This window comes from Pogona vitticeps, chromosome 2, assembly GCF_051106095.1.
Source record: "Pogona vitticeps strain Pit_001003342236 chromosome 2, PviZW2.1, whole genome shotgun sequence".
NCBI classification, from domain to species: domain Eukaryota; kingdom Metazoa; phylum Chordata; class Lepidosauria; order Squamata; family Agamidae; genus Pogona; species Pogona vitticeps.
Genome location: NC_135784.1, coordinates 139,437,528 through 139,557,168, shown reverse-complemented (window position 1 = coordinate 139,557,168; position 119,641 = coordinate 139,437,528). Strand labels below are relative to the sequence as shown.

At 43.4% G+C, this 119,641-nt stretch overlaps 4 protein-coding genes and 3 long non-coding RNA genes across 13 annotated transcripts; 2 read left to right on the top strand and 5 right to left on the bottom strand.

The window, feature by feature from the left end:
* Positions 1–18,264: 18,264 nt before the first annotated feature.
* LOC144586289 (uncharacterized) lies at positions 18,265–19,418 on the bottom strand. Its single transcript, XR_013541028.1, has 2 exons — positions 18,836–19,418; positions 18,265–18,480 (listed from the first exon to the last, which is right to left on the bottom strand). It is a non-coding gene; the product is annotated as an uncharacterized LOC144586289 (long non-coding RNA).
* A 4,983-nt stretch (positions 19,419–24,401) lies between these two features.
* On the bottom strand, positions 24,402–57,378 carry PCYT2 (phosphate cytidylyltransferase 2, ethanolamine). Of its 3 annotated transcripts, none has more exons than XM_072990659.2 (13): positions 57,214–57,378; positions 43,892–43,980; positions 41,326–41,487; positions 40,511–40,577; positions 40,037–40,121; positions 39,215–39,259; positions 34,168–34,306; positions 32,645–32,727; positions 32,455–32,532; positions 29,183–29,248; positions 27,892–27,957; positions 27,136–27,224; positions 24,402–25,629 (listed from the first exon to the last, which is right to left on the bottom strand). In XM_072990659.2, the coding sequence occupies exons 1-13, from the start codon at positions 57,300–57,302 to the stop codon at positions 25,497–25,499; spliced, it is 1,191 nt and encodes a 396-aa protein (XP_072846760.1). In that variant the 5' UTR covers positions 57,303–57,378; the 3' UTR covers positions 24,402–25,496. The 3 variants fall into 3 exon arrangements, with proteins under 3 accessions (XP_072846760.1, XP_020669975.1, XP_078240379.1); XM_020814316.3 differs by lacking the exon at positions 57,214–57,378 and adding an exon at positions 56,802–56,924; XM_078384253.1 differs by lacking the exon at positions 57,214–57,378 and adding an exon at positions 56,494–56,619.
* Positions 57,379–60,066: 2,688 nt separating this feature from the next.
* SIRT7 (sirtuin 7) lies at positions 60,067–71,405 on the bottom strand. 2 transcript variants are annotated; one of them, XM_020814339.3, is made up of 10 exons: positions 71,203–71,405; positions 70,940–71,077; positions 69,910–70,014; positions 68,422–68,492; positions 68,224–68,296; positions 66,907–67,005; positions 65,979–66,215; positions 62,182–62,262; positions 60,892–61,066; positions 60,067–60,537 (listed from the first exon to the last, which is right to left on the bottom strand). In XM_020814339.3, exons 1-9 carry the CDS (start codon positions 71,296–71,298, stop codon positions 60,893–60,895), a joined length of 1,074 nt encoding a protein of 357 aa, XP_020669998.2. In that variant the 5' UTR covers positions 71,299–71,405; the 3' UTR covers positions 60,067–60,537; position 60,892. The 2 variants fall into 2 exon arrangements, with proteins under 2 accessions (XP_020669998.2, XP_020669987.2); XM_020814328.3 differs by having other exon boundaries at positions 60,960–61,066; positions 71,203–71,398.
* Positions 71,406–71,754: 349 nt separating this feature from the next.
* Positions 71,755–72,920, top strand: LOC144586290 (uncharacterized). Its single transcript, XR_013541029.1, has 2 exons — positions 71,755–71,842; positions 72,737–72,920. It is a non-coding gene; the product is annotated as an uncharacterized LOC144586290 (long non-coding RNA).
* Positions 72,921–80,422: 7,502 nt separating this feature from the next.
* Positions 80,423–89,424, bottom strand: MAFG (MAF bZIP transcription factor G). Of its 3 annotated transcripts, none has more exons than XM_072990660.2 (3): positions 89,290–89,424; positions 81,877–81,938; positions 80,423–81,793 (listed from the first exon to the last, which is right to left on the bottom strand). In XM_072990660.2, exons 2-3 carry the CDS (start codon positions 81,910–81,912, stop codon positions 81,341–81,343), a joined length of 489 nt encoding a protein of 162 aa, XP_072846761.1. In that variant the 5' UTR covers positions 81,913–81,938; positions 89,290–89,424; the 3' UTR covers positions 80,423–81,340. The 3 variants fall into 3 exon arrangements, with proteins under 3 accessions (XP_072846761.1, XP_072846762.1, XP_020670025.1); XM_072990661.2 differs by lacking the exon at positions 89,290–89,424 and adding an exon at positions 88,712–88,825; XM_020814366.3 differs by lacking the exon at positions 89,290–89,424 and adding an exon at positions 82,111–82,167.
* Positions 89,425–95,284: 5,860 nt separating this feature from the next.
* Positions 95,285–96,288, top strand: LOC140704574 (uncharacterized). Its single transcript, XR_012083836.2, has 2 exons — positions 95,285–95,404; positions 96,094–96,288. It is a non-coding gene; the product is annotated as an uncharacterized LOC140704574 (long non-coding RNA).
* A 3,146-nt stretch (positions 96,289–99,434) lies between these two features.
* Positions 99,435–111,678, bottom strand: PYCR1 (pyrroline-5-carboxylate reductase 1). Of its 2 annotated transcripts, none has more exons than XM_020814381.3 (8): positions 111,571–111,678; positions 111,089–111,193; positions 108,044–108,114; positions 105,225–105,404; positions 102,580–102,801; positions 101,918–102,010; positions 100,787–100,950; positions 99,435–100,693 (listed from the first exon to the last, which is right to left on the bottom strand). In XM_020814381.3, exons 2-8 carry the CDS (start codon positions 111,153–111,155, stop codon positions 100,549–100,551), a joined length of 942 nt encoding a protein of 313 aa, XP_020670040.1. In that variant the 5' UTR covers positions 111,156–111,193; positions 111,571–111,678; the 3' UTR covers positions 99,435–100,548. The 2 variants fall into 2 exon arrangements, with proteins under 2 accessions (XP_020670040.1, XP_078240380.1); XM_078384254.1 differs by lacking the exon at positions 111,571–111,678 and adding an exon at positions 111,522–111,550.
* Positions 111,679–119,641: the final 7,963 nt, after the last annotated feature.

The following is a 119,641-nucleotide window of genomic DNA, read 5'->3' as shown; positions in this document are numbered from 1 at the left end:
GTGATATCAGCAAATTGAACATTTCCCCTGCTCTGTGGAGGGGCAGGGGAAGTAATTATTATTTTTTACTTTGCTAGACCATCACTGATGTGCTGAATTAAGTGCTGATTGAAACCACAGCTGCAGGCAGGTTCATGACTGGTGTTACACACAAGCTAAAGCATTTTTAAAAATATGTAAACTAAGTCAGGGGTCCCAACCCCTGGACCGTGGACCCTCTGGCCTCAAGGAACCCTATTCACACCACACCAGCCTGCAACAAAAGGGCCAGTGCAGTTACACCCTACAGTGCGTGCAGTTTTTCAAATGTGTAGGTAACCCAATAATTTGCATCCTTCTTCTGCTAGATCCCACTGGAAGTGATATCTGCAAAACTGAGTAGATTTTCAAAGAAAAAGACCCCTTTTCACATGTTGAAAGACTTTTTTAAAAAATTAAAATACATTTATGGAGTATTATTCATTGTTATCAAGTACATAATAAATTTCTTAATTCTGGAAATAAATTATGTATTTGCACCTCTGGGGTACATGATTCAGGTGAGACTCACCCAAACTGGTGGGTCCTGATCCAACAGTGGAAAACTAATGAACTCAATTTTGTACTAGTTGCTAAGGGCAAACAGCAGAGCCTCAAAGGTTTCTTTTTCAGTCATTCCACTTTATACTCAGTTAGTAATTACTGTTGCTACTGCCACCACCGCCACTGGGAATTTACAGTTTTTACTGCCGCATCCTTGCTGCTTGTGGAAGAGTACAAGCATGCACCATGGCTGTGCCTCCAGCCTTCTCTTGCCAGTGGCTCCTTGTACTGTGACGGCTGCTTTTGCTGCTTGCTGGTACTGAAGTAAAGAGCAGGAAGCAGTCGACACAGAAGGGGTTTCACCACTACTCCATATTTCTGTCCATTTTTTAAAAAAAGGCAAGCTCTGGACTAGGAAGGGAAGTGCCATGGTGCTAAATTACACCCACCCCCAGTACAAAGCAGGCAAAATAAACTAAGAGGTTGGGAAGGAACAAAAAGGTGCAGAAACTCACATTGAGGGGAAATGTGAGTACATGTCTCTACATAGCAAGATAAGAAGAATGCCACCTGGATGTCACAGACATTTCTGGTTTAATGGTGGAACCTAAAGGGGACAATGTTTCCATTTTTTTGGTTCCATTTTTGAGCCATTTTTGTTCCATTTTTGAGCCATTTTTAAAACAGACAAGATGGTTTTGTCTGTTTCTTATTTTTTCCAGAACCATACATATGTGGATTCAGGAACCAGCACTGGCTCATGGGAAGTGTCTCCAATGCACTAAGGGCCAATCTAATACACCAATTTGCTTTCAATCATTTTATTAAGAATCTCTCTTTCTTAATTATCTTTGCCACTGTTCCTCAACTCTTAACATGGATGAAAACAACATTCCTTATATACATTAAAATTCCACCAATTTCCCACCATGTCTGTAACTTGCAACATGAGCATGAAATAAATGGAACTGTAACCTCCGGGCCAAGATTGCTCATGTTGTTTTAACAACATACCTCAAGCAAAGGGAAAGCATTTCTGCAGAGGTCCGAGGCCACACATGCTTGCCAAAGGAGCTTGGAGGGCTGCACCAATTCTATGACATCCATCCCTCCCTCCCTCCCTCCCTCCCTCCCTTCCTTGTTTCTCTCTCTCTCCCCCCACTTTTAAAAAAGCCTCCTTGCACCCTCTAGTGGCCAAAAACATTTTGTAAAAATGTATACCGTACATTTTGGGTGGGGAGGCAAACATGCTGGAGGCCCCTCAAAACATGAGAAAATGGGGGGATTCCCACAGAGAGGTCTTCAGGAAATTTTTCAGCTTTTTTTCTTTTAAAATGGTAATAATGGTGGAGGGAGGTTTGCAAGTATACTGGAGGTCAGAGTTTGACTTCTGGGAACTCCCTTTCCCACCCCCCTCACATTAGAAATTATAATATGCAACAAACACACATTTGCCTTTGTTAATGGAAAAAATATGTGTGACTAAATGAGATATTAAAGTTCATACAAAAGGACAATGTGCAAAATGCTCAGTCCTAAAAAAACAAATAATTTGTAATTGCTTTATATTGGCAGTTTTTCACATTTTGGCTACATTTAGAAATCCCTGACTGAACGACTTTTTGGCGTGGAAACAGACAGGATCAGAGAGCAGAAACAAAATAGGATGCGGGACATTTGGGAGAGAGTTACCTAGTCCTATAAATTAATCCAGGATTGTTTCCAAAACAACCAAATTTGTTGTTGTTTCCAGGACCGTACTATAGGGAACATCCCCTCATTTATCCAGCAGAACTGTTCCTTCTGTCCTCATTGACAAAGAAATGGAAAGAAACGGCTGCATGGCCCTCCTGAGCCCCATCAGTCCTGTGACAGGAATGAGTTTATACGCTCCTGCCAAGTGCCCTTGCTGCTCAGTCTGCGGAAAATCACTGGCTGGAAGCAACGGACAAATTTGTGCTCATAAATTGTGCAGTTTTTCTGTCTCAGCAATGTACCCACAACGAAGAAAGCATGGACTGAAAACAAAGAGCATAAGAATACACGAGTGACAGTTTTACTTGTATTTGTCTTTGTTTGTAGCCAAAAGGGGCAATGCTGTCATTTTGCATATACTGTACTTTAACATCTTGTCTGGTCACAGAGCTTTTTCTGGATTGTGTGCACCAAATTCTGTGCCAAGGAGAACACACCCAGGTGTTTGTTGTATGTTACTCCTTCTGCCAAACAGCAACCGCTGGTAGCACTTCATGCACGAGGCAGCATCTCTGCTGTCCTGTTTGTCAAGGCTGAGAGCCATTGGTCAGATTTGCCCACATCCCTAGGACTGTAATCTAATGGGGCGGTGCTGAAGAAGAAGGAGCAACACCAAATTGGCATATTAAATGTGTTATTATTTCATTTAATTTTTTTAAAAAAATCTGTTGTTACTTACTGTAGAAGTTGTAACTGAGTAAATCTTTGATAGCTGAAAACACTTGCACCCTTTACTGAAGTATTTCCAAATCTTTTTTGAATCACGACTAGAGACGGGCATGAGACATCAGCTCAATGGTTTGTGCCAGTTCATCCTTCGGCCAAACAGATGTTTGGTGCTTCCCTGCCCCGCCTCCTCTGGGAGCTGCCTCTGAGTGGGCGCCTGCCAGAGGAGGCGGGGCTGGGAAGCACCAAACACCTTTTCAGCTGAAGGACAAACCGCCACAAACTGCCATTTTGGCAGTTCATGCCCATCTCTAGTCCCAATCCCCTTTTATAACAGCCAAGTAACCTGCAATCCCCTGACACATTTCTGAGGGGAAAAAACCTGCCACAGTCTTCTCATGGGTTAAGTTTCATTGAATTCCATAGGACTGAGTTCTGAGTAAACCTGCACAAGATCAGGGAACTAATTGGCAAGGCTATGAGGCCACACTTAGTTGGATTCAGGATTCATAATTTTCCTTCCTCCTTCGCTAACAAAGAGTGAGAAAGAAAGACACACATGTATCCACACAAGCAAGTTACTACTTTCTGCCCTCCAAATTTTAAGCTGGGCTGAGGTGTTACAAAACAAGAAGCAAGCTGGATCAAGGGTTGTGGGGATGGGTGGGGGAGCAGCTTGCTTCAAAGGCAGTACCAAGATGGAATTGGGGCACAATGGCCTAGCAGATACTGGCTGGCACTGCAGCACTCCCTTCACCAACAATAGTGCTGGCCAGTGAACCAGGAAGTGTAGTGAACATTTCCACATGCTATGAAAAGAAAAAACAGGAGAGGAAAATTTTATGGTGGGGGTTCACATGCTGATGCCTTCATCTCTTGGCTGGGAATAAGTGGCATTGAATTCAATGGGCCATCATTCTAAACAGACATGTACGGAATAATTGCAAAGTTTAAAATAATTAGTTTAAATAATTGCAACTAAAAAAAGAACCATGGTGACCCCCCAGAAAAACTTTGGAATCCCTTTGGAGTCCTGACCCCCAGGTTGGGAACCAGTGCTTTAGTAGTTAACGTTTTTCAAATAGTTAAACATGAGTGGATAGGGTGCTGGAGGCCTTTCAGAAAACATGGCAAAATTGCCCTTCCACCCCCCTGTGCAGTCAACAAATGTGCAGTTCCGGATACCTTGCAGTTGTGGTCAGGTATATATTGGAACCACAAAAAGCAGCATCCACACCAGAATCACAGAACATGAGAGACACTGTAGACTAAAAAAACTGGAAAAATCGGCAATAGCTGAACATGCCCTGAAACAAGGTAAAGGTAAAGGTTCCCCTTGACAATTTTTGTCCAGTCGTGTTCGACTCTAGGAGGCGGTGCTCATCCCCGTTTCCAAGCCATAGAGCCAGTGTTTGTCCGAAGACAATGTTCTGTGGTCACATGGCCAGTGCGACTTAGACACGGAACGCTGTTACCTTCCCACCGAAGTGGTCTCTATTTATCTACTTGCATTTACATGCTTTCGAACCGCTAGGTTGGCGGGAGCTGGGACAAGCGACGGGAGCTCACTCCGTCGTGTGGATTCGATCTTACGACTGCTTGGTCTTCTGACCCTGCAGCACAGGCTTCTGCGGTTTAGCCCACAGCGCCCCACGCCCTGAAACAAGTTGGACATGAAATTCTATTTCAAAACACAGAAGTACTGGACAACACCAGCAATCATTATGTTAGACTACACAGCGAAGCCATTGAAATCCACGAACACCAGCAGAGCTTCAACAAAAAAGATGAAAGTCTAAAACTCAACAAAGCCTGGCTCCCAGCACTGAAAAATATAGCCTGCAAAAGGTCAACGAACTCTACCCAGCCACAATGACCAGTGATCACTGCACACAAAAGACCAGATAACAACACCAATCAATCACAGTGGCAGATCATTCCCCCCCTTATCACAACAGTACACCCATAATAAAAAATACCCTGATCACCATAATCACCCAATCTCCTGAAAAGGACAAAAAACTGATCCCACAGCTATAAATACTCAACTATCCCACAAACTGCACCAGAACACAGAGTTCTAATTTCTGTCCTCTGAAGATGCTGGCCACAGAGACTGTTGAAACAGTAGGAAGAAAAACCTTCAGAACATGGCCAAACAGCCCGAAAAACCTACAACAACCATTGGATCCCAGTTGTGAAAGCCTTCGAGAATACAATGTGATCTATCTTAGAAATTCAGTCATGACTGAGTCATGTGACTTCCCAGATGTTTCCTGGCTTTGCAACAAATATTAAATGCCAATTTCAACTTATTTATTGAGTAAATATTGTTTAACACTTTTTGTTTCGAATTGCTGTTCTGTGCCTTAACCAATACACCTGGATTGGTACATCCTTAAACAGCAACAGTCCAGACTTCTCTCTGACTGCTTTCATAAATATGTCTTTCTTACAGAAGGTTGCAAAATGAACTACAATGTGGTTCATTGGATGAGGAAGTTTTCAATCAGTATATGTGCTTCCTGGTTTCCTTTGCTGTTAAATGAAGATTCTATTATTTCCTATTATATATCTGAATTGTTATGGACTGGTTAGGCATCTGATAATTGCAGCTCTGTGGTTCTCTGATTGTAAGGGGTTCAAGCTTGGGCTCTTTCCATCCTTCCTTTCCTTCCCCAAAAAGTGGTGATGACTCTTCAAGATGCATAAACCTTTTAATTGACAGCGGAGAATGATGAACAACACATCTGCAGGTCGAACAGGTTTGCCCAACATGTCCTTTTTATGCCAACCATCCTTAAACTTTGGCGTAAAGATAGACTTAACTAACAGGGGTTCACTTCAAAGCACTCACCATCTGCCAATTTCTGGGTTGGGTTCCTCAGGCTGGGGCAGATGGTCCTACAACAAGGGTGTCAAGCTCACTCCCCTTCTGTAAGCATTGTTGGTCAATTGCTTGCCTCCCTTCTTCCAAAGATCCTCTCTTTTTAGGGACACATAAAGGGTCCATTCTACAGGTTCTATTCCTCCTAATTGCACGGCTATCCCTTGTTTCACTTTCTTCTGTGTATCTCCCTCTCTCTTTCTTAACCTCAGCTGGAGCAGCAATATAGCACTGCTGTCTCCTCAATATTTATTTCTTCAAGAGGTAATTTCATCCAGACTCTCTCTCTGACATCCATGGATCCTCCATTTCCAGCCATCCCCATCCTAAGGGTATATCTTCCTCCTTTTCCCCACTCTTCTTTCTCCTTTCCTCCTCCTGTTCTACCTCTGCCTCCCAGTCTACTTCCCCTTTTATCTCTCCTTCCACCTCCATCACCAGATATCTTTCCTCTATTGGTGTCTCCTTTATTGTTTTTCTCCCTCCTCTTTCCTGCTCTTTGTCTCCTGCATTCCCAACTGAGTCATTGCTGGTAACATAGTATAGACAGTCTCATAACCCTCCATGGTAGGTGTTTGAGGGGATGGCTCACCCTTCTTCTTTCTGGTGAAGGCTTGCTCCTTCTCACTCTGATATGTCAATGATCCCTTATCAGGGTCAGCAAAGAACAGAAGGGACCCTCTCACCACTGCAGGAGTATACCGGATACCTTGCTGTTCTGGCCAGGTATATACTGGAACCACAAAATGAAGCATCCACACCAGAATCAAAGAACATGAGAGACACTGCAGACTAAAACAACCAGAAAAATCTGCTGTAGCTGAACATGCCCTAAAACAAACTGGACATGAAATTCTATTTCAAAATACTGAAATACTGGACAACACCAGCAATCATTATGTCAGATTGTACAGGGAAGCCATTGAAATTCACAAGCACCACAAGCACCACAAGCACCAGCAGAACTTCAACAAAAAAGAAGAAAGTTTGAAACTCAACAAAACTTGGCTCCCAGCTCTGAAAAATACAGTGTGCAAAAGATCAACAAACTCTACCCAGCCACAAGAACCGGGGATCCCTACACACAAAAGACCAGCTAATGGCACCCATCAATCAAAGTGACAGATAACCTCTCCTCCTTACCACAACAATACACCCACAACAAGACACACTAATCACCCATCTCCTGAAAAGGACAAAACCCTATCTCACAGCCATAAATACTCCACTCCCAAGCAAACTACACCAGAATACAGAATGCTGTCCTCTAAAGATGCCGGCCACAGAGACTGGCAAAATGTTGGGAAGAACTACCTTCAGAACACGGCCAAAGAGCCAGAAAAACCACAACAATCAATCCCTTATCACTGAAAAGAAATATAGTACTGTAATAATAATCCTGTGCCATCAAGTCAATTCTGACTTATGGTGACCCTTTTTCAGGGTTTTCCAGGTAGTGAATATAACAGTCTCCAACAAACATGGAAGGAAATTGCTTTAACATCAATTTTAATGCCATCTTTACCTGAAGAAGAGCTGAAGACAACCCAGAACTTCTATCCAAAATTTTTGTAATTTTTCAGTGACTGACTAAGGATACTTCCCAGCCTGAAATTTGTTTCTGTGAACAAATCACACAGTGACTTTTTCTACATCTGTGAAACACATCTATCAAAAAATAAACAAACAATGTGACTAATAAACGTTCATAATTAAGTTTACAGGGATTGTTAGTCACCTGTGAGTATGCTTCATTGAATTCAATAGTTTTTAAGGCTGACTGCTTAAAACAATTTGTAAAATGCACACTGAGACTTCAGGCAGCTGAAAATCAACCTTGAGGCTTTTAATTAGAACAGGAAACTGTTCCTGCAAAAACACGAGACTGTTCACATTACTACCATGGAGTGGAAGCCACACCAAAGCCATTGAAAGAACTGTTCAGCCACTGCTGGTTCCTTTCATTCTCCTTGTTCTTCTTTTATAAAGGACAGAGAAATGTGAAAGCCTCGGTATCATCACATGAGTTTGTCAGAGCAAGAGAAGTATCTCAGCTCCCCAATTGCGCCAGCAAATGCTTTTGCCCTTGGAATCAGCAACCACCGCCTGTGACAACTCGCTTCATTCTGCCTGCACTGGCCAACCTGCTTGTACTGGCACAACATCCCTGCAGAGGCTTATGTTTGAAAGGACTAGGTGGGAAGGGCCAGTTAAAATGGTATCTCTGTGGGAAGAGGGGGCATCTCTCAGCCGAGGAATCATCATTATGTTTAAAGCCTCCATTTGCACCATTGGAAAGGAGTAAGGATGATGACTTCATTAACTACCCAATCCTGGGGGTTGGGACCCCCAAGGGGGTTGTAAAGTGTTTTTTTTGGGGGGGGAGGTCACCATGGTTATTTTTAGTTGCAATTATTTTTATATGTATTATATTAAATATGGTATACACAATGCTGCTTTATATTAATTCTCCTGGACCACATATAAATGAATTTAATCTGAACAGGAACTGCAGGCAACCTAGTGTTCTTCGTTATTTCTGTACTCCTCTGCGTGGATTTTCCTTTTGTGCATGTGCATCACTTCCACCCCCTCCAAGAGAGCCACTCTTGCTCATTTGGAGGACTGATGTCAGTTCTTTGGATCGGAGTGTCAGCCCAGCTCCAAGAGGCCTGAAGGCAGTGAGTGCAAGGTGTACACTGGGAATGCTGGTGCCCAAGATGGCGGCAGGATGGAAAAGTTGTTGTTGCCGTTGTGGCAGCTGTGCCTTTTGATCCACCTGAGTCTCTCTCGCTCTTCCAGGTGGAGCGATATCAATGCAGTGAAGGGAGCTCAAAGTGTATTGACATTTTTTTTTCCTTCTCAAATTTTATCTGGTAGAGACAGATTTGCTGGCCTGCCATAATTATATGTTATTATATTAATATTAATATATTAGTTAGAATTATATTTTAAAAAAATCTACCCCATTAAAAACACCTTTAAATACAAATATGGAAATATGGTGAGGGTTGTCACAGATTACTTGGCTATTATAAAAGGTGGTTGTGACTCAAAAAAGGTTGAGGAACACGGGATTAGATTATTGGATGTGAGTTAAGACTCCTTGGCAGAGGGCTAAAATGTGTCCCTCAGTGAGCCCCTTCTTGGCTGCATACCTTAACATTGTCAAGGGGGTTTGAGTGTGTCAGTGAATTCCATCAGGACGCCGGACTTCATTACACAGCAGGGTCACTCCAGGAAGAATGGTCACAGCTGAGGCACCGGACTAAGATGCATCCACCCTCTTAAAGAGTAACCACCGCATCAGCAGAAGAGAACCAATAGTTCCAGTGGTGATGGAGCAGCAGGTACTGGGCAGCAGCCGCAGCTGAAGGTGACACGGTTGGAGGAGGCAATGGCAGTGATCCTCAAGCTAACTATTGTTAGTCTCATGCAGAAGATGACAATGGCAGGCCACTGTGACGTCCACCCTGTGCCCTGTTTGTTTCCCACTAACCGCAGGTCCACGGTGGTAATGTTCTTTCGCTGCCACCAGTGGATTTCTTTTATCCACAATGAAAATTATTTTACTCAAACACTGGCTGCCAACAATTAAAAGTTTTTATTAAAGTTACAGATGTTCTTTATTTATTTACTCAGAATCACAATCATTGAAATGTCCTCTTTTGTTTACTTATTTGCAGTTTAACCAGCTTATGTATTTACGTGTTACAACTCTCACTTCTAACTTTGACTAGCTGTTTCTGCAGATCTCTCTGTCTCATTTCTCTCCCTCTCTCTAACTGATTCTCCCTAACTAACTGACACCTCTGACTAACTCTCAAGACTCTGCCTCCGCCCTTCCTGTCCTTCCATTGGCTCAATGCAAATGAGATTCCAATGCAATTGACAGGAGTGAAGTGGGCATCCGCCACAACCACTAGTGAACTTCCCTTACTATGAAAACTCTATGATGAGACATTCCAAAATGAAACATGAGATAGTGCTGGAAGATGAGACTCCCGAGGTCAGAAAGTAGTTAGCTACTGAGGGAGAGCATACAACAAGTATGAATAGTTCTGTCACTAATGGTGCAACTAGATTAAAGACAAAAGGACACCAGGTGGCTGTTTTGCACAAAAGTGAAAGGAAAGTTCAGTGCTGTACAACACAAATAAGCCTAGTGAAGAAATGACATCCTTACAACTTATTAATAACCAACAATATAGAGAACCATTGGAAGGAGAAAGTGTTGGCTTGGAGTATAGAGACAAAAAAAGAGGTGACTCAGGGGGAAAGAAGCAAAATAGAAAAAGATGCTGAAATGTTAATGGAAATTAAGAAAATAATGGAGAAGAATGCATTGAAACAAAATAGATCTTTAGAAAAAGTTTAAAAGAGAAATAGAAATGGAGACCACAGTTAAAACAGAAATGGAGAAAACTATGTTGAAGTTTGTGACAGAAATTAAGATAGAGATTCATAAAGCAATATCAGAAGTTAAAGATGAAATGAAAATACTGGGCACAAAAGTTAAAGAGACTGACAGAATGTCCAAGGCTAAGGCCAAAAAACTATATTGGCACAAAGATAAGCTCATGGAAAATGGGGGGGGGGAGAGAGGATTTGGATAATAGAGGGTGGGGGATGTGAAATTACATGAATTTTGAGAAACCGGAGCTGAAGATAGAGTGAATCTTAGAGATACAATATTATAATGAATTAATACAGTGGCAGCAAGACTGTATTGCATAGAAGACCTGCAGAGAGGGCATAGAGTGGGATTGAAGTGGGGGTGGGGGGGGTGAGGAATGGCCCCTAGAGACATTGTGGTTCGTTTTGCAAATTTCTGTGAGAAAGACATATTTATGGAAGCAGTCAGGGAGAAGTCTGGACTGTTGCTGTTTAAGAGTATGTTGGTTATCACACTTCTTGTGAAGAATAATATAAAATATAATTGGAGGTTCCTAATATATTTGAGAGTTTTATATGCTGGAGAATATTTCAAGATAGCATCACTGGATCAAAGTCTTAATCTTCCTAATGTGCGGGGTCTGCTGGATGAGCAACAACGTGAACAAGGAAGAGCCAAACTGGATGAGCAGCCACCAGAGTGGTCGACCACCTCAGAGGGAGGAGAGTCTGAGAGGAACAAGAGGGAACAGAGCTGAAAGCTTCTGGTTAGTCTAACTCACTGGTTCTTAACCTTGGGTTACTCAGGAGTTTTGGACTGCAACTCCCAGAAGCCTTCATCGCCAACTGTGCTGGCTGGGGTTTCTGGGAGTTGCAGTTCAAAAACATCCGAGTAACCCAAGGTTAAGAACCACTGGTCTAACTCTCTAACACCTTAGAGGGAGAAATAACTGAGCTTTCAACATGCCTTTGGAAGCCAGGAGGAAAATAAAAAGATTTTTTTGACAACTAACTAAAGTTGCTTTTTCCTTTCTTTCCAACCCTCCCCTTTTTTTCCTTAAATCTATTTGTTTAAAATATCATACATTACTGTCAAAGAAAGGGGAAGGAGGGGGAGGGGAAAATGAGGGGATTAATGGTTTTGGGAGGGAGAGTCAATGTGGATATGGGGAGGATAAGATTCCAACAAGATGACAGTATTATTGAGATTGGTTTTATATCTTATACTAGATAATCAATAAGTACTTTAGTGGGAAATTATGTAGAACTGTTTAGCAATATTTCATTACCCATATTAATTCCAGGGGAGAGGTGATATTAAACCCCGGGTGCTCTTGGACTGCAGTTCCCAGAAGCCTTCAGCATGAGATGTGCTGGCCAGGCTTTCTGGGAGTCGCGGTCTGAGAAAACTTGGAGGTGCCCAAGATTTGGGGCCACTGTGATATAGGGATGATATAAATTTGATCAATTTGTAGATTTGGTTTGGAAGAATTGTTGTGTGTAAAATGAAGATTTTACCTATGATAAATGGAATGCCAGACTAGATTCAGATAAAGGAGGAGTGAACATGGGTGAAATAAATATAAATAATTTAAGCTACGGAGATGACACCACTTTTACTGGGAGAAAGCAGCAATGACTTGAAGCAACGTCTGATGAAAGTGAAAGAAGTGCCAAAGCAGGTCTGCTGCTGAACATTAAGACAAAAATCATGATTACAGAAGAACTGGAATGTTAACAGTGAAGAAACTGAAATTGTTAAAGACTTTGTATACCTTGGTTAAGTCATCAGTCCAAATGGAGGTTGCCAAGAAATTGGAAGAAGACTGATACTTCGAAGGGCACCAGTGAAGGAATTAGAAAAGATTGTCAAGTGTAAGGATGTGACACTGGAGACCAAGACCATGATCATCCATACTATTGTATTACTGATCGTGATGCACACGTGTGAAAGCTAAACAATAAAGAAAGCTGACAGAGAAAAATTGATTTGTTTTAAATACAGTGTTGGAGGATTGCTTTGCAGATACCCTGGACTGCCAAAAGACAAACAAGTGGGTCCAAGATCAAATCAAGCCTGAATTATCTTGGGAGGCAAAAAATATGAAAGTGAGGCTGTCCTACTTGGGCCCATCATGAGAAAGCGTGATTTGCTGGGGGGAAAAACTATGCTGGGCATGATTGAAGGCAGCAGAAAAAGAGGAAAAACCAGACATGACTCCAAAGGATGCCATAGGCTTTTGTTTAAAAGAGCTGAGCAGGGCTGTTGAAGACAGGACATTTTGGAGATCATTCATTCATAGGGTTGCCATAATTTGGAGGCCATGAGTCAGGTGACTTGATATCATGTAACAATAACGATGAGCCATCCTATACCTGGTGAACAAGGCTCTATTGATGGAGGTGCACTCTTGACCAGAACTCTCAGCAACAGCCTCCTTTTGTTATTATTATGTTTGACCAAATTGTCTCCCAGCTCAGGTGGGTGGGTCTTTGTTATTTCTTCATTCTGATGTGCTTGTTCAACCCTTGGCAAAAATACAACCATCCAGTGAAGAACAGTCTTAGAACTCTTGTACTGTATATACTGTAAGAATGACAAGGGGTGGGTGGGTAAAACTTGAATTTTCCTACCCAAATTCTATAGAATCCATATGAAGAACCAGGAATTTCAAAGCTGATTGTGCTGCTTGCTGGTCTGAAGACTAAAGTACTCCACCCTTGGTATTAGCTGTAAAAGACTCCAGGTTAACTGGAAGCCAAAACTGGTTGAAAATTTAGTCTGTTCGATCCTGCTTGGTGGGATCGCAAATGGCAGATCTGGTTAGTGGATCTCAGGCTAGCAAATGTTCTACTAAGGCTGTGGTCCCCAACCTTGGGCCTCCAGATGTTCTTGGACTACAACTCCCAGAAGCCTTCATCACCACCTCTGCTGGCCAGGATTTCTGGGAGTTGAAGTCCAAGAACATCTGGATGCCCAAGGTTGGGGATCACTGTACTAAGGGATGGCTAGATAGCTCTTCTCACACCTTCTCCTGTAAGGATGGTGCTGAATATTTAAAAACAAAATAAAAACCCATAAGCAGAACTAATTTTGGGGAAGGACTCTGAAATGGGAAATTACATACAAACTAGGAGACTTAGAAACTGTCTTTCATCATCGTCGTTGTTGTTTAGTCGTTTAGTCGTGTCCGACTCTTCGTGACCCCATGCACCAGAGCACGCCAGGCCCTCCTATCTTCCACTGCCTCCCGGAGTTGGGTCAAATTCACATTGATTGCTTCGCAGACACTGTCCAGCCATCTCATCCTCGGTCGTCCCCTTCTCCTCTTGCCGTCACACTTCCCCAACATCAAGGTTTTTTCCAAGGAGTCTTCTCTTCTCATGAGTTGGCCAAAGTACTGGAGCCTCAGCTTCAGGATCTGTCCTTCCAGTGAGCACTCAGGGTTGATTTCCTTTAGAATTTATAGGTTTGTGCTCCTTGCAGTCCAGGGGATTCTCGAGAGTCTCCTCCAGCACCACAATTCAAAGGCATCAATTCTTCGGCGGTCTGCTTTCTTTATGGTCCAGCTCTCACTTCCATACATCACGACAGGAAAAACCATAGCTTTGACTATTCGGACTTCTGTTGGCAAGGTGATGTCTCTGCTTTTTAAGATGCTGTCAAGATTTGTCATCGCTTTCCTCCCAAGAAGCAGGCATCTTTTAATTTCATGGTTGCTGTCTCCATCTGCAGTGATCATGGATCCCAGGGAAATAAAATCTGACACTGCCTTCATATCTTCCCCTTCTATTTGCCAGGAGGTGATGGGATCAGTGGCCAGGATCTTAGTTTTTTTGATGTTGAGTTTCAGACCGTTTTTTGCACTCTCCTCTTTCACCCTCATTAAGAGGTTCTTTAATTCCTCCTCACTTTCTGCCATCAGAGTGGTATCATCTGCATATCGGAGGTTGTTGATATTTCTTCCAGCAATCTTAATTCTGGCTTGGGATTCCTCCAGTCCAGCCTTCCGCATGATGTATTCTGCATATAAGTTAAATAAGCTGGGGGACAATATACAGCCTTGTCGTACTCCTTTCCCAATTTTGAACCAATCAGTTGTTCCATATCCAGTTCTAACTGTTGCTTCCTGTCCCACATATAGGTTTCTCAGGAGATAGACAAGGTGGTGAGGCACTCCCATTTCTTTAAGAACTTGCCATAGTTTGCCGTGGTCGACACAGTCAAAGGCTTTTGCATAGTCAATGAAGCAGAAGTAGATATTTTTCTGGAACTCTCTGGCTTTCTCCATAATCCAGCGCAAGTTAGCAATTTGGTCTCTAGTTCCTCTGCCCCTTTGGAATCCAGCTTGTACTTCTGGGAGTTCTTGGTCCACATACTGCTGAAGCCTACCTTGTAGGATTTTGAGCATAACCTTGCTAGCGTGTGAAATGAGTGCAATTGTACAGTAGTTGGAGCATTCTTTGGCACTGCCTTTCTTTGGGATTGGGATGTAGACTGATCTTTTCCAATCCTCTGGCCACTGTTGGGTTTTCCAAACTTGCTGGCATATTGAATGTAGCACCTTAACAGCATCATCTTTCAAGATTTTAAATAGTTCAACTGGAATGCCATCACCTCCACTGGCCTTGTTGTTAGCCAGGCTTTCTAAGGCCCACTTGACTTCACTCTCCAGGATGTCTGGCTCAAGGTCAGCAACTACATTGTCTGGGTTGTCCGGGATATCCAAATCTTTCTGATATAATTCCTCTGTGTATTCTTGCCACCTCTTTTTGATGTCTTCTGCTTCTGTTAGGTCCCTCCCATTTTTGTCCTTTATCATGTCCATCTTTGCGCAAAATGTTCCTCTACTATCTCCAATTTTCCTGAACAGATCTCTGTTTTTTCCTTTTCTGTTATTTTCCTCTGTTTCTTTGCATTGTTCATTTAAGAAGGCCCTCTTGTCTCTTCCTCAGTAGCATGTTGGACGCCTTCCGACCTGAGGGGCCCATCTTTCAGCGTCATATCTTTTAGCCTTTTGTTTCTGATCATGGAGCATTCTTGGCAAAGATACTGGAGTGGCATTGCCATTTCCTACTCCAGGTGGATTGCCTTTAGTCGGAACTCTCCACTATGTCCTGTCCATCTTGGGTGTCCCTGCACGGCACAGCCCATAGCTTCTCTGAGTTACTCAAGCCCCTTCGCCACAACAAGGCAGCAATCCATGAAGGGGGTCTTTCATCATAGGAATTAAGATATCGAGTGATAAAAATAATATAATAAAAAGGATTGTTAAATAAAATTAAAACAATAGTTGTTTCACAATTAATATAACGTAATAAATACAAAAACTTAACCATCTTTAGTGCAATTAATAAGCTTCTAATACATCAGAACAGGGATAAACAGTAAAATCCATTCAGAAAGAGACTAATCACCTTCAAATACCCAAGCAGAACATTTTTGACTTGGCCATGAAATGATTTGTCAGGTCCGCCTCTGTATCCTTTAGCAATACCCTCACCCTAACGGCTCCCACTGACATTTATTGACATTTGGATCCATCTGCTCCATGGAGGCTGTGAGATAGAGCATATGCCCTGCAGCAGCAATAACACACCGGCTTCCCTCATACTCCCATTTCCATACTAATCACCTCCCCAGCCCCAAACCACCTGCACACGCAGTTATCAGCCCCAGGCCCTAGACAATGACAGTGGCAAGGAGCAGACTTTTCCACCAATATAATACGGAGCACAACAAGAAAGGGAAGAGGTGATCTGAGAGTTCCAGCCACACTCTGCGATGCGAGCGCAGCCGCTGTCCATGGCTTGTGACTGGGCCAGGAGGTGTTCCCCCCCCAGCTGTGGCTCACTGACAGAGTACATGCACCACAGAAAAGTGGCCAGCATCGGTCACCAGCTTTACTATGGCCACCGCCTGCCAGAGTTTGTTCGTTTCAATATGTTTGCCCTGTCTTTCTTAAAACAGACCCAAAGTGTCTTATATGATTAAAAGACAATATTTAAAGCCAAAACAGTAAGCAAGTATACAAATACTAAAAAGGATCAAGTAAACACCACACTAAAAAACAGTAAAAGAAAGCGACACTAAAACCACATTCAAAGCATTAAGGCACAACCATCCATTTAAAAACCTCATTCAGCCAGCCAGCCATGGAAAGGAAAGCCTGCCTGAAGAGAAAGGTCTTTGCCTGCTTGCAGAAGATCAGCAAAGATGGAACCAGCCCAGCTTCCAGTGGGAGGGAGTTCCAGAGTGTAAGAGCAGTGACAGAGAAGGCCCCTTTCCCTATCCACCACCAAATACACCTGTGTAGGTGCTGGGATTGAGAGAGAGGTCACTCCTGATGATCTTAACACCTGAGAAGGCTCATAATGGGAGGCAAAATCCTTGAGATATCTTGGGCTCAAACTGTTTAGGGCTTTATAGGTTAGAACCAGCACTTTGAATTGTGCCCGGAAATGGATTGGCAGCCAGTGGAGCTACTGTAATTTTTTGGGGGGTGTTGGTGGTGTTACGTGATCCCTGTGACCAGCCCCAGTCAGCAGTCTAGTTGTTGTGTTTTGGACCCACTGAAGTTTCTGGACGTGTTCCGGGGGGGGGGAACCCTCCCCATAGAGATCATTACAGTAACCTAGTGAGGATGTAGCTAAGACATGCCTTACTGTGGCCTGATCAGACCTCTCCAGGAATGAGCACAGCCGGTGCATTAGTTTAAATTGTGCAAATGCACTCTCGGCTACCACGTGGGCTAGAAGATGGATCCCAGTACTGTAGACTGAGTTGCTGGAAAGCAGTCTCCTCAGAGTGATTCCAAGCCCACCTTATGGAGTCAGGCAAAAAAAGAGAAGAAAATGGGGATGCAAAAGCAAAGGTTGAAAATCTTACTTTTTTAGACTACAGCTCCCTATGAGGGTTCGTCTTTAAATTCTATCTTTTCTTCAATAAAATCAGGAGCCCTTTTTAAACTCTGAAACAGGGAAAAGGTTTATTGGAGTATTTAACAAAAATCCTGTGTCTACGAAATTGTCCCATAAGACTAAGCAGAAGGCATCAGAGAAATCCTGAAAGTTACCCCCCCCCCCCGTGGTCTTCTCTCCAAAGAGCTCCTTGTTGTCATCACCACCACCCCAAGGCCCCATCCCATTTTATCTGTATCTGACATAAAACCTTCCTTTGAATTATACCTACATCTGCACAAAAGGAGAGAAAGAGGGAATTGGAGGTGGGGAGAAGTAAAGGAAAAAGTCCGCACAAATCAGCTACTGTACCACCACTCAAGGAGATGTGATCATATGTCATCATTTGAGTCCAGCTTGATCCTTTTGTGGAAGAGCACTTGTTCTATCATTATGTGTACTCATGTGTGAGACAGAGGGTGAGAGGGATACCCCACTCGCTGGAGAGCCGTCCCTCTTCAACAGCAAAGCTAAGGAAGTGGACCCCAAACCCGCACCAGAGCCTACAGTGAAACCTCAGTAAGAGACAGAGATAGAGGAATTGGCAGAAGACATGCAGAAAGTGACGATGGGGGAGGTTCAGGGAGAAAAGGTGGGAAGAGAGAGGAAAAAGAGGGTGGAGTTTGAAGCAGCAAGGGGGGGGGGAGGTAGAGAAAAAAGAGGATCAGTTACTGCCCGTTTGGGAATGGGTGTAGATGCAGGATCCCTGGACTGGATTATGAGAAAGATTAAGAGTGCCCAAAGAGGAGGCAGATTATAGAAGGAGAGCGGAGATTCCATCTAGACCCTCTTATTGGGGAGAAGCCAAGGCAAGAGAGTAGAGGAGGAGGTTGAGAGAGGAGAAAGAAGGAGTTGCAGGGAGGATCCTGGAAGAGCCAAGACCCTGATGGACGGATCCTGTAGGATGACGACCTGGACAACGAGACCATGCCCCTGATGGAAGGCCTGACGGGGCAGACCATAAGAGACTGGGTTCTCACTGATCTACCGGGAACATAGAACAATAGTTAAGGAAACCCGTTCCTGTTTGAAGAATGGAAACCCCTTCCAGACCCATTGGCAGGAGAAAAGACTCATAATCATGTTCCAGACACTTGTTTATTGTTAAATGCACCAATTTTTCACCTGCTTTGAAGCAACAAAAATCTACTGATTTCTTTGAGCCAAAAGTTGAACCCTCACATCATGTCTTCCTCCAGCTGCCTCCAATTCCCTCTCTCCAGCTACCATTATATCATTGGGGAATCTCTAGATTTTCTGCAACAGCAGCATTCTCCAAGTCCAAGTTGTGCTGTCTTTTGAGAGAGAACAAACCATTAATAAAACCCAAAACATGAAAACTCACATTGACTTTTAGTGACTAGCCTAATGTATGGAAAAATATCTTCTAACAAAGAAATAATTTACCAGTGCCTTTGCATGTGATGATAAAGCCACAGTTTATGGCTGGTATCTCGAACATTCATTGATGTTTGCCCCATTTATCTAACCAGGATAGTTATAATTATAATTATTTGACTATCATATAGTTAGCTAATCTTTCAATTCCATCACACACAATGATCAAGGAACAGAAGCCAGACTGTGATTTGTAGGAAAGGACAGGTTTTGTTTCTCAGTAGATAGAAGCAGAGCATATCTAGCACTTACCTTCACAGTGATCCCAAATCATCTTTTTACTTTTTCCCAAGGGGATTCTATTACATAAAAACCATGGATATCCATCAGGATTTGTGCTTTGGATCAGTATTTTTGCAACACTGCAAAGCCATGCACCAAAGCACCCATGATTTCCATGGTGCAGTCTTATGATTGGACTGTTGTTTGGGGCAGATCAAGTGTCGCGAGGTCCCCTTCTTGTCTTTTTCCAAACTTCTTGAAGACAAGAACAGCGGCAGTTGGAATGTTTAAGGTAAAAGGAGGAGTCAATCTGTGCGTTGTCCATGGTCCATCCTTGGTCAGTGTTCTGTGGAGCCAAAACGGGCCAGAGTATTTTCAGGAGCCATGCACTGTTTTTTTCTCCCCTCCTTCCAGTCTCTAGACACTGTCTCTTTTGTTCTCTCTGTACCTCTTTTCCTAAATGCTGCTTCTCCCTGCCTCCCAGGGAACAGCTGGAGCATTCTTGAAGGGACAGTGTGGCAGGATAAAGGCACAGTTGAAAGGATTTTTAAACCCTATGTAACCCTTCAACTGATATACAACTCAGCTTAGAAACACATTAAACATTTCTCCAAGAGGATACACACACCTTCCCAAATACCCTGTGACTACTACGTGACTTTAATTGGGTTTGAGAAAGCCCAATTCAACTACTGACTTTTTTCATTGTATCGTCGTCATTGTTTAGTTGTTTAGTCGTGTCCGACTCTTCGTGACCCCATGGACCAGAGCACGCCAGGCCCTCCTGTCCTCCACTGCCTCCCAAAGTTGGGTCAAATTCACATTGATTGCTTCGATGACACTGTCCAGCCATCTCATCCTCGGTCGTCCCCTTCTCCTCTTGCCGTCACACTTTCCTTACATCAAGGTCTTTTCCAAGGAGTGTTCTTTTCTCATGAGATGTGTAACCACAATTTAAGCCGGACTGTGTCAGGCTCTACAAACTAATAATCCAAGCATTGAAACTGGAACAGCAGAAGGTAAGACTAAGCACAGGGACAGGCAACTTTGGTAGAACTGGAGGCCATTTTTCAGCCCCCTGGGTTCTATGGATTGCCAAATGCAGCTGCCCCCAAAATAAGAAAATAAAGAAGGGATGAAACTGCAAGGGGTCAGAAGTCCACATTCCGCTTTGGTAAATGAGTGGGTTTTTTTGGTTTACAATATTGTGGGTGGGTTTTTTTTGTTTGTTTTTGTTTGTTTGTTTTTTGCAATCTATGTTCCTGGGGACTTCTAGGGTGGGGGTTATTCACCTTCCTTTGTTGGGAGAAATTATGGGGGGGGGAAGCAAGAAAGTCTAATGAGGCTGGAGAGCTGCAAAAACATGTGGCCCCCAGGACTGCTTTTAGCTGGAAATAAAGTTGCTTTTAAAAGCTTTGATTGAGAGCGGCAACAGTAAACAGCTGCCATTTGAAATTCATGAACCTTTGGTATATAATTCATTCATCCCCTTTCTCATTCCCTATGGGGGGAAACAAACTGTCAGCAAACAGAAGCACAAAAAAGAAGGGACCCGCAGGCACTTGAACAGAAGAAAAATGCAAAATGCAAAAGGATTTGTGATCAGAAAGAGCAATAAAGTGTTGTAATTCCAGCTCTGCCAGGCACTGCTCATTGCATCCAACTGAGTGGAGCTGAAATTCCAGTCCTGGGCTGTGTTGTGGCAGAGATGGTAGAAATTAAATAAGTCTGACATTTTTAATAACAATTTTGAATAGCTGGAAGCCAGCAGCGGCCTCTTCCTATGGAAATGTACAGCCTACAGTTGATTTTCCACTTTGGGCTGAGCTGTTCGCGTTTAATGACAAATTCATTCCAAATCTCTCACTTTGCAGAAACAGCAGGGCCTGGAGGAGTCTTGGCTCTCAGGGAAATTAATTCAAAAATTGTAACGAGCCAAAGATTAAAAACAAACATTAAATGCTTGGGAGGGCTGAAGTTTCAGGACATAAGTACTGGTTTGATAGGTTAGAAGTGAGAACTCAGAAATAACAGCCAACATGCAGACTGCACTGGCCCACGAAAGGAGAAAAGTGGGCACCTGGGCCCTGCCACCTCTGTGTATGGTACAGGTGTAGTGGTGGTGGAGGTTTCAAATTACATACCACCCATAGTGCTTGGAGGACTCTTTGGGCAGTTTATAATAATGACACTTTGTCTGCCAGAACCTGGGTACTGTACTCATTTTACTGACCTTGGGATAATGGAAGGCTGAGTCAACCTTGAGCTGTCTATCTGAGCCCATCAGGATTGAACTCAGGTAATGAGCAGAGGCTTGACTACAGGACTGCAGTTTGTCTACTGAGCCACGGGGTTCAGTTCAGACATTCGGAGCCTGAGAGGCTCAACAACAAAACTGCAGGGAAAACTAAATAGGTTGTATGAATACTGCTTAACAGGCATCACTCCTCTATTTGAAAGTATCCCGTGTAAAGACTAGCTTTCCAAGTGGCTGCTCTACAAAAATCCAGAAGATTTTTGGACTTGAATGCTGCTGAAGGTTGTGAGCCATGATACCACAGGGAATTACTTTGCTTGAAGTGGAATAGCAGGCATCTATTCAGGCCTTGATCCATCTGACCAAAGTTCCATGGGTAACGTCCTTACCTATGTTTCTTGAGTAAAAAGAAACAAACAGAAAATAAGAAAATCTAAAGTGTCTCATTTTATCGAAGTAATTTTTAATTGTCCTTCAAACATCCAAGGAGTTCTACTCTGTTTCCAAAGTAGTGCAAAGTTTCAGACAGAAAGCAAGCAAGATGACCTGAGCCCTAGGAAAAACTGAACTTATTCAGGAACAAATAACAGATCCAAGCAAAGGACTATCAACTCTACACAGTTCTGATCTGGAGGTGAGTGTGCCTAGCTTGGAAACAATCCTAGCTGATATAACTGCTGTCAGAAAATACACCTTCCACAAAATATACTTAAAGGAAACCTTTTTGAGACGTTCAAAGAGAATCCTGGTAAACACTTTGGGGACTATATGAAGATTACAGGAGGAGAATCTATGAACTGCCAGTGGGGCCCTTAATGGCATACCTTGAAGGAACCTTTTAGTGTCCTACTGTGTGTATGATGAATTGCCTTTCCTAGAGGGTAGAATTTACACTGGGGCTGCTACCTGTCTCTTTAAGGTATTAACTGTTAGGCTCCTAGCTGTGTCCCCTTGCAAGAAATCCAGACTATCAGGTATTATGACTTTGCTAACCTGCATGTTCTTTCTTTTATACCAGCACCTGAAACCCCTCCAAATAATTTTGTAAGGTTTACTGGTGGAGTCCCATTAGGATGTTAACATTGTGTGGACCACCTCCTCTGAATAGCCTTTATTTTGGAGGGATTCCCTTTCAGTCTGAGTCTGAATGGAAGATTGTTCCCTGACTGAACAGATATTTAGTGACTGGTAATTTTAATTTGCTGAAACTTAGTTCCCAGAGAATGGAAAACCACACCTTTAATGGCTAGAAGTGACCTATTAGAATGACCTCCTGTAACTCTGTTCTTATTCTGTTGAGGGCTTTCCCTAGCAGGGCTATAGAGAATGCACAAAGCAGACCTGGGGGCCACTGGACTGTGAGAGCATCCACACTGGCTGCTCCTGCTGTCCAGTACCAGGAAAATATCTTCCCATATTGTAGTTTCCCAAGAATGCAAATAGATCTATTACTGGCTTGTCTAGATTCCCAGTAGATCAACTGAACACCAAGGTGACGAGACTCCATTCTGTTTGATCTATGTTTTCAGCTCAGTCAATCCACACAAGTGTTCACAGTCCCTTTGATGTGTTTTGCCTCTAGAGAGATTGGACTCTGCCCATTTCAGGAGAGATGACACTTCCATCATCAGATAGAAAGAGTAGATTTTCCTTGAGGATTCACAAAGGCTTTTATGTGTCATTTGTTTGGATTAGAACTGCCTAGTCCTGGACTAGGCAAGAGAAGCCGATGAGAGCTAATCGGATTGCTGTTAACTTCAGCTAGTTTATGCTATAGCTCCTTTCCTTCCTCAACCATTTCCCCTGTGCCATGATGGTTCCAAGATGAGTCCCTCCCCAAGCCTGAAGGCTACCATAGGTTGCAATTTATATTTTCTGTGGTTGAAGGAAGAACTTGCTCTTGAGGAGAACAGGGGATGTCCTCCACTCAAGAGAGAGTGCAGTAACTGGGATGGCACCACTATCCTCTTTGGAGAAGAATCTCCCTCTGAAAAGGACACAGAAGCCCTCATAACTGGCATGCGTGAAAACATGCCCAGGGTGTGCAGTCCATGATTGATCAACAGATCCTTTAGCCAGTTGCATTACCAGTATATGCAGATGCTCAGTCACCAGGTACACATGCTGAACTATTTTTCCCTTCTGCCTGTAGGAGGAAATACCCTGCCTAGGTGAGTGCCAATTATCATTCCCAGATGTTGAACAGATTGAAAGGAATACCATATTTTTCCATGTACAAGACTATACTTTTGTCTAAAATCTTTAGACTTAAAAATTGAGGGTCATCTTATACATGGAAGTAAGCTGCTTTCCTCTCCACTTGCAAAGCCGTAGTAAAAGGAAAGCAGAGATCAAAGCACTGCAGGATGGCTTTGATCCTTGCTTTCACCTCTGCTTACTAATTCCCATGGGGCTTAGCAAGTGTAGGGGGAAAGGATCAAAGCAACCCCATGGCTGTATAAGGGGGAAAGGGATCAAAACAATCATACAGTCACAGGATTGCTTTGATCCCTTTCCCCCTCCTTTTGCTGAGCCCCATGGGGCTTAGCATGAAGGGAGAAAGCAGGGATCAAAGTGATCCTGCACTGCTTTGATCCCTTTCCCCCTACACTTGCTAAGCGCCACTTAGATTTCTTAATTTTAGGTTAGATAAGTGGAGTTGTCTTATATATGGGGGTGTCTTATACACAGAAAAATACAGTAAATAGACTGAGGTTGCCCAGGTTAGACTGGTTCTAGAGAGCCTCGATGTTCAATTTAACATCTGATTCCTTGCTCCAGAAGAAGCCATTCTAATCAGAAGCTTGTTGAGATACAGAATGTTGTTTCCTGAGGTACTGGTGCTACCATCAATTTGGTGAACGCCCTGGGTGATGGGAGACACCACTGCGACACAGCTGCTCTTTATGCCCTGGACTTTGTCTTTCACGTACAGTGGAACAACAGTGAACCCAACAGTATTGGAGATGAGGATAGCAGCAGCTGGTGGTGCCAGGCCACAAATGAAAATAAGGCTTCTAACAGCTATGGTAGCTTTAATATGTTTGCATGCACTGTGGGCCTCACCCTCTCAACAAAAGAAATTCCAGCTACTTTTCTTGGATTACCAAAGGGTAACAGTTGGCAAAACTAACAATGAGTCTTGTGGCACTTTAACAAACAACATGTTCCATGTGCCTGCAATGGTTACAATGTGTTTTACCTCCATCACCATATAGGATGATCTACCACTCCCATTCTTGCTTACAAAGGAAACTGCATCTTCTTTGCTTCATCAGACAAAAAGCCTTAACCACCTCTTTTCAGTTCTAAGTTTAACCGCAGTCACTGACACAAACAGAGGTCATCAACATTTTATTAATGTCCACTGCTGAAAATGTACAAGGAAGATAGAAAAAGGTTCACCAGGGCAGAAAAGAACCTGTTCTCATGTATAGTCCTGTGGTGTTCTGCATCATGCATGAGAAAGAAGCCTCAGACAAGTGATCTGTGCCTGATCCTCACCACAAAGCATCCAACGTAAACTATAAAAATAGTCAGAATGCTCAGCTCAGGGCACAGATGTCTCAGTCCCCCCATGAAGAACCACAGGGCCAGTGTGGAGGTGGATGAAACCCTGTTGTGAAGCAATGTACTGGGACTTTAGGAAATAATTCCAGCCCATGATGAGATTTCAAAAGATTTACAATATATTGGGGACATTAAACATTGTAGCCCCACCAATCTCTTGCGTAGCCATGGGGCCGAAAAGAACAGGTTTGAGCAGTAAGGAGGGTAAACAACGCCACTGGGTGAAGGCTGGGACTCACTAAGCTCTATCTAATGTTACAGCTTCTAAAGATTTGAACGTATCATATTCAGCATAAGGCAGTGTAAGTAGTTATGGACTGTTTCTTCACACACACACACACACCCTTTGTTTCCAGATAGGCGATGTGTGGCTAGACTGGCTGCAGCGTTTCTCAGGAGAAAAGGGAAAGCCTCACGGACATCTGACCCAACATCAGCAGCTACTGTAAGAACTGAGTGCCTTCGGATCCTAACAGTGCTCCGTGGACTATCTGCCAGACCAGAAAGGACGGCATTAAATATAAGAACATTGGCAGGCAGAAATCAGAGGCATATTCCAAAATTTATAGATTTCAGAAGTAGTCGAGCAGAGATTACCCTTAATCCCTAGTTCCAATAGGCCAAAAATTGCCTGAAAGTAAAATCACACAGAATTGCAGACATTCATTGGAATTAAAACCTGTTATTGGGAGGGTAATGTTAAAAAGTGGGCCTGTATCAGCTCAATAGCAGCATCCTGGCTCTTCCCCACGCATAGCTGGTGCAACTGAAGCCAGGAAAAATTAGGACCACAGGCCTTGGTGAGGTTGGCAGCGGTATCCTTCTCCTCTAGGAGGAGAGGATTGTGCTGCACTCTTCTCCTTGCTAACTCTTAGGGTCTTCCTGGCCACTCTGGCCTGCCTTCCACTGGGCAGCTTCTTCCTCTTTTTTCTTCATGGCCTCCAGCACAGCCAATTCCTTGGCTTCTTTCTTTTGGTTTCGAGCTTCAAATTCCAATCTGCAATGGGCAAAAGACCAATGAACAGCATGGAATCTTATCCCAATGTGTCCTTTCAAATAACTAGGACAAGGTGCAGGGGGTGAGAAAACCATAAAGGGAATATACTTAAATATTATCAGGATAGCGTGGAGGAAGCTCTAGGTCAACAGCCCAAGCACTAGATTTATTTATGTATCCTCAAATGGCCCAGGTAAGAGGAAGCAGCACCAGAAAGAATCTAGTGTCACAATGTACTGCTTGATGCAGAGGCACATTCCTAAACATCATCTTCTAGCAAAAAAAATCAGGCATACATTTCTTCTGTATCCTTACTGGTAGCCAGATGCATCCTACCAATGTTAACAAAAATCCTACGCAGTTCTTAAGGAGGCATGTGGGCCTAAGTATAAAAGGAAGCACACTCCTGCCATTATCACACGGAAGCTGGAAACATGGCAGTCTGACAAAGGGGAAGCTGCTCCACTCAGGTAGCCCTTCTATGTGAGACATGGAATGACTGGGGGGGGGATGTGGCTCACATGGAAAAGTCATCCAGCTGCAGCAGCCTTCTCACTGGAGGGGCGGGAGCAGCACTCTGGCTTCTATGCACTTACTATGCACAACTGAATAAGGCCAAAGAGAAAGTAAGGACTATAGACAGCATTGTGTGTGTGTTGTTTGCCATCAGGTGCAAACTGACTAACTAACAAACTTAATGGGGCTTTCGAGGTCAGTGAGCTATTTAAGGAAAGTTTTACCAGTACCACCCCACTCCAGTAGCTTCCGTAGCTGAGCAGGGATTTGAACCCAGATCTCCTGAGTCCTACTCCATCACTATATGCATTACATTACACTGGGTGTAGACAGCAGTACATCTCTCCAACTTCTGCACTGAATGCAATGCTCCAAGAGAATTAACTATACAAACGTCTGTGGTTTGTTCATATGTATATAGTTTATTCTGGTTGCAGTATTGTTTCCAAAGAATGCAACCAATTCTGGGACCATCAGAACCAACAGCTGGAATACTGTAGACAGAAGATTAACATAGACATGACATTACAGGAGGCAAGAACTCCAGAGCTCCTGCTCCGAGGCCCCCTTTTGTTTTTGAACATTTAAATGGCTCTATTGTTGACATGTTCCTGTCTAGAGCCTTCTGTTTCCTTCTTATTGTTTTTTGGTTGCTGAGCTGATAAGAGTTCAGTGGGTAGCAGGGGCAGGCAATAAAATCCCCTCTGTGCTTCCTGGGAGAAAAGCCAACTGAAATCTCCCAGAGCAGTGTGACAGATGAAACAATGTGCCCTGTCACCTGTGCAGCCCTGGGCAAGCTGCACAGTCCCGCAACACAACAAGAAGGAGGGCCTGGTAAACTACTTCAAAGAACCTTATACCTATTAAAACCTTAGGAAGTCACCACTGGAAGCCAATAATTGTTGATTATTTTTCAGGGGTTTTTGACATAGTACAGTGTAGGTCTTGTTCTATCAAACACAATATGAATCAAAATTAAGACCAACCAACCTGTTCTTGATTATTCTCTTCACGATCAGATCTGTGGTGAGGATGTTGCCACTGTCCACTGGGTGGAAGATGCCACGCCTCTTGGGTTCCTAAGGACATGGAGAAGATAAGCTTGATGAGGAATGGAAGAAAATGGAGGAAAAAAGTCTCTGTATAATAAATAATAATCTCTGTAATAATCTTTATAATAAATAATAATAATCATGTACTGTCAAGTCAATTCTGACTTATGGAGACCCTTTTCAGGGCTTTCTAGGTAGGAAGTACTAAGAAGTAGTTTATTTTTCCCTACTTATTGGGAAATCCTGGAACTGTGCAGCTTGTCTAAGGCCACGCACGCTGACTCTTCTAGGAGTTATGCTGGGGAACTGAACTCCCAAATTCTGGCTCTGCAGCCAGGCATTCTCAAAGAAATTAGCATTAAGCATATGCCAAAGGATACCCAAAACTCCATGGCTTTGTGTCCTAAAGCACGTAAACAGTGTGTAAGGCAGCTGCGCTTATGGAAGGCAACAAACTGCCCCTTCCCCTGCCATAACGATGAAAAGCTTTGCACTTGGTTAAATAGATGGCAACCAAGTCTCACAAATAATTAAATCAAGCTGTGTACTATTACTGTATGACCGGTTACACAGTTGTTAAAAGGAAAAGGAAAACCCACACATCACAGAAGGAAATCTGCCTGTCATGTGCTTTGATCTGAGCTATAAACAATATCAAAACTAATGCAGAAACAAAGAAGGATATTCTTCTTACTTCATATGGGTCCGACCCATCCTTATCTGGTACCACCTCAGTCATCCCATGGCACACAAGGTCCACCTGTAGAAAAATAGCAATATTCACAATCTCCCTCACTATCATCCTCCCCAAGATCAGCAACAGGCAAAAGGAGGATCTGAATCTATTGGTATATTTGGAATGATTGTAATAGTAGCACATCCATGATAACTGCTGACAATTAGCAGGAACAAAATTACTCTCCTACCCCCATTATTTTCCTGAAATTAGGAAAGTCAGGGTCACAATGAGTAGATGTGTAGGTAGAAGGGCTGTGAACACCATTCAGTTCTGGTATGCAAAACAAATTCCTAGGCTTAGAATTTAGTCATTCTAAATACATGTGTTCTTTGTCCTAGATGTCAGCTGATGGGTCTTGAGGCCCTTTTACAAAAAGAGCAAATCTTGCAAAGCTGAAATTTACCTTCTCTGTTTAACAATTAAGAATTGAGATGCTGCCAATCCATTACCGCATGGATGGGAAACTTCCAGATGGGAAACTTCCATGCTCAACTCTGGACCCTCAAAAAGTCACACTTTCTCCAAAGACACCCCCACCTCCCTCAGAATCATTACAAAATGGTGTGGGGTGATTTTCCTGGAAAAGGCCCCTTGTGCCATCTGACAAAAACAGTATTTTTAAAAAATAAATTAAAAGCTGTTATGTGTAAAGAGTCCTAAGGCAGTTCCTGAAAACGCCTCTGCAAAGGCACACGGTGCAATTTATTCAATTAATTTTAAATATCTTTTTCTTTCTTTCTTGGGTTTTTTTAAAGTATGGGTTGTGTTGGAAGGGCTACATTTGGGTCTTTGGGTGGCACATATTGCCCACCGTTGTATTACACGTACAATGTGAATAAGCACGAAATACAGACAAGACAATCATGGTGGAAACAGCAGAGATACTGGCCAAGACTTTTGAGCATGCCCCCTTTCTCAAAAACTTTCTGATACAACAACCCCAACCCCTTATCAGGCAGGGATGTGTGGACAGTCTGCACACAGTGGACATGGATCCTTTAGAAAAACTTCCTCAGGAGAGATAATGACTGACCAGATAATTCTGCATAGTTATAAAGATGCAGATGATGTTTAATGCCTGAAATAAAGGTGAGGCAAAATGACCTCAGTTGCTCCATTGAAATAACTGCATGCATTGCTTTAGGTCCGCTGAGGTGCAACTTGCATTGTGTGCATACTGAAACCTTCTATTTTCATGTGGAAGCATGCAACTAAGCAGCAATCACCAACAATGCCATACACTCACCTTAAAGTGATCCAAAAGGTCTGCAGAAACTGCATAGGGAGCTCCGATCACCACTTCAGACACATACTAAAGGGATTGAGGGGAAGGGAGAGAGAAACGCCAGTCAGGATTCTGGATTCTTACACTTGCCCACGCCCAATCTAGTTACTGAATTCTGAATGTAAATGGCCAGGAAAAAAAACATGGTTGTACTGCCAGATTCCTTGGTTGACAGAAACCACAGAACAGAATTTTTTTAAAAAAAAACTGCCATTCCAAAAGGCAGAAATGGAACACTGAACGATCATTATCAGAAGAAACAAAAAGGGTCTAAGGAAAAGGGGAAAAAGTCCAAAAAGAAATAAATATTAATATTGAAAAGATTATTAAATATTTAAGTATAAATAGTCCTAGTTATCTGGCAAGTTTGAAAGAAAATGATTTTAATTTATTAAAGCAGGTAATTATGAAAAAGCCGGCTGGACAACTCAGTGGTTTCGGTATCTGACTGTCGAGCCAGAGGTTTGGAGTTTGATTCCCAACTGTGCCCTCTGGGAGTAAAGCCAGCTGGCGTGGCTGTGGGCAAGCAGCAGAGTTTCAGGGTGCCCCCCAAAGAAGGGAATGGTAAGCCACTTCAGTGTATTCTCCACCTGGAAAACCTTGCAAAGAGTCACCATAAGTCAGAATTGGTTATTATTAGCTAATTTAAGGGAAATTAGATTGTCAGTGTTTGGCAGAATTGCAATATGTAAAATGAAGATATTACCTAAAATCAATTTTCTATTTATGATGTTACCAATAAAGATTAGAAAGAGTTAACGGATTAGCAAAATATGATAAAAATTATTTAACTCTTAATCTTGCTTAATCTTTATTGGTAACATCATAAATAGAAAATTTATCTTAGGTAATACCTTAATAAGAAGAGATAGTAGAGATCTCAAAAAATGGAGGTTTATGACTGCCTGATTTAAGGTTATATTATACTGTCAATTCAATAAAGTATATATCTGCTGTTATATCTCAGCCTAATAAATTAATCTGGTTGAATATGGAAAGGCAAGAACTATATTTGAACTTGGCAAATATCGTCTTCTTACAAGTTAATAAAAATATAGTTTAAAAATTGAAAATCCTTTTAATAATATATTAAGAGAAAGTTATTCAAAAAGATGATAATTGTTCTAAGATGTGCTGGAGAGGGTGTCAAAAAAGAGACACTTATTTTCATATGTGGTGGGAATGTGAGTATATGTAAATTTTGGCAACTGGTTCTAAAAGAAATTAATAAAATACACAATTTAAACTTAGCTGGTTGTCCTAAGATAGTGCTTTTATCAATATTCGAAAAGGAGGTAGAGAAGTGAACAATGAGAGAACCAGTTTCTAATCTGGGGAGAATTTATTGATTTTGTAATGATAAAAGGAAAGGGACAAAGTTTAACACATGTGTCTATGCAATTTTGGAAGGGAAAGGGCCCCTAAAAGGGTAAATGGTTTAAGCAGTTACTCAATGGTTCTGGTGGTGGGGTGCATTGTGTATGTAGGTTTTTTTTATTTTATCTTTGTTTACTAGATGTTTTAACGTTTATTAGCTGTTGTAATTGTGTAAAAAATTTAAAAAACTAAGGCTCTAAGGAAAAATTTGGTAACTTTTTACAGAAAACTGAGGATTTCTAAATTGGTAAAAAGTTCCTATGTCTCATAAGACATCTGGAAACAGTTGAGCAACTTCTGCTAAGGAGTCAAAATCTGTTGTAGATGTGAGTAATAGCACCGAGTGGGATGCAGGGCTAGCTGCATTTGTTGCAGCTAACTTTGCAAGCCATGTCTATCAGAATTATTTTGCAATTCTATCTGCAGAGTGCAGTGCCTAGTGCTGACCTTATGATGGTTAATAAAGAGCAATAATCGTTCTGGAGTCTTACAGGGAGAGGAAAAATAAAGCCTTGCTGTTTATTGACTCAGGAAATCTAAGATAAATGTATGAGGAAACAGTAAATAAAAACTTAATACAGAAGACATTAGGCTTAGCTTCAACATTTGCAGAACTGTCCTCTGACTAGAATGGAGCAAGAAGAAGCAGGAAATAGCCTCAGAAAAATAATAAAAAGGAAGCCGAAGAGTATCTATCTACATGTAGTTCTAATACACATAAAATAGTAAGACACCCGGGCTGGCTATCTGTCAGAGAGATCAGCTGCTACAGCATTGGTGCTCTATTCTTATAGTGTACCTTCAACCGACTTATTATCTACCCAGATTTCATAAAAACCACCCATGCTTTTGTTTCATGATCTTGTTTTAAAGTAGCAGCATAAGGGGAAAAGGAATTTATATGTTTAGTTCATGCTTTTTTGTAACATTTATTCTGATACCACATTACAGAATATGGGTTCTAATTAGTATAATATTCTCTAAACTGATGGGCATGCTTTATTCAGCACTGCAAACATGACACAAGAAGCTGCCTTATAAGTCACCTTATCTCTATATCCAGTCCAGCACTACCTATTCTGACAGGTAAGAGATCTGTGGTATTTTAAACAATGATATAGTCTATTATTGATACTTGATCATTTTAACCTGTAATGTTCTGAATTCAAAGCACTGTGGCTTTATCACTGAGCAATGGCACCTTTCCTAATCAACAAACGGTTCTAGATGTTATTTCATGAACATTAGGAGTCAGCCACCTACAAATAGCATAATTTTAAACATGCAAACAATCCTGAAGTTGGCCTTTCCTTCACTTCAGATTCAGAAGTACCAGACAGGTTTGCAAAATATTACTTTATTGTATTCTCAAAGGCTTTCACGGCCAGGATCTGATGGTTGTTGTGGGTTTTTCAGGCTCTTTGGCTGTGTTCTGAAGGTTGTTCTTCCTGATGTTTCGCCAGTCTCTGTGGCCGACATCTTCAGAGGACTGGAGTAGGAACTCTGTCCATGCTCCAAAAGCATGCTCCAAGAGCATGGACAGAGTTCCTAGTCCAGTCCTCTGAAGATGCCGGGCACAGAGACTGGTGAAACGTCGGGAAGAACAACCTTCAGAACATGGCCAAAGAGCCCGAAAAACCCACAACAACCATTACTTTATTGCTTTGTGGAATGTGCACAGAATTATCTGTGAGACTTTCATGGCACCTGTCTTCCACAAAATTTAAGGTAGTATTCTTAGGGTTACAAAATGGTCAACCAGACTCACACTTCCTTTGCTTCAACAGGATTTCCTTTATCTGACGCCTTCAGGCTATGCTTCAGTTATAACAGGAACAATCTAGCCAAACACTTACCCTGCAGGCCAGAACGCTGAGAGTTCGTTCATGCACATTCATTATGGGATAGTTTTTACCTTTGTACAGATTGACCTCCTGAAATTTAATCACAGCAATCAAAACCAGCACAAAAATACACTGTATTCCCAACCTTCCCAATGGAGATGAGTTGAACTCCCTGCCCAAATCCTATAACACTGATACCCACCTGGTCAAAGTGCAGCCCGACAATGATATAAGGTTGTTTTGCCATCTGGTGCACTTTATCCAGGAAATCCACATGACCAACATCTGCAGGATATATGTTTTAAGGAAGACCATGTATGGTGTAAGGGGAGGATAAAAATATTTTAAAGATTTAGAGATACTTTTACTTCCCACATAATGTGATCATTTATCTTCTTTCTGTGGGTCTGCACATAGACATTCACTGCAGGAGCAGCTAAACTGCTATGGAAGTGCAATAATTGCATTGTGTGCTGTGTTGTTTTCCCCCATCCCCACAGGCAAAAAGAAACTTTAGGTTTCAAGCAGGCAGAGAGAGAGAGAGAGAGAGAGAGAGAGAGAGAGAGAGGAGTGCAATCACAAGGTAACTGGCAGCCTTAAGAATGAGGTCTTAAGAATGAGGCATAAACACTCCAGACAATGCTGCAAGGACCCTTGAGACAGCCGCCTCAAGAGGACTGACAACTCCTCCCATCAATTTCTGGACTCTTGTCTACAATCTTTCTGCATTATTCATGAAGGAGTTCTGCTAAACCTGACGAAGTGAATTTTTCTCCATGAAAGCTTGCAATTTGTTTGATTTTTTAGTGGTCTAATAAAAGGCATTATCCACCCTTACTCTTGTGCATTGTTTACAGTCACCCATTCAGGACCAGACTCAAACACAGGGAAACCAATTCTGCAATTTATAACAGAAACCTTGGCACAGTGCTTTTGCCACCAGCACCCTAAGAATAGTACTCCTACACTTTTAAAACTAGCTTTCATTTTAAAAAGGAGCTAGTGTGAAACGTATAAGCATTCATGCAGCATTCCCTCAAGAACAAGAGCAAAGTAAGATAAGGATGCTAGTTGATGCACTATGAAATGGGGAAGAGTGTCAAACTTTAGGACTGGAGAGAAAGATGTAGCCTATCCTGTTTAAAACATGTTTTACACACTCTCTATTGGCCTCATCCCTCTTTCAGTAGTTCTGGTAGCATACTGGGATGCTATGAGAAGGAATCTTCCTATTGAGGGACGTAATACAGGCTGACTAGGGTAGAATTAACTTCTAGAAATAACTACAAAGGTTATTAGAATCTATAGCTCCTGTGAGAGCCATTCTAGGCCACATCTTGACTCCCTTGGGCCACACTAGCAATCCCAGTTACAATCTCTTCTAAGACATGTACTATACTAGCTGTGCTGTGACATGACAGTCCCTACACATTTCTAACAATTCAGTATTAACCCGGGCTCAGGGTTCACAGTCTACCACTAGATAAACTGAAGCAGAGCAGGGATGGAGCCAACCATCTAAAGAATTGTTTGGGAACTGAGGGGTCAGCATTTCTAACAGAACTACTGAAGTTCATTTGTGCTGTTTTTTTGTGAATAAAAGAACCTCTTGAGATCTGAGATTCAGACAATACCAACATGGGGTGTCAGAATGCCTCATTTATCTTGTAAGCAACCCACTCATTCCATCCAACCCCCCCCCCCTCCAAACAGACGAAAGGATACGAAAGAGGTCAAATGCACCAGCCACGTAGATTATGGTATCTCCTGGTTGTGGCTCCTTGCCAGATGCAAACTGGATTATCTTCTGGGATGTCTGCAGGAACTGGGAAACTCCAGTCCAAGGGCTATGACCTCTAGGGCACTACAGAAAAGAGTACATTTTCAATAATTTGGCAGGATTTACAGCACTGCAAAACAAGTAGTTTATGAAAAAATTAGGTAAGACTATGAAGGAATGATTCATTTTAAGAACACTCTGATAATATCACAGATAAAGAATGGTTTCCAGCTGCTTCCTTCTCCCCCCCCCCCTTATAAACTATATAAATCTGCACAAACAGATATATGAAAAATAATTATAGAATGATTTTAGGAGGATTATAGTAAAGAACTTCAGAAACTGAAAGACTACCCTGTTTCCATGAAAATTAGACCTAACCTAGTATGATTTTTCAGGATGCTCGCAATATAAGCCCTACTCCAAAAATAAGCCCCAGTTAAGTGGAAGCCCACCCTCAACCAGAAGAAGATGACATGGCTGTATTTGAATAAATGTCGATTGTTCAACATTAAAAAAATAAACCATACCCTGCATTTAAGCCCAAATGTGTTTTTGGGATCAAAAATTAATTTAAGACCCTGTCTTATTTTTGGGGAAACATGGTAGCTAATCTCAAACTTCTACAAACTGTAGAAGTACTGAACACATTTTTTTTCTTTGTTGTCCTGAAATTACATGAATTAAGCTTGTAAATTATTGGCTCAAATACAGTAGAAAATCATAACAAAAAATAGGCCTATTGAATCAGCTGGGATTTGGTGAGTCAACTCCTCTGTAAGTTCCATTGATTCAAGTTGTGACATACTACTGGATTTTAACCATGTGGTAAGAAACTGATCTTGTTTTGAACTAGAAAAACAATAAATATTGTGGTTCTTCTCCACAGTCCCATGTATAATATGAATGTAACTACCATCTTGTTTGTTAAATCTTGTCAATAGATTTAATTCTTGATGAGACACAATTCTGACAAATGTTATTAAAAGAAAATTGATTCCAGGTGCTCTTAACCAGGTTCATTCTCCAGTTTTATATCATCAAATTCTGTATATTAGTTTGCTATTCTATTTTTATTAACACCTTGTTGTTTAATTTCCCCATTTTCTACAGGAGAATCTAGAGACTCAACCGTTTCTGAAATACGGTAACTAACGATCAAGATAAACTGTTCCTCCTACGCTGATACACAGACATCCCCAGCAATATCCTGAAAAATTCTGAATCCACACATAGCCACATAAGTGCCAAAAATATTCTGAGCAGAATGGAATGCTAGCTCCACCATCTGACAGGATTGGGTACCAAACAGAAAGAAACTTCCTGGAGATTAGAGGCAAGCCATGCAAAGCCATACATTTTTCAAAGGTGGATTCATTTCCTATATGACTCTTCTGTACAACCAAAGAAGAAGTCAGATATTAAAGATATTCCAAGTACAACCTAAGAACCTAAAAAGATATTCCATCCAACACTGACAGGATTAAAAATGAGCCATAATAACTCCCAAAGAACTCTGAATACTGAATTATTCTCATGTCCACAGCTACACCTTCAGAAGTATTTCTAAACCTGAAAGTGACATGAACATTTTCTCTTTTTGAGCTTGTTAATTCCAGATAAACCTGCCTGTCCACTAAGTTTGCCAGGATGCAACCTTGAGATTCTTTCTCCAACTTATTATCTGTTGCTTCATTGGACAATATGGCCGCCGCCGCCCCACTCCCTCCCTTCCTGATTCTTTCATATTCATTTTCTCATGACATGGTTGCAATATAGGAGAGATGAAAAAATGGGACCTGGGAAAGACCAGAGGAATGCTTATTGACTCATTAATTTTCTCAGTGTAATGGAGGAGGTTAAGCATTTTTTCTTTCTGGCAACCTTTTAGCTTTTGCTGTTGTTCAATGATGCTGCTGTTCTACTCTGCATTTCTACCAACGTCTGAAAGCATGAATTCTGTTTATGCCTTTTACCCAAATGGATAATAAATGATGGATGGATGGATGGATGGATGGATGGATGGATGGATGGATGGATGGATGGATGGATGGATGGATGGATGGATGGATGGATGGATGGATGGATGGATAAAATGAGGTGATAATTATATTGTTGTTGTTTCTTAAAAAAAACTCACCCCCTTAAATACAAATAGTTCTTTGGTGGAACATATCTGATTTTCAAATGTGTTTCCCAGGAAAAAACTTTCACAGTTTTTCACAACAACTGTGAAAAAAACTTTGCAACTGTGGCTGCCGTAGAGATCCAACAATCCAAGAAAAATCAATGAATGTAAGATATTTGGGTTTTACCCCTTAAATTGATCCATAAAATCAGACTTTTTTGGTAATATTGATGTTACTACATTTAACAATTCAGGGAAATTAATGAAAATTTAAAAAATTATTTTAAAACAAAAGTTATGATTGAAGCTTCGTTCGTTTAGTCGTTTAGTCGTGTCCGACTCTTCGTGACCCCATGGACCAGAGCACGCCAGGCCCTCCTATCATCTACTGCCTCCCGGAGTTGTGTCAAATTCATGTTGGTTGCTTCGCACACACTGTCCAGCCATCTCATCCTCGGTCGTCCCCTTCTCCTCTTGCCATCACACTTTCCCAACATCAGGGTCTTTTCCAGGGAGTCTTTTCTTCTCATTAGATGGCCAAAGTACTGGAGCCTCAGCTTCAGGATCTGTCCTTCCAGTGAGCACTCAGGGTTGATTTCCTTTAGAATTGATAGGTTTGTTCTCCTTGCAGTCCAGGGGATTCTCAAGAGTCTCCTCCAGCACCACAATTCAAAGGCATCAATTCTTCGGCGGTCTGCTTTCTTTATGGTCCAGCTCTCACCTCCATACATCACGACAGGAAAAACCATAGCTTTGACTATTCAGACTTTTGTTGGCAAGGTGATGTCTCTGCTTTTTAAGATGCTGTCAAGATTTGTCATCGCTTTCCTCCCAAGAAGCAGGCGTCTTTTAATTTCGTGGCTGCTGTCTCCATCTGCAGTGATCATGGAGCTAGGGAAAATAAAATCTGTCACTGCCTCCATATCTTCCCCTTCTATTTGCCAGGATGTGATGGGGCCAGTGGCCATGATCTTAGTTTTTTTGATGTTGAGTTTCAGACCGTTTTTTGCACTCTCCTCTTTCACCCTCATTACAAGGTTCTTTAATTCCTCCTCACTTTCTGCCATCAGAGTGGTGTCATCTGCATATCGGAGGTTGTTGATATTTCTTCCGGAAATCTTAATTCCGGCTTGGGATTCCTCCAGTCCAGCCTTCCGCATGATGTATTCTGCATATAAGTTGAATAAGCAGGGGGACAATATACAGCCTTGTCGTACTCCTTTCCCAATTTTGAACCAATCAGTTGTTCCATATCCAGTTCTAACTGTTGCTTCCTGTCGCACATATAGGTTTCTCAGTAGATAGATAAGGTGGTCAGGCACTCCCATTTCTTTAAGAACTTGCCATAGTTTGTTGTGGTCCACACAGTCAAAGGCTTTTGCATAGTCAATGAAGCAGAAGTAGATATTTTTCTGGAACTCTCTGGCTTTCTCCATAATCCAGCGCAAGTTAGCAATTTGGTCTCGAGTGCCTCTGCCTCTTCGGAATCCAGCTTGTACTTCTGGGAGTTCTCGGTCAACATACTGCTGAAGCCTACCTTGGAGGATTTTGAGCATAACCTTGCTAGCGTGTGAAATGAGTGCAATTGTGCGGTAGTTGGAGCATTCTTTGGCACTGCCTTTCTTTGGGATTGGGATATAGACTGATCTTTTCCAATCCTCTGGCCACTGTTGGGTTTTCCAAACTTGCTGGCATACTGAATGTAGCGCCTTAACAGCATCATCTTTCAAGATTTTAAATAGTTCAACTGGAATGCCATCACCTCCACTGGCCTTGTTGTTAGCCAGGCTTTCTAAGGCCCACTTGACTTCACTCTCCAGGATGTCTGGCTCAAGGTCAGCAACTACATTGTCTGGGTTGTCCGGGATATCCACATCTTTCTGATATAATTCCTCTGTGTATTCTTGCCACCTCTTTTTGATGTCTTCTGCTTCTGTTAGGTCCCTCCCATTTTTTATCCTTTATCATGTCCATCTTTGCACAAAATGTTCCTCTAATATCTCCAATTTTCCTGAACAGATCTCTGGTTTTTCCTTTTCTGTTATTTTCCTCTATTTCTTTGCATTGTTCATTTAAGAAGGCCCTCTTGTCTCTCCTTGCTATTCTTTGGAAGTCTGCATTCAACTTTCTGTAACTTTCCCTATCTCCCTTGCATTTTGCTTCCCTTCTCCTCTCTGCTATTTCTAAGGCCTCGTTGGACAGCCATTTTGCTTTTTTGCATTTCCTTTTCTTTGGGATGGTTTGGGGGTATAGCTTCAATCCATGATTGAAGCTATACCCCCAAAATTCAAGACACTAAGATCACAGATAAACCTTCAAAACATAGGGTCATTGTTGCATCCTCCTTATAAACTTTTCCCCAAACTAAGTACTACAGCACTGTACCACCAGCCACCCCACTTAATATATTGCACATCCCTAGGAGCCAAAATGAAACAAAAAATTTGATAGCATCAATATGTACAAACAGCAGATTTTTAGTCTGGTCCTATCCAGAGTTACAAAAGCATTGCTAATCTAGACAGATTTATTTCCACTTGGCAGAAGGGACCTTGCTGTGTTTAATGGGAAGCAAAGTATATAACTCATTCTTTTGTATTTACTTGGGTTGATAGCTAAAGTACATATAGGATGCATTAGTCGATGTGTGGTCTGGATTTACTTACCTTTTTTGGTACAGTTTCAAACTATAACTTTTTGCTTTAAGCAAAAGATTACACACACACGCACATGCATGCACACACACCATTCTTTGGGGAACCAATGTACAGAAAGAAGCAGCACAATAAAGCAGCACAATTACCTGCACAATGGTAGCGATCCTGTCCCAAGCTTTAGTTGTAGATGCTGAAGCTAATACTCACCTTCCCAAGGTTATCAGCATGAGTCCTGTAATCCATGTCTTCAGCCTGAAAAGAGAGTATGTTAATAGCAAAAAATTCTTATTGAATCCTTCCATTTAAGAAGAAAACTGGGGAGGTTTTGATCAAATAAGGCATAGCTACCATCACTCAAGTCTTTCTACATGTTCCACATACACATGAAGATGATAAGGTGTCATATAAAACAAGTACAACAGTTATTCAGTGAGGTAGCATTCGGTCTCCAATCTTCAGTCACATAAGGACAAACTACATTATGTGGTAAACCACAGGTTCTCTCACTGGGGAGAGAGCGAAAAACATTCCTTAAATATCTCACTGTCCTTGAAAACCCTGTTAGGGTTGCTACAGGTCAGATGCAATTTGACAGCACATAACACAGAAACAATTGCAATCTAACATTCACACAGATGCATGCCAGGCCACCAACCTGAACACCCTCCTCTCTAATCTCAGCAGTGCAATTCAGGGGCCAATTTAAGAAATACCTCCACTAAGTTCCAGTCTTTCCTCTGCACCAATCCATTTCTGCAGCAAAGAAGGGCTACATACAAAGACTCCATACACATTCCACAGACCACCAAACATCTGTTTTTGGCACTGTCTGCCTCAAGCACATCAGCTAAACTGCTCTAATCCTGGCACACAACACAGAGATGAGCAGAGAGCTTGAAAATCTTGGAAACATTCTTGCAATCTGTTTAAAAAGCAATCTCAGATCTAAAGTCTTAAGTATCACAGGAGATCAATGCAACCAAGAAGCCAATTCCACCCTCAAATTATCCCTCCCTCCCTTTGACTCACAATATTGCTGTGGTGGGCCTTGGTCATGAGCAGCATTCGTCCAACCAGATCTGTAGTGGACACTCCCTGAGTACGTTTGCATTCCCTGAAATAAGACAAACTCGAAGTGAGATAAGAGCCTTTGTAACAACTACTCACAAAGTTCATAACAAGTTCAGTTTGCACTTTCTGACTGCCCTAACTATATCCCTGAAATATACCACAATAAAACAAGAAGCAGAGACAGAGCAATAGGGACAAATAATAATTTGGAGAAGCTTGATGCAGATCTGCAACAAAAGTTAGTCAGGTTTGCACATGGACAGCGGTTGTTCAAGAGACCAGAAGGAAATCAAAAGGTACATCTACTATGGAGGAAACACATGCTACAAGCGTAGTGCAAAGAGGAGACAGAGCATCTCAGCAGTGACTCACTATTCTGAAATGGAAAAAAAATGCTAGGGAAAATGAATGTGACTGTACACAGTACTTTACCTATATCTTCCAGCACTCTTCACCTCTTCATAGGTGTCTTTACCATCTGCTGTAAGTGTGATATCATCTATGAAGAAAAAGAAACACTGTATTGCTACTGTAATATTAGTGATGCTGTGTGGGGAAGCTTAATCACTATGCCTAAAATCACATACTGCACTTGAGTTATGATGAACATGCAGGACAGTTTTCTTTAAATCAGAAGAGGGGAAAGAAATAAAATTGGCAACCCTTTCCACTTTAGAAAAGAAATACAATTATGAATCAAGCAGTATCTTGGAAGAGCCTAGCCTGTGATTTGGTTAGATAAGCCCAATAAAATTCTAGAGACATTATTCATCTCTAGTCTGTTCTGTTCTCAAAAGCAAGAGACATCATTCTACCGATAAACGTATATGCTTATTGTTTTATTATATTATGTCATGGAATTGACAAAGTCTATAGCATTCATTTATTTATTTTGCAAAAACAGCAAAACAATGCTTTCATTTTTTCTCAAAGGCTTTCAAGGCTGGGATCCGTTAGTTGTAGGTTTTTCAGGCTGTTTGGCCATGTTCCTAATGTTTCACCAGTCTCTGTGGCCAGCACCTTCAGAGGACAGGAGTTAGAACTCACAATATTGTGAGAACACAGAGGTCTGACTCCTGTCCTCTGAAGATGCTGGCCACAGAGACTGACGGAACGTTAAGAAGAAAAACCTCCAGAACACGGCCAAAGAACCCCAAAAAAACCCCTACAACAACCAATGCTTTAATTTATTTTGCTCTAGCCTCAGAATATACAGGCCATTGGTTACAAACAACTTAAGTACTTACCTCCATGTACACAGAAGTCACAGTTGTATTTGTCCAGAGTTTCCAGAGTTGTGACATAAGGAGCTCCTGGCACAATCTCATCCACCCACTTGATAGCCTTCACCATTTTGTATCTCTCCTCTTCAGTGAAGACAGGAGGACCTTTATGTTTGGAGATCTCCTCTGAGATTATGATGATAAAGAAGAAGAGGAGAAATGAACAAAACAGGTCAGTGTCTGCGCTTTGTGTAGGCTGTGCATCTATAGGGTTCCAAAGCAAATTGACATTTGGCATAGTAAACACTTTCTGATTTAAATAAAATAAATTTCTAACCTTTATGATTACAGGTAAAAAGTCTAAATTTTGCTGATATAGAAAGCCTATCAACTGTAGTCAGGTTTGCCAAACCTGCTAGTTTCTAGCCTTGTACAAGCTTAGCACTCTTACTGCTGACTCAATAGGTAATGATTTCCTCCAGGTTCTGTCTGACTGAAGGCTTAGTTCTTTCAAGATCATTATGCTGTGATGGTACTAAAAGGAAAATCTGGTGGGATGCAAAACCACATACAAAAAAGAGGGGGGAACTATACTTTGCATTTTTGAATATACTCTACTGAACTTTCATTGTTTAACATTAAATCACCACTTCACTGAAGAGCCTTGTGGTTAAGCTGGTATACTACAGCCAAAACTGTGCTCACCACCCAGGGGTCTATCCCAGGTAGCCAGCTCAAGGTTGACTCAGCCTTCTATCCTTCCGAGGTCGGTAAAATGAGTCCCCAGCTCACTGGAGGGTGGGGTGGGGGATGGGGTGTAGCCTGCATAATTAACTTGTAAACCATCCAGAGAGTGCTTTAAGCACTGTGGGGCAGTATAAAAGCAGCACACTTTGCTTTTTTTTCTTTGCTTTTCAAAATTGTACAGTATATACCTGTTTTAACCAACATTTGGCCCAGGATTTCTTTGAGGTGTGCCATTTCACTAGAAAGCATTGTTTTACTCTGCTTGAGTGAGATGGTCAATGACTTTTGGGACCATGACAGACTTAATGTTGCTAGTACTATCTGTTACCATTTTGACAAGATTACAAATGTATTAAATTGATCTGTCAAATTAACACAGCAAAATGTGGGGCCAGTAAACCACACACACCCCAAAATGGAAGCAGGACCAAGGTGCCTACACAAGATTTGTAAGCTTAGTTTCTCTAGTAAGACGTATTGGTTAAAATCCTACCGGATTTCACAGTGAGATCACATAAGTTACAGTGGCTAATTGTGGCTAACTGACAAGATGTCAGATGCAGGTTGATTTCATGCCTAGTGAGTCAAAGCACACTCTGACAACTCATCAACCATCTGTAAATAGCTGCAGCAATTTCCACAATCTCTCCAAGAACACCAGTAGGATTTTTGCCATCTCCTTTTCTGGTCCAGCAACTTGGCACTCTAGAGCAGGCAGATGATTCATACTACACAGCAGAACTACTTCTCTCTCAAAACTGGAAGAAAAGAGAGAGAAGGCTAGCAGTCTCTTTGAGGAGATATGGAACAAAGCATAGCAAATATGTCATGACAGTGGCTAAGGAAATGACATGGGGATGACAAGAAGAAAAAAAAGACCAGGAAATAAACAACTAGAGGAATCTGAAATTATGAGTACATCTTGAAGCTTTAATGAATCTTCAGAACACTATTAGCTGAAGGGAGCTTTTTACTGAGGTTTACAACTATGACATACATTCATACATTCTAAATAAGTGCTGACTATCTTTCAGCTCCAGGCACACTCCTTCTAAGCTCTTCTGCCTTTCTGAAAAAGAAATGCCTGTCTTTTAGTCAAAAAAGAAAGTTGACTGATGTTTTTGCTGAGCCCTATGAGTAGGAAGCTGTGTTGTGCTCCTATTATATATATATTAACATATTATTAACCAAGTATTATAACATATTATAGGTATAAAACAATTGCTGGTCTTGACAGACAATGACCTTCAGTTCAAAACCCTGTTTTGGCCAGAAGCTGCTAACTGAAGCAATTAAGTGATTGATAATCTGATTCCTGTGTTAACAAGCCATTGTCATTTGTCTGTTATCTGTATCCTCACCTGCTCATGGGGATATGCATACATATCCTGGTCATACATTTGCATTTCAGTGTTCTAGGAAGTGGAATTTGATCCACAAAAACTCATACTGCAGTAAAACTGATAGTTTTTTAAGTCCTACAATATTTTGTGCTTTTCTTTTCTTTGCCAATATACCTGAAGAGGATCTACATTAGGAGGTGCTGAAAATGACAATGTGGCATTCCTGTTAGGAGCAGTTCTTTCTGACACATAGTCAGCACTGTAGAACAATAGGATCCCTGTCTTTGGCCTTATATGACAAGTCATTTAAACCTGATAGAAGCCCAACCACAGAAACTACCCAAGAATCTTTACAATCATGCAGATGATATAGGACAATCTAATATTTTCTTTAGATATGTTAGCTGAAAAGAAACTGGCTGATGTCACAGAGAGAAATGTGGGTGCCCTTCCCATGGGTACCTCTGAGATAAAAGAAGAAAGCAGAAAAAAATCCTTACCATCTGTATGGACTCCCACAATCAGATAATCTCCCATTGCACGAGCCTGTCGCAGCTGGTTGGAGTGCCCATAATGCACCATGTCATAGCTACAAAAACAAGCAAACAAAGAGGTTTGTGTGAAAGGCTTGGCATGGCATTCATTGGTATCACAAGACTCCCCTCCTTTGGCATGCAGAGACCATCAGTCATAATGTCAGTTGAGCTAAGTGTTTTCTTCACCCACACTGTGGATACTGGTCATAGACTATGGCAGGGTTTTCATAGTCTTATTCCTAATTACATTAATGTTCCTATCACAATCATTGCCCCTCTTGGAAACAGACTTTACCAATTCCCTGTGCCTCAGTCTTCTATCTTTAGGAACATGTAAATGGCTACTAAGTACTAGTTTATTCCACAGCATAGGTACTAACGTATGTGCTCACTTATACTAGATTGAAATTGATGTGTTTTTTTCAAAAAATATTTAAAAATCAGATTTTTAAAATTTAAATCAGATTTTTAAAATTCAAATTAGAATCATTTTGATGAAATGTTTTTGGAGGAAAAATCTATAGTTCTCTATTTAAGATACATTATCATTCAAAGGTTATTCAGCATGAAGTAGAGCTTAGTTATGCAACATGAGGCTGTATGTTCATGCAATATTTACATTTTTTGGCAATAGTAGGTATCCTTCAGTCTAACGAGACTATGGTAATGTGCTCTGAATAGAGGTCTTGGAACAACGTCTAGTGTGGCTGAGAAGGCCAATTCAAGAGTGAGAATCCCTTCCACATTGAAGACAAATACAATCTGTCCTCTGACCAGCTCCCTGATTTTGCTGGTTTCAGGACTGCCTCTTTGCCTTGGCCTGCTGGATAAGGGTCTCTTCAAAATGGGAGAGGCCATGATGCATTGCCTGCCTCCAGGCTGAACACTCAGATGTCAAGGTTTCCTATTTGTTGAGGTCCATTCCTAAGGCTTTCAGATCCCGCTTACAGATATCCTTGTATTGCAGCTGTGGTCTCCCTCTGGGGCACTTTCCCTGCAGTAATTCTCTGCACAGGAGATCTTCTGGAATCTGACCATCAGCCATTGTCACAACATGCCCAAGCCAATGTAGATGTCGCTGTTTCAGTAATGTATACATGTTAACAATTCCAGCTCATTCCAGGACTACACTATATGGAATTTTGTCCTGCCAGGTGATATCAAAAATGCGTCAGAGAGAACGCATATGGAACATGTTCAGCTTCCTCTCCTGCTGTGCACAAAGGGCCCAGGACTCACTGCAGTACAGGAGTGTGCTCAGGACACAAGCTCTATAGACCTAGATTCTAGTGTATGCCGTCAGCTTCTTATTGAGCCATACTCTCTTTGTGAGTCTAGAGAACATGGTAGCTGCTTTGCCAATGCATTTATCCAGCTCGACATCTAGAAAGAGAGTGTCAGAGATCGTTGAGCCAATGTACATGAAATCATGAACAACCTCCAATTCTTGTGTAGAGATGGTAAACTACAGTAATTACATTAATCCAAGTTACCCAAGCTGAGATAACATGCACTTTTTCATACTAAAAATGGTATAAAATGAACAAAGCTCAGGAAAAGACCTTAACACCATTGCAAATCTGTGTACAAACAATGAACACATTACAGTAAGACCACAGTAGCTATGGGGGACTGGCTCCAAGCATCCCTGCAGATGCTGAAAAACGCAGATGTAGTGAATACTATAAATTGCATGGTCTTTGGATCCCTTTAGTGGCCAGTTCTGGTAAATAAACCTTGGGAATACATATAAATACTATTTTGGGGGGAGGTTATTTACCATATTTTTCTATATATAAACACTGTTTTTTCCCAAAATCATTACACTAAACATTGAGGTACATCTTATACACGGAAGTAAGCTGTACATTGCCTCTGTAAACTGGCTTCCTTAAGTCACGAGGCTTAGCTTCCTCCAATCACAAGCCTTATGGAACTGACGTCAGTGGGTGCTGAACAAACCAATTGGAACACACCTCATTGCAGGTGGAACCTGTGGGCTCAGATTCAACAACGACTCCTAATTTTCGGGCATTCTGAGCCCAGAGGCAGAATATTCCAAGCTAAGTTTCTTAATTTGGGGGTTAGAAAAGTCGGGGGGGGGAGCAACTTATAAACAGGGGCATGTTATAAAAAGAAAAATATGGTAGTATTTTCAGGCAGCGGGTAGGTGTCTCAGCAGATTCTGATCCCGTGGATAGGGAGGTTCCTCGTCGTTGTTTAATCATGTCTGACTCTTCGTGATCCCATGGACCAGAGCACGCCAGGCCCTCCTGTCTTCCACTGCCTCCCAGAGTTGTGTCAAATTCATGTTGGTTGCTTCGATGACACTGTCCAACCATCTCCTCCTCCCCTTCTCCTCTTGCCCTCACACTTTCCTAACATCAAGGTCTTTTCCAAGGAGTCTTCTCTTAAGTATTGGAGCCTCAGCATCAGGAGCTGTCCTTCCAGTGAGCAGTCAGAGTTGATTTCCTTTAGAATTGATATGTTTGTTGTCCTTGCAGTCCAGGGGACTCTCAAAATCCTCCTCCAGCACCACAATTCAAAGGCATCAATTCTTCGGCGGTCTGCTTTCTTTATGGTCCAGCTCTCACTTCCATACATCACGACAGGGAAAGCCATAGCTTTGACTATGCGGACTTTTGTTGGCAAGGTGATGTCTCTGCTTTTTAAGATGCTGTCAAGATTTGTCATCGCTTTCCTCCTTAATTTCATGGCTGCTGTCTCCATCTGCAGTGATCACGGAGCCCAAGAAAGTAAAATCTGTCACTGCCTCCATATCTTCTCCTTCTATTTCCCAGGAGGTAATGAGACCAGTGGCCAGGATCTTAGTTTTTTTTATTGTTGTTGTTGAGCTTCAGACCATTTTTTTGCACTCTCCTCTTTCACCCTCATTACAAGGTTCCTTAATTCCTCCTCACTTTCTGCCGTCAGAGTGGTATCATCTGCATGTCTGAGGTTGTTGATATTTCTTCCGGCAATCTTAATTCCGGCTTGGGATTCCTCCAGTCCAGCCTTTTGCATGATGTATTCTGCATATAAGTTGAATAAGCTGGGGGACAATATACAGCCTTGTCGTACTCCTTTCCCAATTTTGAACCAATCAGTTGTTCCATATCCAGTTCTAACTGTTGCTTCCTGTCCCACGTATAGATTTCGCAGGATTTAGATAAGGTGGTGAGGCACTCCCATTTCTTTAAGGACTTGCCGTAGTTTGCTGTGGTCCACACAGTCAAAGTCAATGAAGCAGAAGTAGATATTTTTCTGGAACTCTCTGGCTTTCTCCATAATCCAGCGCATGTTAGCAATTTGGTCTCAAGTTCCTCTGCCTCTTCAGAATCCAGCTTGTACTTCTGGGAGTTCTCGGTCCACATACTGCTGAAGCTTACCTTGGAGGATTTTGAGCATAACCTTGCTAGCATGTGAAATGAGTGCAATTGTACGGTAGTTGGAGCATTCTTTGGCACTGCCTTTCTTTGGGATTGGGATCTAGATTGATCTTTTCCAATCCTCTGGCCACTGTTGAGTTTTCCAAACTTGCTGGCATATTGAATGTAGCACCTTAACAGCATCATCTTTCAAGATTTTAAATAGCTTGACTGGAATGCCATCACCTCTACTGACCTTGTTGTTAGCCAAGCTTTCTAAGGCCCACTTGATTTCACTCTCCAGGATGTCTGGCTCAAGGTCAGCAACCACATTATCTGGGTTATCCAGGATAGCCAAATCTTTCTGGTATAATTCTTCTGTGTATTCTTGCCACCTCTTCTTGATGTCTTCTGCTTCTGTTAGGTCCCTCCCATTTTTGTCCTTTATCATGTCCATTTTTGCACAAAATGTTCCTCTAATATCTCCAATTTTCTTGAACAGATCTCTGGTTTTTCCTTTTCTATTACTTTCCTCTATTTCTTTGCATTGTTCATGTAAGAAGATCCTCTTGTCTCTCCTTGCTATTCCTTGGAAGTCGGCATTCAATTTTCTGTAACTTTCCCTATCTCCCTTGCATTTTGTTTCCCTTCTCTTCTCTGCTATTTGTAAAGCATTGTTGGACAGCCACTTTGCTTTTTTCCATTTCCTTTTCTTTGGGATGGTTTTTGTTGCTGCCTCCTGTACAATGTTCCGAGCCTCTATCCAAAGTTCTTCAGGCACTCTGTCCACCAAATCTGGTTCCTTAAATCTGTTCTTCACTTCCACTGTGTATTCATAAGGGATTTGGTTTAGATTATACCTCACTAGCCCAGTGGTTTTTCCTACTCTCTTCAGTCTAAGCTTGAATTTTGCTACGAGAAGCTGATGATCAGAGCCACAATCAGCTCCAGATCTTGTTTTTGCTGACCATATTGAGCTTCTCCATCTTTGGCTGCAGAGAATATAATCAATCTGATTTCGGTATTACCCATCTGGTGATTTCCATGTATAGAGTCGCCTCTTGTGTTGTTGGAAAAGAGTGTTTGCGATGACCAGCTTGTTCTCTGGACAAAACTCTATTAGCCTTTGCCCTGCTTCATTTTGAACTCCAAGGCCAAACTTCCCTGTTGTTCCTTTTATCTCTTGACTCCCTACTTTAGCATTCCAATCCCCTAGAATGAGAAGAACATCTTTCTTTGGTATCAGTTCTAGAAGGTGTTGTAAATCTTCATAACATTGGTCAATTTCAGTCTCCTCAGCATTGGCAGTTGGTGCAGGGAGGTTCCTACTGTACGCTAAATGTTAGGTTTGAAGACTTTTTTGAACATAGTTTGCTTTTTAAAAACATATTTTGTTTAGCTACTTCAATTAACAAACATTGATATTTAAGCAAATAAGCATCAGTATGCCGTATCATGTTACTATTTTAGTTAAATAAAGCAATTTAAGTAGTTCTCCAAATATTAGCAATTAACCTATTAAACTAAAATCAGTTCTGAGATAGTTGTTTTACTAATCTGACAAGTTATTATTCTAAATATGAAATATTAAAGGTTACAACTACCAGCAAGAATGAGTCTTTACATTTAAAAATCACAATTTAAATTGAATGTTACTGACTAGTGATTTAAATCATGATTTAAATCAAATCCCCCTGGTGGAAAGTCTCCAAATGTTTTGAAAACATGAAAAACTGCTTACTCAGAGGATAACTAAAATGATACTAATTACTCCAGCACCTATAGAAATCTCCCACTTCTACACAGAAGACTGGCAATGAAGTACTGTATATGGGTGTGCCTGCATTAAATTATACTACCAACAAGGAATGGAGTCGCATTGCAATAATTGTTGCTTCTCTTGTAGATCTCTGCACTTTTTGTTGCTGCACTTGTGAATTGGGCTACCAAACAGGACCAAGTTGTGAGAAAGGCACTGAACTAAAAACAGGGACTGAATTTGTTGTTGTTTTTCGTGATATTTCATTATGCCATTCTTTCCAAGTTCTGATAAACCCTGTTATGTTTTTTCCCCACCTGCTGTTTGTGTGGACTTTGAAATAAAGGGAGGCAACCTTACAGAGGTTTCAGGGGCTACTAGGACTCACATATTTTAAATAAATGCACTGAAGGAGACCTTGAGTTTCATATATATGAGGACCTATGCCTGCAACTGTACACAAACTAAGCCCCAAAAATGTTTTTGGGCTTTCTACTGTGCAGACTGGCAGGGCCTCTCTTTCGGAAAAATTATTCTACATTAAAAATGTATCTCTCAAAGAAATTATAACAAGATGATACAACACAGTGCTAGAATTAAAACAAGGAAGTTTTCTTAGAATTTTTTTTCAGACAGAGAAAGAAATCTATGTCTAAAAGCCACAGGTATAAGGAAAGTGTAGGTTATGTCAATGTGGGTTATAAATTAACAAAAAAAAGGAAGAACACAGTTTGAGGAGATCATTAACTCATCTGGTGTAAACCGACTTTGAGTGCATGGGACACAAATCAGAGTTGTTAATGGGAGCACTTATTTATCAGGTTACATTTTAAAAGAAACCTTGCAGCCTGCATTCCTAAGATAATTCTTCCTGGAGCCACAGGACTGCACACCCATTTACCATGATGACAGCTGGAAGTGCTCCAGATACCATTTGCCCCTTCTTTTGTAATTCATACTGGTGCTATGGTAGGAAAAGAGGTGATACAAGCAGCATGTGTAAGTCAGAACACACTAAGGGATGAGACAAAAGGCAAGAAGCTGGGTTTCAATGTGATACAACACTGCAAAAGAATTCCTAGTACTTAAAGCTTTTCTTTAAAAAGGGACGTGGTGGCCCTGTGGGCTAAATCGCAGAAGCCTGTGCTGCAGGGTCAGAAGACCAAGCAGTCGTAAGATCGAATCCACGCGACGGAATGAGCGCCCGTCACTTGTCCCAGCTCCCGCCAACCTAGCAGTTCGAAAGCATGCAAATGCGAGTAGATAAATAGGTACCATCTCAGTGGGAAGGTAAACAGTGTTCCGTGTCTAAGTCACACTGGCCATGTGACCACGGAAAGATTGTCTTGGACAAACGCTGGCTCTATGGCTTGAAGAGCGGGATGAGCGCTGCCCCCTAGAGTCGGACACAACTGGACAAAAATTGTCAAGGGAAACCTTTCCCTTTCCCTTTAAAGCTTTTCTTTATCCCTGAAATTATTCTTGAGCTTGGCTCCTGTAAGAGCAGACTCCTTTATTGCAGAAGTGAACAAAATGTGACCCAAAAACTGCACACAGACCCCAGGTCTATTTTGTAGTCTGCCAGTTCCTCTGGATGCCCACAATCCTATTTTTATTTTTTTTGGGGGGGGGGGGGAATCAAGAAATCCTACTGTGATCCCTAAGAGGTGTAGGGGCAATTTATGCCATGTTTTGACCCTCCAGCACTCCTGGGGCACCACAAAGCCTCAAATTATTATTTTTTTAATGAGCAACTAGAGGATGCACGAGTGCTTCTATTTTTTTAAAAAAAAACATTTTTCAGTAGTAGTCTTTAAACGGTACCTCAGTGGTTTAGGTATTTGGCTGTGGGGGCAGATGTTGGGAGTTCACCATGCCTCCTTGACATGGGCTAGATGTGATTATCTCTCCCAGCTCTGCATTTCTAAGAAAATGAACTATATAATACTGTATTAAATCAATATGCAGATTAAGGCTGCCAGCAAACCTGAAAAATGATCCTCAACCCAGCTGAGGTTGCTTCCCTCAGTTTTACACTCTGTGCCTTCAACTCAAGTCTTGGAATGCAAAAGAGAAGATAACATCTACTGCTATCAAAGCATCTAGGACTGGTAATGAAAACTGGCTCTGTTGCTGTTTCACACCAAGCCATGAGGAATACGGCCCTCCACCCACTATTTGCACAACCAATTGTTGTCCCACTTCTTAAATAGCATTAATCAAATTGTTGCTATGAACAAACTAGGCCAAAAGAGTGGGAGTGAGGAACTGAATAAAACTGCATATGTTAGTAGTATATGAGCACAGGAACTACACATTCTTAATGTCTGGGCTACCCAAACCAACATGTTGTTTCTACACATGGATCACAATGCTACTTGAATTTTTATGTTACTTTATTTTGTTTTATTCTGGTACTCTGATCTGTTCAATGAACAACCTTTTTCCACCTATGCACCCCCAAGATCGGTCCATGGTTTCCTCATCACTCTATAGGCAAAAACGCCTTCTTTGCTTTCCTTCTCTCCCTCAGGACATGTGAGAGGTACGTTCTGAGGCCTCTGCTATTTTCTCTTGCTTTAACTGTCCCTGGGTTTATATGCTAATAATACTTGGCTACAATGTTCTACACATCACCTTTCTGGTCTTCTACTGTTACAATATTAACCCTTCTCTCTAGAATGCATCTAAAAAGTTTCAATGTACGGTATTCTCAAAGGCTAAAAAGTTATTTGCTGCTCTTGTTGCTTTAACCATAACTCCCCCATTTAAACTACAGTAATTTCCTATTCTGTTCCAAATTCAGCACAAGGATTCTTCAAAACCCTCCATAGTCCTGTCTCCACATTTCTTTTTCCACTATGTTGACTATGATCTTCATATCTCCAGCTCTACGAAGTGTGAGTGACTTTCTCTACCCCTTCTCCTCTGTGGCTCTTTATGCTTGAAACTGTCTTCCAGAATAACAAAATTCTTTTCTTCATCTTTCCTCAAAATCCACTTTGTCTATCAAGCCTTCAGCACTTGTCATTAGTTCACATACTGTACTGCAATTAGACTTCAGTATGTAGAACTGGAATAGATGCACATTCTTTCCCCATGCTTTCCACTCCCTTCTCTTTTGTGTGTGTGTTTAGTCGTTTAGTCGTGTCCGACTCTTCGTGACCCCATGGACCAGAGCACGCCAGGCCCTCCTGTCTTCTACTGCCTCCCGGAGTTGTGTCAGGTTCATGTTGGTTGCTTCGCAGACACTGTCCAGCCATCTCATCCTTGGTCGTCCCCTTCTCCTCTTGCCATCACACCTTCCTAACATCAAGGTTTTTTCCAAGGACTCTTTTCTTCTCATGAGATGGCCAAAGTACTGGAGCCTCAGCTTCAGGATCTGTCCTTCAAGTGAGCATTCAGGGTTGATTTCCTTTAGAACTGATAGGTTTGTTCTCCTTGCAGTCCAGGGGATTCTCAAGAGCCTCCTCCAGCACCACAATTCAAAGGCATCAATTCTTCGGCGGTCTGCTTTCTTTATGGTCCAGCTCTCACTTCCATACATCACGACAGGAAAGACCATAGCTTTGACTATTCGGACTTTTGTTGGCAAGGTGATGTCTCTGCTTTTCAAGATGCTGTCAAGATTTGTCATCGCTTTCCTCCCAAGAAGAAGGCGCCTTTTAATTTCAGGGCTGCTGTCTCCATCTGAAGTAATCATGGAGCCCAGGAAGATAAAATTTGACACTGCCTCCATATCTTCCCCTTCTATTTCCCAGGAGGTGATGGGACCAGTGGCCATGATCTTAGTTTTTTTGATGTTGAGTTTCAGACCGTTTTTTGCACTCTCCTCTTTCACTCTCATTACAAGGTTCTTTAATTCCTCCTCACTTTCTGCCATCAGAGTGGTATCATCTGCATATCGGAGGTTGTTGATATTTCTTCCGGCAATCTTAATTCCAGCTTGGGTTTCTTCCAGTCCAGCCTTCCGCATGATGTATTCTGCATATAAGTTAAATAAGCTGGGGGACAATATACAGCCTTGCCGTACTCCTTTCCCAATTTTGAACCACTCAGTTGTTCCATGACCAGTTCTAACTGTTGCTTCCTGTCCCACATATAGGTTTCTCAGGAGACAGATAAAGTGGTCAGGCACTCCCATTTCTTTAAGAACTTGCCTTCTCTTTTGCTATTATGTAAAAGATCTGAAAAAAACAGCATATGTGACAAGCAGCATGCTTTTCACTTTTTATAGAGTGAATTACCATTCCTTCAGTGTCATAGTACCAATCTAGCACACGGTTGTCTATGATTCCCGTTAGTCAAATAGTACTTTGAAAATTTTAATCATAATTGGGGGTTTTTACCCCATCTTTCTCAATAAAAAGGACCCAAGGCAACTTACATAATTAAAAGACAACATTTAAATCTAAAAGCAGTAAGCATACAAATGCTAAAAAAGACCAAGCAAATTCCACACTAAAAGTTGGTAAACAAAGCAACACCAAACACACATTCAAAGCAGTAATGCACAATCATTGATTTAAAACTCTACTCGGTCAGTTAGTAATTAAAGGAAAACTTTGCCTGAAGAGAAAGATCTTCATGTCTGCTTGCAAGACAGCAAAGATGGGGCCAGCCTTGCCTCCCGTGGGAGGGAGTTCCAAAGTCTAAAAACATCAACAGAGAAGGCTGCCTCCTGTGTCCCCACCAACTGCATCTTTGTAGGTGGTGGGACCTTCACAGGCTTCACTCCAATGCATACTGGAACTATAATACCTTTGTCCAATTCATCTTGGCTTCATGCTTGAACTTCACAAGATACATCACTGTACTGACTGTATTTACTGTAGTACTAGCAAGTTGCTTTATAATTCCTAATCACGATAATTTACAATATCCTTATGCTCAAACCTATGTCTACTTTTGTTTTGGCGTGGTACTCCACAGTTGACTGCTTGCGACTCTGCTTAGCCATTTTCCTCACAACAGCTGGAATCTGTCTCTTAGCATGGTAAGTCACACTAATGTAGGCTCCTAAGTCAACTTCTCCATAATTTCCATCAATGTGAATAAGCCTACTTATTATGTAACTTATTATGCTTTAGTAAATTCCAATTAGATAAGGCCCATTTGATCCAATGGAACTTACAAAATCGATTCACCAAATTCCTACTGATTCAATAGGCTTATTCTTACTGCAATTTTATTCAGCATTAAGTCCCATGTTAACCTGTGCATTATATCTGTATGCCATTGGAAGATGTTTCCTTATTGTAAAACCCCAGGCCAGGGCCAAGAGGCTTATGTGGGAGTGCCGTCGCTCCTATCATGTTCTAGTGCGACCCAGACTTCTCCCCCACCTTCTCTGCCTAGGAAAGAGGACAAACAGGTGGACACTGGAGAGTTGGAAGAAATAAGAGAAAGGGAAAGACAGAGACACCAAGGGGTTGATACTAGTGATTTGGTGGAGGTGATGAGTTAAATGTAACGGGCAAGTCCGGGAGAATTTTGGCGGGAAGGGGGGAGGGGAGATAGAAGCGGGAGCAGGGGATATAAAAGCGAAGGGAGGCAAGATCCCGGGGGGGGTGTGCTGGGAAATGATTTGGGTCCAGGACCCCTGGATCGGAGAGTGGGAACAGGTGAAGGTACCTCATGAAGAGGCGGAGAGAAGGAGACAAAAAGGACAATGACCCCGTCCATCCTATTGGGGAGAGACGGAAGCGAAAGAGTGGAGATGTCATCTGAGGGACAAGAGAGAGGCGGTGGCGAGAGAGCTCGAAAGGAAGAAGGCATGGCATCTCGCAGAGTTACAAAAGATGGGGGTCTACCCGGACCGTGTTTGGTCAGTCCAAAGGAGAGATCCCCATTCTGGGGCTGGAGTGGGGATGAGGAGACCCTTCCCCTAATCGAACCAGAGGAGGAAGGTGGTGAGGAGACGGTCCTAGAGAAGGTTATGCCAGGACCGTGGACTTTTGAGGACAGTAACCCTTTCGTTGGCAACGTTTGGACACCCTTACAGTCAGGGTTTAGACCGCAAGAGACTTTAGAACCCGTTCCTAAAGAAGTTCTAGTTAATGTTGAAGTGTTAATAAATACAGACAAGGTTGAAACGTTAAAACCATCTCGCACTTTATTAGGAGTGACTGACCCCCCCAACACCGAACCCTCACACTTATGAAAAATTTTCTGCTCCTCAATCCTCACTCTTCCACGCCCCAAGAATGAGTAAAACAAGGAGGGGAGATAGGAAAAAATGAAATATATGGGGAAGAGATGGAGAAGATAAGCAAAAAAGAAAAGGCCATCTGTATTAGGAGTAAAATATCAGGGACCAGTTCTAGATAATGGTACTTGGACAACCCAGTGCACCCCAATACATCCAATAAAAAAACATACACATGAGGACATAAATATCAGGATGACCCATTCATATCTGCAGAAAAAGAACTACCAGAATGACCAAGGACAACACCACTGTGTCGACATGCTCTTACTTGACACAGCCATGAGGGATGAAAAATGGAATAACCTTCAGCACAGTAACCTGACCAGTTTGGAAAACGAGCAGACTATATAGGATAAGTACTAAAGAAACATACACATGGATGGCTCTTTTCAGCTACTATTATTGCTTAAACCTAAAAAGAACCCATGTGATAGAGCTTACTTTTATGTGTCTCACCTCAATTAAAGATAGATCCTACCTGTTGGTATAAGATCTAAAGGTCAGTCAGGAGAAGAACAGGAAAGAAATGGGAAAAGCACAAAATGAACACTGTGCAAATTACTTTATGATCTTCATGCACAGTAACCATGGAATCATTAATAATCCGAGAGAGACTGAATATAAAACTTCATACAATTCATTTTTAGGTTGTGTCGTGAAAAAAGGAGGTGGTCAGGAAGGTGGGCAATTTCTGTGAAGTCCTGATACGTCTGAGCAGTATGACTTCATAACATTTACAATCACAGCCCAGCCTAGGCAAATATCATTTAGATCTATTAAACATAACTCGTGAGAATCTTAAACTCAAATCAAGCGACAATCTGGCTAGAGGAGATATTCATAGATAACTATCAGCAAACATCATTTTGTGGCTAAACACACACATCTAAAGGAGGGGAATCTGGAACACAGAACAAGCCAAAAGCATATCTCAGCGGGGGATACTGATGTTTATAGCCGTGTGTAAATTCCAAAGTTCTTTCCGGGACAGTGCTCAGAAGAGAACACCCAGTCCCCTTTCAGAAGGGATAATTGGTTTATGACCCCATAACACTTGGCTGCTTCAGAGTCAATCCCATCCAAAGGAAAGGAGATACTCACGGGAACAGATTATCCCCTAGCTGCCCACCTACCACTGGGACCCCAGCCAAGAGCCACGATTGGCTCAGCTGCTGAATCAGCCCACCCACCCCCACCCCGAAAGCTCAGCTGAGGCAAAACCGCTCACCTGATCTCGTCCACCCACACAGCAACGGTGCAGGCGGCGATGAAGAACCAGATATCGGATGATATCCTAAGCATCTACTCCTGTGGAGCGATGCCAAGAAGAGACGGCCAAGCAGAGCGGCCAGAGGGGGCAAGCCACGCCTGCCCCCCCCCTTAAGAGCAACATTTCCCTTGAAAGGCAGGCGCCGGCTTGCAGCGCCACGAGATAAGTCCGTGTTTACCGGGAAGAAGACTCTCGAGGAGTCCTACCGATTTTGTTCCCCCGGGCAGTGCAAGGGACTGCAACCTGGGTCTCTCCCTGGCGCATACCTGCTCCCGCTCCTTCTCTAGGCCTGCGGCGGAGAGGCCGTGGCCCTCCTGAAGCACCCGCCCCGTCCTCGACCTCGACCTTGACCGCGGCAGGGTCGCAAAGCGCCCGGGCGAGGGGGGGCGCTCTCCGCCCCAACGCCTCCACGGGGTGACCCGAGCGCCGCCGAGGGCCGGAGCACCGGCAGGAGCAGCCCGAGCGGGAAAAGGAAGAGGCCGCCCCTGCGGGAGTGGCGTTGCTATGGGGACGAGGGGCACGCGCGCGCTCGCTCGCGCTTCCCAGCGCTTCCCGGCTCCCCGGCATGGCGAGCGGACGCCGAGGCAGCGGTTGCCATAGAAATATCCGGGAAGCCTCCCAGCCAGAAGCTACGGTCTGACTAACCGTCCCCCCCCCCCCCCGGTCTCAGCGACTCACCATCCATCGCACCAGACGCGCACTGGCCGGCGGGCGGCGTCGCCGTTCTTGCTCGGAGAGGCAGCCCCAACGGCCCCGTTTCGCAGCATGGCGGGCGGGCGGGCGAGCGAGTGAGTGGCGGACGCTCAACTGCTGCCCTGTCACCGGCGCTGTCAGTAGCCGGGACCTCCCCCCCCTCCCTACGTAATCCGCGAGGAGCCACCGCCGACGTCACTATCACGTGACAGCATGACTGCCTATCCGCTCCTCCGGTGCTTTGCTCAAGCTCCACCCTCTTCAGTCTACGAAAGGGAGGACCGAGTGAGTCTCTTCTCTGCCTGCGCCGTATTCCTCCTGGTGCGGCCGCCGGCCAGTGCGCGTGGTCTCTGTGGCGCTGCCAGGACGCTTGTTCGCGGAGACGGTGAAGAATTTATGGAGGCGGATTGGGGAGGGTGCCGTGCACGAGAAAGAGAGCGAGACGGTGTGGGAAGGAGGGAGGGAGGGTAAAAAGACCGAGAGCGGCTGGCGGTGCCCGTGTCCGGCTTGGGAGAGAGAAGCCGAGGCACTGCGGCCGGCTAAGCCAGGCACGGACACACACACACACACCCGCCCCCCTTGGGCCGGGCAGTTCAAGCCTGAGCGAGCGGGAGGGAGGAAGCTTTCCTTTAAATAATAATAATAATAATAATAATAATAAGAAGAAGAAGAAGAAGAAGAAGAAGAAGAAGAAGAAGAAGAAGAAGAAGAAGAAGAAGAAGAAGAAGAAGAAGAGGCACCGGGGAAAGCAAGAAGTTGCGCCTGTTCCTTCAGCCTCTCCCTGCCCTTCTCCGAAGAAGCAGCCTCGGATCTAGGGAGCTGGGAGTTTTTAAACGCTGGAAAAAGGCAGGCGCGGGTCCCCGTGTGGGCACGTCTCCCAAAGAGAGTTCACTCCTATCCTTTGGGGTTCCCGTGAATGCTCTCTCTGGAGAGAGAGAGATACAGGCCTCCTTTGGCAGGACGGGGTAATGTCTGGCCAAGGCAATCCAGGGGCATCCTTGCACTGAAGTTACTCTGCCACAGTGCAAGTTATTTTGAAGCTCCCCTTTACATGGCTTTACCCAGCATGCATAATCCTTAAGAGGGGAAAAAAAAACAGTAACCATGTATCACTGGAGATCAAGGCCAAGATTATTGTATTCTTGGTTATTAGGCATGGGTGTGAAAGTTGAGATAGTGAAAAAAGCTGACAGGGGAAAGTATGTTTTAACTGAAACAAGAAAGAGAGCTTTGTGACTACTCTGGATCACCAAAAAGATGATCAAATCAAGCCTGAATTTTCTCTGGAAGCGAAAATAATGCAACTTGGGCCATCATACTTAGGGCATATAATCACAAGAAGGCAAGATTCACTGAAAAAAGATAATGCTGGGAGAAGTTGAAGGCTGCAGGAAACGAAGACTAAATATCAGACTCCATAAAGGAAGCCACAGCCTCAGCTTTGCAAGAGCTGAGCAGGACTGTTCAGGACAGGACCTTTTGGAGATCACTCACTCATAGGGTCACCATAAGTCAAAGATGACTTGAGGCCACATAACAACAGTTTGTAGGGATTCTCAGGCATCCAGGCCTGCTAATCTGTTGCAGAGGGAAAAAAAACCAGAGGAATCGCATGGCACATTAAAGACTTAGCGAGGATTATTCCTCCTAGGTCTTTGTATACCATTACTGCTATTTGCCCACAAGTTGCTTCTCCAATAGGTGCTGTCATTAACGGCCATTCTCTGATCTTATTTATTCAAAATAATTTATCCTGCTTTTGGTTGTTGTAGGTTTTTCGGGCTGTTTGGCCATGTTCTCCAGAAAAAAAAGTACTGAGACACAAAGTTGACATTGGCAACAGCAACACTGAGAACGAACACTGGGTGCACAGTCTCTGGCTTAAGACTTGCCATCCTGAAGCTGAAAAACATCAGAGGCAGATTCTATAAGGGAGCAGTTGAACAAAGATGGACAGAGAGGAAGACCAACTCTGCCTTCTCTTGGCTTAATTAAAAACATGGGCTTCCTATCTCATATGTCTTAAACACCTTATCAGTGCAGACTTGCAATGACTATGAGACACAGGTCAGTTCTGCACCTCTAATTTCATCCTGCAATATGTTTACGCCTGTCCCTGGATTTAGCAGAGGCAAAGACTTTTCCCCCCACCATATGTTAGTTTGTATTCCTATGTATTTCTCCTCTATGACCTTTTGATTATATAATAATCAGAGTGGTAGAATATACCAGACGGGCAGGATATAAATCGAACAAATAAATAAATAAATAATCACCATTTAGATCTGCCTGTGAACCAATAACAAGACATAATGACCTTTGTTGGGACCATCTTGTGTTTTTCCATCACATCACTTTCTCTTCCTCCTCATGCTCAAATATTTATCTACTGAGGCTGCATTCCATGCTTTTGAAGATAGGAACGACAGTTTTAATAGCCTAAGAAGGTTGTAAATTGTACATGGTTTCCAGGAGTGTGGACGGACCCTACACTGCTGAATGTGCCTCTATACTACTGCCTTTACAATTATTGTACACAATTTTTAATTGGTGTACAGAAAAAAATGTCTTGCTGAAAGCTCAGAGTATGAGCTTTCGTTGTGAGATGTCCGTCCTAGTATACAAACAAATCCTAAGCGGTTCAGCAAGGTAACAAAATCTCCATTTATGAGCTATTGTAGAAAACAAATCCATTCGAAGATACTGCATGAATTCAGAAATAAGGTTTGTGTAACTTGCAAAGCTAACTGATTGAGATGCCAGTTACAGTCAAATAGGAGACAGCAGCATTGCTGAATATGAGAAGTGGAAGGAATGCAATCTGAGAACACACAAATATTTCAAAAGAACCTAGCCATTTATTATTTTATAATTTTTAATAATATTTAATAATTGGCAGCCCTGAGTATCAAACGCCAACCTCCAATCAGACAGCAGAAACCAAGTTCAGCTTTGGTTTCTATGTGTTCATAAACTAGTTATAGCAAAAAATATGAAAATAGCAGCAGTATTTTTTCCAGTTAGTCCAGCAATCCTGGTGAAATCCAGTGTCTTGATTTTAGCAACTACAATTGGTCCCCAAGGTTAGAAAAATAATATGTCTATAATCAAGACGGTTTTTTCCTTTTTGTGCCTTTTGCACAGCCTCTGCCAAACCAACCACCAGATAGAGGACTTGTAGGCCCCTGCTGTTGTTCTCCCAGTTGGACTTCATGAAGACCTGCTGGCGGAGTCACAGGTTTGCGGGTATGGCTGCCTTCTTCTCCAGGTCGCAGAGGAACAGCCAAAGAGAAGATGGGGTCCTTTGTTCTGCAGAGCAATATGGAAATATATCATGTTAATTTAGAGCACTATGGGAGAATTATGTATATAATGCCTTGAGCCTCAAGTAAAAACTGGTGTTAACGATCACAATGTACAAAGGGTGCCACTGCAAAGCAGCACTTACACTGCATCCTCTTCCTTACAACTGTAATAAACGCCCACGCAGATGTCATGATCTCATTCCAATTCTGAGGTACTCAAGAAAATAAATTACACCATCACATTGTGATGAAAGATTCCAAGCTGTCTTGATTATAACCTCCAGTTACAAAACCTGTTTGACACTTTGTAAGAAAAGGCAAGTAACCCAACAAGAGAGAGAATGAAATGTCCACATACATCAAAAGTAGTCCAAAGTAGTATTAGTGTAGGATGCAGTGCCGGAGCCTAGCACAATTTCTGCTGACCTGTCATAGGGAGAGATGGGAAGTCCTAGCTCATCCATCAACAGCTTCATCACATCATCACATTTCCCATGCAGTTTCAAGGCTGCTAGATCATCCTTTGGTGTCCACTGCAAATACAACAGGAAAGGCACGGCTGTGTGTCAGCTCTGTGTCACCCCCCCCCCAACATTATGTTCCACTGGTGAATTTTTCACTCTTAAGAATGTTTCTCCAGGGGGGGTAGTATTGCCATCCAGTTTATTTTTTTACTTATTTAAAATATTTTTGCCCCACTTATCTCCTTAAAAAGGACCCAAGGTGGCTTACATCATTAAAAGACAACCTTTAAATCAGAAAACAGTAAGTATACAAATACTAACAAGGATAAAAAACACACTTAAAGAGGATAAACCAAAGCAACACCAAAACTGCATTCAAAACAGTAAGGCACAAGCATCCGTTTAAAAACCCCACACAGGCAGCCAGTCATTAAGAGAAAGCTTACTGGGAGAGAAAGGTGTTCAGCTTTTGGGGCCAGCCTGTTCATGGAGGATAGTGTCATCAGCGACTATGAGTCATGACAATTATATATTTCCTCCATTATTAGCAGCAAAATGATCCTATATACTAGCTGCTAATGAACATAAGCAGGTGGGTTCTACTGTATTAATGTCCTGCTTGAGTGCTCCCAGGGATCGGGTTGGCTGCTATGTGAACCGAATGCTGCACTAAACAAGTCTGTGGATTTGATCGACTGAGGCTCTTCCTATGTTCTTATTTGTGGTGGGGTGAGTAGTGTAGTTCTAAGAAACCAATGATGTGATTTATCACAAAATTATGTTTAGGCAGTGATGGTGCATAATACATTGAATGGACTCTAATACACTCAAAACAGATCATACTGGGTTACGTAGTTCTGCTTTTCAGTCAATTTCTCTACAGCATTAACTACCCTGCACTGGTGGTCAATATCACTGAAGTACCACAAAAATTTAAAAAAACCCAGCTGACTAGACCATTGGTCCCTGTACCCCAACACTGTCTACCCCAATTTGCAAGAAATCTCTTAAGCAGAATGTCCTTCCAGCCCTGTCTGTGACCTACGGCATACATTGTTCCAACATAGACCTGTGGCCACTCCCTCCCCATTAAACAACATAAAAGTAATTGAAATCATCACATGCCCCTGAGCAATGTGCTAGAGTAAACTGCTCTGCCTGTAAATGACAGGACATAAACTTACCTGGAGATTTACAATGTAGAGTTTAGGTCGACGTCTGGGCGGCTTGCTCATGCACCACAAGTGTGGATACTTTTTCAAAACCTGTTAGGAAAAGGACATGGTAATGAAAAGTTCTGCCAGGTTAAGAATCTGAAACAGCATCATGCTTTCAGAATATTAGAAAGAAGGAACATCCTTGGTCATCAATCAAGACAGCCCCCAATGCTTAGGGAAGGTGGGAGGAAGAAGAGAGTAGGGCTAAGGCCCAGTGTTTCAGGATTCTGTGGTTACGAAGACCATTGGAGGTTTAAATATCTGTGGAAAGATGCCTTCAAAATGCAAATAACCAGAAGTCAGTAAACATCATCAGTGTGCTGTTTTGAGCAGGAGTGGAGATCATGCTGCCAACACACTGGAGTAGATACAAACCAAAAGGGGTAAAATATTATTTTCAGGTAGAGGATTCTTGAAAAAGAAGTAGATGGTCTTAAAATTAGCAACCTAAACTATATATCTCTTCAGCTATATAAAAGCTATGCAGAGCACGCCCCTGCAAGTTGATTTGAAGGCAAGTCCAACTATCTTCAATATCATTCCAAGAAAATATTTCACCATTAAGGAGAGAAAAACAGAAACACTTTCCAAGGTAACAGGAACTGTTTCTTGCAAGCCACACAATACAGGGGGAAGAAACAGAAGAGTCAGAATGGCCAGAACCCTCTGGTGGAACACTGGCCAGTTTCTGTTGAAGCCCGATTAGCACTTGTTTGTTCCTGGGACTGCTGCACAGGAGGGCATCAGTCTGATCCAGCATAACATTTGTATTCTGATCCTTGACCAAATCATTTCACCCCCACTGTTTTTACTCACCTTCCAGTGAAACATGTTGATAGCTCTACTGATATACAGTGGTGCCTCGCATAACGTTTGCTTCGTTTAACATTTTTTTCGCTTAACGTTTATTTTTTCAGAGTCAGATTGTGCTTCGTATAACGTTTTTCCCTATGGGCGATTTTCACATAGCGATTTTGGGACCATGCTTCGCTTAACGTTTTTTGTTTTAGGTCCCCTGCTTCACTTAACAATGTTCATTTTTTCAATTACAAAAGTGTCTTAACATGTTGAAAAACGGTTTTAAATGCTTGGAATTGTTAGTGCACCTTCTAAAATGTGTGCATACTTAATTTGGCGTTGATCTGACTTTTCGTTAATTTTTTGTGAATTTTTTTCTCCCCCATAGGAAACAATGGAGCTGTCAGATTTTGACAGCTGTCAAAAGTTGGGGGGGGGGAAAATTCACCATAAATTAACGAAAAGTCGGATCAAAGCCAAATTAACTTTTGCATCCGTTTTAGAGGGTGCAGAAGCTAATCCAAGCATTTAAAACCATTTTTGACCCTTTTATGACACACTTAAATTTGCAAAAATTGGCTTCGCAAAGCCATTGAAATGTATTGAGTCGGCTTCAATACATTCCAATGGAGGAAACATTGTATCGTTTAACAATGTTTCCTATGGGTTTTTTCGCTTAAGGACGCCAATCCGTGCCTATTGGAACGGATTAACCAGTTTCCAATGCATTCCTATGGGAAATGGTGTTTCGCATAAAGTTTTTTTCGCATAAGGTTTTTTTTTTGGAACCAATTAAAAACGTTATGCGAGGCACCACTGTATAATAACACTATTGAAAACAGGGATCTATTGTTACAATGCTAAGAAAAAAAAATCCAGAGTTTGAACCAAAGAAAATAATAATACAGTGGTGCCTCGGTAGACAGTTACCCCTCATGACAGTTTTTTCACTAGACATTGACTTTTTGCGATCACTATAGCGATTCGCAAAACAGTGATTCCTATGGGGAATTTTGCTGGACAATGTTTGGTTCCTGCTTCGCAAACCGATTTTCACCAGATGACGATTTGCTTTTCGCTAGACAATGATTTCGCTAAACAGTGATTTCAGTGGAATGGATTATCATCATCTAGTGAGGCACCACTGTATGCATATCAGCACATCAGCTATTTTTGCAACCAAACAATTATGTTTCTAGACCTCAAAAACTGTCATTTTGACTGGCAGATGTAATGAAATCGAAGGGAACTGGGACTTGTAGTCATATAAAGATAGAGTCTGGTAGGTTCTGTGTAAGATGAAGTTAAAAGCAATGGAATGTATGAGAATGTTTTGCAGAAAGTTTGCTTCGCCTGGTACAGAGATAAGAAGGCAAGGCCAGAGGGGCCTAGAAGGAAGACCAAACAAGAATACAGCTTAATTAGAAGTGAGATAAGACACCTGTGGATCTCATGTGAATTAGGGGTGGAGAGTGATGTTACGCCCTCATGATCCTAATTGTTGACAGCTTGAAAGTGTCAGAAAGAAGGTCGTGCTAGACATGTAGAAAAATGATTGTGTATGTGAATTTTTTGATTCGTGGCATGTTGAGGAATGTTTGCAGGATGTGAGAGAAAAAGGTTTGCCTTTTGAAAAGAGGAGGAGGAGTGAATAGCCCAGCTTAGAAGCCCAAATGATTACTTAGTAGAAATTTAGTTGTTTTATTTTATTTAGAAATAGCAGCTTTATTTAACCATTGTACTGGATGGTATGTTAAAATCTTATGCATTAATGCTACAACTGTATACTAATGGAAGTCTTTTATTTTCTTAATAAAAACAAATATAATTCTTATGCAGGGGACTGGTCTCTTGATAATTAAGACTGCCGGAAGAAATATCAACAACCTCAGATATGCAAATGATACCACTCTGATGGCAGAAAGTGAGGAGGAATTAAAGAACCTCTTAATGAGGGTGAATAGGAGACCGCAAAAAAAAATGGTCTGAAAGCTCAACATAAAAAAAAACAAAAAAAACCCAAAAAAACTAAAATCATGGCCACTGGTCCCATCACCTCCTGGCAAATAGAAGGGGAAGATATGGAGGCAGTGACTGATTTATCTTTCTTGGGTTCCATGATCACTGCAGATGGGGACAGCAGCCACAAAATTAAAAAACACCTGCTTCTTGGGAAGAAAGTGATGACAAATCTAGACAGCATCTTAAAAAGCAGAGACATCACCTTGCCGAAAAAGGACCACATGGTCAAAGCTATGGTTTTTCCAGTAGCGATGTATGGAAATGAGATCTGGACCATAAAGAAGGCTGACCGCCAAAGAATTGATGCTTTTGAATTATGGTGCTGGAGGAGACTCTTGAGAGTCCCCTGGACTGCAAGGAGAACGAACCTATCCATTCTGAAGGAAATCAAGCCTGAGTGCTCACTGGAAGGACAGATCCTGAAGACCCTGATGTTGGGAAAGTGTCAAGGCAAGAGGAGAAGGGGCGACAGAGGATGAGATGGTTGGACAGTGTCATCAAAGTGACCAACATGAATTTGACCCAACTCCGGGAGGCAGTGGAAGACAGGAGGGCCTGGCGTGCTTTGGTCTATGGGGTCACAAAGAGTTGGACACGACTTAACGACTAAACAACAACAACAACCTTACAAGGCTGTTGTGCTATCTAAGGAAGCACAAAGTCAGTACTTGGTTACTTGTAAAGTAAGCAAAGTTGCCTTTTAAGGATAGTCCATGGGGCTTGTACTATGCACTTCTGAGGCCTAAAGGATCTACCTCAGGCATAAAGGTAGTAGTTTTGATCCCAAAGTGACTCCCTGTCCAAATATCATACTCTCTTTAGGGAGAGGTGATCATTACAGCAGACTGTTGCTGTCTTCAGAGCTTGGCTAAGATCTTTTTAGACACATTGCCAACAGATGCACTACAGAACACCATGTAATAATATAGCTCCCAAATGCTTACCTTCAAACTTGACCCCAAGCAAAGTATCACGTCTGCTTTGCTTGCGGATTCTATTGCCGCCTCCCAATTCAAGGGCTGCTGCAACATGCCCTTTTCTCCAAAGTGTACAATTGTATCTCTTAGTTGTGCTCCACATTTGTGACACATTCTGCCAGTATGGTGCCTATGCAGGGCAGTGCGCTCTGTCACATCAAAAACTCGCACATATTCACGATTGGGTGTACAAGATGTGCAAACCTAGTTTTGGATGGAAGGAAAGAATCTGTTAGAATTATTATTGTTATTGTTATTGTTATTGTTATTGTTATTGTTATTGTTATTGTTATTATTATTGTTATTGTTATTATTATTATTATTATTATTTTTCCATTGGGTCAGGGAAGATCATAAGCAAGGGGATTTGAAACAAGGTACCGGGTAATTAAAAAAATACAGAACATGGTAGAGAACAATATATATCATTATTACTTTTACCCTATATGCTTTCTTACTAAGTTTGCTCCACACTAATCTTGGCAATTTTGTCTAAGCCTTTAAGATCTACAATGGTATCTCATGTCTTCTTGTAATCTTAAACCATTCATGTTCTCGTCTCTCATCAAGTTATACAAAGGTTCCCATTTTTTTCGTAGCCTCAACAATTTCTTTGTCCTTTATTACGTCAGTTAACTATCCATCTCTGCTGCTTCTAAACTTAAAAAAAAAAAAAGCAAAGCGTGCTGCTTATATACCGCCCCATAGCGCTTCAAGCACTCTCTGGGCGGTTTACAATTTAATTATGCAGGCTACTTCTTCTATTAACTCCTGGATTGTTGGTGTCGCCTCCTTTTTCCAGTATTTTGTATATAAAATTCATGCTGTCATAAGAATCTGTTAGAATTCTTACAGCCCAGTAAGGCATTAATCCCCATTCACTGAAGGTACTCACCTCTATATACATGTTTCCATGAAGCTCAGATAGGGCTTCCCGAGGCAGCCCGCTGCGCAAGTGGAGTCCATCACAATTTTGCGACACCACGTGCTGAACCTAGAAGAGAAAAAAGCAGACGAGAGGATGGAGACAGTATCCTGAAGAGTTAAAAACAACGTTCAAATAGGCAAAGTTTCAGGCAGCCAAACTCAACCTCTTTTTCTTATTATTCTGCTTCTGCCAAAACAGGACAATGGCACGATGCAGAGTAATGGCACTCTGAAGTATTAGATATTTAATTGGCAGGAGCTTAAAGAACGTGGCAAACTGTGGTGGCTGGATAAAGGAAGGGCAGAAACATCTTGTATTCCCAGCCTCAACCCTATTTCAGGGACCAACTGTGAATGCAGCGCAGCTGATGACTACATGGTCTTGTATAAAAAAATGACAGAACATCAACATGTTGAGCAGAAACTATAGATTGACAACATATCCAGAATTTGGAAACTAAACCAATACAAACTAATGCAAACACAGCTGTGTATCAAAATGAGACTAGTCATTTGCAATGTACATACCAAGATAGGGAATGCTGGGCCCTCTTAACTCATAATTCCCAGAACCCTAAGCCAACAAAGCTAACAGTAAGGGAGACTACAGCTGTAGTTCAAAACATCTTATGCATCCTTATCTTTCCCATATGCAATGTGTTTCAGTTATACTGGCTAAAATATTGCTGATCAGTGTAGTAAATTGTAGTAGAACAGGCCCACTTTATCCATGAGGATTTGTAGAGTCAACTATGCATAATAAATCGCATGTAGAGTAGCCAATTTGAATCAATGGTGAGTTTATTCGCCAAATCTCTACTATGCTAAGCAACAGGTTTTCATTCATAGTTTGGTCAACACACCCTGTGCATACTGCAGTCTTTTACAGAAACCTAGAAAGAAGATACTGTGCCAGTGGCCTACATGCCATAAACTTATTCTCCTTTATGGATTCCTGGACACTTTCCAGGGCAAGTGGTAACTATTTATGGGCTACCACTTTAACCTACAATTCTTTTCTTTGCTGGGGCTGAATACCTAACTGGGAGGTTATTTTCAGACTTATCAATGTAGCCTGCAACGACCAATATTTATGGGGGTTTTTTTAATTATTCTAAGTCCCATATTCCCGTTCTTCTCTGTCCACCAATATAGCATAAGAATAGTGAGATGGAGGAAGGAAATGGGTGCTGCATTCTCAGTTTCTGCATCACCATAAATCTTCCAGACACATTTGTCCCACTGCCAAACATTGCTATCTTCTCTGGCCACTTTTGGGACTTACCAGTTTGTGCTTGTGCAAACTTGCAATGGACATGTGCGTAAGTGTTGGTTCTGCTTCACTCAAATCTGTAGCCCTGGTACATGGAGGCAAATAACATTCACAATTATTCCCCCAATATAGTCTCCAACATTGAAAAAAATATGCCAATAAATTCCCAAGGCACGAGGAAAGAATATGAACTGTCAGTGTGTAAATTACCTGATATTCCTTCCTTTCTGCAGCATTGTCCACACCCCATTTGGGCCTCTGTAGTCAGGAATTGAAGCTGCCTATATTACCAGGAAAACCAAAGAAGAGGGCTTTACAAGATAGTACCTCAAGGATACAGAGCCTCCCGCAAATTGGTAACAGAACTCTACGTATCACTCATTATAAGCTCTACCCATCTCACAGTCCCCGGTTCAACTGACCCTACACTGTACCAAGCCTACTACCAGCCTCAAAAATCCATGCCCATTTATAGCACAAGTGTGTTTCCATCAGCTCAATGAAGCCATGCTTAATCCCTTCTGAGAAATACTCTCATTGTTTTCCTCTATGAGGAGGAGGAGGAAGTATGTTTCCAATTTTTTCTTTGAACTCTGATTTTTTGGGTATGTCTTGTCCTGCTCACAAAGCAAAGGTACGATTAATATACCCTGTTCTTCCACCTCCGAACTGGCAGAACAGTTTCACTCTACAGTGTTTCAGAAGAAGCCTGGCCAGCCGCATAGCTTGCTTCCTCTATCCTTATCTTTTCAGGGCAAGTCTGATAAACAACTCCATTTTTTTCTAAAACACAGAGACAGCAAGAGGCAATTAAGTGCTTTACAATTTTCCAGTGTCCCCTGCCTCTAGGGGAGAGGTGAGGAGTATGCAGGAGCCTGACTCTGATGTTACAGTTTGGATGGAGGTGAACTTATAGGATGTTACTTGTTTCTGTCAAGCTCTGTGAAACAGGGCAGCATAGTCAACACTGGGTCCATTGCACTACTTTAGAATGCCACCTACTGATGATCATCAGGATCAGTTCTAGCAAAACATCATTCACAGCAATATCTTAATTTCTTTCAAGGGCATCAAAATAATAATAATATTAATCAGCATCTTTTTATTTATTTATTTATTTATTTATTTATTTATTTATTTATTTATTTATTTATTTATTTATTTATTTATTTATTTATTTATTTATTTATTTATTTATTTATTTATTTATTTATTTGCCCAGGGTCTACTCTGGGTGGTTTACAAATTTAAAAACAATAAAACAAAAAACATATATTATAAGTCCAAGATGGCAAAGTATATGCAAGTAATTACGATACGGCAGTTAAGATATTCTCAGAATTGCAGAGCCAGAAATAACTCTATGGATCATTGAATCCAGTCCATTAAGGAGGCACAGAGGCACACAATCAAACCTCCAGCTCTGCTGAAACATACCAAAATCACTGTGCTATCAACTTCAATATTCAATGCAAAGTGAAATGAAAGCTGACACAATTTATGGTATCACACCACCCATGTGATCAATTATCAAGAATTCTATATGGAATCTAAAATTGGTGTTTAACGCATTCTCACCAGGTAATGAGAGTCATCACAATTTTCAACAATAATGCTGTTGCATGATGCTTAAAGACCTAAAAATCAGTGTCCTATTTTATCACAGATGTGTTAGAAGAATCATCAACATAGTCTTACTGTACTGATGCCGGCTCCTGTATATATGATAAGATGCTTAGCTCCCCGCACAACTGCTGAGAGCTTGCTCACTTTTCTTCTCAATTCTTCAGGTTCATCACAAACCTAACAAACATACAAACGAAGGACTGAAAATGTTTCCAAAGCATGACATTTCAGTTCAGTCCTATATCATTCTGATTGCTTTCTGATGTAATGAAAATTCGTATACATCTGTTCAATTTATTTTCTTGTTTCTTCCACTCGACCAGCTTTCTAATGGAAAGCATGTTGTGGCACCAAAAAATAATAATAAATATATACTTGCAATATGACTTGTTAATAGGAGTGGGGAACATAAGAAGAGCCCTGCCACATCAGGCCAAGGGCCCACCTAGTCCAGCTTCCTGTATCTCACAGAGGCCCCACCAGAGGCCTCTGGGAGCACATGAGACAACTAGAGACCTGTCTCCTGATACCCCTTTCCCTGCATCTGGCATTTGGAGGTCCCTCCCTTTTAAGCCTGGAGATGATACCTCCCCATCATGGCTTGTAAACCTGCAGTGGACTTTTCCTCCAGGAATCTGTCCAATCCCCCTTTAAAGGCATCTAGGCCAGATGCCATCACCACCTCCTGTGGCAAGGAGATTCACAGACAAACAGCACACTGGATAAAGAAATATTTTCTTTTGTCTGTTCCCACTTTCCAAACACTCAATCTGAGCAGATGTCCCCTGGTTCTGGTATTGTATAAGAGGGAAAAGAGCTTTCCTCTATCCATTTTATCCATCCCCTGCAGTGTTATTGATCAACAAGGAAAATTAAACCTAATAGGTTAAGAGTAAGGAAACAGACAGGTTCAAACGCTGAAGCATTTATTTGGAAGCCTGTTCTTAGGCAATGTCCTGCGTTTCAAGGAAATTTGCGATCACCACATTTCCCTTTTTTGCACATCGCTAGAAATATAATTTTTCTTGCGGTAGACGACACAAAAGTGACCAAACAAGGACAACGACTAACTTTTCCCAAGCGGAGCTGGAAGGATACTGACCTCCTCTAACCGGCGCCTCAGTCTCTCGCGTTTCTTGTGAAGCCGCTCCAGATCCCGCACGATTTCTTGGCATCCAGAGAGAAGCGCAGCCTCCTCAGAGCTCCGCTCCGCCGCCGGCTTGTGCAGGATGCGCGACACCTGAAGCAGAAGGGAAAGAAAGGGGGATGGGGAAAGAGACGTGGTCCGGCCGGCGAAGGCGGAGACCTGGCCGCAGAGTTACCCGAGACCGTCCACCTCCTAAGGCAACCGGAACCCCAACGTACCTGCCTGCGTCGCTCTCGCTGTTCTTCCTGCAGGAGGAACTCGGCACGAGCCGCCGCCTTCCGTTCCGAGCGGCTCAAACTCCGACCAGCCGCCATCACCCGGCTAACTTCCGGGTACCAACCGGCCTTACCGGTGCTACTTCCGCTTCCGGCCTCCCAGAGCAGCGATTGAGGAGAAAAGAGTGGGCTCACTTCCTGCCCCTTAGACACTCAACTTCCGGTAGAAATAGAACGGATTTTTCATTCTGGCTTCCGATTGGATGGCGGGCTTTTACAAGAGAAATAGGAAGACAAGAACGCCTACTCTGTGCATGACTGGTAGAGACCTGCTAGGAACGGAGGCTTGTTCGTCGCCTGCTGGAGAAAGCGGCGGAAGACCGCTGAAATACAAGACGCACGATTTCTCTTCGCATCCCCTACTCATTTATTATGCTCTGGGGCAATAGTTCCTAACCTTGGGTGGCCCTGGTGTTCTTGGACTGCAACGCCCAGAAAGCCCGGCCAGCACAACGACTGGTGAAGGCTTCTGGGAATTGCAGTCCCAAGAACCTAGGTTGGGAACCCCCTGCTCTGGAGCGTTTCAGTTGGAACTGCGTTGCACTGAAGTGAATTCACGTTGGCGCCGCGATGAAGAGATGTGGTGCGCTCCTATCAAACCGAATTTGTTTATAGATAAGCCCGCATCTACGGAAAGGCTGTTTACGGGAGCAGAGGATGCGTTTGAACCTCCTGAACGACTCGTGTCCTGCCCAGATAAAGGCAGAAATCTCTGCGGGGGGGGGGGGGAAGCAAGCTCGCCCGCTGGTTGGTTCGCAGCAGCCGAGAGACCGTTTGGCTCGGCCGTTCCGAGGAGGAGCCAGCAGAGAAGCGGGCAGGCGATACGCCTCGCCTCTCAGAGGCACCTTCTTGACGCGCCGTTCGCACTGAAGCCTCTGCTCTCTGCCCCTTTCGAAGCCTGTCTGCGACGACTGCGGCAGCGGGGACGGACTTTTTCCCTGTTGGCAAGCCGAAAACCTCCTTCAAAGAGGGGATAGACACCCACGAGCCAGCCCTACTCTTGCCCGCCGCCGCCGCCGCCGCCGCCGCCGCCGCTCTCCCCTGTTCCGTTAGAAGCGCGGGGGCTCCCTGACCCGGCACTATCCCGTCTCCCCAGGGCCTCCGTGCTATCCTCGAGCGCCCCCCCCCCCTTGCCGTGTGGCAGAGTGAGGTCGCCGTCGCCTCAGGCAGCGGATCCAGGATGTCATGAAAAGGCAGCAACCCCTTCACTCTTGGATTTTCACTAGCCGGGGGTGGGGTGGGGTGGAGAGAGACTGCTTTTTGGATTTTCTGCCTTTGGCGCTAAATTGGCCTGGCCTGACTTGGCATAGAGCACTGCTGTTTAACTGCTCTGCCTCAAGCTTCAGAATGACTCAGTATTTGCATCCCCTCTGCCTTGATGAAGTGGACTTAAATCCCCAGAAAGTCACACTGAAATAGATCTGCTAAGATGCCGTAATACTTTGACTTTTCCCTTTTTCTTTCTCTCCCTTAACAGCTACTTCAGAGGATGGCTTGGGACAATTAAAGCCAAGTACTGGGAAAGGAAGCAGAGTCTTATACACAGAAAATGTTGTACTGCTAACTCTGTCATGTAACCGAAACAGTCAGAGTATTGAAAACAGCATGTGAAGAGTCACAAATGTTACTTCTGGTAATAAATTAATTACAAACACTTTAAATATTTTGTTAGAGATTCTGTTTGGCTCAGTTTTCAAAGTGGTGTAGCAATGGTAAGCTAGATAAATGCATCAATTATATATTACAGCCTAGGGCTATTTTAGCCTCATGTATTTGTGTGTTTAGAAAAAAATACTGAACAAGATACACTTTAAATACTGAAAATACTGGACAAGACTACACAAGGAAACCACTGAAATCCACAAACACCAGCAGAGCTTCAACAAAAAAGAAAAAAGTCTAAAACTCAACAAAGCCTGGCTCCCAGCACTGAAAAATACAGCCTGCAGAAAGGTCAACGAACTCTACCCAGCCACAAGGACCAGTGATCACTGCACACAAAAGACTAGCTAATGACACCAATCATTCACAGTGACAGATCATCTCCCCCCTTATCACAATACACTCATATCAAAAAACACCCTGATTACAGGAATCATCCAATCTCCTGAAAAAACAGAAACCTGATCCCACAGCTACAAATACTCACCAATCCCACATGCTACACCAGAACACAGAGTTCTAGCTCCTGTTCTCCAAAGATGCTGGCCACAGAGACTGGTGAAACATTAGGAAGAAAAACCTCCAGAACATGGCCAAACAGCCCGAAAAACCTACTACAACCATTGGATCCTGGCCATGAAAGCCTTTGAGAAAACAAGATACACTTTTGTTCTGATTACATAAGGCTCAAACTATAACATAATAACAACTATATAGATGTTTTCAGGACAAAACCCAACACCATACTGTATATTCCAGAATGTTGTCTCTCCTATCTGCAGTCCATCCCACCCCCAGTCCCTCTGCAGTCCCCTTCCAACCCCCTAGAGCAGATTTTGAGGGAACACTACATGAAATTCTCTTTTCATTGACAGGAGTTCCATCAGCAAAAGCAAATCCCTGCATTAGATTTCACCCACAGTACTTGAAATACTTGATCATCAATTGATAGAACTGGAGTAACTGACTGACCCAACATTTTCTGACTACTTAACTGACCAGCCTGTTAACTGGAAAAATTTTGCAGACAAGAACTGCACTACTAAAGCATAGAGTACATACATGTACACATGTAATAATAAATCATAAACACATGTTCCCAACAGGTTTAACTACAATATATTTCCTTTTCAACACATTACTTAAAATATTAAGGATATTAATATAAAATAATGTTTGACACATCTTGGAATACAATACTTCCTGGATAATTCCAACGAGGTTGGTTTCTACAAGGTATCCCTCCATCTCACCATCCATTGTAGACAAGGCAGTATAAATTTCTTCACTGAATTTCCTGGAGCAGATAAAAGCTTTAAAATGCATTCACTTCCAAAGCAGGAATAGGCTTTTATCTTGTACTGTTACCTAGTTGTGAACAAGGCTAACAGCATGTGTTCAGCAGCAGACTCCAGAGATAAATGGTGCTACAGAAATAAATGTAGGATTGATATCTAAGTCTGGAGATGAAATCCTAAAGAAAAAACACTGTCATTGAGGCTTTTAAAAGGTCATGGACACTTTTAAAATCTAACCATAATTATGTTAACATTATATTTAATAGGCCAAAATTCAGTACTTGCAGCCCAGTATCTTGCACCCATACACTCAGCAACAAGTCTTGCTTGTTGCAATATTTTTTAAAAAAAGTAAAAGACTTTTTTTAATGTATATAGAATATTTACAAAACAGCAAAGTTTTTTTTAAATGTTAGTCCCTGCTAGAGTGGGAACTCATTAAGTTCATAACTGATCCAGTAAGTCTCCTCCATCTGGAACTAACAACTAGATTTAGCTCATTGTTTTAAAAAGGAAGTGGAAAACTTTGGCCCCTTAAAAAAATAACAAAACACATGGGAACATAACCCAACATTATTAGGCATGACAATATATTTACATGAAGCCAGCAGAATAGCAAGTGAATGTGCAAACTGGGTTGCCCAGTATGATGTGGTCAATAGATGGTCTCATGAGACCTGGGTTTAGATGGAAACTCACAGGTGAGGGTAGCACTGGTAAAACTATAGGGTCTGGCTTGCTTGCAACAGGTTGCTAATAACTGCAGCTTGTGGTGCCATGGATTGTCTGGGAAATGCCAACTTCAAAAACTGAGAACCAGTCTGGATTTTTTTTTGCATCAGAAAGAGAAGTTCCATTAACTGCATGCAAGCAGTCAAGCCATCTAAGTAATTTCATTGGGACAAGACTCTTTAAAGATGTTTATTGGTCATATACAAAATAAAGAATGCTTCATATCAACAAACATACACTATATACATAAATAAATTAACAACACCTCCACTGGGGCTGTGGAACAAATCCCCAACAATTATCAGATATCTACAGATTGAAAAAGGACAATAATTTAGCAATAAATACTGATTAATTATCCGGGCTCTGCTGTTGCACAGGAAACCCCCAGGACTCGACAATATGCTATTACACCCCTGGCACATAGAATTAATCTCCAGTTTTCTCAGCTTTGGAGATTGAGATTCTTTTTATCAAAATACTCCTCCCTCCCCCTTGAAGAAATATTTTAAAGCAGCAATGATCCATGTCTTCTAAGGACATCCACTCAACATCTGCAGGGTGGGGAAGGAGCAGTCATCAGTCCATCTCATGAAGTGCTCCAAATATCACAATTCTCTCTTGTTTTCCATAATATATTCCAGCTTGGCAAAGGGTGTAATAAACTCAGAGCAAACTGCAGGTGAGGGCAAAGACAACCAGCATTTGGTTTGGAACCATCTGAAGATCCCCAACTCTTCTGCCTCCAGCTAGGTAGTCAGATACCTTGATTTAGAAAATGGCACATTAAGCCTTTTATTCATACAAGTGACAATCACAAGAGTCCATACCAGATAGCAGGAGAGAAGGTAACTCCTCACCCTCTGGAAGAGCCTGCCTGACGTCCATGGTTATGCCATCCTCCCATCACCTCTGCATGGAAGGAGCTATCCCCACATTTTTCCAGCCACATCTACCCACACATTTTATCAAATGGAAACAAAAAAAGTCCTGTGAAGTAGCAATTGGGTTTGCCTGATAAAGTACACCTTGAGCTCTCAAGGTGTGAGAAGAAGGGGGGGGCTGTCACTAAGTGCTTTTTCTCTGCCTGGGGTAGGGAAAGCAAAGCCATCACTGGGACCTATCCAGAATTCAGAGCAAACCTTTGTTAATTTACAGGAATGCCAATTCTGTTCCTAGAGAACATGTAACAACTTGCCACCCTGCAAAGACTCTGGCGTGTGCCAAGTGTACGTGGGATGCAAAACCAAACATCTCTGACCCAAGGAATACAAGAAATGCTGGGTTTTCTATGTGCACATAAGTGCTTGCAGTGAGAGTGGGTCCACACGCCCTGATGCATGACCAGTGGCCCAACCCAACAATCCCTTCCCCAAGTGCAAATTGTGAACACTCTCCAAGCTGGGCCTAAATGTTAAGTACCCTGCTCCTGGCCTGCAGTTTCTCTCTCTCTCTCTCTCTCTCCTTCTCACTTCTTTTCTGGAGAGAAATAAATGTTCCATAATCCAAGAGACCACTTTTACACAATCCACTACGACATAAACAACCCCCTCCCCACCCCACCCCGCCACAAGCGAACCACATGTGGGCGGAATTACACTTCACGGATTTGCTCTTGCAGGCAAGTGGAAAGCAAAGCTCCCCACCTGTTGCATCAAACAAAATGCCCTATTATTTTAAAAATTAAAATTAAAAGGAGGGGGGGAAAACCACAACACCCTTCACAGCAGGAAAACCAAACAAACAAGCACCATGAAAAACAAGAACCATCACACTCTGAATGCTATATACCAGAAAGCGAAATTGAGGGCAAGGGCTTGAGAGGGGGCACCTGGGACAGGAAGAACTCATGAACACTAAAAGGAGACAGACTGAAAGTGAGTGAGAGAAAATGGAAGATGTGAAGGGTGTCCTCTGCTACCACCAGTGGGTGCTGGAAGCTTCACCATCTGAACTTCCGCCCTTCAAACCCATGCCCAAAACATATCCACTATAATATGAGGTTAAGTACTGGCAACCTCCTGCAACAAGCTTAGACACAGGTAGCAATCTCAGGGCAAGATAGGCAATTCCAGAAGTAAAACTACTAAAAAAATGTGGCACCTTTAAAACTAACAATAATTATTATGTGTCTGCATCCCCCAAGACAGGGTGGGGGAGGGAAATGGTTTGGTCGAAAATGAATTGCAAAAAGCACAGACTATGATCATTATGTTAGAAGTCAACTACCTTGTATAGTGGTTACAATGACCATTCAACACAGCTGTGCTGATGGCAACAGGAATGCCAGAGGCACAAAAAGCATTTGCACTGTTATCCACACCACTTTGGGAAGGTTTGCTGTACTAACTTTACACACATTTAAACTTGTATTATCATTTTCAAAGTCTGTTTGCTTTGTAGTTTATTTCCTACTAATCATTCCTCCCAGGACAGCCAACATAGCATAACTGTTCTCTAATCAAACTAAAGATTACTCTCATCCACAGAACCTTACACTATAGATACAGTATATGTTTTAGTCTTTAAGGTGACACAAGTTTCTTGGTTTGCCCCCATCATGTAGCTACCCCTCTGGAAATTTTAAGCTAGTGACTTTAACTAGAGACTCCTCATGCTATATCCAACACCTAGATGGAAAAGCAGCCAACTCAGTTAGAGGAAGCAGCCAGAGAAGCCCAGCCAACTGTGTAGACCAGGTACTGCAAATTAACAAATATTTAGGACTACATGAGCATGATACTGCTAGATTCAACAGAATCAACGAGGGCTACTGACTTCTTCATTTTGCTAAAAAGAAACTTCTGTCCCAGACAGATGGTCGCCCACAGCAATTTATCATACAAGCTGCCCTCAAATTACACAATAGGACAGATGTTATCTTGCTGCTTTCCATCAGGCTGTAAGGGAATAACAGGACAGAGAAACACACCAATGCAAACAGAGATGCAGATTCTTGTGGCCAAGCAGTAATCAGTTAGGTTCAATAGTGAGCTCATCAGTTCAGCCCACAGAGGTTCTCCTTGGGCATCTTTAAAACCAGGGTATGAGCAAAGGACCTAAAATTTCACATCAGTCTCCCCCTCTCTCTTGTCAGTTTTTTCGGCCAGAACACTCAAGTGACAACTTGTTACACTTGGCCATCTTGACAAGTGTGCATAAGTATTGCTTACTTGGATGATCATTGTTTGTTTTCCTCCAGAATTTGGATTTCTTTGGCAAGGACTAGAGAATGGAAGGCGATGAAGGGAAGAAAACATGCACCACTTTAAAGGACGGAGGGGAAGATGCTCAAAGAGGTAGAGAAATATGAAGCAATAAAAGACTGGAAATGCTCTGCCTCTAGCAATCCCATATGAACCTCCCCTGATTTCTAAGTGTTCTATATGAGGAGTGACAAGACATAAAGCCCCTGGTCCTTTTCAGACTTTTCCAGGTCCGCAAATGGCCCACAAGATCCCTAACAGAATTAATAATAACACTGCCTTGTCAAGAAGTCTGATTTTGGGTGGAATTGGCAGCCAACATGTCTGCGTGCCTATATCAGAACCATTCGTTATTATTCTCTCCTAAACTGCCATTTATATTCTTGATTCCAATACTTCTTTTTTGACATGGGCAAAGAGCAGCAGAAAACAACCCCAATCTGCCTTGTCAACAACCACCGCTTCCATTTCACACAGCCAATTTGCAGAAGGACAGAGTTCCTTGCAGCAGAAAAAAAAATATAAATACACATGAAGAGGTCTCTGACAGCAATTTCTCAATTAAAAAAAAAAATTCTCCCCTGCCTAGGATAAATGAAACGCTTGCAGTGGGTGGACATTAAGAAGATGATTTTGAGGAATCAATCTTCATTTAATTAAGGCTGAAGGTGCATTTGTTTAAAGTCATTGAGGGTTGTCCCAGGGTATCTGCTGGCTCAGAATTAAGCCCTCCAGAGTATTTTAATTGGATACTTTTGCTTAACAAACATGCAGGTTTTCTTTCCCTCTAAATATGAGACCCAGGATCTATTACAAAGTAAACTTGAGGTTTTCACAGTCTAGAAAAGCTGCCCTACTACAGTATGTGTTGCCTAACCTCTGCCTTGCGACTGCTTAGACCCTGTCTCTCCACGGGGACACGTCTCCAGTTATCACCAGGAGTGCTCCCTTCTGAAGAGCACAATTTTCTAGGCAAAGTCTCAGATTTTAAATGGCCACCTGGAGTAATACTCGAATACCTATTCCAAGGGAAAATCACAATATGTACCTCACGACACTAAAACTACCATGTGCCCCTTATGGCCCAACTCTCTGTGTGTGCTACCAGGAATTGCTAGCTGCTTGCCAAAAGTCACTGTATCTCTTACAGACACCCTAGGCATTAGACTTCCAACGAAACTTTCTAATCATCCAGAAGACAAGCAGCAAAACTGGCCCTTCCTGCATCACACTGAGCACCACACGCTCATGAGCCCTTTCAGTTTCCAGCTCAGCTTCCTAATGACTTCCAAACACACCACAGAAGAGAAAGCGACAAGCAGGAGAACAAGAAAGTGATCACAGTCTCAATACTAAAAGAATCCTGCCAGAAAAGTGAGGTACACAGACACGACCTGTAGTCCAACCTTACAGAACACAAATTCTGTTCACCCACTTGTAGAATAGGCTGTGTCCGCTCCATTCATGGCTTGACATTTCTGCAGAAGGAGCAGCAGTCTCTTCAATCCCACTTTTGCTGCCAGGTTGTTGTTTTGTTTGTTTGTTTGTTTGTTTGTTTGTGTGTGTGTGTGTGTGTGTGTGTGTGTGTGTGTGTGTGTGTGTGTGTGTGTGTGTGTGTGTGTGTGTGTGTGTGTGTGTGTGTGTGTGTCCGTCCCCTACAAAGACCAAGGAACAGCAAGAAAACAAGCTCTGGGACAGATGGGATTTTAGTAGGGTGGAAGAACAGAACACTCTCCACCGGCTACCATGAAGCCATTTTGGCAATATTTTAGAAGAGCCAGTTGACCTCCAGCTTTGGTGGCAAGAAGGCATGCCTTCAGATACAGGTAGCCTTCTTATGAGTCAGTAGCCTTCAGAAGCTCTATTGGGAAATGCCCAAGAAACCCTGCCCTCAGCCCAGGAAAAGCAAAAGGAATGCTCACAGGACATCCACACAGCAAAGATGGCCACTGGCACCATCACGTCACAGCGCCACACAAGACCTCAGAGCACAGACAACTAAACACAACAGGAGCACAAAAGAAGCATGTGAGGAGTTCAAGAATAAGTCACTTTTGGTACAATTGCAAAAAAGATATCAAACAGGACTAGCCTTTTTTTTCTTCTTTTTCCCCCAACATTATTTATAAATAAAAGTCTGATAACTCTTTATAAAAACCAACCTCGGAGCCACAAAGACTTAGCGAGAAACTTTTAAAATTTGCTCTCTTTTTTTGCTTTTTTGTTTTGAGCTAGCAAAGTCTCCAAGAATATGACAATCAAATATTTTTCATTCTCTCAGGTTAAAAAGGAGACAAGTCCTTCATCCAATTTTAGTTTTGAAACTTAGATCATTTCAGTAATTCATTAAAAGGAATCTTATCAGTCATAAATAAAGGGCTATTTAAACCACATAAACTGGTTGTGTAAACCATCACACTAGAGACACTTGATACTCTCCAAACACAGGAAACAACTAGTGATTTTGGTCTTGTTCAGTGCAACACATTAGGCACAAAACTGGCCTGTAGCCACCACGGTACAGCCTGCCTTCTCTCCTAGTAGGCGGGCGACAGTGGTGCCCATTCCTGGCTCCTTTCCCTTCTCTGCAGCACAGACACTACAGTACTGCTGTTTTGTTTTCGGTTTTTTTTGCCCCCTTCCCTCCCCCTTCAGGAAAAGTCCTAAGGAATCCCACCTTTAAACATAAAAGGCGCCAATAGATGTTAATATAAAAATGGTTACACACACTATCCCCATTTTAGCCACTGATACCAAGCAATTTACAAGCAGCAAACCGGACAGTTGACACACAACCCTGGAAGAATAGTACAGAGTTATCACTACAGCAGGTCTTCCAACTTTCCCAGGATCTCTACCCTCCCCTGCTTTTGGGCGATTCCTCCCCAAGAATTTATTCCATGCTGCTGAGAATCTCTTTGGCTAGAGAACTGAGGTCCTTCAGTCTCTCTGTTCCCAGAACACCCCTGGACAGAAGGTTCTGCTCACACAGGAAGGGTTGCATTACCATCAGTCACACCAATCAGGACAAAGCTTAGAAACAAAGGGACTGCAGTGACAAACAGGCCAGCATGTGCCCGTGTGGGCTAGGCCATCTGGGAGAGGGTTGTGCTTTGGGGATTCCAGATGAGCTTTGTGCCTAACTGCCCTGCACACACACAAGCCCAGGCAGTGCTCGCTTCACTAAGACCGGGCGTCCGTTTTAGACTTCACTATCGTGATGACGCTGGTGGTGGCAACCTTGCCAGGCACAAGTGGCCCCATGCTGGAAGCAAGTGGGCCCCGGGCGGGGGTGACAGGGCTCCGGGCCACGGTCCGGGCGAAGTTCTGCAGTGCCTCGTACTTGGAGCGCAGGGCATCAAGTTCCATTTTCATGCTGGCGTTCTCCGAGGCCAGCTTCTCCACTTCTTGCTGCAGTTCCGCCTTCTGTTTCTCCAGCTCCTCCTTCTGGGTCACCCTCTTGACCCGGCAGCTGGCGGCGTAGCCCCGGTTCTTCAGGGTCCGCCGGCGTTGCTTGAGCTGTATGATCTCCTCCTTTGACAAGCCCCGCAGATGCTGATTCAGCTCCCGTACAGACATGGTCACCAGCTCTTCATCTGTCAAGCTGGTCCCATTCTCGCCGGGCTCCCGCTTCACCTGTGGGGACAGGAGGAAGACATGCATCACTTGGAGTTCAGAGGGCAAGCATCCATCATAATGCTCCAATTTCATGCCATTACCTTCAAGGCTTTGTTTCCTTTGTTGGGGGTCGTCATAACACGCAAGCCTTCACAATCCGATTCTGTAAGAAAGACAAGATGGTCAGAGATCATCAAATTGAAGCCCCAGACTGCTCGCTTGTACAGGCTGACTTCTTTGGTCCAGCAACTCCCTGAGAGAAAGCAGGCAGGGCTCCCTGTGGGAAGCAATGCCCATGAGCTTGACGCTGCAAGGAACCAAACTGAGGGACTTACAAGAGCTCCTGGTCGCGTCTGTCCCTGCCAGCCCCACTGCTCTCTCTAAAACTTAAAAGACAAATGGCAGAGCAGAGGAGGGTGGTGGTGGTGGTGGTGATTAAGAACCCTGGGAGGAGCCAGAGCAGGATGAAACGACATTTAAAAATAGCCTGGCAGCGGGGTCCTGCACGGCTGTACTGAGCCAGTCATGCTGACTCAGCATGTGAGCAGCCTTGCTCACAGCACACGCCTTAGAGTCTAACTGAGCACGGGAGCTGCGACCCAAAAGGTTTGCCAGGCCATCAGCCTCTACCCCCATCCACAACAGGGCCCAAAGGGGATGCAGCCTGTTAGCCACCCCAGAGGCTAGAGATGGGAGCCTGGAAGCCTTCTTCACAAGTACTCCCTAGAATGGGACATGGTGTGTATGAACTGACCAATTCTATTGGAAGTATTATTTTTATCTAGGAAGCTGAATAGCAAAAAAAAAGTGGGGGGGGAGGAGAGGGAGAGGAAAAGAGGCAGAAGGAATGATATGGGGCATACAGAAAACTTATGAAAACATCTGGCTCTTACTTAAATCAAGAAATTTGGCCAATCAACATAGAGTGTACCAACACTGTGCTGATCCCTCCCCGTTTTTCTCCCAAACAGGTATTAACAGGGATGAAGATGGTAAATGGGAAGACACTTTGAAAACAAGAGAGGTCTTGGTTGGTTTCCAATGGTCAGAAGAACTAGCAATACTCCTAGACAACAAGCAATACTCCTCTTCATTTCCTTGTTCAGTTGTTCCAGTCCACTGACCACCACGTTAACAAAACAGTGGGCAGCATCCTGTTCAATATTTATGCACATGGAACTCCAGCTGCAGAAGCTACTGCAGCAATTTGACGATGTGCTAGTTGCATGCTTGGTCCTACACAAGTGGCACTTTACCAAGTCTCACCACAGCAGCCTCCACAGTCGGAGCTGTGCACCTGCATAAATACTGAACAAGATGCTGGCCAGTCAAATTTAAAAGACAAACCCCTCTTTTTTACAAATGTACTGTAAAGCTCATTTATGCCAAGTAACTCTATTGACTTATTGTAGTCACAACATATTCTTCCGAACTTCCCAAAACTTGTGTCTCATTGAGGAAATTTGTAATGTAACTTTAAGAAACATTTATGATTCTCAAATTCCTAGCAGAATGATTTCAAAAACAAGCTTGGAAATCACAATCAGAATTGGTGCTTAAGTCTCAGGAATCAGAAGGCAAATTAAAAAACACACTGACAATTCTTCCAGATTTTATAATTTCAGCATCTACTGAGTGAGCCAGGCGGGGGGGGGGGCACTGAGCATTTCAATATCCAAATTCACAAGGAACATAACCCTCTCTGAGGGAGGAAGTACATTTGGCAGCAAATGCTACTGCTGTACACAAAGCATAATCTTTGTTAATGGATTTTCATTTCTAAAACTTTAATGGAATCACCTTTTCTAGTTTCAAAACAGAAAGCACAAATGGCTTCACCACAAAAAAAGGCATCCCACTGAGACAAATAATTGTAATCCAATGCAGCTGTCTATGTAAATCAGAACTACCCAGCAAACAAGAGGAAGCAGAACAGTATCACTAGTGGAAATCCTGCTACTTAGCATAGTAAGTCACAATTAGAGTAGGCCCATTTCTATCAATAGATCTTACAGAACAGTTGACTCATCAAGTCCCCAAAGATTCAGTGAGCCTACTCTATTGCAGCTTACTATACTAAGCAACAGGATTTCAACTACTCTGTTTTTGAGCTTCACCCTGAAAAGATATGCAAGAACAGTTACTTGCTCCTGCACAAGGGACTGGAGATCTCAACAAGACATGAGTTGTACCCTGCAGGTAAAATGTCCTACAGACACACTGCACCAAGCATCAGCAAAGTACTCTACCTTTGGCTACTCCCCTGAAACAACTCAGAAGCCAGAACTGTTCCGTAAGCAAGAAGAAACTCTGCTGCAGCAGCCAGGGTTGTCTCAGGGATAGAGGAACCGCTAGGTACATCCAGTCAGGGATGTTTTTACATCCACCTCCCACCCAAGCACATCATCAGCACTTACACAGCATAATAAATGTCTCTCCCACACAGGCCATGTTCTTGTTTGTTAAATGCATAAAACATCAGTTCACATTTATAGCAGAGAATTAAGACAAGCTGGTGTCAGCAAAAGTCAAGGAACAGTCCCTTAGCAGCACCCCCAGAAGGGTTAGCTTCAGCGCTTTCCAAGATCACTAATAGGCCAGCCACAACTTGGATATTCCTCGAGCAATGAAAACTGCTGACAAGCAAAGCACTTATGCCCAAAGGACATGGCCGTGGTCACTGATTAAAAGGCTCAGCCTACACTAACACAGTGGGTCACAACTGCCTGACTAAAAAGGATTCAATTCTTAGTTTTGCTTTTGGAATCGACAAGTCAATTTCAAAGAATGACTGGTCTTAAAGTGTAGAATACTCCATTCATTGTGCTGTGCCACCCACAATCACAAGTTGCAGGCACACGGATACATGAATACACCCCCCCCCAAGGCTATCGTTTCTTATTCCATTTTCTAATTCAGGGAATAAGCTGTGATAGGAGCAGCACTGCCATCCCTGCAAACAGCAGCCTCTAACACCATGCCACTGTTTAAAAAATCATACTACTATATACTAGATAAATAAATGCTGAGGCATGGAAAAGGATTGCCCTCACCCCAACACCAGAACCTTTATTTCTATTTTCCCAACTTCGGTGTATCTAAAAACCAAATGTAGCTAGACATTTCCAGGAAAAGAATCCAAAACAAACTGCTAGAAACCACTCCTCCACAGAATGGAGTAAGCAACATCACTCCAAAGTAATATCAATTTCCTTTGCCTATCAAGAGATTGTACTTAAAGTGGATTGGAGAGAGTGATCGATATCACCAGTAGTGCTCAGGTAAGAGAGCTCTACAAGTTTCTGAAAAACAGAAATTGCACAACCAAGGAGGAATTCCACGTGGCACAAGAAGGAATTCCATGTGCAACTGATCTTGAACAGAAATTCCAGAGCAGGAAGCTATCTTGGGAAAAAAAATCTAAACATGAGTGTGCTTAGCCAACTCAACAAGACTCCTCATAGAGCAAGAGCAGGGCTCTAGTCGATGTCAGGATTCGTGATGTAAATGCAGACTAACATTAGGGAGCATAAAGGAATACTGGCAAGAAAGAATCTCAGTCACTCACAGCTCGCTGTCTCACTGCATGGGAAATGTTGGGTGAAGACTGTTGTGAGGAGAGAATGGAATACAAGCCCTCACTTCTGTAGCTATAAACCTAGTAGAGCAAATCAAAGTACGAGAATAATGGGGCCTAAATCATATGACAGTTCCAAATAGGGTAGACCCATAGGATGAATGCGATTTACGTAAGTGTTGATGTAACATTCTGCAATTTATTCAATACTTCTACACTAGTTTCAGTAGCAAACAAATTTAGGCCTAAGCATTGAACTTGCCATATCATAAAAGGTTAAGGAACCTTGCAATATTTCAACACAAGGAATTCGTTAGGTGTAAGTCTGTGCTCAGGGTAAGCAGAGTTTTCATTACTAGAAAGACTGATTTATATATATTTTTAGAAGAGGCACTCAAGAAGGAAACCTATCCAGACTTTCACATTCATAAACTGGGTTGGCATCAGGCCCTGCTAGAGCACTGACTGGATGGCTGAAGCAGCAGGACTTATTAACATCCTGCAAGGAGGACAGCCAGAGAGAACTGGCATCTAGACAGAGACAAACTTGGTCTAACTCCCCAGACTGCTGATTTCTCAGCTTTTTGACAGCTTCCCGAAGAAAGATCACACTGGAAAGTGCCAAGTGCGATGGCTGCAAAGGGGGGAAAAGTGCAGCCTCAACACATTTCACAGAGACTCAAAAGGCCTGCACTCAGCACAAGCACCGCCAATTCTTCGCTCATAACAGAGCTGACAGCGGAGTGCATGATTCAACACAGGCCCCATTCTCAACATTCCTGGTTCAGAGAGCTCTGCCATCAAACTAGTGTAAACATGGTGACGTCAGTCCATTCCAGCAGTAAGACAGCCCCCATCACAGGAGGCCCAGCTGTAAGGGATAAGAAAGAAGAAGGGCATGACAACAAGGAAAAAACAGGAGCTGGATGACAGCCTGCAGTGGGATGTTTTTCAACAGGTGTAGCACAAAGAGCTATTAGGACATGGTGCTTTATTGCATGGCAACTCTGTTGGCTGCAGGCTTTCAGGTATTTAGAGAAGTATATGCAAATATAGCCTCCTAATTATCCTTATAATCACATACTGATCCCTTTGTAGGAATGTTTAACCTGGTGAAGGAACCTGAATCCAGATGGATTATCAGTAAGCCTTTCAGAAATGTATGATCCCTAGAGAATCCTATTACCCCTTAACCAAACATGTCTCCTCAATATGTTTACATACAAAGGCACTGCAGCTCTACTTTGGATATGACAAATGCCTCTTATTAACTTGAATTAAGGGACCCAAACTGTCTTTTCCTAAATATCCTTAGCAGACTGCCATATTCATATTGTTATTTTGTTATTTGCTGTATCTGGGAAGACAGGGATGTTTGTAGTCAAAATAAGAGAATTCCATTCACCTTTTCCCAGCCTTCTGATTTTTTGCAGTTAAACTGAACATTTATTTTATTTCACATTTATCAAACTTCATAAGTAATCATCTAAATACCAGTGGACTCTGCATTACAAGGGAAGCAAGACACTTTTGCACATCATCCCCCCCCCACTAACAACAAAAAAAGGAACAAAAAGGTGTGAGTTTCCTCTATCATGTTTCCTTTACATGAGCAAAGGGTATAACATTAGATTATCTGTCTCATATTGAGCTGAAGTTGGGCTATTTTGGTGTTTAAACCACAGATCTAGTATCTTTGGTTACAACAGGTCTTACAATACAGTATTAGAATCATTCTGTTCAAGTTTTGGAGTATCCTTTTATTGTACAGAATGGGGTTAAATTAGGCAACTTTTCAAATCCACCCAATATTATGCTTTTAGAATCAAAGGGGGGGAATGCACAGGTCTTGTTCAGAGAGATATCAAACCAAAGTAACTTGCTCTCATTACTGAAGCATTTTGATCTACAGTCAGTTCAAGCATCTAACAAACACTGACTTAGTAGTCCATCTCCCAGCAGTTAAGCCACTTTCAGACTGACAAAGGACAAGCTGTTCTGCAGTGTTGTGGCTGGAGATGACGGCATGCTTAAGCTAGCTTTGCTGGGAGGACTTCTCATGAGGGAGTTAGCAGAGGACAGCATGCACTTGTTGCACATACGTGCTCCACTGTACAAATGAGCTGAGCTAGACAGATACACAGAGGAGATCTGCTTCTCTGTCCCCTTCCTGCTTCAACATGACAATATGCTACTCCCCTTCCAGAGCCCAGGAGAAGGCTGTGTTGGTCAGAGTGACAGCATATAAAACAACAGAAGTAGCAATGTCCACTAAGCCATTACTTTCTGGACTGACCATTTTAGGAAGACTATAAAGCTAGCTCAAAGAGAAAAGCTGGCAGGTAAGAAGGCACTGGGACCTTGTAGATGTCCAAGGCCCAAATAAACATCAACCAAAGGACCCACAAGAGAAAGGAGATCTCTTACAAAACTTCTGCCAAGTATCCCTCTTTCTCCCCTCCATGTTCTGTCTTCAAACACTGCACATGGATATGCACTCTAGTACATATGCTCAGAGAGCTGTGACTGTCACAACATAAGTACGGGAGGGGAGGTGCGAAGAAAGGCGATTCTCTTCTCTGGTCTCTTGAAATTCTATTCTTCTCTGCTTTATTACCCCGAAAGGAATGAGTGAGCAGGTCCTCTCTCCTCCCTCTGCCCCACTGGACCTTTGGCCAGGTCCCCCCAGCCCCCACCTCTCTTTGTGCTGCATATACCTAAGGGTGACCTCATGTTGATGAGTCAGCAGAGTCTGGGCTCAGCACTCAGGAGGTTGTGCCAGGGATGCAAGGGGTTGAGGTAGACCCCTCATTTGCTATGGCCGTTGCATTCCCCCCCCCACCCGCACCCTGTCCCGAACCCCAACCCACATGCACTCTTTCCTTCCCGCCGCGCTTCCTTCCTTCCTTCCCTCCCTGCCCAGACACCTGATGAGTCAGCACGACGAGCCCTTTCACATTCACAGACATGGCTGCATTCTCTCGGGAGAGACCTACAGGCACAAGTGCCCAGGGAGCAGCGCGCCCCAACAACCTCTCCGCCGTCGCCCCCCCCCCGCCCCCGCTTCTCCGAAATAAGGGAAGGGGGCGCCCTTGCCCTGGAAAACCCACAAAATTAAGTGGGGAAGGGCCCGGCTACTTTTTCCACGCTCGGTCCTTGAGGAGAAAAGTCAACAACAACAACAACAAAGATCAAGGGAAAACCACGTTCAGGGGCAAGAGAGAGTGAGGGGGGGGCGCAGGTCGGTCTCTCCCGCGAACGGCAGCCGTGGGAAGGAGCAAGGAGGGCCACCCACGCCCGCAGAGCGACTCCACGCCAAGGGGGGGGAGGGAGGGAGCGCGGAGAGGAAACCCACCCACCTGTCAACAACAGAAAATGAAGTCAGCCCGCCGCCGAGGCGGAGGGAGGGGAGGGAGACACCGACGCCCGCTCCCCTAGACCTACGTCTCTCTCTCCCCCCCCCCTCCTCCCGGTCTCTCTTCCCGAAACACACGGAGCCCGCCAGAACATTCCCGGGTGGAAAGGCGCGGCGGGCGGCGGCGGCGGCGGCGACCGGGCGCGGGGGGGGGGGCGGTGTTGCCTGCGCTCCGGCCAGCCTTTCCAAGTCCCCGCGCCGAGCGCCCAAAGCGGCTCTTGACAAAAAATAAACACCCCGAAGAAAGAGCGAGCGGAAGACTCCACGGAACCCACCGTGCCCGGGGAAACTGGACGCGAGGAGACCACCGCCGCCCTCCCCCCCCCCGCAGCCGCTTCTATGGCGACCCCCCCTCCCATTTTATTAATTCCTCCGCCGTCTGTCTGTCTGTCTGTCTGTCTGTCTGTCTTCCTTTCTTCCTTCCACCCTCCCTCTCTTCCTTATGGGGGGGCCCTGGCTCCCCTTCCTTCCTTTTTAAAGAGGGGGGGAAACCCAGTCCTAGGCCGCCGCGCAGTCGCTTACCCTCCGCTCGGTGCCGCCGGAGGGGGAGGGGAAAGACCGGGGCGGGGTGGGGGGGGGGACACCGCCACGCAGAGAGGGACCGAGAGTCCGGGGTCCGCCGCCGCCGCCGCTGCTCACGGACACGTCACGTGATGTTTGGGTCACGTGCCTCCATTCATGAAGCCGTTCGGAGCTGCCGCCCCGAGTCTTAAAGGGAATGTGTTGAAAGGTTTCGGGCTCCCGTCTCTCTCTCTCCCTGTCAGCCCCTCCACGCCTCTACTTTAAATGTCGGGGGGAAAGAAAAGGGCCGCAGGAGTTGGTGAGGAACAGGTGGCTCGCGCGCTGCTGGAGCGAGCGGGGAGGAGGAGGAGGAGGAGGAGGACCCTCCCCCGGCGGGACCTCCCAGGCCGGTTGCTCGAAGCGGAACTGGGTGTGGGGGGGGAAAAGGTCGGATTGGTAGGCCCCGCCGTGGGTAGGTGTCGCTCCCACCCTTTGGCTCGGGAAATATTAATGTGGACCGACGTAAGTAAAGCCGAGGAAAGGCACAAGCTGACGGTCCTTAAAGACGCGCAGAATCCTCTTCGGGAACGAGGAAGGGTAGATGATTCCCTCCTGGAAAAAAAAAAAACCGCCCCTACGGATTGAATGAGAGACCGGGGGGGTGGGGAGCACGCGTGGTGCTTGCTATGTGCGATCAAGTCGCTTCCGACTTATGGCGACCCTCCCGATCCACAAGAGTCCAGCTCACTGGTTGGAATTCAAGACTGTGGTTTCCTCTTACTGAGTCAATCCATCTCGTGTTTTGGTCTACCTCTTTTCCTGTTGTCTCCCATTTTTCCCGGCGTTCCTGTCTTCTCCGAATAGTCTTGTCTTCTCAAGCACCCGTTGCCCTGGGAAAAATCATGTTTTCCCTACCACAAACCTTGCATCTCCCTATTACAGTATTTCCCTTCTTACCTTAGAGACAGACTTTGTAGAAAGACTGCATAAAAGCCACTGGAAATGGGGGCAAGGGAGAAGATCCCTCTCCAGGACATGAATGGTTTTAGAGAGGTAGAAGAGGTACCAGATGGGGCAGTGCAGGGCCCCACAATTCAGTTTGTAGCTAGATGCAGGGCCTCTGGGGCAATATGTGTGCACGATGCAAATCAACCTGGAAATTTGCAAAGTCAATAGACAGGAAAATTTAATTGCCTCTAACTTTTTTGTTTTTGCGTTGATTACATTAAATATGTAACTAGAGTAGTCCCTGAGAAGGGGTGTAAACCTGCCAGATTTCAGTCAGGAATCTGTGTGCCAAGCACCAGTGACAGAGTGGTACATTTAGAAGGGCAGGTGCTCATCATGACAGTCTCCATAGCCATCATCACACCTCATAAGGAGAGTCCAGAAATGCTGGCAGCTCCCTTACATAAATCAAGAAGAGACTGATGTCTCAATAAATGCAGTGGAAATGGTACAGAACTACTGTTTGACCAGTAGCTGGTTTGCTCAGAGCATTCCGGTGGGGAATTCTTTCACAAAAAGAACTTCAGCATTTAAGTTTCCAAAACAGTTAGACTTCATCCACACCTCCAGAGCTGCCCTTCTAGACGCCTTGTCAGAATGACTAGCAGTTTTTATTCTTCTTCTAACCCTTGGTCCGCTATAGTTCCACAATTTCATCACAAGAAATGTGGCTGAGCTAGCACTTTCAAAATTAATTTTCTAGAGCCAAAGAGTGTTGTTCACTGGAAATTTTTCTAAATCAATTCTGTCCCTTGCTGTATTTTTCCCAGCAGCCTTGCTTACCTCATGAGCAGGGATCATTCACCCCACAGCTCTGCAACTGACCTCAGTTAACAGAGCCCTGGCTGGAATTAAAGGTGAGAGAGAGACCAAGATGCCTGGAGCAAAAAAATGTATTGTGCAGAAGGGGCCCTTTCAGCCTGCAGGTGCTGATTTGAACGGTGAAAAAGCATTTTTTTTTGTTTTGCTTCCTAGCCTAGATCCAAGCTGATTCAATACAAGTCCCTGCATCCCCAAATACTCAGTGGCACATGCTCAGCCATGGGGCAGGGCTCCTGGCAAGCACCATAAGCTCCCCTAGGCTAAATTAAGGAGCCGTTTTTTCTCCCAAGAGGAGTGTGTGCCATATGTCTGCACTCTGAAAACAGTGGGTGTGTACTTGTGGAAAAGAAGTCCTGCCTGGTGGTTTCTCCTCACTAATACTGTACTAGAAGCTCACGGTCTGGTATAGGTGGGGCTTCGGCACTGAGGGAACAGGGAAGAAGAGTCCTGAAAATATACATTCCTTTTCCCTTTGACTTTCCTCAGTGGCCAGACCCGACCTTTTGTCCAGAGGTTTAATACCCATTCTACAATTTCATCTCCCTCCTCCCTTAGGAATGTTCTCCTCTCCCCCCCCCCCCGTTCAAGCTTTGCTGTGTCTACACTTTCTTAAAACTGCGGAAATTGCAGGGAGCAGTGAGGTCTGGCTTGAAAATGCTGATGCAGGAAAGTTGCGCTCACAGCTGCTTCTTGCTTAGGTGCCTGGGACAGGAATGCTGCAGCATGCTCCAGACTCAGGCAAAAGGCACTGGATGAAACGCTGTGGGCAAGGACTGTGAGGAACAAAACCCAAATTCTTCTCCTCCTGATCCAAAGTCTCTGCAGGAAGCACCACTGCCTCCTTTTAGTTCCACTCACACACTGTATATCGCTGGGGGGGGGGGCTTATCAGAAGCGAGAGGGAGCTGCCTCTGACTTGCTGAAGAAAGGAGAAACCAGGATGACACAATGCAGCAACTTTGATGGCTGTCCCGTTCTCTCTCAGCCCACCCCTCCCACTGCTTCTCCTGGAGTTGCAGCCATAAAACTGTTTGCCTAAATGTGCTGAGTCTGTGGTCCTCTGTGGAGCAGGGAAGATGTATCGGATGGTGTGTATTCAACCTGAAAGCCTGATGAGGTTTGATGTTGGATTAGAAAAAGGGAAAAAGACTCCAGCAGGCATCAGCTATGCATTTTAGCAGTGCAGTTCCCAACAAAACGGGAAGAGGCTTTGTCATATTAGATGCATTCACTGTCATGTCCATCTAAGAAGGAATCTGCAGCCTTCCAGATGCTCTTGAGCTACAATTACCGTTGATCATGTTGGCCCAGAACTGCTTGGAGGTCCCCTCTGGAAAGTTGCAGGTCCCCTCCTTTTATCTAAGTCAGTGGTTCCCAACCTTGAGTAATCCAGGTGTTCTTGGACTACAGTTTCTACAAGCCTTCACCATCAGCTTTTTAAAACAGGGTTTCTGGGAATTGCACTCCAAGAACACCTGGGTTACTCAAGGTTGAGAACCACTGATCTAAGGTGGCAATTCAGGTTTAAAATGTGGGGCAGCTGTTTCATCATTTTGGCACTGGTTGCACAGCTGGAGTAATGGCAGCCCATGGTCCAAGAGGGTGGGAGGGGGGGTGTCTCAACCTGAAATATATGCTGCCCCAGAATAGCAGGGCAAGCCACCTGCCCTGACCATGAGCTGTTGCTAATAGGCAAAATTTCTCACATACCTGCCCCTCATCTCCCTCTCTCTTTCCATCCTTCCTGTTTGCATCTTACAAATAGAATATTTATTTATTTATTTATTTATTTATTTATTTATTCATTCATTCATTCATTCATTCATTCATTCATTCATTTGCTTACTTACTTACTTGCTTACTTACTTACTTACTTACTTACTAAAATGAAGCATCTGTGCAATTCCAGCCAATGTGCTCTGCCTTCCTGGAACTCTCTGGAATGGAATACGCCTCATTAGAGGTCAGTCTTAACACCAGTGGGCATGTAACCACATTAGCTATGGGTCTTCTCCTATTCTTTCTTCTTTGCCCTTTTTTTCTTAACAGAAAGATAAGGGTGGTTTAGAGCTGTGGAGGGAATCTTGTTTAAATGGATTATAGCTATACAAGATGCAAGCTTAAATTTCAAGTAAATCCCATGTAACCTGAACTTACAACTTTCAGAAATAAAACTTATTGCAAACATTCTACACATACCTATTTCTTATATTTGACCTTTTTGTTTGTTTTTTCAACAAAAACAGCCATTAGAGGCTGAGTTTGGGGCTGCAGTGGGGGGAGGGGGATGATTAACACTTCACTGTCTCAATTTTTATTCTTTTTGGCCAGGAAAGAATACAAAGACCAGAATCCCTCAGTTCTCCTAACTGTCAAGAAAGGACAATGTTCCTGCATTAAGCCTCCAAACGACAAAAAGGGGGAAAGGTAAGAGATGCAAGTGCTCCATCCTTCTTTCCAGCCTCTCAGAGTCTTCTGTTTGTTTTCAAATGGGCCGAACAATTGCAGGATGTCCAGTCCCATGAAATTTGGCCTTGCAGGTCTCTAGAATTGTACCTGAGCTGCTTAATCTGCATAGAGTTAAGGTGATAGTTGCTGAAAATGTCTAATGTTTACAACTAGGAATGAGAAAAAATACTGAAAGTATCTTCCAGTGATTAGTGTTCTTGTTAGTAGTGTTTTGCTTCCTCCTGTAGCTCAAATGTCTGTACTGAGTTTGATTTTTCAAACTGAGTTGGAACTGCTGGATAGCTCAGTGGCTTGGGCATCTGGCTGCAGAGCCAGAGGCTGGGAGTTTGATTCCCTGCTGTGCCTCCTTCACATTGGCTGAACTTGGTGATTCGTAGGATCTCTTCCAGCTTTGCGGTTCTAAGATGATGATGCTGATGAAAATTTATTCAAAATATAATTGATTAAAAAGGGAAATAGCTGGTGTTTCATTGGTGGGCAGTTGTAGTGTATGTTTAGATAAGCAGATATTAGTTTCAAGAATAACCGTGTTTACAAAGTAGCCCCATAACAAATTCAGTAGCCCTAGTTTTGATATGTTTATAATATTATTTACATCCATCCACTATATTACACAGAACTCACTCTATTGAATGTAGTCTATTAATGACTATCTAAGAGGTAAACACGGCAAGATGATGCCACACCATAATGCTCTGACCTAGCTTGTGTTATGCTGTGCATCGGCATGCTTGGATTAAAGTTACTGGAATAATAGAAGTGATATATAAATTATTGTCCCTGAAGCAGTCCAAAATTAAAACTACTGCCAAAGTGGAAAATAACTCACAGGAAAGTTAGACTGCTCCATAACATTCTAGCCTTCTTTTAGTCCCAGGTAGAAGTTTCTACTCCACAAAGAACAGAGAAAAAACAATAACCATGGTTCAAACTGTTCTTACCTAATGGGAAATCCCCAACACCCTGGGAAATGAAGAGAAATAACTTGTTAATGATGGGTAGAATAATTTTCTGGCTTCTTTTTAAAATTTTACTTCTATGAAAGAATAAGAAAAAACACAATTTCCCTATGGCATAGCCTTGTGACATATTTCAGAAAACAACTGCCACTCCTGTAGACTTCTGGGGATACAAATATCCTTGTTTTGAACAACTGCAAAAATATTTCCCTAGCAGTGGGGTTGTGTATGTGGGTGCGGGAGGGAGGGAGTTTTTCAAGGGGCTCCAAAACTAGGCAATAGCTCTGTGTAACTTATAAGGTTCCCACCTCTACTTGCAGAAAAAGAGGTAGGGATGTATGTATGTGTACACCCATCAGTTCATTAGGTCTGTACTCTCATAGTTAAAACTCCTTTAACTGGTGTGTATAAGCCAGCTTTCTTTGCAGAATACTGCTAAGCAACTGTAGTGGTGCTTCTTCTATGAAGAATATGACCAGATGAGACCAGTGGAAAGAGAGCATGTTCCTCTTTCACTGGATAGGAGCAGCCGTTCTTTGCTCAAGAGGTGATAGACAGGTTGAAGAAATGTATGCTGTGCGGCCAAATGTATGTGACTACAGCCTCTGTCGAACAGCAAAATGGGGTTCTACAGCGTAAACATAAGTGCTTCAATCATCCTTCGTGCTTCAGTGGGTCACTTACTCCAGGATACTATGCCACAGAAATGGAGGTCATAATAGCCATGTACCAGTGGGGTTCCAACACCACTCTTCCATCATTTCCTGTGGAGAGAACTTTGGTGTACTTTAAATTCAGCAGTGGAGCAGATTGTAAGGAGGGTAAGAAGCTAAAAGATACTCGCTAAAGAGAGAAGAGGAACAAAGTTATTCAAACAGGTACAGTTATTACTTTTTAATCCGCATGGAATAAATTTTGTTGACCTGTTGTTGGCACCATTATAGACCAGCACCATGTTTGTGTCCTTTCTCCCCCTCTCACAACCAGACACATCAAACTATATTTGACAGGAAATTGTGTGCAGTCTTATTTCCCCCCCCCCCCTTTCTTCATTTTAGCCCTTTACCAGAAATGTAGAGTGGACATACTCTTTTTGTGGGAGTGACCATTGTGCTTCCATGCTGTCTCTACTCAGATTTTCAGGTACCCTACTGTGATTTTCCAGTTTTTGCTGTGGTGAACTGGTAATACTGGCACAATAATTTTGTGCTACTAGCATTTTTTCTGTGTAAGCATATGAAGCAGTTCTGGTGGTTAATATAATTTTATCTGGGCAGTTTACCTCTTGATTCATCTGTATACTATCAACATTTATCTGACTGCTAAAGAGCATCCTTTTATTTATATTCAGGCATTCCCTTCCTCTTTGCAAAACCTATTCATACCATACATCACCCACCAAGAATAAGAAGAGGCTAGCAAAGCTGTAAAAATACCAAGTTTGGGCACTGGTTAAGTGGGGCCAGGTGTTTTAGATAAGGTTGTAGGGTATGCAAAAAGAATCCTTAACCAAATATTTCAGTCGGGAACAGATGGACAGCACACTGCTTCTCTCTGTTCTTTAAAGGCTCTAGCACAGAAAATTACTATATATGTGCAGCAAGAGAGGAAGAAATGGATGGTGGCCATGAAGATCAAAGCATTAACAAGAATCAGGGCCTTCTAATTGTATGCTGATCCACTCTGCAGTGTTTCATGTCCACAGTCTTCTGCACCAGTATTCTCGTCTCTACTAATTATATGCTTCTGCACAGTCACGTTAGTCATTTGTGTGCATCATTTTTCCATATTCATTATGCTCATATTTATTCAAGAAAACAAGAATTGGAAATGTCTGGTCTGCAGAATATATTATCTACACATACACATCAATCATTTCATCCACCAAGTGTGCATCAGTTGCTGTTAAAATATAGCCCATTCTCATTCTGTCACATCTGCATACACACATTGATTTCAGGCACATAATCAGAACTATTACTTAAAGTACTTTATCTTTCTTGGGCCTTCAAACTTCTCCAATACTTACTGTGTATTTTTAATAACACATGCAAGTAAGAAGGTGCCTCTATTGGAAGGAGGATAGCAAAGATACTAGCTAGTGGGACTCACTGCCCATAGAAACTGAATTACTGTAGTTGGAACTGCTTCAGGTCCCGACAGGCATATTGCTATTCCTCCATCTGGCTTCCACAGCCATGATTTCCCACTTTCAGAAGGAATCCCAAATACCAACCCTGCCTTGCCCTCAAGTAAAATTCCACAGGCTCAGGTAAAGGATTGGCTTCACCCAACTATGGAGGGACAAGAGTGCTGCCAATGGTAAGCCACATATGCAAGTAAATACAGTCCACGCATTAGGTCTCAAGCAGGAAGGACAGGGTTTATTCTCCAAAAAAACAATGGGAAGAAAAATGTCTTAATGATACAGAACATTGCAAAGGCTACACACCTCAACATCGTCCAATAAATAGGAATTGGGAAACCAAGTGTCTCAGTGTAAGTGTACAGTTTTTAAAGCTCTTAGTTGTCTGCTAGAGCCCAACAAAGATGGCCACTCAGTGACGTTCAAATCCCTTAGCTTGAGACAACCTGAATTACATGTAGAATATCCCATACATTTGGTGTTAGCTGAGCTCTGAACATAAAATGATCCTTGCTAAAGACCTTTCTGCACCATTTGCTATTTACCATCTGACACTAGTCCCCCATTATTTCTTCCTCACCATTGGCCCCTTTCTTTTTTCCTGTTGTTGTCATATAGCAACATGTGGAGAGAGCAGCAAGCATAATTGGAAAATAGTGATCTTTAGGTATTCTATATGAAGCTTCCCCGAGATATTTCTAACGACCATATTTCTGTACATCAAACTTGGGTTTTGTCCCTGATCTGTATGCAAAGAAAGCTTTGGTTTTGGCCAGTAAGACGTAGATACATGGCACAGCTGAAACAGTAGCCCAGTTCAGATATGTATGTGAAGGCGAAGCTTCGTGTTTGTCCTGAACATACATTCTAACAGTTCCCTGAATTTGGATGTAATGCAGAAATGTTGGCTGTTTAAAAACAGAAGTAGAAGTGCCCAGCCTCCTCTTTGCAGTTAAGAGAGAGAAAAAGAAGGGGAAGGAAGACAGCATGAACTTAAGTCTCATACAGGCTCATTCATATAGTGGGAAGCCATGCTTTCCTGTTATGACTGAGCCAGAAAAAGAGAAAGTAGCAAACAGAAAAGTGACACATTATACAGTACAAGAAAAGGGGGTGGGAGGGAAGCAGACAGCCTAGGCAGGAAATCAGCGTGGGATGGAACGGCTCTGTCGCTGAACCCTTTATATGTGGGCGGTCACAGTCATGACCAAAACCGCCACAACAATGTTTGTGCTTCTCAGGAAGACACAAATGTCAAATCTTCAGAGCAATCTAGAGCTGATGCCTGCCTGAAGAGGGTCAAATTTGAAGACGCTCAAATTCTGCATTGAGGCAGTAGGAGGCATTTCAAGGATGCACCGGAAAAAGGTGGTGTGTTGCCCTACTCTAGTAACAGCTTGGAAAAGCAACTTTTTGGGGCCTACAACTCCCAGCATCCTCCAGCCAGCATGGTTACCTGCAGCTGCCATCCAAACAATTACTCTTTCAAGTTGTGGCTTGGCTCGGGTATATATAAAACACAAACATATTCAAGGCTACAGATGGATACAAACCACTGGTTCAGTGGTTTGTGCTGGTTCATTTTTTGGCCAAACAAGTGTTCAGCACTTCCCAGCCCTGCCTCCTCTGCCGTTTGTCTACTCGGAGGCATGCCCAGAGGAGGCGGGACAGGGAAGCCAGGGTGCTGCCCTCTGCATGGGTGGCTGTCAGAGGAGGTGAGGCTGGGAAGTGCCAAACACCTGTTTGGCCAAAAAACAAACCAGCATAAACTACCAAACAGGTGGTTCATGCCCATCTCTATTCAGGGCTGGTGGTATGGAAGTGCAGCCAGAGAGAATTTGCAAATGAAATTAAACAGAAGATTCTGACTGGATCTAATTATCGTTTATTTCATGCTTGCATCACAGTACTTATTATTTTTCTGTGGACACATAACAAAAATATGACCAATTTAATCTTACCTACAAGAGTCATAAATTGCCCTATGAATAATTTTCCCCTTCAACCATATGAATCGAGCATATACTCAACATACGTTGTAAGAATGATTGAACCTGCAACTTAGCATACTGGAAGCCTGCTCTAAGGAGGTGGGACAGGTAAAAGGTTACGTTCTTAGCACGTTCGCTTAAAAAGATCAGATAGCAGGTGATGGGATGGATCTGTGTGAGATCCCAGAAACCCAGCGCCATCAAGATCAACAATCCTGAGTGAGACGGGCCAGTTGTCTGGCTTGGTCTTAAGGCAGCTTTGGAAGCCTCTGCTCTCCCTTCTCTGAGCGGAGCTACTGCACAGACACGACTCGTACCATAAAAGAACTATCAAGCTGACATAACAGAGAATAAAGGCATAAAAGGATCCCACATGAAAGTCCAGTAGGAATAAGAGGAGATAAAAGGAGGGAAAGAAAAAGAACCAGACACTTCATTTTATTATTGTAGGAAAATGGCTCTTGAGTTGGACTGGCCAGGGAAATTTTGTCACTGCCAATAGAGTCAAGCAAAGCAAAAACGAAAGTGTAAGTTGAACAACAGCCCTCTGCTTTGTGGCAAGGACTGAGAATGAAGGCAGAGATACTCAGAGCTTGGGATTAATTCATTGAAATTCACTTCATGACCTTTATGTAGTTTCTTTTAAATGTGAGGGTTTAAAAAGTCATTATTTTGAGTCATTAAAGCACAATAATAGCAATGCATTGAGTAACCATGATCATTTTCACATTGCTTTAATTGCATTACTTTGGAAATGATTTGAAGGTAAAATTTCCATTTTAGCCATTTTAATTGATTTTTAATTAAAAAGTAATGTGTTCATAACAATTAAGTTACCAGCTTAATTTGAGTCCTTGAAGCTTAATTTCAGCCAACCCCCATGACCAACAGTAATGACCTAATCCCCAATTTAACATTACCCTTAATGTTTCAAAACTCTGGCTGTTCCCAAAAGTCCAGAATGTGCCACACACACACACTGGACAGTAACCATTCAGTGACAAGAACAGAATACAGTGGTGCCCCGCATAGCAAGTTTAATCCGTTCCGGATTAACCGTCGCTATGGGGAAACATCGCTAAACAGAACGGAAAATGCCATTGGAACACATTAAACTTAGTTTAATGCGTTCCAATGGCTTCTGTACTCACCATTTAGCGAAGTTTCCCCCATCCGGCAGCCATTTTCGCGCCCTCAGTAACCGAGGGCAGGGCGCGAAAACGCTGCGCACTGCCATTTTGGGTCGCACGGTGGCCATTTTGGAGCCACCAATCAGCTGATTTCCCGACATCGCAATGCGAAGATCGGTAAGCGAAACGCTTACCGATCTTCGCAATGAGAGTTTTGCCCATTGGGGCTGCCAGTATGCCTTCGCATTAGCGATCCCAAAAAAGGGGTCGCTATGCGAATTCGTCGTTGTACAGTGCGCTCGTTATGCGAGGCACCACTGTACATGATAACTACCAGGATGCAAGGAACCTGCTTGGCCACTGATCTAAGAGCCATAAGAGAGCAACACTGCCTGGGACTACCTGGGTCTATATCCTTGCTTAATCCTGAAGCTTTCTGGACCAGTCATAGACTTCCAAGTTAATCAACCTTGCAAGTTTTTTGCAGGGATACAGGGCAGAATACCTCCTAAACAGTTCCGTTTAGAGGAGTCACCTAGCCAGCAGAATGGGTACCTCTCGGCTCATCCTCCTGGCCCCCAGAAATGCTGGTCTTCCTACAGTATTACTCTCCACTAATCAGATCTGGAAGCTAGCAGTCCCTTGTAGTCTTGAGTCCAGGACAGCCCCCCCTCCCACCCCCAAATGGCTTGAACTACAGATTTCCTTCCAAAAGAAAGAAAAGCAGTGGCCAGACAAGGCCAAGGCTTCCCTCCTTAGTTCTTCTTGCTTCCCGGGTTCTTGTTGTTGAATAAGCTGACCTTGCTGCCAGAGGAAGACTCCAGTTTCACTTTATCCAGTAGAGTCTTCTTGATGGCCGCTGGGGAGACTTTCTCCTGGTCAGCCAAGGACTGCAACTCTCTGTTGGGAAAGAGAATGTGCGTTCGCAGAAAAGACAGAAGCAGAGGTGCAGCGAGGAACAGGACTGCCTCTGATCTCTCCGTGTGTACGTACCTTGTCCTGATGCAAGATGCCTCCACGGCATTGATGAGCAGGGAGCGGAAGCCCCCACTCTCCAGAAAGTGCAGGGCATAGATGGTGGCACCCCCTGGTGAGCAAACGTTGTCCTTCAGTTGCCCAGGATGTTGCTCAGAATCCAGTAGCATCTTAGCAGCTCCCTGAGGAATTGGACAAAAGAGTAAAACAATTATTATTATTTTACTACACATTTAAAAAATTGTTAGTTACTTTTGTACAAAGATACCCGAGATTACAGAGACGGAAAGTGGAGGCACCCCATATCAGAGGTGCTTCCAGATGGAGAGGTCCAAGCAAGCACTGTACGAATTGTGAGTGAGCAACCTGTTAGCCCTCCAGATGCTGCTGGAAGTAAAAGTCCCAGCAGCTGTTGTTGGCAGAGTCTGGAGGTTTGGAGAGCTGGGGCTGAAAAACATTTGGAGAGCTACACTTGGCCCACCCTCTGCACTATGACAGTGCAAGGGCCTTGTGCACGTATTCAATATTTTCCTCTTTCATGTTTTTTTCCTGGAAAGAATAAATAGATGAAAGCAGCAGTTAAGAAGCAGGAGATGGTTACTGAGCAGAGAACAATACTATCTGGACCCCTGCCCCCAATAACATTTGGTGAATGAGGCAGGCTAACTGCAGGATCAAAGTCTCAACCACAAGCATCCCTTGTCCTTTCTTTAAAACTACAAGATGCTCTACAGACTGGGAAGAAGACCCATGTGACTGAATTCTCACCCACATGGACATTAACATCCACAAAGCTTCTGTTCTCTCTTGTTACATCAACAAATAACCTGCTGAGATAAGGAAGCTGTGTTGTGTGTGCATGGCACCTCCCTGCAATCCAGACATCCAGATGTATTGCAATAAATTAAATGATGATTTAGGCATGGATCCTGGAACACTATTTTTCAGGAGAATCGATACAATCATGTGCTGAAGCCATTTATCACAGAGCAGGAGGAAGATGCTCTAGGATTGGCTGCATTTTAGTCGACTCATTCTTAAAAACAACTTTCCGAGTTCTAGTTTGTTCAGACAGTAGTTTCAATCCAAAATGGAAAGACAGAACAGGTGTGGCTGGAAGAAGCCACCTCTGAAAGACAAGACACTCACCAGCAAAGCCTGGGCTCCCAGCCGGACCGCAAGCCTTCGAGGAAGGCCCATCTTGACCCCTCCATCTGCCAGGGCATCCAGGGCTGTGAAGGCCTAGGAGATCAAAGGAGTCCCAGAAAGGTAAGGCTAGGATCTGGGGGAGGAAAGGTCACCAGAAAAAGAAAAAAGAAATGCTTGGCCACATTTGTTCCTGGAACAGGTTATCCCTAACTGAGCCCCTCCAGTGAAGCCAAGGCAGGCACCAAGGGTGGGGTTGGGGGGTGGAGCCCCTGCCTTGCCTCTGAATGTTAGCTGTGCATCTGTGCTATGTCACCACCCAGTCCAAGGACAAACAACTTTTATTTGGGAGGCTGGTTCCAGCTAAACCTGGCCCTTGGACCACTGATGTTTGTTAAGATGTATGTATCCACCAGGCGCTCAAGGCCTCCCAAACCTCAGCTGTCTCTGTCCCTGGGCCATGAGCAGTTTAAGCAAGCCACCTAGAAGCTCGCAAAGACATGGCATGAAAGACATGGCACTATGAAGCACCTGTCTTCAACTACTACAGGCTCCTATGAAAAGGCAACATAATTTTGCTGGTCCTGTTCAAATATCCCCCTGGCCTAGTAAGTGACTTTTGCCTCACATAAGAAGAGGGAAAAAAAGGAAGGAACAGAACATACATAAGCAGGGCCACTGCCACTGAGCCCAGTGACAGCATCGATCAGGTCTTCTTCCACCTCTGTGCAGAAGCCCACGCTAGCCATCAGCTGCTCCAAGAGCTTTCCATCCTCCACCTCTGCATGGGTCCCCGTGGCATAGACAGTGGCCCCTTCCCGCACAATCACTGGGGTGTTCGTCATGCACCTGATCACTTTCGGGGTGGGGCAGAAGGCAGAGAGTTTCTTGACATGCAAAACAAGAGAGACAAGTGTGTGCATTTTGCTGACAAGTTTACACTCTCTTGGCAGAGAAAAATCCAACTCTGCATTTTCAAGGTTACAGATCTCAGAGAGAGGTTCTCGGGCTCATACCCTTGGATCCATGACAGGCTTCAGGCCTGCACAATCTACCATTCTGTTGTTGTTTGCTTATTTTTAAACTAAAATCCCCCAGGCCTGCCTATCAGAGCCCGCATGCAAAATAGTGATGAGGGCAGGTAGCCGCAGAGGAGAAATAAAGTACATAACAGGTTGTGTCCAAGCATAGGCTCAGCCTCGGAATTAGTAACTGGTACCAGAACAGAGTCCATGAGTCCTTTCACACAAACAACCCAGTCCTGTTTCCTTGTTAAATGTTCTTTTTCTACAATCTGGTGAGGGATGGATGAGAAGGGCAAAAGCTTATTAGTTGTCATCACTCCTAGGATGGCTAAGGATCTAAAAACCTTTGGAGATCTAGCACAAATCACCCTGAGATGCAGCTATAGATTTTAATCTCCTTCCAGCCCTCCCCTGCTTTGGACCTTCAAATGACCGTGTACGTAAAATCCATGAGGTGGGTCCTGCCACCATGATCCTTCTGTCATCTTTTCCATACATATATCCAGGCCCAGCACTTCGTAAACTCATGGCCCTCCAGATGTTGGTTCGGCCTCAGTCCCCAAGATCCTGGCCCGTGTTGGCTCAAGCAGATGGCAGCTTACCGACCAAGAACATCTGGAGGGCAAAAACCTTTTCTACTCACACCGGACACCTGAAGATCCTTACAGAAGGAAGGGGAACCATTTTTTGCTCAAAGGCCTAAAAATCAGCTCAGGCTCTTTATATTCTAAAAAATATATACAACTTGATAACCTCTTCTTCCCCACAATTTAAGAACATGCCCACAAGGTGGAGTGCTCAGTCTGGCCGAGCGATAAGCTTCTGTTGCCAATTGCGGGATGGAAGTCAACCTCTACAAACACTCCTAAGGCTAAGGCTCTGGCAAGAATCTCCATTGCTTACCTTTTTTTTTGTTTGTTTATTAAATCAGTGCCCAGAGCACCAAATAAAGGAGGATCCGAAGGCTTATTATCAAGAGTACGGGCAAATCAGTCAGCAATAAGCTATCCAGGAGCAGGTCTCCTTCATTTTAAGATCCTAAGAGCCAGCCTCTTTTGGACAGGCCAGGGGCCTGCAGTAAGACAGCACCATGTCACTGATTCCCTCAGGAGAGGCAGCCTGATTTCATATTCACATGCTTTGCATAAAGTTTTTTTCCTGACACAGGAGATCCCAGGCCAGAGCAAGCAAAATGCTGAGCAAGCCATTTCACCACATCATTTTCAGGAAGCAATTTCTGACCTGTCAAAATTATGACCAGCTATTTAATGTTCCAGCCAGATGGCCTAGACTTACAAACTCCAGGCTTTCTAAGTCATTAAATTGTACTTCGAAATCACTACAGAATGAAATACAGGGGATTGTTCTGATTAAGCCTCTTGACCTCATAACCACCATGGTAACGTTGCCTTCACACTCTCAATTTTCAACCAGGTGGGTTTAAGAAAATGAATGCAAGGTCTTAGCATTCAAGATGTAACAGCAACAGTTTTGTATGTGTACACTGAACTAGCCATGAACACTGAACTTCCCAGTGTAGGCAACTGAAAGCCGAATTTGATGTCTGAATGGGGCAGCAAGATTATTTTTTTCAAGCCCTGGCCCTAAATTGGGAAGATGTGGTAGGCTATCTTCCTCCGGTGGAAAAATGACATGGGTCAGTGTTGTTTAAATACAGAACTGTCCCAATCATCCATAAAGAGGAACTGGGACTGCAATGTCCTTGCTGATTTAGTTCCCCAAAACTTTTACCTCACAAGCACCTTCTCCTTGGTTAAGCTCTTTAATGAAAGCCAGTGTGGTGGAATGAACAGAGGGATGGACTAGGACTCAGGAGCTCAAAGTTCAAATCTCCACTCAGCCATGGAAAACCTCTTAGAAGGTGGTAATGGTAAAAACATAACTCACAAACTTTGAAAAGTCTACCAAGGTCTGCATAAATTGGATGCAACTTGATGGTACTTCACATACAAGCTCCTTCAGAGGAGTGATATTGGCCAGAAGAACACCTGGAGAGAAGGGCCTTGACCTTTCAAAGCTTGGAATTCTTACATTTTGGCTAGAGGATTTTGAAAGCTGAAGTCCAACTATTGGAAATTCTCAAGAAAGGCAGATCCCCATCCCTTCTTTCTACATGGCTGCAATACTTCCATTCTGGCAAGTGTGTGTAGAACAATCATATCTGTTTCTAGTCTGGCCTTCAGAGGAATCCAGTAGCCACCTACTGCTCACACTCCACGGCACCTGAAGAGACATGTTGGCATTCAGTGTTGTGAGACTCTCACCTTCTCAATGGAGCTGATAGTGACGCCAGCAGCACATGAGACCACAATATGCCGGTTCTCTATATCTTCACCAATTTCATCCAGGATGAAGGGAATTATGGGAGGTTTCACCGCCAGGAACAGGACATCACTGTTTTTAACCGTCTCTTTGTTGCTCATTGTGAAATTCACACCCATTTTCTGGAATGAAGAAGAGGAACAGCAAGCAGTGAAGCATCCTTCTTTCTTTATTTCAGCAACAACGAAAGTAAGAGAATTAGATTCTTGGGGACAGGCCAAGAGTTGGGCATGATCATGCTTACAAAGAATTACAAAACCAGGATGAACCCAACATTGCCAACAGCTATTAAAGTCAAGGGACTTTTTCTTTGCATAGTGAATGCAAAAGAGGGAGGCAGAGTTGAAAGTTAAACTCTTCTGCTCTTTGGTTGGTTCTGTTGATATGAACAGAAGTGTCCCGGTTGGCTTACAGAATATAAAAATGCTGGAAAGAGCTGAAGGCACCAAGAAAAAAGGAAGACCAAATTTGAGATGAATTGACTCCATAAAAACCAGTCTTGAGTTTTACAGGAGCTAAACAGGAAGGTTGATGACAGGACATTCCGGACAGCACTCATTCATAGGATCATCATAGGTTGGGGTCAGCCTGTTCTGACCAGAATTTATGGGGTCACACAGGTCCACCCCTGGAACCTAGAAACCAGCCCATGCCCACCAGCCCTTGACATCAGGCTCCTCAACCTCACCTGGCTTGCGCGGGTGACACGGGTAGAACTTGGTGGGAGTAGACATTCCGCCAAATATCGAGGCCCTAAACTGTTTAGGGCCTTATACGCGAGCATCAAAACTTTGAAGTCGATGCAGAACCGAATGGGCAACCAATACAATGCGGCTAGAATAGGAGAGATATGTTGGAATTTTCTCACTCCCAAGTCTGGCCGCCGCATTCTGCACCACCTGGAGTTTCCGCGTTAACCTCAAAGGCAGCCCCACGTAGAGCGCATTGCAGTGGTCTAATCTTGAGATTACAAGCGCATGTACCAAGGTAGTGAGTGCCCCCACATCAAGATAGGGTCGCAGCCGGGCTATCCGCCAGAGATGTGGACCATGGATGCCACCTGAGTCTCCATGGTGAGCGCCAGGTCCAGATGGATCCCCAGACTGCGTACCCCACTATTTGCAGCAAGGGTCACCCCCCCAAATGAGAGGGAGTCACCCAGCCTGCCAATGGTGGGAGCACCCACCCTCAGCACCTCCGTCTTGTCCGGGTTCAGCCTTAGCCCATTTTCCTGCATCCATTGCAGTACGGTCCCCAGGCAGCGCTGGAGGGACAGGACGGCATCACCTGCAGTTGGTGAAAAGGAGATGTAGAGCTGGGTGTCATCAGCATACTGGTGACACAAGGCCCCACACCCCCTGATAACCCCACCCAGCGGCCTCATATAGATATTAAACAGCATTGGAAAGATAATCGACCCCTGTGGGACCCCACAATTGAGACTCCACAGGGCCGAGACATTCTCCCCAAGCTGTACTCTCTGGGGACGGTCTTCCAAGAAGGAACGGAGCCAGGCAAGCGCCAGGCCACCAATTCCCAGCTCAGAGAGCCTCCCCAGGAGGATACCGTGGTCGACGGTATCAAAGGCCGCTGAAATGTCGAGGAGGACCAACAGAAACATTTTACCCGTCAGCCTCCCTCAACAGGTCATCGTACAGGGCGACCAATGCCATCTCTATACCGTGGCGCGGCCTGAAGCCCGACTGAAACGGATCCAGGGCATCTGTTTCATCCAAGAGAGCCTGAAGCTGATCAGCCACCACTCTCTCCACCACTTTGCTAATGAAAGAAACATTGGCGATGGGCCTATAATTGCCAATTTTGTCCACCGCCAAACTAGGTTTCTTTCTAATGGGCCTAATGAGTGTTTCCTTGAGAGGGCAGGAGGAACCCTGCCCTCAAGGAAAGACCCATTAATTACTGCCGTAAGTATTTTATAGAGAGCAGCAGAAAAGAAACTAAATGTAAATAAATGTTTTATAAGTTCGGCTATTTCATCATCTCCATCCTCTTAGAACGGCAGAGCTGGAAGGAACCCTGCAGATCATGGAGTCCAGCCCCTGCCAAGGAAGCACAGTGAGAAATTGGACTCCCAGCCTCTGGCTCCACAGCCAGAGGCTGCCCTAACCCACTGAGCTATCCAGCAGTTCCTAACAAGGTTCTAGGTAGATGGGTTAACCCAAGTAGTTTCTATGGGCCAGGTACTCATTGTCCCCATAAACCATTTGGAACTGTATGTCACATAGAGCCGTTTCCTAGATATAAAAAGGCAGCCCTTTTAAAAAGCCAGAAGTGCCTCCTTGCACAGGAGCAATTAAGGCTGAAACAGTCAGGAATGTAATTTTGTTCAGCCCACCAATAGCTTTCCTCCCATGTGGCTTCAAACAGGAGTTCTCCAAGGACAGCATGCATTTGAAGCCACACTTGGTGGAGGTGCAAATTTAGGCAGCCTGTCAGAAAAATATTACAGGACATAATTCTCCTAGTTTTCACTAACATATTCCAGGCTTGCTTTTGAAGCTAAAAACAAAAGCCACCAGGCTACAGTTACAGGCATCTATATGTAACAACATGCAGCTGAGCTTCCACTTTGCGATGACATAGTAGCAAAGAGCACACAGGCTAGGACATTCCACCTCTGAAAAGAGGAGAGTCTGACAAAGTAACACAGTGCATGGTATAAAGAAACAGGGCAGGATTTATGTCACATTTTTGTGAATACAAAAGAGCTATTTTGTATTTGTCAGGCCCCCAAACCTACCCTCAGGCCTGCTACTGTTGGGAGGTCAGTGTCTGGTGAACTTGCTGTTATCTTGTGAGCAGCCAAGATCCCTAGAAAGAGAAAAATCTTCCTTGTTAGTTTTTCACAGCCTCTTGCCCACCGCTAAGCCACATCATTTAGCACAGAGTTATTACTTCTGTCCTCTGTGCAAACTTCCTGTTTGCCTGCCAGTGCGATCCTCCTGTCCTTTCACATTAGGCAACCCAGGGTGCGGTTACACATTGAAATTCTCCTGATTTGCACTGGATTTAGCACACTTGAAATCCATTTTAAAATATCCATTTACCTGACATACAGTTAAGCATTCATTTGTTTTTGGCCAGGAAGTGTTTTTTGTTTGTTTGTTTGGAAAGGTTTGCTTTTTATATAAAAACACCCACTAGTGGTTTGTTTTCTCATGAGAAGAGAAGACTCCCTGGAAAAGACCCTGATGTTGGGAAAGTGTGAAGGCAAGAGGAGAAGGGGACAACCGAGGATGAGGTGGATGGACAGGTCACCGAAGCGACCAACGTGAATTTGACCCAACTCTGGGAGGCAGTGGAAGACAGGAGGGCCTGGCGTGCTCTGGTCCATGGGGTCACGAAGAGTCGGACACAGCTGAACGATGAGACAACAAAGTGGCTTGTTTGTTTTAACTCGATTATGAACCCATTTTAGTTTCAATCATTTTTGTATGTTTGCTTGCCTGTGTTGGAGCAAATTGTGTCTGTGGAGTTTGTCAAGTGTCAGATTGGATGCCAGAATCATGGGTCTCTATGCTCTAGTAACCTTGCAGAATGTCATCTGTTATATACTGTATTTTTTCCTCTATCTGTAACACCAGTCTAGCGCTAGCCAGTTTCAAAAGGAACCTGGAAAAATCACTTTAACCCCTTCTGACCTACTTGCTCTTTTTCTCTTCCTCCAGGGCAGTGGAGTGGCTGGGGTGGCTAGCTTTTGTCTGAGGAAGATGGGAGAAGAATGGTGCAGAGGGGTAACCTTGCAATCTGGTTGGTTACATTTTTTAAAAAAAATTGTAACACTGATCGAGCCCTTTACAATTTTGGGGAAAAAAATCATCACACCACAGCAGAAAAACATGGCTTTTGTTCTGCCAGCCATGTTACTTCAACATGGGGAGTGAGTTGGCAATGGAAATGAGTGGCTGTCAGAGGCAGCCAGAGTGCGGATGGGTGGGCCCAGGACAAAAATCTCAAAATCTGTTCCAGAGCAATGTACTAGCAACCAAAGCATCTTCCCGTAGCTATAGCAACATAGGGTTTTATTTTAGTTTTTTGGTGCAGACATTTCTATCCAAGAATGCATAGCCTCGGGAGGGTGAAAAACAGGAAAGTGGAGTCCGCACGATATCAATTTTAAAACTATCTTTTAAAGCCCATTGGGCCCCCTACACATCTTAGGCCCAGATTAAAAGTTGTCCCAAGAGGATTCGCACACTGACTCAAAAGCTATGTGACTACCATGTGAATTTATATCAATTTCAAAAACCTCAATCCAGCTCCTGATTTGTTTCAAAGGATAACCATGCTGCCAGCTAGGATGTTCCTTCACCTCCACCATCACAGAAGGAGGATGGAAAACCATAATGCAGCTGAAGACCCATTATTTACTTGCCTGCCCAATATATAAAGACCTAAGAGTAATTCTGTTTAAGGAGTTAGGTATCACATTGAATAGATCTGGTGCATATCTGATAAATTTCCTATGGGGGATAATGCACCATATATTTCTGAAAAGGTAGCTGCTTTTGCTTTTAGAGTAACAGTTTTAAGGAGGAAGTTTTGTACAGTGGACCCTTGACTTACAGACGGCTTGACTTACAGACTTTTTGAGTTACAGACTTCTCTGGCCGCAAAATTTAGGTTTGACTTGCAGCCTGAGAATTGACTTACAGACCAGAAAAAAACCAAAATGGAACAAAAACGGCCTGTTACGGGATTAATGGGTTTTCAATGCACTGTAGGTCAATGGAGACTTGACTTACAGACTTTTTGACTTGAGAACTGCCTTCCAATACGGATTAAGTTCTCAAGTCAAGACCCCACTGTAATGATTACGATCAGGTTTTATCTGTTCTGCCCATGAAAATGCTGATTTGAGATGGTTTTAGTTGAGTAATATAGTCGTTATAGTATTCAAACGTCTTTTGTAATGGCTAAACAAATGAACTTGTAACTAACAATTCCTCCACCTGAAGAATCAGCACAGATCAAAGGAGGTGCATACAAACAGGCAGATGCCTGGGGGAATCTGCAGATGGAATGATCACATGGAATTCCCACCCTTGAGTTTTTTCCTTCCCAGAACTGTGGGAAAAACCAAGTTCTCTTTTGCAACAACGTATGCAGTTTTTTCTGAGCAGTCTGGTTTACAGTCTGATTGTACTTCATTTCTACTGAAGTTTCACAAAGGAAACTTCCAGGAATTTTCTTCATTATGCTAACTGCATGCTAATTAAAAACATCAATATCAGGAGTGAGTCTAAGGTATTTTACGGCACGCAATGGTTCCTGCCACCTGGGCATCTAAATGAAAGAAGGAGCTCAAATACAAGTAATGAAGACAGCATATACCACCTGTACTAATTTCTCTCTAATTATCATTGCTGCAACATTGCAGATGTCTTACTGTAGAACTAGTTATTCTGGAGTGGGTAGCTTTTGATTAAGACAGAAAAAATGGGTTGAATTTCAACAGAAGTCAGGTTAACACACACAAATCAAATGTAAAATTACCTTTCAACCTATACTCTACTTTTGTAGGATACTGACAAACTTATGTTTTGAATATAGCATGCTTACATGCGCATACACACATCACATAGACGAGGCATGTCATCTGAAAGTGAAATGCATGTGGGCACAAGGCAGGATGAAGAATTTAAGATAACCTGTGATTAGCTAGATTTACATGGTACTGTAGTATAAAGTTACAGCACTAAAGAAAACTCTGGCATCTGCTACAACGCCACTGGGGCAGGTCAACTCTGGTATCGGGGCCTGTGGCACACTGGCACCTGCCTACCTGCTGCAGTGAAACCCCTGGCCAGGGAAAAGGCAAGCTGCCCGGCGCCAATGAAGCCCACACTCATGGTTATCAACAGTTGTGAAGAAGTGGCCAAATGCGTTCCTGGGAGAGAAGAAGAAGAAGAAGAAGAGGCAACAAATGAGATGTCCCGCTGTTCGCAACGCCACCCATCTTCTGACCCTGGTTGGATCCAACAGGGCCGAAGTCCTGGGGCCAAGTCCAGGGCATCCCTCTCCTAGCCGCCGGGACCTCCGGTTCGCTCGCCCGCCTTCAACTTGCCATCTCAGCCTGCGCCTCCCTCCCAGCCCCCCTTTTACCAATCCCATTCCCCATCACTTCTTCCAGGCTTTCCCTCCCAGGCATCCCTCTCCGCATCCCTCTAGAGTAGACTCTCATCTCTCCTTCGCCCTCCGCGCTCTCCTCGTCTTGCCTCCAGCCCCGCCCTTCCTTGGGACCAAATCGATCTCCAAAGCACAAACCTGGCAGCGCCCACGTGGCTTATCCGCCGGAGCTACAAAGAGTGAAGGGGGGCCCCCGTGGCAAAGCGGCAGAGAGAGATAACGTCTCACCCAATCAGAGAAAAGGGGGTGTGGCCTGTCCATGATCTCTCCCAATCAGATACCATGGAGAAGGTCTATGGGCGCAACCTTTGTTTGCGGTTGCATCATTCGATGCCTGAACGGAGGCCGGGAGGGCTTATTTAGCGCTTGACGTTCCCGCAGGTGGTAGTTGGACTGCCGTAACCTGAGCGTATATAACACCATGATGTAGAGCTGTGGCCACGCTGCCTCCTGGGAATTGTAGTCTTGAGAAAGCAACTGCTGATCGCTCGAAATAGCTGAGCGGTGGGGCGTGGCCGGGCCCTCCTCTCCTATTAGGCAAAAAGAGTTAGTCCTTGCCTGTCGTGGATTGATAACTGGGGGAGGAGATCAGGGGGTGCTTTCTGGGACCAGCAGTGGTACTGGCGGTGGCGCTTTACCCTGCCGAGTCCACGATTTATTCTGAATTATTTGCAATACTGGCGGAGGAGGAGGGAGGTTATGGGAAGCGGGGCAGGAGGAGGGAGAAGCAAAGCACACACAGTGGTTTACAAAATTCTTCCACTGTCCTTTCGCCCGTGCATTGATGTTGGACCTCACTCAGCATGAGTGGACAGCGCTAGCTGTGGTTCATAAATGCAGCAGAGCTATAGCAAAAGCAGTAGGAATCCTGAAAGTTGTTCCAGGAACAAATTTCTCAATTTGATTATTTTGCACTTTTTCTGTTGTCAGCACTGTAGATAGGTGATGCAGTTTCTTTTGATTTTTATGTAATTTTAATAAGGTCTTTCTTTCTCTACTGCCTTGAAATAGCACTGTGTGCATAAATGCATAATATGTAATTCCATAATTTAAAAAAATCAATTAAAACATTGGTCCTTTCTGCACCTGGACCCTTTAACACTGGACATAGATGTATAAGAAGGGAGCAAGTACCAAAGAAAAAGTACCGCTCTGTAAGGAAGACTCAACATTCCTTAGAGATAAGCTGCTCTGCGCATGGGAAACTAACTGCTTTGCTGAGATGCGAAAAATTGTCACTAGTGCACATAGTCCTCAAGGACTAATGAACTGCTGCATACTTTTCTTTCCTTTTTCGAACTGTATAAAAACTAACCCTGTTGATCTTCGGGGTCCCCATCCTGCTGGGCACCTGAGTGCGCACTTGTTTAATCTGAATAAACATGTTGCCCTTTCCTCCAAGAAGCTGTCCACTATTGCTTGGGCCTTAGCTTAAGAAAATTAGCTGAGACACCGAGCTCTGGGAGTAACAGGTGGACAACCGTGACTCCATGCAACACTTTGTAGAATAATGGTAAGAATCCTGTTTGCAGTATAGTCCTGTACAGTATTTGTGCAAACATTTTCCCTTCCCTGAAAGCTCCTCTCTTCACATGTCCAGTCTTGCAGTGGCTGCAGAATTGGGCCCATTTCTAATTGTCAAATATTTGTGTGAAAAAACTGGCAAGAGGGACAAAATGGTTGCATGATCCCTCTTAATTGCTAAGGGCACAATTGTTCTGCAGTCTAGCTCTTGTTATTCTGTTTTAGTTCCACAAAACATATTCCCCAACAGAGACAAACAAGTGCTACAGTTTTCATAGATGTCCTAAGTTTTTTTAAAAAAAGACATTTTATGTATTTTTTAAAAATTCTGTATATTTACTAGTATTAATTTGTTGAATTTATACACACCATATGTCCCATTTTTCTCTATGAGCTCAAGGTGGCTGTCGTCCTGCTCACTTTGTCCTTGGAAGAACTCTGTGGTCAAATTACGAAAGAGAGACTAGCCAAAGTCCACCCAGTATTTTCATGGCTCAGTATGAACTAGAACCCACATCTCTCAAGCTTTCCTCCATTGCTCTGACCACAACACCATAATGGCACTTGATGCACTTTATAACAAAAATAAAATGAAACTAAATGAAAATATAAACATTAGGAAAAAGGCAACTGCGAGTTGTTAAAATGTAAGGGTGAAAGGAGCCAATTGTTGCAAGAAATTTAGTGACAGAGAGGTAAGCAGATTTATAATGTATTTGTCACCTTGGACTGTAGGAGCCTCCTGATGCAGTGGTTAAACTGCTGTACTGCAGCCAAAACTGTGCTCACACCCTGGGGTTCAATCCCAGGTAGCCAACTCAAAGTTGACTCAGCCTTTTGACTTAGCCTTTTCTCCTTCCAAGTAAAATGAGTACCCAGCTGGGGGGGGGGGCAACGTATAGCCTGCATAATTAACTTATAAACCTCTCAAAGAGTGCTAAGTGCTATGGGGTGGTATATAAGCAGCATGCTTTCCTTTTCTTTTTTAGGATTAAAACAAAAGAAAAAAGCAAACTCAGGCTGTGACTACAAGATTGAATGCTGCAGGGTTTGCTATGCTTATAGTACGGGTCAATTCAAAGTATTTTGTTCTAATCACATAATGCAAAGGCTGATTTGAATTGGTCCAACCCTTTTTGCTCCCAACACAGTTTTTTTTTCTGCCTCAGAGGTTTCTACTTTTTTTAAGTGGGAACTATTTGAATGGACTTTTTCCCATGTGATCAGTAAATTTTGTTCTTTTAAAAACAGGGAACACGTCTGAGGGTAGGTGTTTTGGTGATCTAGGCAATTGGGATTTGATGTTCAGGACCATGGGAACACCTGCACCCATGTTTTTCCTCAGATTGTCCTCTAATTTTTTCCCCATTTATATATTATTGTCTATATGTGTATGTGTATGCATATGATATTAGCACTAGACCACCTTATCACTTGTGTTAAAGTACTAATTTAATGCTAGAGCACCACTGGATGAGAAAAAAAAGTAAAGAGCTACATATAAAACAGAAACAACCCAGAAAAAAGGTATTCCTGTGATATGTGTTATTTCTGTACATGTTAAAAAGAACTTTGGAATGCTGCCACCTTTTGCAGAACACTGTACAGTCCTTTCAAAACCAAGCTGTTTGACAATGAAGAACCATAAAAGGATCAGCAGAGGTGCGACTAGAGAAAAGAATGAAAGAAGGGGAGCTGTGGGCTGAAATATAAATCACATCCCATCAAGTGTGAACCCTGACACCCCCCCAACCAATCTGCAGACCCTGTGTGATCACTGACTGTGAATTCAGTTGTAATACAGGCCGTGAATCAAATTACATTAGAGAAGAGCTGAAGGGGAGCTGTTGAAAAGCAGCTTGAATTAGTCAAGAGCATTTTGATGCTTGGCATACGAAAGTCTGGAGCTGCCCTAGCTTGAAAGTGTGGGAAACTGCTGTGCTTTTGTTTCTGTTTTACATTCACTGGTGAGAGCTGTTGAGGCAAAAGAGAGGATATAAATCCCTGAAATTAACATACACCTTGACTAAGCAAGTAATTTTTTAAACGGGGGTACAAGAAAAATAGTGAAGTGTAACAGTTTAGCATCATGATAATCTGGATCTTTCAGAGTGCCAAAGTGAGTGAGTGACAGCAAATTACACCTTGCGGGGGGGGGGGGGAACCTGTGTCTTAAAATCCTGGTTTGTTAAAAACTGTGATGCAAAGCTTGTCCAGTCCACACCTTCCACTACCTGGTTTGGGTTGCCACCAAACAAAGCCCCTCAAACCCTTTCACTAAATTTAGGGTTCCCATTTAACTTATAATAGGGGTTGTTTTGGTGGCACAACCTTGAATATGTATTCCACTATTGGCTTGTGATACAGGTGTTGTAACATGTTGTGACTGCTATTATCAAACATAATAGGATTTGTAAACCAATAAGAAAAACATATTTTTAAAATACAAAATAATATGAAAGTTCAGTATTATAAGCTGTCAGTTTTTTTATTATACAGCTGAAACCTCATTTACTTTTTCTTTTCTTTATTTTTAGTTGAAAGTTATATGTGAGTGTATTTGTTTATAAACTTACTCTGGTTAAAAAAAATTAAGGCAAAAACCAAAACATTTTGCTTTAATACTTCTGGCTGTTAGTAATTTTTGTTAGTGTATGATTATTTTTGTGATTAACAGCATATTTCAAAGGGATCCAGAAAAGCCTGATTGAAGTGCTGTTTAGTTCTCATTACCTATGTATGTGTGTGGATGCTTGCTTTTACATAAGTTCCAATGAAAACACATTATATTTTCTCAACTTTTTAATAACTGATGCAGCACATTTTCATTGCTCAAATAGAGGTGCTCCTCCTTCCTGTGCTCCTCCACTGTGGAGCAGAGCAAGTGCTTAATTAGGAATGAAACAACCTGTCCGTGCAATGGCACAAACAACAGACTTAACATCCATGTACAGTAATTAGTCTCTGAAACACCGGTCTCCTTTTTCCCCTCCCTTCTTCCTATCAGGGTCCATGTTGTGCACAGTTACCTTCAACAGCATAGGCAAGGGCACCAGGACCCAGCAAACAGCACAGAGGCCAAGCCCAAACTCACACATGGACTAACTAGCCAGGATAGGAGCAGAAACCAGAGTACCGGGACTAGAAGCAGGCCACAGGAGTGGGAGCACCGAGCAGGAGTCAGGAATTCAGGGTCAGGAATACCAGCATTCAGAGCAGGAGCACGACCAAAGGCCTATATTGATGAGGCAGCTTCTGGGAGGGAGAGTCATTCCTTAAGTAGACCTTCCCTCCGGACTCCCAGGTAGACCTCATGACAGCCCTGGCAGGATTTGATCCTGCAATCACTAGGCTCTTCCTGGGACCAAGCTGGCCCTGATCCTGCAGCTGCCAGGGCAGTGGTGGAGGGGAAGCCCTGCTGCCACCCAGATCCTGACACTTCCATACCCTTTCTGACTTAACTGTTTCCAAAAGTTCATAACTGCCCTTAGGTAAAAGGTAAAGGTTCCCCTTCACAATTTTTGTCCAGTCGTGTTCGACTCTAGGGGGCGGTGCTCATACCCGTTTCCAAGCCATAGAGCCAGCGTTTTGTCTGAAGACAATCTTCCGTGGTCACATGGCCAGTGTGATTTAGACACGGAACGCCGTTACCTTCCCACCGAGGTGGTCCCTATTTATCTACTTGCATTTGCATGCTTTCGAACCACTAGGTTGGCGGGAGCTGGGACAAGCGACGGGAGCTCACTCCGTCGCGTGGATTCGATCTTACGACTGCTGGTCTTCTGACCCTGCAGTAAAGGCTTCTGCGGTTTAGCCCACAGCACCCACCACGTACCTTAGGCAGGTATATAAAACAGCATGTCAGCCAATCAGGACACACTCCTGTTCACACTGATTATGTCCTCCCTCCCAATTGATCTTAGCAGACTTCCTTGACACACATCCAGCGTATTCAAAGTCAGTTGAAACCCCGTCACTCATCATGCATATCATTACATAATGTATATGCCAGATACATACAAGGGAATAAAAAAATCAACTGCTTTGCTTAATTACAGCAATGCAATCTTTCTTCAAAACGTAGGTACACATTTTAGTCCCCTAGTGTCCCATTTTGTTGCAGGATCCCCACAGAACTAGACCTACAGTATCCCCAAGCAATGATCTGGCAGCGTGTTTGTACTATCAAAGTCTCCTCCCTGCCTCCCCCCGCCCCTGCATCCTGAGGATCCCAAATGCTTCCTAGGGCAAAAGGGGGAGACTACTGGGGAGACTTGGTATCTGAAAAGAGAAGATCAGAAACTTGTACAGGAATTTAAATTAAATGTTTCCAATGCCCAAGCCAGGTTATGCCAGCATAAAGTTATGCGACAGGATTTTCCCCACAATGTCAACTTTTAAGACAATGGACTTCTTTTGGGGATCAGCACTCACTTCAAGTATTTTGGTAGTGGACTGGTCAACTGATTGATTTATCAATTGATTTATTTAATCTCACTGACTCATGGTTAAAGATCTTTCAGGATATCGAAGGAAGTGAATGAATGACTCTAAATATTCTTACTGTTCAGGGAACAAGAGACAGATCTTCTCTCCACCACCATCCAGTCAGACTTGACATGTTAAATGTTTTTATTTTGTGCAGAAAACTGAGTGTAGTGGATACATCTTCCATAAGTGTGCTGCAGTGCTGACAGATCATGGTAGCTGTCAAAACAGTCTTACGTAGAAGCTTTTTACCACTGAATGTGGCAAGTGTGGAACTTAGTGGGTTAATACAAAGATAGATGAAAAGATGTGACTGAAACATTGCATCAAACACTATTGTAGCTCTGTGGTAATCAAGATGAACACGTAAGCATATGGTATTGCAAGTTGTATATTGTTCTTCTTACACTGGCGTTTTGGTACAGTGTATTTTGCTGTTAAGAGCCAGTGTGCTAAAATGCAGAGGTTGTCAACACCTGGCCTGTGGCCCAGTGCCAGTCTGTGGCACAGGGCCGGTCCGTGGCCTAAGCCGGACTAGGCCATGAAGTCAGACCTCCCCCCTACACGCATTCCCGTCTCCACAGCTGCTTTGCGCATGTGCGCACATGCCAGCGCTGGCATGAGCACTCCCCCACCCCTTCATGCATGCACCTGAGAGCATGCGCACCTGCACAAAGGGTTGGGCAGGCGGGCGGGCGGGTGCCCCTTTGCATGTGCAAAGGGGTGGGGGAGCACTCATGCCGGCACTGGCTGGCGGGCGATCCCCCACCGCTTCATGCATGCGCGCACACACACCCCACTTTCTTCGGAGGCTCAGTCAGTCCATGGTCCCAAAAAGTTTGGGGACCGCTGCTATAGTGGACAGAGTATTACTCTAGAACAGGGGTCAGGGAACTTTTTTATCTTTTACCCCCTAAAAAATTTATATATGCTGACATTACCCCCTTGATTTGAAAGTAAGGATCTCGGTCATGCATGTATCGGTCACATGTGGCCAGTCAAGCGCCACCGCCAAACCTTGCCACCTCCTCCTCTGCTGCCGCCTGGCGGGGCCGCGCTCAGTCCTTGGCCCCGCGGGGGCGGCTCCCTTTCTCCACTGGCAGGCGGCTCCTGGACGGCCATCGAAGAGCAGCAGGTAGCTCGCCCACCAAGGGCCACATCCCACTCCAGCACCGATGGCTGCTCACCAGGGTGGCCATGTCGGGCTTTGGCGTCAGGGCTCCCGCGGGCCTCGCCGTCGAAGCGCCACGACAGCTGCCGCATGGAGGGTGAGAGGCTCTGCCAGGCCTGCCCAGCTGTCTCGGTGGCGCCGCCGAAGGAAGCTGTGTGGCTGGGTGAGCACCGCTGCCACCCGATGGGCTCCTCCAGGAACGAGGACAGGGAGTGTGGTGTCATCGTCATCCCGGCACCGGGAGGCTGAGCCTGTGGCCCAGGCCATCGTCATGGCCGACTCCACCCCCCCTCCACCACAATCCACCTCTCCAGGCAGTGGAAGGGGAGGCTCCTCCTGGCTGAGGTGCTGAGGCCACTCGCCCCGGCCTCGCCCTCCGCCATGGCCGACCCCGCCAATGCCGCCTCGGCTACCATCCACTGCGAGCTGGGGCCCATCGCCGGCCACCATCCGCCGTGGCTTGGTTGCAACCAGGCCAGAGAAGGGAACGGGAAGGAGGTGATTGGGCAGCTGGGGATCCCCCTCCTGGCAGAAAAGGAGGAGGAGGGAAGGGGGTTAGGGTCGCGTCCTCATTACCCCCAGGATTTTCATTTTTACCCCATTTGGGGTAATTTTCCCTGACCACTGTGTTAGAACTCAGGAGGCCTAGGTGTAAATTCCTGTCAGCCATAGAAACTTAGTGGGAGATGGCACTCCTTTAACATCCTATGCATTTTAAAACTTCTGTTAGTTGTGTAAGTCATTAGCAACTTGATGGCACATGACAATTTTGCTGTTAGATGACACCTTGATAGAATTAAAATATTTGTACTCCACTTTTATTCTTCACTGCACAACCATTTAATTCAGAACTGCATCAAAACATCGCAAGATTAAATTGTATATTTGTGTGTGAGAAGAGCAGTCATTTGCAGTTGCATCTTATTAAACTTGTGACTGAGGACCTAAAATCCCAATATTGAAATCCACTTCTCAGAAATAAATATGTTGATAGAATCGGTTATCTGGGAAAATATGACTTTTTCA

Coding starts and splice junctions, on each gene's coding strand:
- PCYT2 (XM_072990659.2), bottom strand. CDS start 57,302: ATGCTGCGAAACGGGGCCGTTGGGGCTGCCTCTCCGAGCAAGAACGGC. Junction 34,307..39,214: donor ATGCTGATAACCTTGGGAAG/GTGAGTATTAGC, acceptor TCTTTTCTGTAG/TGCCCTAGAGGTCATAGCCC. Junction 29,249..32,454: donor TCAGCGTTCTGGCCTGCAGG/GTAAGTGTTTGG, acceptor CAATCCCTTTAG/TATGTGTCTGAAGTGGTGAT.
- PYCR1 (XM_020814381.3), bottom strand. CDS start 111,155: ATGAGTGTGGGCTTCATTGGCGCCGGGCAGCTTGCCTTTTCCCTGGCC. Junction 105,405..108,043: donor CAACAGTAGCAGGCCTGAGG/GTAGGTTTGGGG, acceptor TCTTCATTCCAG/AAAATGGGTGTGAATTTCAC. Junction 100,951..101,917: donor TGGGAGCCCAGGCTTTGCTG/GTGAGTGTCTTG, acceptor CCAATTCCTCAG/GGAGCTGCTAAGATGCTACT.
- SIRT7 (XM_020814328.3), bottom strand. CDS start 71,298: ATGGCGGCTGGTCGGAGTTTGAGCCGCTCGGAACGGAAGGCGGCGGCT. Junction 68,297..68,421: donor CAGAAAGGAAGGAATATCAG/GTAATTTACACA, acceptor TCCATGTACCAG/GGCTACAGATTTGAGTGAAG. Junction 62,263..65,978: donor GCTTGGGGTCAAGTTTGAAG/GTAAGCATTTGG, acceptor TTTTCCTAACAG/GTTTTGAAAAAGTATCCACA.
- MAFG (XM_072990660.2), bottom strand. CDS start 81,912: ATGACGACCCCCAACAAAGGAAACAAAGCCTTGAAG. Junction 81,794..81,876: donor AAGGAAACAAAGCCTTGAAG/GTAATGGCATGA, acceptor CTGTCCCCACAG/GTGAAGCGGGAGCCCGGCGA.